Here is a 144,179-nt window from a genome sequence, read left to right as displayed (position 1 = left end):
CTTGCTCAATGGGAGTGCTTGGCAAATATTTTATGGATGTACGAGGAGGTGTCGGGTTAGAGTCTTAATAGCCATAAAACCTCTATTTTTTTCAGCAAGAATACGACTCAAGGGGACCTAGATGTTTTACTGGAAAATGTCGGAATTCCTACTATTCAGAGATATGATACCTATCTAGGCCTTCCAGCCTTGGTGGGTAAATCACGGATTTCTACTTTCAAGAGCATCATTGATAGGGTGTGGAAAAGGTTGTAGGATTGGAAGTTAAAATTTCTTTCTCAAGCGGGGAAGGAAATTTTGCTTAAATCAGTGGTACATGCGATTCCCACATATAGCATGCGCGTCTTTCTCCTTTCGAAGACTTTGTGTTCGGAGATTAGTTCGCTAATGCAAAGATTTTGGTGGGGTCATCAAAAAAATGATAAGAAAATTCATTGGATGAATTGGAGTCGGATGGGCAAATTCAAATTTACGGGTGGCATGGGCTTTCGAGATTTTCACAGTTTAAATAAAGCACTGTTGGCAAAACAATTTTGGCGTCTATGGTATCATCCGGATAGTTTGCTTGCTAGTATCATGAAGGCCAAGTATTACCTGGAAAGCTCTATCCTAGACGCTCGAGTGGGTCATCGCCCTTCTTTTGCTTGGAGGAGTATTCACAGTTTTAGTGATATTGTTAAAGAGGGGTTGGTATGGCGTGTGAGGAATGGGTCTTCGGTGCGGATTTGGAAAGATAGGTGATTTCCCCATCAACCCATGTCCAGAATTTTATCCCCTCCAAGATTGTTAGACCTGGATGCAAAAGTTTGTGAGCTCATTGATGTAAGTACGAAGTGGTGGAAAACACAATTGCTGGAATTTTTGTTTTCCAAGAGATTACTATGATTCAATCCATACCTATTAGTTGTATAAATAAGGGAGATATGATTATTTGGCAGGGGATGGCTAATGGTATTTTCTCGGTACGTAGTGCTTATTATATTCACCAAGATCTTGTTGTTCAATCCTTGGCGGGAAGTTCCAATCAAGGGGGCGTACGAGAGGTGTGGAGGAAGTTGTGGGCACTACCGGTTCCGAATGTTGAGAAACATTTTCTCTGGAGAGCATGTCATGATTGTCTTCCCATACGTGAAAATCTATCCAAGAGGAGAGTCATCACAAATTCCTTGTGCCCTTTTTGTGAACGCAAGATGGAAACAGGTTTTCATATTCTTTGGCAATGCCCATCAGCTAGTGATGTATGGAGTATGGGCCCGATTAAAATCTAGAAAAGCAACTTCTACGGTCCTGATTTTATGCAGGTAGTAGAAGGCATTTTTAATGTTTGTTCGGAGGAGGAACTTCTCCATTTTGCGGGGCTTGCACAGCGTATTTGGTTGAGAAGGAATGAGGCTCTCCATGGGAGTGTATTTACCCATCCACGTGATCTAGCGTAGCAGACTTCCCGAGCTATAGAGGAGTATAAACAAGCCCAGTTAATTGGGGAAGTATCTCTAGTAGTGGAACGGGTTCCTTCTTTGACACAGTGAGAAGTTCCGGGATATAGGTGGGTTAAAGCCAATTGGGATGCGGCCTTGGATCGGATGAATGGGCGGATGGGTTTTGGAGTTATTGTTAGGGACCATAATGGACACATGAAAGTGATACACAACAAATTTTTAAGGGGCTTTCTTTCCCCGATGGCAGCAGAAACCCATGCAACTTTGCTGGCTATTCAGGTTTGTACAGAGATGGGCTTTTTGCAAATTCATTTGGAGGGATATGTCAAGGTGGTGGTGGATACTGTGAAGACTATGGGGGACAATTATGGTCAAAATGGGCATGTGATGGTGGATATTCAGGATGGTGTTCGAGCTTTTTCTCACTAGAGGATGGAGCATGTCAAACGTGAGGGGAATGCTGTCGCCCATGCCTTGGCAAAACTTGCAGTTTCTGTTAGAATTTTAAGCTGTGCAGAAAGCTCTGATACCAATTGTTAGAATTTTAATCTGTCTTACTCCATAGCATATGAACAACAATAAAAAAAGAATGTAAACGTACCTTCTTTGCTTGAAGATGAATCTGCCATCTTCTTCCCTTTGGCCTGTTGTGTTGTGTGTGTAGAGGGCACTAGTCTCTCAACCCTAATTGCTCTGATGACCTATTGAAGTCTAATGTGCTAACTTCATTATATATGTAGGGTGAGAGTACATGGCTTCCTCAAGTGCTTATGGAATTGGTCCAGCCCATTATGGACCCAAATATTAAAATGACTATGCAGCCCACCCAAAAGTGAAATAAAATACAACAGTTTCTTTTTCTATGGATAGTATGTAGGTTGAAGGCTTTCCTGAATGTATTCAAGGAATTGTTTTATTGGAGCAACCTACTCTAGGTCAGTGATGCATTGTTTTGCAGCAAACCATACTTCTCTCTGTGTTTCACTCTGGCTTCGAAGAACCTAATGGGGACAGTGGTGGGTGTAGCCTGTAAGGTGGCGCTAGCTATTGTCCAATTCAGACCATTAGGGAGAGGTCAGACTTGAGTTGGGATGAGGTGTTCTTGCTCTACGGACTGTAATCGTGAATTTGTACTGTTGGAGTTATTTCACTTCTCCTTTATTGATCTTTTAATGAATCAAAAATGAAAGAGAGGAATCCATGAAAGGAAAGATTATTTTCCCTAAAAAAAATAATCCAACTAAGAACATTTATATCTTGCTCTAAAATTTATTTTTTTATTTTAGTTAAAAAATTATATATTTTTATTTTTCAAAGCACCTAAATTTGATTCTTTGAGAGAATATACAATATTAATTATTAAAGGAGGTACGTGGACTTTTACCTTAAAAAAATAATAAGAATATTTTACGAAGAACATATTCTTGCGAAACAAACAAAGGCTTAAACGTGATAAAACCAGTATTTGACGTGTCATCTCGTTACTGGTAAAGCACATATACTCTGCGGTGACTTTAGCTTCCCTAAACCCCAGCGAAACCCCGAAAGCCCTCCGTGTTCGTGCAAAAAACCCTGTGGGCACTCTCTCTGCGAAACCCTAACACTTTCAGTCCGAGAGAGAGAGAGAGAGAGTATGAAGGAGGAGGACGCGGGCCCACCCAACAGAGAACTGTATGCACTGCTCCACATATCACCGGAGGCCTCCGACGAAGAAATCCGGAAGGCTTATCGCCAATGGGCCCAAATATATCACCCGGACAAGCACCAAGCTCCCCATGTATGTTTGTTCACACTTGTTCGTGCCTTTTTACTTTGAAGTCTTTGAGTAATTCGGAGTGATGTTAGTCATTCAAATGCAATGTTGGCTGTATGGGTGATGTAGTATATCATCTGATCGGAGCATTTATGGTGCAAATTTGTATTTTTGGCAAAGGTGAATGAGGTTAAACTTAAATGTATAATTTGTATTGTTTGTAAATTTTAGTAGTTATATTGTTGTTTAAGACATTATGTGCTTTTTATGTTTGAATTTATGCTAAGAGGCAGTTTAGTTGTGTATCTTTTGATGAGTCTAAAGAATCTGGCAGGTAGGAAGACAGCCATTGAAGCTATTTGAGCCATGAATTGAAATGGGAGATGGGTGGAAAATTTAAACTAATGGGTAGTTGGTATGTTACATTGATCATAATCTTAATAGATTATTTGAAAAAAACAGAAATGGGAGGCAAAAAGATGAAGCAGATTCCATTTGGGTTATCATATATTTGAGCTATTAAGAGAGATTGTACAGTGAACTTCATTGCAATATGGACCTCTTATGAAATGAGATGTCCATCAAACCCATGTGTGGCCTACTGTAGTTCTTGCATTCAATGTTATGGCTCCTTGTTTTATTTTATTTTATTTTTTTATGGAAGCTAAATTTGGTTATATCTGATGGAACCTAGAATATTTTCGATTCAGGGTTAATTTAGGAGGAATCTATTTCTAGAATATCGGGTGGATACTGGTTCCACAAGTTTTTTTTATTCTATGAGAAGAATTAATTTATCACGGTATCTACTGCTGTTAATACTTTCTGTGGCATTCCATCCTCTTGGGAGGATGTTTTTGATTGTGGCAACCGAGACCTGGGGATTAAGCAATCGTCGCGAATGATACTTCCACATGTATAGTTTGTTTGATTAATAGGTCCACCTTTGATCTTATTTGTCAAAACAGAAAAAAGTTTGACTTGAATCCTACTCCATACTTTGAATACTTGAAATCTAGAACAATAGGGATTGATGTCAGCCTTTTGGTTATTATGTTAAATCCTACACCCTTTGTTCCATAATTGGTCTCTTTTTTGTGAATTTTGTTTGTCTCACAATGTATCCCCTTTCAAAACGTTAAAAGTCTATTTCATCAAAATAAATAAACAAAGAAGTTAAAAGTTTACAATCTCTACTTTGTTTTTTATCCTCATCCCGAAAATTTTAAGCACTATGAGGATAAATTGATAACACAAACAAAAAGCTAGAGTTTTCAAGGCATTAAATTCTCCTCCTTAAATTTCTGTTTTATTTTTTCAAATAAGACACTTGTGGAATGAAGGGAGCATCTATTGTTTGCCCATCAGTTATAATTACGTGTTACCCCACTTTACCTACCCTAGCTAGCTTTGACTATATTTGGGCAATCACATTTTTCTTTTTTTTTTTTTTTTTTTTTTTGAGGATGAAATTGTACATGTGGCTTCAACATTGAAATGAAGTGAAGGGGGCTTTGCATATCTCATCTTTAGCTTCACAATTGAATTTATGGTTTGTTTCATTATTGTTCAAGGTTTTAGATTTCCTAAAAGAGAGTATTTGACAAAATTTTCATCCAATACTCGCTTTCAGATGAAAGACATTGCTACAGAGAACTTTCAACGGATATGTGAAGCATATGAAATTTTATCAGATGTAAACAAAAGGCAAATATATGACATCTATGGTATGGAAGGGCTGAATTCTGGTTTGGAGCTTGGTCCAAAGCTGAATAAGGTAGAAGAACTAAAGGAAGAACTTGAAAGGTTACGGCGAAGGAAAGAAGAAGAAAAGATTTTTGCACATTTCCGACCGTCTGGTACAATGCTAGCAAATATGTCTTTGCCGCACTTTCTAAATGGTGGTGGCATCATCCAAGGGTAAGTTTGATATGAGAAGCATTATGCTCCTTGATTTTTTTGCTATTATCAAACTCATTCCTCCTGCCTCCTCACACACATACACAGAGATATGCACGCAAAGAGGTTTTGTTATTTTTGTTATTTTTTTTTTCTTGTTTTTCTTTTGATGATGAGGGTGTCCTGGGATTTGCCCCAATTAATTTCCAGGCATGTACACTCCCTTTGTCTCATACATATGGGGCAATTACTAAGTCATGATGGGCTTTAGTAGTGGCCTCAAGGGGATTTTTGCACCACTGGGGTTTTGTTTTTATTTTGTTGAAAAACTATTTCTCCCACAGGTTAGATCTATATGCCTGTGAATCTTTATTTTTGGATCTGGATATATTTTGTTACTTACATATCTTGTTGGTTACCCAAGAGGCTTATAGTCTCATTTGTTATGTTAAATCACGTTGGTTCTCAATATCTTAAACATATTTAATTCCGTGCATGTTAAGCTTTTCAGAAAGTTTACCTTAGTGCTTACTGTTTCAATTTTGCATTCATGTCTTTATATACCTAAATGTCAGAATGGCTATGACAAGTGAAGTTCAGTCTCAGATATCCAAACGCAATGCTATTGCAATTGGTGGAAATTTGGTAGTTAATGGGAATTCTGGAGGTGGAGCTGCTACTGCTGTGTTCAGGCATCAAATATCTTCATTTTCTACTATGGAATTTATGGCTTCAGCTGGTTTACGGGCATTAATTGGGGTGGAAACATCTCGGTAGGGCATGTGCTTATGTATGTCATTTGACCTTTCAGCATGTTTACAGGCTTACCACCTTCTATTGTTTCTCTGCTCAGTCAGCTATCATCACACTCAACTGCAACAATGGGCGTTGCTATGTCTTTGAAAGATGGTTCATTGAATCTTTCCAACTCCTGGACCCGCCAACTGTCTGAAACTGCATCTGGAAATGTATGCTTCGTTTTGTTTCAACTTTGCTCATTCCCCCCCACCCTACCCACCACCCCCTTTCTTTTGTTTTATACATCATTACATCAACTATGGTATATGACTATTTTGGAACAATGGTGACATGCATTTGGAAGAGATCATATCATGCTCATTAGGGTCTGTACATCAGTTTGCAGTCTATTTGATCAAATTATGTGGGGATTAACAGTATAAAGGAAAAGTAAATGATCCAGCAAAAGCATGATAATGTTAATAATAATGTTAATAATGTAATTGGCAAAGAGGCCATTTTTGGAGGCAGGAAAAGTTAAATATTTGTTTTTTACATTTATGCTAACTTTATTGTGGCTGCTAATATCTTTTTGAATTTTTTGATTGTCACCTTTACATCCCCTACAATATATGATTATTCTAGAGCAATGGTGACGTGCACTTTGAAGACATCATATCATGTTCTTTGGGGGGTTTTTTAGATCTGTTCGCAAGCTATTTATCAATCATGTGGGGATTAATAGTATAAAGGAAAATTAAATGATCCTTCAAAAGCTTGATGATGTTAACAATGTAGTTGAGGCCCTTTTTGGAGGCTGGAGAAGTTAAATGTTTGATATTTACATTTATGTCTACTTGATTGTGGCTTAACATCTTTTTTGTTTTGTTTTTGCCACCTTCTCTTTCACAGATACAACTTGCTTTAGGTCCAGAGTCATCTATTGCAGTTGGATGGAAAATGAAAGATGTGAAAATGTCTGCAGCTGGAGAACTGAAGGTACATATGCGATTCTTGTTATTTGAGCATGTTAAAACTTTCTTTTTCCCTAGAGAAGCTCATGATTAAGGCTGTAATCGAGCCTAGTTGAGTCAAGTATTGGCTTTTTAAATTCGGCTCGACAAAAAATTATGTATGTGCTCGAGCTCAAGCTTGAGTTGAGCTACAGAAGCGTTTCCAAACTTTGCTCGACCTCGACTTGAATAAACCCAATGAGTCGAGCTCGAGTTTAAGCTCACTTTAAAAAATTCCAGTTTAAATAGACTAGCAAAAAAACACACAAATCAACCAAAAATAAAAAAAGATATGAGCTGTAGAAGCAAAACCCCTAAAGAAAATGAGAAGAGGAGAAAAGAAAAACATATTAAAATCACGAAGGCAAGGGTCCTTTGGATCTTTGATGGAGTCACAGATGGCAGCCAAGTCAATGTTTGTCTCATTCCTAACTTTCTGTTTCTTAACAATTTTTCTTCCTCTAGTATTATCACAACAAGATTGGATAAAGAAGGCTACAAAGAACGAATAGGGGATGGACCTATAGAGGAAGAGGAGAGGGTTAAAGAGGGAGTTGAGAGGTGGGTATTAGAGGAAGAGGGAGCTACTATACTAGAGGGAGTTGGAGAAGGGATGGGTGTAAGCCACGACTAAGTAACCGAATTGTGGTAGGGGTTGAGTTGTAGGACATGTGGGTGATGGTGGTTGTTGTGGTACTTCATTTACATGGTGGGGCTCATTTGTGTTTGAGGGGAGCAGGAAAGACGCGGCGGGGTGGGGGTTGGGGGGGGGGGGGGGGGGGGAGAGAGAGAGAGAGAGAGAGGGGTTATTCTTTCTATAATGAGGTAATTGGATGGTGGTTGAGGAAATAAAATTAGATAAGCCATGAGGAAGGGCCTATAAAGAGTAGTGAAGAATAACCCCCTTTTGGAGGGGACTCACCACAACTTGTCTTCACCTTTTTGTCTCACTCTAACTAAATACAACACCCTGAAGAACGAGGCAATACAACACTATAAAGAACGAGACAAAGACATTCACTTTCCAATCATGAGCCGCTTTGGCAAAGGTCACGTTTCACTAAATGGAATCACTAGGAAGCTCCAAGTGAGTCGCCATAGAAGCATTCTTTGCATAGGCAATACCATATAAAACTGGAAAGGCTTACTTTAAGGGCAATATCCCCATATCATAAATCATGTCAGAATACCTTGGAGCTATCTCCCACCTCAAATTTGGTATGACTTGAAAACTTCTCCCAACCCCTCATAATATTCTTCCATGACCCCACTCCATACGTCCTAAGAAGCTCATTAGAACACTACCCACCCCATGAATTGTCAAATTTAGAGTCAATCACCACTCTTCACCAAGTCTCTTTCTTAAGCCTATAGCACCTAAGCCATTTTTCTAAAAAAGCACAATTAAACATCAGCAAGTTTAGAATCATCAACCCTCCCTTAGAGATCAGCAAACAAACTCCTTTAGAGATTACCGAACAAACTTTGGACCAACTTACCAAGTGATGTATAAACTCTTTACCTAGGCCACCCCATAAGAAATCACGTTGAAGCTTCTCAATACAGTTCGTAACATTCGTAGGAAGAGTAAAGAGGGACATGAAATATGTAGGTAAATTGAAAAGTGTACTCTTGATAAGGGTAACCCTACCACCCTTAGACAAATACATCATTTTCCAACTAGCCAACCGACGCTCTATCTTCTCAATAACATTGTCCCAAATATGCTTGGCCTTATAGGAAATCTCCAACGGAAGACCCAGGTACTTCAATGATAGAGGAGAAACTCCACCACCCATAATACTAGTCTATCCATCCACATTATCAACATATACCATAGGAACCAATTCCGACTTAGCCAAGTTTATCTTCAAGCCTGAAACAGCTTTAAAACATAAGAATAAGCACCACCGATGATGTACATGATCTGGGTCAATCCTACATAAGATCAAAGTATAGGTGAGAGGTTCAATCCCACCAACTTAGAAGCCAAAAAAAAACCCCATTCACTGCCGTAGAAATCATCCTACCTAACGCGTCCATTATAATGATAAACAACAAATCAAGCCACATGAGCTACTAAAAAATCTATGGGAGTGCCGTTTACCAAAATTGAGAAACGCACTAGAAAATACAATGAACTATTCAAGAGCACCATTTCCCATCAAAACCGCACTTCCTCATCATGCACAACGGGAAGTCTCACTTAACATGATAATTAGCTTGTTCTAAGTACAATTGCAGATAACACCCGATTCTCTAGATCTTATTCTGCTATTAAGGCATTCATTTGCAATAAGAACGGGATCTAGGTTCTACCTACCTCAGATGAATGTATTCTGCGACTGAGAAATAATCTTTTCCAACACCATCTTAAGCCTGTTTGCTAGAATCTTGGTAATAATTTTGTAAATGCCACCCACGAGATTGAGATTGGGCAAAAGTTCTTGGGATTCATTGCCTTTGGAATCTTCGGAATGAGGATGATGAACGTAGCATTTAGGCTTCTTTTAAACTTACTTCTAACTTGGAAGTCATGAAAGACCTTATGATGTCCTCTTTTAAAACAACCCAGCAAGCTTGGAGGAACGCCATAGAGTAACTGTTAGGGCTTGGCGCCTTGTCACCATTCATAGCTTTCACTACCTCCAACACTTGCCCTTCCTCAAAGTCCCTGTCCAACCAACTAGACTCAACCTCAGCAATAGAATCAAAAGAAAGACATTCCAATTGAACAACTCAGTGTACAAATTTTTATAAAATTGGACAATGTGTTTGCTGATCTCCAACTAGTTGGTGGCAATTGTACCATCCTTCAACAAGGAGTCAATGGAGTTCTTCATTCTATTTTGTGAAAAAACTTCAAACACTTGTCACCCTTCCTTAACCACAAATCTCTAGATTTCTGCCTCCAACTCTCTTCCTCCTTGAGCGTGGATCTTTCTAACTTGCGAACAACTTCTGCCGTCTTCATTTTCTCCTCAATATCTAAGGCCCCTCTCTTCTTCAATGATATAAAAAACACGCAGCTCTTCCAAAAGGATTTCTTCTTCCTCCCTACATTGCCAAACACCTCCTCATTCCATCTCTTCAAATCAACTTTTAAAGCCTTGCGCTTGCTAGCTAAAATTAAGCTCAGAGAGCCTTGGAAATGATAAGAGTCCCACCACTATTTCACCGTGTCCACAAAACCCTCCAACTTTAGCCACATATTTTTAAATTTGAAGGACCTGCTACCTGCTACCCCTTTAAAAGTCACCACAGTCAAGGAGGATTAGGAAATGATATGAGAATAGTCTAGGAAGCCTCCTCTAGGACGCACTAGGAATTGGGCTTCCCATGCTGGAGAAAGAAGGAATCTATCAATTTTGGACCAAGAGGGTGATCCTTGATTATTCAACCAAGGAAAGTACCGCCGACAAGAGGGAGGTCCATCAGGCCCTAATAAAAAATGAAGAGAATTCTACACTAGTTGGGCATAAATGAGCTTCTCCTGATTTCTCACTAGGAGTAAAGAGCTTAGGAGATGGTTCTTTAAAAGTTAAAAAATCAGGAGAAAGAGCAAACCCATTCTCCTCGCCAACTAAAGGAGAGGAAGTTTGATTTTGAAAACACGGCTTCACCTAGGCACCAGTAAAAGGCCCCTTTGGGTTTGCAACCTTGACACCCTTCTTCTTAGTCTTGATAGCATAACCAGTAAAATCAAAACCTCCACCTTTTTGAAGGGAAGACTTCCTTGAGCCACCGCGCCGCCGGCAAGATCTTAAGCCACTACATGATCTATCAATGTAGAGGCGCCATTGAACCCTCTCCTCTTGGTGGAATCTGAAGGAGAGGATGTTTGATTTTTGGAACATTGCTTAATGAAGGCACGGGTAAAAGGCCCCTCTTAGATTGTGTGATCTACCAGTGCAGAGAAGCCGTCAAAGGACACCCTTCCAGCCACCCCCGATATAGAATGGGGTGCATCGATTGAGGCCGTAGGAGCTCCGGGCTGACCCATACCCGAGTCCTTACTCGCGTCTAAGCCCTAAGTGGCAGGTTGAGGATGACACGTGGTATAGATGAGATGGATGGTGTGGAGGAACTATGGTCAAGTAAGTGTATATATATATTTTAAATGATCTTCAAACGAGTTGAATCGAGTTTTTATAGGAGAAGTTCTCGAGCTGAGTTCATACAAGCTTGGTTTGTTTATTGAGCGAAACAAAATTTTTGTTCAAACTATTTTTTTCTTTTTATAAGTAATCGACATATATCATTAAAAGCGTAAGGCACCCTTAAGTTCACAATAAGTATACAAGTGGAAAGTATCTAGCTCGAACGTGCAAAAAGAATAAAGAAATCACTATAACTAATCATCAAATGAGAAGCATAAGCAGTTATCTAAAGATACAAAGTTTTGAAGAATAAGGACTTAATCTCCTCCAATATTCTCTCACGGTTCTCAACAGTTCATCAAGTCATTTCCACCCATAAATACTATAAAAAGCACATAGGCTCCATTTTCCACACAACACTTTGCATACTGCTAGTAGTTCACCAACAAGCATACAAGTTGACTACACGTCTGTATAACTTAAGACAGTCCAAAATGACTCGAAAAAGGCAATCGAAATGGCATTAGCCATGTCACAATAAAGTAAAAGATGGCTTACAAACTCTCCATTTCTCTTACGCATGCAACTTATGTCCACCACAATGATGTGCCGCCTCTTGATGTTATCCATGATAAGGATTTTAAGCAACCCTCTTTTGGAAGGGACCCACCACATCTTATCTTCACTTGTCTCAATCTAGCTGAATACAGCACCCTAAAGAATGAGGCAAAAACATCCACCTCGCAATCATGAGCTGCCTTATTAAAGCTCACGTTCTACTGATTGGATCCACCATAAAACTCCAAGTGAGCCGCAATAGAGGCATCCTTTGCAGACAATACTAAATAAATCTAAAAAGGCTTCCTTAAGGGCCACATTCCCACATTATTGATCATGCCAGAATCTAATCTTTGAGCCATCTCTCATCTCAAATCTCGTGTGACAAAAATTTCCCCAGACTCGCCTAATATATTAAAATAACCCCACCCCAAATGCTCAAAAAGGCTCATTGGAACATCACCCACCCCACGAATTGCCAAATTCAGAGTCCACTGCCACTCTCGACCAAGCCTTTCTCTCATGCGCATAGCGCCAAAGTCATTTATCTAAAAGAGCACGATTGAATCCCAAAAGTTCCGAATTTTCATCCCTCCTTTAGAGAACAGCAAACAAACCTTGGACGAGCTAACCAGGTGATATTTGATTTCTTTGCCTAGCCCACCCCATAAGAAATTGCGCTAGAGCTTCTTAATACGGTTTGCAATACTCGCAGGAAGAGGAAAGAGGGACATGAAATACGTTGGCAAATTAGATAGTGTGCTCTTAATAAGGGTAACCCTAACACCCTTGGACAGGTACATCATTTTCCAACTAGCCAACTGAAGCTCAATCTTCTCAATAACATTATCTCAAATTTGCTTGGCCTTATAGGAGGCCCCCTACAGTAGGTTGAGATACTTCATATGCAAAGAGGAAACCCCACAACCTAGAATACTAGCCAACCTTTCCCCATGATCAATGTTTCCCACAGGAACTGGTTTTGACTTAGCCAAGTTAATCTTTAAGCCTGAAGCAGCTTCAAAGCATAGGAATAAGCAACACAGATGACGAAGGTGATCTGTATTGGCACCACATAAGATCAAAGTATCACTAGCAAACAAAGGCAAGTGAAATCAAACCCACCAACATTACCCAAAGAGAAACCAGACAACAACCCCCCACTTAAACGAACTAAGTTTGAGCCAAACTCAAGCTTTTTATAAACAGTTCGGTATTTACATCCTGTGCATGATACTTTTAAAAAAGACCATACCAGATAGAAAAATGTAGTAACACTCCTGTAACTGTAGAAGTTATGCATACAAGTTTAGAAGTGATATACACCTTCGTCATTCTTTTCTCTATTGACCTTTTTATCAAGTGTATCTGTTATACAACAGAGACTCCTCAATCCTTTTTTGAACTTGAGTTATCTGTTGGGTCCAACACTGTTTTTGACATTGTATCATGGTTTATCTGTGTTCTAAACCCATTTCACTGCCATTTTTATTCTCAAATCAGGAATTATGCATAGTTGGGTGGCAAGCAGTCAATTTATGTCACCTAATAGTTGCTTGTATCTAGACTCATCTCCATTTCTCCCAATCTCAAACGGCGACTGTCTTTTTGGTTGTAAATGGAGCTCTATTAAAACTTCTTATTTTGTTATTTACTTCTCAATGCTTGACCCTATCTCTGAATATCAATTGCAATTCACCAGTCAGCTCCCAATTCAGATTATTGATCACAATTGACAGAAGTATATCAGTATGTATCCAAGCTCAAGTATAGCCTAATCTAAGTATATTCAGCTGGGCTCCAGTCAATTCTCCTTAGAGTACTTGAATTTTCATGTTCTGCATTGAGACAGGACAAGACAAGCACATGGGTGGTCCTGATATCGGATCATAAGACCTTGGAATTTATGTGAGAATCTGCAAAGTAATTTGTGTTTGAAGATAGGGATTGTTTCGTGGTTTTTTGGGTGGTGGTATTTATCATTTTTCGTCGTCTATGAGCAGTGGAGGAGAAAGGTGAGAGGGATGCAACGATAATGAGAAAACATTTTTGTAGGAATCATAGATAGACATAGGTTTTGTGATGAACAATAAAGTGGCCATAGATGTGACTGAAAGACCATGAAGGAAGGAGCTTGTATGTCGAACTTTGTGACAGAATTTATTTAGAAGTGTGATCAGGATTGCAAGAAAATGATAGCTTGCAGAGATGGTGGTGATGGCAGTAGTAGCTGTGATGAATGTCCTTTGAAGGAAAATGCATTATGGCCTATTATTTGATGTTCTATATATGAACATATTTGCAGTTTGTTGCAATTAATATTAAATGAGGCTTGCTGTTATTTTCCTTTAAATTTTGGAGTACAATGTGGAGGGATTCTTTCCCATCTAATATATTTGCCATGTGCACATGGACAAAAAAATCACTTCAGAAAAATATAGACTTGTTGACTTGTAAATCTGTGACGCAACTGGACCATCATTCATGGCCAGCCTAGGAGTGAATGATCTTTTTCATAATGGAAAACATTATATATGTAACTATGTTGTCAATATTGTGTCCAGCTTCTCCATTGTCTTATACTCTCTCATCTTTGTTCTCCTATATTAAAACCTCCATGTAATATTATTTCCAAGTTGCCCAAATTTTGCTCCCTCTTTCCCCCCTCATCCATCTTTAACTACTGCAGTTTGGCACCAGTTCATTTGGGGCATCAGCTCACTATAATCATCAGTTTTCCTCAAAGTCTCATGGCCGCATTGGTGGGAAAGTGGGAAGGTATGTGTACAGAATCTGTCTGATTACTGATTAGTAAGAGTTGTGTTTACTGTTATGTTGATTAAAGATTCTCTTCTTGAAGTTGTTTGGTTTTTCATTTTTGGAATGTCTCCCACTTTAAATATCTTTACAGGTTATTCATTTCTGTATTATTTTGACACCTATTTTTGCATATCTTGACATTTTCAATTTTCTGTGTTAACTGGTATGTAAATAATTGTGATGAAAGAACGTGTGAAAAATTGTTTCTGTGGGTATTGATGGGATAGCTGGTTGGTCATATACAAATCCTCATTATAAGTGTCATGACTTCCTCACATATTGCATTAAATACCGAGAAATTATCCCAGCCTAATATTATATTTACTATGATTTTCCTCTTAAGGCTATTGACTTCAAATCCAATACGAACCATAGGAACTATCACGCTGTTAGAAGAGATATTAGGGTTTGAGCCATTAGGGTTTCAAGGGTAGTTTGGTCTTTGTGTTAGTAGGGTTTAACCTATATATTTGGTTGTTTGTATTAGGTCAAATAGGTTGAATAATAACAGGAGGCAGAAGCCTCTTTCTCATCTCTTCTCCCTCTCAAACTCGCCTCCTACAAATCTTTTTTTTTTTTGATAAGTAATGACTCCCCTCCTACAAATCTTAGCACACGCAAGTTAGAAATGCATGACATTTTAATTGGAGGACTTTTTAGAATGCTAGGAGTAGCTGTCTTGCCAGAACTGTTGGAAATAGAGAGGTGCTGAGGCACAACTTAAAATGTTATACTAATAGTTAATCAATATCTACCCTGGTTATATATATATATACACACACACACTAGTTTATGAAAGCAAAATTGCTAGCAACAAAAATATATGTTAATTTTTTTTTATTATTATTTTTTTTTATATAATAATAATAATAAAAAAAAACCCAATCAACATAACCCAATCAACATAAAACATATGGAATTGCGAACTCCATAATTCTATTGCTACTTCACAGTGAAGAAGAAGATGATCAATGGACTCTCCACCCGTCTTGCGCATACAACACCAATTCACCACTATGACGCTTCTCTTCCTCATATTATCTAAATTCAAGATTTTTCCTATTGTGGTCGTCCATACAAAAAACGCCTCTCAAAGAGCCTTAACCCTTCAAATACTCTTCCAAGAAAAGGGTAACTAATATAACTAGCAGGAATGGATAACACGTGATAATAGGACCTCACTTCAATCTTTCTCCTTTTGGAAGGATCCAACAAATTCGAACCTCTCCTCCTTGCCTTACTCTAAAGAGAATACAATGGGTCAAAGAAAGAAGAGACCAAATCCATCTCCCAATCATGCATTGGTCTAGTAAAAAATATATTCCATTGAAAATTTCCATTTCCAAATTGCATATAATCTGCCACTTATGCATCCTTACAACTTGCAATACTAAATAAGTTTATATAAAAAATCTTCAGAGGCTGTTCCTCACACCACAAATCATTCCAAAACTTGATCGTAGACCCATCTCCCTCCCTCCCTCCCTCCCCCCCCCCCATATCTAACAAAACTAGAGAAAACTTTTTTTTTTTTTGATAAGTAAAAGTATTATATATCAAGAGCGCAGAGGGGCGCAACCCATATACACGGGAAGTATAAAAAGAGAGCGCCTAGGAAGGAGAGAAATGAAAGAGGAAGTCAGAAAAACTAATTACTAAAGGAGCTAGCCAAGCGGCCGTCCAAGAGTAAAGAGTAAAGAAGAAAAAATGAGTCAGCTCCTCTATAGTCCTAGTAGAATTCTCAAAACATCTAACAAAACTAGAGAAAACTTCCCACCCCTTCATATATTTTCACACCTCCCCTCAAACTATCATACTTAGTTTCCACCACCGATATCCACAAAGCCTCCCTCTCCATAGTGTAATGTCGTAATCATTTTTCCAGAAGAGCTTGATTAAATTGAATTAGGTTTTTAGCCCCAAACCATTTGATTTCATCGGAGTACAAATTCTCGACAATTCACTAAATGGAACTTAAACTCATCACCAATTTCAGTTCAACGTGATGGAATAGAGAATAAAAGACCTCGAGAGGAGGCTACAAATGTTGCGAAATAAGCAGCAAGAGCTTTTGGTTCAGGCCTCCGCAGCGGGAGACAACTAGACTCTAACAAGTAAGATGACCTATGTAGTGTAGTTTTAGCTCTAAGAACTAAGATGATCTATGTAGTTCACGTCGTCTTACAAGTTGGAAACCTCATTCTAGTTGATTATGTTAAGCTAAGCTTTCTATTATAAATGTTCACCTCAATAGATTTATCATATCACCTCATTATTATGTTTAAGAAGCATTCTCTTGTTAGCTAAAATATCCCTCCGAAGTTTTTCAAGCCTATTAGCCATGCTTACAAGAATAGGAAAGAGAGACAAACAATAAGTAGGCAAATTGGAAAGAGTGCTTTTTATCGAAGTTGACCTCCTTAGATAGAAAAAGCCTCTTCCAACCAGCCAAACAATGTTCCATTTTTTAAATAATGCCATTCCAAATAGAAGAAGCCTGGTAAGAAGCTCCCAAAGCAAGACCCAAGTACTTTATTGGCAAAGATGCTATTCCACAACCAAGAATACAAGCCAAACCACCTACATCACCCACATCACCAATAGGAATTAGCTCCGATTTAGCCAAAATAATCTTCGACCCCGAAACTTGCTTCAAAACCTCTCCCATTGATCCCCTTGAACTGCATATTCATGAAGGCCAAAAAGGAAGCTTCAAAGTAACGCTTTCGAAAAACCACTTTTACCAAATAAAATCAATTGAACATATTTTGAAGGCTTTGTTGAATGAACATAAACATTTGCAGGCTTGCAGCATATAATCTAACTTGTAGGTATGTATTTGCGACTTATCAAAAAAAAAGGTACGTATTTGCATCTTATATGTGTGTATTGTCGTTTATAGCAACTTTTTTAGCTCGTTACAATCTGAAATTTTATAAGATAGCTGAAAGATGAATCCTAATATGAATGCAAGGCAAGCAAGAAAGGATGGGATACTAAATAACTACATAGTAAGAATTTTGGGGAAAAAAAGTCTTGCTGGGGTGATATCATTATGAGCAACAAAAACAATAATTACTCGAATCGGGAGAGTATGATTGCTGTTGAAGTAAAAATGGAGAGGATATGAGTATGTTGACAAATAAAACACAACTCAAGGTTTTTGATGCAGACACATCATTATTCTGTCCCATTATTTGGATAGGATCCTTTCCTGACCAAAGTTTCCTGATGACTAATATTCAATTCATGCTAGCCGGATTCTTCATCCATGCACCAGAAGTTTACCAGAGGTCACTGATGTCTATTTTAACCAGTTTTAGTTGGCATTAAAAACACCTTTCATTTAATTTGAATGAAATTGGAGTTATCTGTATCTAATGAACCATTTAATGGGCTTCTTTATGGACAAGATTTACGTATGGTGCTTAATTTGATGCCCTTCTACTTACTCTTCTTGTTGTTGCATGAAGGATTTGTTTTTTTGGTTCTATAAAGGAGTTACTATGCCATTCTTTATTTATCTTGATGATTCCTATAATCCTATTTAATGTTTGAACTTGTGGGCAAAGTGCAGAGTAAATTAGGGTGTGATGGCAGGCTTAATTATGAGTGGGTACGCATGAAGCTGATACCTTTAAGCAGAACAGTCTAGTAAATGTTCCTTGGAGTTTATTATACACTTGAAATGCTTTTATGCTATTCATTTATTGTGTTTATGTGTTGACACGATTAATATTTTCTGACACTGCTTGTCTTTCATTATGTCAAGTAATTTTTTGGATATTTTTCCTATACACATTTCAATAATCAGAGTATATTACTGCTAATTGAGATACTTTCAGCACGTGATTGCATTTATGCCTTGATGTAATAAGCTTGTGACTTGAAGCATTATTGTTGTAGCACCACTCTTGAGATAGAAGTTGGCGGTGGAAGGAAATTATCTAAATTCAGCACTGTCCGCATGTTGTACACAATAGGAATACAGGTAACATGCAGCTATGTAGGCAGAAAATGAATTTATGATTTCTTCATTTATTCCAGTGCATTTGTGTCATTTTCCTTAATGCATATGGTTGGTTGGATGTATAGATTAATTTCCAGAAATATCATGCAACTGGTACTGGTTCATCATAATTTTTCTCAAATAAATGCTTATTTGGATTTTACTGGAAGATAAGAAGATAATAAGGGCTTTTCTGCAAGTACGTAGCTGTGTTGCGAGTGACTTAATGTCAAATTTTTATACCCATTAAAAGAGAAAAAGATTTTGTGGTGGGACCTACTGGATGCCAACCTTAGGTAATCCCACCAAAGTTAGGTAATATCCAACCAAATTTCTAATAGGACAATTGACCTCAACTGGAGAACTGCTAGTTACAAAAGGTAATCCTACATGAGAAGTGTGTATGACATGCTAGACTACAAACATTGATTCAAAATATTGGTAGTTTGGTCTTGGTTCATCTTTCTGTTTTGTAGGCTTTTGTCTTTTGTTGTCTCCTCCCGTTTGTCTTGTTACAGATGCTTTGTTGAGCATTGGTATTTTCACCTATCACTTGTTGTTTTCTGTTGACTATTAACTAATGCTGGAATTTGTTCATCTCCGAAGGGAAATGGTCCATTACTTATGGCAAGAAGGGAAATTTGCCCCCCTACAAAATTTCGCTGATTAGTTGTCAACGGTCTTTGGACCAAATGGCATCTCCTTTTCCCATGAACAAGGGGTAAAAGGTGAGGTAATGTGTACATTTACCGAAGAGGAGGAAAAGAAAAGGTTTCACAAATGAGTTAATTTCTACTGGACCTCTTCCGCCAGAAACATCCGATGGAAGCCTTTCACATGCAATTTTTAAAGAACATCCTTCATTTGGTGCTTTTGCATAACCTTGGAGTTAAGGTTGTCCAAGGGATTTGATCAGGGTGACCCAACCGGTCATTGTGGAATTACCTAGTAAAATCTTAGTAATATTTTGGATTTTTCTGAAACCTTGGTGCCTTGGGCTAGTGATCTTTGGACCAAATTGCAACTCCTTTCACCATGAAGAAGGGGTGGAGGATGAGATAAGGGGTCAATGTCGTATGGGTAGTAGTGTTTATCTATCAAAAAAGAAAAAAGAAAAAAGAAAAAAAGAAAGCAAACGAAAAGAAATCTTGATGCTTAAGGCCATTTTATTTAGTTGGCTGTTGGTGGGTGGGTATATATGTGTTTTTGGCATGTTTAATTGTAATACAAATGTTCCTTAAAGATTTCCATTGAAATCATTTATTTGGATGCCTTGATCATTGAATATAAAAATTCCATAGTTTTATCTAGTTTAATCTTTCCTTTTCTATTTTTCATATGGTCTTAGAAAGATAAAATGTCATTTAACTGATATTTTATGGAGTTAGTAAGAGCACTCTCTCTTCGGTTTGTTGTTTCAGTTGTCTCACATTTCTTTGTAAGTCTAGCGTGTTTGTTATCTTTTGTTTTATTTTTGCAGGGTATATTTTGGAGATTTGAATTGCATCGTGGCGGCCAAAAGTTAATTATTCCTGTAAGAATATTTTCTACTCTCACTTATTTTTGCTTATTTCACTTCAAGATGAACATATATATATATATATATATATATATATATATATATATATATATATATATTCTTCCTTCAAATTTGCTCACATTATTCTATGAAACTATTACTGTAGTATATTCTGGAAATACGATAGAATAGAACCTAGTACTGATAGACCTCTTTGGTTCTAATCTGTTGTTGATGTAGCGGCCAAAAGTTAATTATTCCTGTAAGAATATTTTCACTCTCACTTATTTTCACTTATTTCACTTCAGGATGAATATATATATATTCTTCCTTCAAATTTGCTCACATGATTCTATGAAACTGAAACTGTAGTATATTCTGGAAATACAATAGAATAGAACTTAGTACTGATAAACTTCTTTGGTTGTAATCTGTTGTTGATGGGCTATATCTTGCAGATTTTGCTTTCCAGGCATTTGAATCCTGTGCTTGCAACTGGAGCATTCATACTTCCAACCTCCGTTTACTTTTTACTAAAGGTTTATTGTGAATTGCAAACTCTACTGTTTTCCTTTTTATTCATGTCAGATGAGTTAACTATGACTAGGAGTCTAACTGAAAGGATAGACTCATTAACTATGCTTTTAGACTCAGTTTAATATGGGGTGTGTTCCGAAAATTTAAGGTTTAGCAGAAAGTGGTTTGTTCAAACTGTTATCTTTTTAGGATTTGTTAGAATTTAATTTATACTTGGGCCCCTGAATATACACTTAAAGAAAAAAAATCATCAATAAAAAATAAGTATTCTTACCCAGTGGGTGAATGTGTAATTAACAAACTAATAAAATACAAATATTGGTTTTTCTTACTTTTTTGCTTCTTGCATTTTTTTTTTTTTAATGACAAGAACGTAATTTCCAGGAAAAAAAAAAAGGAACTAGATGTAATAAGCTGGAATCCTCCGATATATCATATCAATCTATGTTTAACTGATCAGAAAACCTAATGTTCTTTGGCCAATTATGATATGTTTATGGTCTCAAGGCAGGTAGCCAATAGATTGCTCTTTCATCTCTGAGAAAGCGTATCGAAGAACTGACCTTTTTTCCATCCTTAATGTTGCTGAATCTTTTTTTTTTATTTTTTTTTATTTTTCCATCCTCTGCTATTTAACTGCAATTTGTGTACAATTTTTTATATTTGAAAGATTACAGCATTTTGGTTTTATATTAATAAGATTTACATGGCGTTGCCAAAGGTAAGCGATGGTCATTAGTTCCCACTTGTTTGGATTCTTTGCAGAGTGCCCGAGTAACCACTAATTTTTTTATATGGTGTGACAAATCGTACTTGGGATTTGTGAACGGGTCGAAAGATGGAAGTGTTATAATAATATAGTTTTTAACCAAACTACTTCATCTGTGTATTATTTGCTAATTTTGTATCCTTTGCATGCTTGCAGAAATTCGTTCTTAAACCATATTACCTTAAAAAGGAAAAACAGAAGGCTTTAGAGAATGTGGAAAAAACCTCTGCCAAGGTATGGGTTATTTATGTGGCTAACTGTGTTGTAGTTTATGCACTGTGACAACTCTATTATTGATTGTCTAGATGCAATTTGGATTGTTCAATTTTTTCTTGTATGAGGCCATATTCTTACATCCATACACATCCACAAGATGCAACACGCATGTAGATGCATACCTTCATAATGCATTGTCTGCCGGCATGGATTTTTGTAGGAGTATCTCGATATCTCTCTGCGTAGCATGTAAATAGAACACTGAAAAATGGTTACAGGTTTAGATAGAAAAACATGCATACTTTATGGCTGGCTTGACTAGCCTGCAGGCCATCCTAATTAGTTTGGGCAAGCTTGGTCATTATTCAAGCTCAATCTTTTTGTTCGAGATTGGCTCATTTTATAATCATGGATGCTTTGTGCCTGGATAAGAAAGGAAAATGAAAAAGGACAACAAAACTTGCAAGCCAAGCTGAAAGAAACCCAAGTAGCTTGCCGGCTTCTGGGCTCATTTTCAATCTGATGAAGTAAACTTTTGAGCTCACTTCATACTTGGTAAACTTTTGAGCTCACTTCATACTTGTAAACTGGAGCCTTCGGAAAGCTTCACCTTAGCTCAAATTCGAATTGATCCTAAAGATTTTAGTTTGGGCAAGTTTGGTAAGTAGTGGATGCCTCACAAGCCATTTGGCTCAATAAACCTGGTACTCCAAATGAGTTATACTTAATAATCCAAAAGACCAAACATATATTCCAAGAGTCAAATTTTCGTTGGTTTTCTGAATTTCAATGTCAGCAAATGAATAAAATGGACTGTAGTGATGTTGGCACATCATCTCAGCCCTTAATGAAGTCACATCTTAGGTAAATGTTATTACATTTTACAGTTGAAAATGTTCCCTGCCAATTTGCCTAATAATCATGGAGCTTCCAAAAAGAAATTCAGATATATGCCATTCAACGGTTATACATCCATCTATATGGCAAATTGGCTGTCTGCCAATTTTCCAGACAGCGAGCCTACCTAAAGTAGTTTGGACTCGAGCTCCTTTAGCAAATGAAACTCAGCTCAAGCTTGAACCAGACTTGTTTTAGTAAACAAGTGCGTACAGATGATACATGAGCAGCTTAGCTTGTTTGCTAGCCACTAGATATGTCAACAGCTCAGCTTGTTTGCTAGGTGATGCAACTTGGCATGGTGGGAAGCTGATAGGGTCGCAGCCCTGAAAAGAAAACGTACAAAACTGCCCTTCTCGCAAGTTGGTTCGATCCAAGTGCAATCGAATATCTACTGACGGCCCGTTTTGACCTAGTAAAAGTTGGAAAATTTTCATGAAATATAAATTTGTAGCCCTTTGAATAAGCTTTCCAACGCCACCAAGTTTGCCTCCATATGATCTCGAAATCACAAGATATGGCCATTTTACTATGACTGGTTTGCTTGTAAACTGCTCTGCATCACTAGGCTACTCTACATTTATTACCGAAGAGAATATGTGGATATAAGAAAAATGTCCTTAGGTTTTGCTTCCTATTTCAACATCCTCAAAAGTTTTTTTTTGTGGTTTTCCTTTGAAGGTCCATATGAATATAAAAGCTTTATATATACATACATGTGCACACATTCAAATATATATGTGGATGCTAAAAGGTGGAGTCAACGTCTGAACCGCCTCCTCTACCTCCTTAGTAACAACTCTTCTAACAGATTCTTAATAATGAACTGGAAAATTGCCCAGATAGAGAGAACCAAATTCCACATGGAATTGCTAGCTGATTTACCTTGGTCCCTTATACCATGCTACATGTATATATGGAATCCTGCATTGTCTACTCACCAAGTGATCAATGTTTCACATGTTATTTCTCGCCAATATTTATGCAGTCAAAAATATGCTAAGCGGTAATGCCCACTCCCTTTTAAAGTTTAAGAGACTGGTAATATATATTATGAATAGGTGGTGAAGAACAACTGTCATCCAACCATGAAAAATATAATATACATGGTGGACCATAGAGTACTCGGTACGTAGTAAATGCTAAGTAAATGTTAATGTTGTGGATATATATATACAGGCACTAATAGAGTCGGCACTTTTGTATCATTTTAAAAATCATCACATCCAGCTAGTCAAACTGGTGCTGTCTTAATGGTGGGTGAAATGCCAAAAAGTCTCTATAGCACTTGTTAACAGGGCTTACGAACAGCATAATAATATCAGGAAGGAGTTTGAAATTAAATTCTTTTTTTGTACTGCATTGGGTTCTGAATGTCTGCAAATGTTAAGATTTTTGAGTTGGGTGTTTTTTTTTTTCTTCTCTGTTGTCTGATTGATAATACGAGGTGTGTTTCACTTATTTTTCCTTTACCTTTACTCAAAAATGTTTTGAGGGAAGTATAATTACTTTTGGCCCTGTTTGCAGGTACATGAGGCAAGAGCAGCAGCAGAGAAAGCTCAGCAGTTACTACAAAATGTGGCCAATAGGAAAAGAACTAGGCAATTAGAAACAAATGGATTAGTTATTACTAGAGCATGGTATGGAAAGCGTACCACTTTGAGTAGGAAAAATGAATCAAGTGAAACACACAATGAGTTGACTTCACAAGTCACGGATGTCACACTACCTCTGAATTTCCTGGTTGATGATTCTGGACAACTCAAGGTATTTTACTTCAAGTGCTGTTTTTCCTTGTCTGTGTTAAACTATGAATCCATCCTATGTTCCTATGGTAATATAGAGTGATGTGAAAATTGAAATATTCTGATAAGTTATTGCAATTTTGGACTATCTACATAATTACAAGCCAAAGCACATTTTGTTCATAGCCTCTGCAAATTACCACAAGTAACCCTCTTGAAAGAGTCTTAACTTAAGTTACTAATTTTCGGTTTGAACTTTGCCAACTTATTCACAAGATCATTTAATCTTTTGCGTAACTACTCGGAAAAATATGTGTTACTAAATTGGGCTAAAAGAAGTTAGAGAGCAATATTGAATAGAAATTACCTGATGACTTATGACTGCCTGCAAAAGACATATTTGGTCTATGGTATTAATTTGATCAATCATCATACTTGTTGGTTGCTTTATATAGTTAACTGTTAAAAATCCTTGACCTCAAATTTTTAAACTGAGATTAATCTAGTGCTTTGGGAGTTGCTATGTTTTTCACTTTGTAATCTAGAGATCCCGTTGTATGTCGTAATTTTTTGTTGTTCAATCTGTTGGTGCAGCTTCATGAAGGTGTGAAAAAGTCGGGAATCATGGGGTTTTGTGATCCATGTCCTGGAGAACCTAAGCAACTGCATGTGGAATACACTTACAGGGGCGAGAGTTATGAGGTACTACTCACTCTTTTGTTTGTAAACGAAAGGATGTTGATGAAGGTTGTTGATTTGGGTAACTCTTGAATTTGTGAATCAGGTGGTGGTTGATGATTACGAGGAGTTGCTAATACCAGAGGAAAGGCACAGAATCTAAGTGCCATTCATTATACTTTCGCCTTGGTTACCTCGTGCAATTTTGCACGTTTCACATGCCTGAGGTACCTCAACTAGATTGCCGCCTTTTTTCCGTCATGGTGGTAATTATGTATCTAATAAGGCGGTGATTAATTTTTATTAAAATTTTTGAATAAGGCGTTTGTTGAATATTTTGTTCAGTTGTATTATATTTCTCATGGTGAAATACAAATTTTGTACTTGAAATGGCAATGTACATTTTCATTTAGGGCAGTTTTTTGTAGACTCTGATGCGTATAATAGTGGACCTTTTTGGATATGTTGTGTGGGCAAAGCAATCAATGTTAAGAATTGGAATGGAAGTTTAAACATGTATAACACCGTCAAGTTTGTTCTTTTGATGTCATTCACCAAAATTTGAACCAATATCAATTGCTTGTTGATAAATTTTATTTGCCATATGCCAAACAAACCAAGCTTTCCTTGTTTTCTGAAAACCAGCAAGCATTCAGCCTGGCAAAGTTGGGAGAGTTGGGTAAAAAGAAAAATCTGGGCAATGCCAATGTTCCAATGTATTATTATATAAGAGTAATGATAAATATCACACCGTTATCTTACCATATGTGGTATACCAATTCACTATTGATTTTTTAATTTTTATTTTGTAACAATGATTATCTAAAGGTGGATCGGCAATGTCATGTCACCATTGTAAGATAATGGTGGGATAGTGATGCGGTATATAGAAGTATTCGATTTTGGGAATAATTTCTCTTGTGTGATAATGAGATTTGGGTGTATTGGGACTTTGAGATCTGAGTGATTTTCTCTCTACTATTTTGTACTTCATATTTTGATAGTGGATTTTTTCCGAGTCGTCTCCCCAGTGGATATAGGCTTGTTAAGCTAAACCACTTAAATCTTGGTGTCGTGTGTTGATTGCCTAATCTTTGTTATTTCATGTTCTTCTTATTTTTCACATCTCACGGGTCTTGGAAATAGGATTAATTTCCTAACAACTGGTATTAAAGCTTTTGGTTCGAGTGGGAGTGATGGCAGTAGAAGAAGGAAAGATAGGAATCGAAAAATTCAACAGCACAGATTTTGAGTACTGGAAGGTGCAGTTTGAAGATATTCTTTATGGGAAGGACCTCTATCAACCTCTTTTGGGAGAACAATCCAACGACATGTATGATGACGAGTGGGCTCTTCTTGATTATAAAGCCCTGGTAGTTATCAAGTTATCATTGTCAAAATCAGTTGCACACAACGTTGTAAAGGAGAAGACCACATCAGGTCTAATGGTGGCTTTATCAAGTATGTATGAAAAACTGTTGGCTAACAACAAGGTGCATTTAATGAATAAATTGTTCAACCTAAAGATGGCGGAAGGAGCTTCAATAGCATGACATCTCAATGAGTTTAACACCATCACAAATCAATTGTCCTCGGTGAAAATTGATTTTGATGATGAGGTTCGCACGTTGATCGTCTTGGCGTATTTGCCAAATAGCTGGAAGCCGTGAGGATGGCTATGAGTAATTCTGTAGGAAAGAGTAAACTGAACTATGAAGACGTCAGAGATTTGATTCTCAGTGGAAGAGGTTCGCAGAAGAGATGCAGGTGAAGCTTATTGTTCTGGTGCTGCTTTAAACCTCGAGACTCGGGGCAGAAGACAAAACATTTTATATATGTAGAAAACATTTTATTGACTTAAGCATCAAAGTGTCTCTGTTGATATCTCTAATGAGTTACCCCTTGTTTTTTATTTTTATTTTGCAAGTACCCTAGACCAAGTCGAGGGCCAGGTAGTGAGCAACTCTATCAATCGTGACTAAATTTAACATCAAAATCTCCTTGAAAGAAAATTTAAGATATCCCACGAGAATCAAAAAGCCATTTTCTTAATTGGTTACAATAAATTGCATTTGATATGAAGTCCCCATCACCTTTAGTTATAATAGTGGTAGGTGTAGTTCAAATAATTAATGTGGCCAATATTAGGTAAGTCATGAAAACACACTGTTCCAACAAGAAATTGATACATCAATACATCATATCATATACAAAGCAATTAATATCCTGCGCCAATTTGTGGCTAAAGCTGCTCCTGGGTCACCAATTAATCAATTCTAGACAACTAAGAAGCAACTTTCTAGTTTTTCCACGATCATATCCCATGCCAGTGTAATTATTTACTTCCTTTTCTTAGTAATTTATTTATTTATTATTATTATTATTATTATTATTATTTTTACATGTCTGCCAAGATAAAGAAAATCAAAAAAGAGATTCAAACTAATAGCATCTGCTTCATGATGTATGGTTTTCAGATGACTAAACTACCCTTAAAAGACTTCTTAATTAGTTTCATTTACACACTTCACTCGCATTGACATTTGTCACATTTCTTCTTTTAGGAGATTTGGGCCACCACCTAGATTTCAATGCTTTCCGCAACCTCATATGATTAGTCGGGACCTATACATCTAATCTCATTAGGAAAACCACATTTCCAGCTAAAGCGGTATTGATTATTGAATTAAAGGATCTTACAAGTAATTGAATATATGAAACATATTATTTAACCCTCACGAATATGATTGGTTTTTGGAAAATATTTGAGATTGTACACGTCTTTTACTATAATTTTCATACAAATTGACGTAGCAATTTATAATTGATGAATTGATTAAGGATACATAAACTATCATGCCATTTTGTAAAGAAATTTGTACTAAATGCGATTAAGTCACTCTTATTTTTATGGTACAATTGGGTTTACAATTTTAAAAATAACGATTTAAAAATATGTTTGTTTGAAAATGTAATTAAATGTTTGACAAAATCGCATTTTAACTTTTAAAATTATAAATTAATATTTAAAATCTTAATTTTTTAAAAACAACTTCTTTCTTTATGAAACGTGAACTCTAACATACTGAGCGAGAATATGCCAAATTGTCTTAAAAGATGTAAAATTGACAAGACAGAAAGACGTGTACTGAAACACGAGAGTTGCTACACTTACAAAGCTTTTTACAAACAAAGCCTTACAAATTGACGTGGCAAAGAAAAAGACAAAAAAAAAAAAAAAAATTTGGGATCAGCTGCCCGTGAGAGACCAGGCTGAGCCGCGGCTAGACCCACGCCTGGGTCTGGCCGAGACCCGCCAGGGTCTAGCCTGACCCCGCTGGGTCTCGGCCAGACCCAGCGGGGGTCTGATTCTTTTCTTTTTCTTTGTTTCTTCTCATCTCCACACCGCCAGCCTCACTCCTTCCCTCCCCCTCTTCTTCTCATCCCTCACACCCACGGTCTCCCTATCTTCTTCTCATCCCTCACATCGCATATCCACCGCATAACGCATAATTTTCAACTCAAGAGAGGTATGGATTTATTTTTGGGTTAGTTTGCTTTTGTTTTGGAAGAATCTTTCCAAGCATGAACATACAGGAGAGTTCTTGACGTTGTAGGTAGCTTATCCACCGCATAACGCATAATTTTCACACTGATCTGCCAAGGATGTTATTTTGCAACACAAATCAAGAGAGACCCACGGTGAAAGGAGGACAAATCAAGAGAGGTATGGATCAATTCCACGACTGGGTCTGGCCGCGACCAGCCGTGCGCTGTGGGTCTAGGCCAGACCCACGACGGGTCTCAGCCAGACCCAGCGTGCGGGTCGTGGCCAGAAAGATTTTGATGGAGCCTTTTCTTCCACATCAAAACTGCTGGACAAGAACTCTTTCAGCCTCTTCTTTTCTGTATTTACAGTACAAGAAGGCAGAGAACAAGTAGAAACAGGCTCAGATCCGCGAACTTCATCTGGGTTTGTGACACTTTGCTTGATTTCTCTCACGGGCAGCTTGGCCTCTCACGGGCAGCTTGGTCCCAAGTTTTTTTTGTCATTTTCCTTGCCACGTCAGTTTGTAAGGCTTTGTTTGTAAAAAGCCTTCGTAAGTGTAGCAACATTAACCTCAAGAGTAATGCTGAACAGAGTATCACTTCCTCACTTTCTCTTTCGCACTCTCTAAGACGTGGCATTACTCCATCCTTAAACATACGATCATGCATTTAACTGTTGAAGTAGCTTCCTTGAAAAACCATTCTCATGGTGGTTTCTATTTCTTCCATTGTGCACCTTACTTATTAAATATCTCACCTACTTCCCAGACTCTAGTACTCCTGAATCTTTCGAGTTCTGTTAATTACCCCTATTCAAGTTCAGTTTGATCGTTAATCTTAACCCAATCCCACCGACACACAGCAATCTTGTTGGCCAACCTATAATCTTCATCGGAAAAACCACCATGAATCCGGCTAAAGAGTTATTGAATACATCGTTGCTTCTCTCCCTACTTGTTTTCCGATTTTGCATTTCCCTTGACACCATTTCCCCGAACCAGCCCGTTAAAGACGGTGACATCCTGGTTTCGAAAGGAAAAACCTTCGCACTTGGGTTTTTCAGCCCGGGAAAGTCTGGCCGCCGCTACATCGGAATATGGTATAACAAAGTTCCTCAACAAACCGTTGTGTGGGTGGCAAACAGAGACATCCCTCTCAATGATACCTCCGGAGTCCTCTCCATCAACGGCCATGGAAACCTCGTCCTTAACAGCCAAAATCGAAGCACCGCAATCTGGTCTACAAACGCTTCAATCTCAACCACAAACAATTCTATGGCTCAACTCTTAGATTCTGGAAATCTTGTTTTGGTTCTACGAGACAGCCGAAGGGTTACATGGCAGAGCTTCGACTATCCCACCAATACTCTGCTTCCGTTGATGAAACTTGGGCTGGACCGGCAAACCGGGTTCAGCCGATACCTAACATCTTGGAAGTCCGAAGATGACCCGGGAACCGGAAACTGCTCATACGAGATTGACCCAATTGGGTACCCACAATTGTTCCTAAACAAGGGAGGAACTCCATCGTGGCGGGGCGGGCCTTGGACCGGCCAAAGATGGAGCGGTGTACCCGAAATGACTAATAATTTTATTTTCAACGTCAGTTACGTGAATAATCAAGATGAGGTCGCGATTGTGTATAGTGTAAATGACCCTAGAGTTTTTACTAGAATGGTGTTGAATGAATCAGGAATCGTTGATCGGTCCACGTGGCGTGAGGCTAGATGGGTCGTGTTTTGGTCTGCTCCGAAAGAGACGTGCGATATGTACGAAGAGTGCGGTCCAAATAGTTACTGCGACCCATACAATCCAGAAAAGTTTAAGTGCACATGCTTACCAGGGTTTGAACCCAATTCGACCCGTGATTGGTACTTGAGAGACGGGTCGGGCGGGTGTGTGAGGAGGCGGGGAGTATCCACGTGCGGCAGTGGAGAAGGGTTTGTGAAGTTGGCACGTGTGAAGGTGCCGGATACTTCAATAGCACGTGCGGACATGAATCTGAGTTTGGAGGAGTGTAGGCAGGAGTGCTTGAGGAATTGTTCTTGTACAGCTTACACCAGTGCAGACGAGACAAGGGGAGGGATTGGGTGCTTGGCATGGCACGGGGACTTGGTGGACACTAGAGTCTACTCCAATGCAGGACAAGAATTATACATACGTGTGGATGCCGTTGTGCTAGGTAATTTTCCATTTTCATAACTTTTTCTTTCTCACTGTTTTTTGAATTGGAATTTTTTTTTTTTTTTTTGTCTAATTGAATTGGAAAATGTTATCTGAATGTCTATTTTATATATTTTTTTTTTTTCTGACTTGGATTCTAACCCATCAGCAACAAGTGGATTTTTGTAAGATTTTCTAAACTTGTATTGATGTATTCCTTATTTTTTTATGTCCTTATATGTCACACATGGCCCATCTGATCTTTTTGATACAATGAAGACCGTTTCATGCATTCCTCTTAGGATGAGGATGATGCTATTAGATTTCCTCAATTTTATTGAAATTTTGATAGCTTAAGAAAGAGGGACCGCGGAGTTCACCTGCTTCAAATAGTTTAAGATGCGAGATTCACTTGTTCAAAACAGTTTGGCCCGCAATCTCCTGTTAGGCTGTTTGAATTTATGTAAAATTCGAAGAGTCTAATAATAGGAGATCCCAATCATTCTCTTAAACCCATATTCCTTTCTTCCTCTCCCTTTTTTCTTGCAATTTTCATCAATATTTACCGGTTATGTTCAATTACCCTCTTCGATTTATGATGCCATTACAAATAATGTTTATGTTAAATTACCATTTATGCTAAAAATTTATAGGAATAATAAAAAAAAAAAATGTATATTTAAGTATTTAATTAATATTGAACACTCTCCTTATGTGTGAGTTCAAACTCTTTTGTACTCAAAACAGTTGCTTTGATAGCAGGTTAAATCACCATTTATCTTAAAAAACTTAAATCAATAAAAAAAATGTAATAATTTAATAATATTTTAACAGTTTCTTTCTTTTCTTTCTTTTCTTTTCATTTTAGCTCAATATTCAAAGAAAAAAGGCCTTCTTAGGAGCAAGAAGATATTGGCAGTTCTTACAGTTTCTGTTGCTGTAATGTTGCTTCTTTTGGTCTCCATTGGATATTGGCTGGTAATGAAGAACAAAAGAGGTAAGTAAACTATTTTCACTATTTTATTTGAACCAGTTTTTATTCCTTTTTTCTATTCATCTATTTCTTTATTTCTAAGCCTGGTAATTAATGAATGCTGTCAAGGTGACTTTATGTTGTAAACCAATAATCAGATATTAAAAAATAATTAGTTTGGTAACTGAGGAGGCAAGAAAGAAAGTTACAGTTTTTACTGCCATAATCAATCAATTACCAGAAGAACTATAAACCCAACTCATTTCATCCTACCAATGATAAAAATGGAAAATTATAAGGTAGAATTCTGCAGCTTGTTCTATTCCTCTGTTTCATTATTTTCTTTTAATGTATTTCTTTTTGTGTTGGAATTCATAATTGCACAAACATTACCTCCTGAAATATTTGTAACTACGTTTGATGACAGGAAGAGGAAGCAGGGAAAGCAAAAATATGTTTAGTCTTACCTCAAGTTCAACATACCTTCAAGAATCTCCAAGTAGTATAAGGGAGCTCGATGAGAGTACAAGAAGTTCAGATTTACCATTCTTTGATCTAAGTATCATAGTTGCAGCCACAGATAATTTCTCTGATGCTAACAAGCTTGGAGAAGGAGGTTTTGGCTCAGTTTATAAGGTACTACCCTCCCTGAAAGAGTTTCGAAATTTGCATAATTTCAATTCATGTGATGTTTCCATGCATCATAACCGAAAAAATTTGTACTTTACTTTCAGGGTCTCTTAGATAATCAGAAGGAAATTGCAGTAAAAAGACTTTCAAAGTATTCCGGACAAGGAGTTGAAGAATTCAAAAATGAAGTTACAATAATTGCTAAACTCCAACATAGGAACCTTGTGAGGATTCTAGGTTATTGTGTTCATCGAGAAGAGAAGATGTTAATCTACGAGTACTTGCCAAACAAAAGCTTGGACTTTTTCATTTTTCGTATGTCTACTTTTCACATAAACTTCTTGCAAAATGGTCTCCCATTACAAACATAAGCATATATTCTAAGTTCTTATCTCTTCATTCAGATGAAACAAAAAGGTCATTGATAGATTGGGGAAGACGCTTCGAAATTATTTGTGGGGTTGCTCGAGGGCTTTTATATCTTCATCAAGACTCAAGATTAAGAATTATTCATAGAGACTTAAAGGCTAGCAATGTTCTACTTGACAATGCATTAAATCCAAAAATTGCAGATTTTGGTATGGCTAGAATCGTTGGAAGGGACCAAATTGAAGCAAATACAAATCGTGTCGTTGGAACATAGTAAGTGTGTTACAAAATAAAGATATATTATAGACTTCATGTTATTAGGTGACTTCCATTTTTATATGTGTTAAAAGTACAAATTCAAAGGGTTTAAAAAGACTGTGTAATTCTTTTTTCTATTGTGTTTGTAGAAAGTTTATGCGCTATATTAATGCCCAAACATAGAGCTATCTTTGATAATTTCATTTTGTTACTGCAGTGGTTATATGTCACCAGAGTATGCAATGCAGGGGCTATTTTCAGTGAAGTCTGATGTATATAGCTTTGGAGTTTTGTTGCTGGAGATCATTACTGGCAAAAAGAATAGTGCTTATTATAATGATGGTCCCTCCTCAAATTTGATTGGGCATGTAAGAACACATGCAAATAATGGCTTATCAAATTAGTGTAATGTTGTTTTAACCTAATATGATGATTACTTTCTTTGTAGGTTTGGGACCTATGGAGAGAAGACAAAGCCATGGAAATGGTTGATTCATCACTGGGTGAGCAATATGCTAAGGAAATTTTGAGATGTATTCAAATTGGGCTTTTGTGTGTGCAAGAACATGCAAAAGATAGGCCGACCATGTCAGTGGTTGTTTTCATGTTGGGTAATGACACAACTCTTGCTTATCCAAAACAACCTGCATTTATCCTGAAGAGCACTTACAATAGTAGAGATAGATCAATTAGTGAAGGAGCTAATTCTGTAAATGAAGTAACAATTACTATGATTAATGCTCGCTAACCATATATAGACTGTTAGGTTCAGTGCACCAATATGTTATTACAGCATATGATTAACTTCCTGTAAATCTATTGTATATTGATATTTTTCTTGTGTGAATATAGAATAATATAAGATCATTACCAAGAGAACTTGAACTTCAAAACTAGTTCAAAACAAGATTAACAATAAGGGTGGAGGAACAACATGGAAAACATTGGGTCTTAAAAATCCTTTGTAGACTCTGACCTTTTTGGATATGTTGTGTGGGCAAAGCAATCAATGTTAAGAATTGGAATGGAACTTTAAATATGTATAACACCGTCAAGTTTGTTCTTTTGATGTCATTAACCAAAATTTGAACCAATACTAATTGCTTCTTGATAAATTTTATTTGCTCTATGCACAAACAAACCAAGCTTTCCTTGTTTTCTAAAAACCAGCAAGCATTCAGCCTGGCAAAGTTGGGAGAGTTGGGTAAAAAGAAAAATCTGGGCAATGCCAATGTTCCAATGTATTATTATACAAGAGTAATGATACATATCACACCACTATCTTACTATACGTGGTATACCAATTCACTATTGATTTTTTATTTTTTATTTTTTAACAATGATTATCTAAAGGTGGATTGGCAATATCATGCCACCATTGTAAGATAATGGTGGGATAGTGATGTGGTATATAGAAATCTAACAAATCAATGTTCGGTGCTCTCATCAAAACTTGTAACTAATCAAAAATGGACTTTGACGATGATTCTTGAAATTTTAATATTTGCATGCACTAGCACTACTATGAATAATCAACTACACATGGATGAATATGGTACAAAACATTCTAAATAATGATTTTCTTTTCTCTCAAACAACCTTCTAGTCTCTCAGGAATTATAGGATTAATGAGCTTCATGTATCATTCCTAATGCTTGGTAACACAATAGGAGTATCAGGCTATCAGGCCAGCTTTTTCACAGGTGTTATTCGAATGAACATTTATCAAGACTAGGTCTGGCTCATTTAGATTGAATTGAAAAAGTAAATAAAAATAATAAAAACCTATCGATGAATGCACCTTCATTCTTTCCAATATATCCCTTTATTGGTAAATGGTCAGATCATGATGTAGCCCGTCATTTGAACATAGTCAATTCACTAAGTAAACCATGTCTCCATAGAAAAATATCCAAATGATCTTTGATTCTATGAAGGTAAATGCCGGATTAATGAAATTGCTAGCAATTATGGGATCTAATTTTCAATAGATCTCGGAATAGAGTAATGCTATATACCAATCCACCAATATCTCACTAACACGGCATTGCCAATTCACCACATTTTTTTTTTCTTGTAACCAAGTGCTGATTTAAGGGTGAATTGACAATGCTACATCAGTATATTGGAATAGTAGTATGGTATATAGCATTACTCAATCTAATGTGATCTATTACACCAATTTCAAAGTGTATAATTGTAAAAGGCTTCAAAGCCACAATTAGCTTGGGAAAAAAAAAAAAAAAAAAGAGAGAGAGAAAGCCACAATAAAGATTTCGGCACTGATCTATTAATTTGTTACAATTATTAAGAGAAAATGATCATTATGTAACTGCCTGAGTGCCAAAACAAAAATGCAGAGATATCATAGGAAGTTGTGTCCGATGATGAGTTCACCATTGGATGCGTCAAAAGATGCTTCAATCACAGTAGAAAGATATTCACCCATATTTCTTGATTCATGGACCCCAACTGCAACAGGTTGCCCTAGAAGCTTTACTCCTTGCTTCCAATATCTCTTATCTGAATCAATATATCACATCAGATATGCAAGCAAGAGAGTCGCTTACTTACTGAAGGTTGTTTAACAAAGATATAGCAGAAAACGGCAAGTATCAAGTTACCATTAAACCACTTCTACATTGAATTAAGTAGTACCTGGCCCTGTAGATAACACAATGGAATTCTCTGAATCCATCACCCAATCAATCCATAATGCAAAGCCATGGCAAATCCCAGGCTCTATAAAATCAACCTGCAACAAGCATTTTCAACAATCAATTAAAAAAGACAGTATATACTCTCATCAAGCAGTAGTTTTCAACAAAAATAATATAGTTGATTATGTGTAAAGTACCTATTCGACTGTTATTAGCGATGCGCAAAACAAAACTACAGCCATTTTGACTGCCATAAAGTGAATTCAAAATGTAACAGAATTTTCTAATGGGAAAGCATGGCAAATTCAGTAGTTTTTAGTCTAGGGATGTTACATAATGACCAAAAGTTTTGCTGATCTGATGTACATGAGCTCAATAACTAGTTCAATCAGTAGGCTAGGTCATGCCTAGATGGGCGTTGGAGCTCCTGGAAAGAAGGTTTAATGAGGTGCATTTGGCGAGAAAGGAATGCTCGAAGTTTCAATGATTGTGAGAAGACAAGCATGAACCTATAACTTTGTTTCCTTATATCCCTCAATGAGTGGAGATCTCTATTAACGCCTTTCTTGTTGTTTCTAATTTTGTAGATTTTTGTGCTCTCTTTCCTTGTTCTTGATCTTGCTGGGTGTTTTTCTCTTGTATATATCCTGTGTACTAGATTGCACGCCTTGCGCTTTTTAATAAATTTGCTTTACTTATAATTTAAAAAAAAAAAAAAAAAAAAAAAAAAAAAAAAAAAAACTGATGCCATAATGCAAAACGTGCAATACCACATGTACTTTTCAAATGAATTAAAGAAAATATAAACCAGTATAAAACAATTAAAACATGTTTACAGAGCTGAGCAGGAACTATTTGTTCCTAAGATTAGCTAGCAGATGACCAAATTCTTACAGGTATATATCCAAGACTAATACCACTCTGTTAGAAAGTGCAATTGGAATACCTGGGCTTTTCCATAACATGGTCTTATTGGTTTTGAAAAATCAAACTCCATGATTGTAAATATCTCACTGAGTTCCTGAAACGTTTTTCATGCAGCACCATCAGTGTCAGTAATAACATTTTCATCCAGAAGGAAATTGTGTTTCCTTCCATCTCAGAAATATTCTCTTCGTAAAATATGAATTCTATATACATTCACTACCTTAATTTCCCCACACTGCCAGATATAAAAAGGCAAACAGGGACCTTCTTCTGGTGCAGGCAATTCACCACATGCCCCTAAGGTAGTATTTACAATCGAATGGTCGAAACCTTCAATCTTACTCAAGCAACGCCGACTGCTCCAGAGATCCTGAACAAAAGTTTTCAAATCCCATAATCTACACAAAATAATCAGCTAATGGGTTCAAACAAATAAGATACAATGAGACAAGTACAGCACTAACTTACAGGGAGAGACATTGCACAAGCCTTCAGTATTCCTTTACAAGGCATTATTAGTACATCTTCTGAGAGAACAGGATCAAGTACGGTCCTTTCCTTCCTTAAAGCCAAACCAAAACAAAAAGGAATTAAAAGACCAAAAAAAAAAAAAGTAAATGTGCAATATCGGAACTATCAATGGACTTCCTTCATTTAAACACTTCCAACAATGCACTGGGCTCATTTGGACAAAGCAAATATTTACATACACAAAATATCTTGAAAACATCATAGGCTCACCAGAATTATACCTAATAATATTTTACAAATTCACCTAATAATAAGTCCTAATAAGGACATTAAGCTATTCATGAGTTGACCACAAAATATACACCTCTTACAACTCTAAAGTTTGAGAGATAATAGTTGATGCCAGAACTAGAATTATATTGAGGGTCTATCTAAACTAAAATTAAACATTTTGATACACAACTGTGATCATAAGATCGATGCAAATAGAGGTCAGTATCGTTGATGCTTCAGGAGAAAGCATATACTCGAACTACTAAAGTTTTTTGGGAGGAAATTGCTGATGGCCTCAATCACCAATCGAGTGTCAACAGATGTGCGCCTAATCTACATCCAATCAGTGCAAAGTACACAACAACATAGTCCCAAACCCAAAGGTTCCCAGTTGGCATAAGTTTGGCACATCTTAAATATGTTAACTGGCTTATTGAATGCTACTATTTGACACAAACTGTAGATCTTAGCTGTCAGAACAGGTTTTTAGGCTTGTTAATTTTTCAATAGAGTATAACTTCTATAAAGACCTGGCACAAAAGAAGTCTTTTGTGCCCTCTAATAATAGCTTGTCACATCATATTGGAACACCAAAACACTTCAGGCCGAAAACACCCAATCACGCCAAACCCATCAACCAAAAATCTTGAAGTTTTTTTCATATTCTTTAGAGCCCAATCTGATTGAAGCCTAGCTTGCAATTTTTAAGCTAAACCATTGAATAAAACTGTTATTTTGAGTAGTGGGCTTCGATTTTCGGTTGTTATTGGCCAAAACTTGGAGAAGGGGATTGAGCTTTGGGTTTCGGGTAAATGATGGTTGAAGAATTTTCGGTGGCTTGGGTGTTTTATACGTTTGATGGGTTATGGTTGATTTTTGAGAAATACAATGGTTGTTGATGCGAGAGTAGCCCATTGAGGAGGAGGGTGATTTTTCGGGATTATGGGCGGCTGGGTAGCCGAGCGAGGAGGAAGATTTTGTTTGTGGGTTTTGTTGTATTTTGATTGTTGGCAGATGAGGAGGATATTGGGGGTTTGAAGTTACTGTGTTGTGGTCATGGTCTGGTTTAATAACGGATGATTTTGTGTTTTTTCTTGGAGATTAGTTTTCTTTTTGGGTTGTTGCGTTGATTCTTAGCCGACAAGGAGGAGGTTTGGGTCATGGGTTTGGTGTGAATGGGTGTTTTCAGCATAAAGTGTTTTGATGTTCCACAAAAACCTCTTTATGCCTGGTCCTTATAGAAGCTAAACTCTTTTCAATATCTAGTGTAAAATGAGCCATATACTGATGCCTTGGAAATGCAATTTATCAAAAAGATACATGAAGAAATGTATATAAGGTAAAATTACGGTTTACATTAATAATAATGACAATTGAATCACCGGCCATATCCAGTTAAACTCTTTGGTCCTTAATTCATCATGACTGGTCATTGTTAAGATAGAATATAACATAGAAATATAGATGGACACATTACTTTACAATGTTCAGGGCCAAATAAAGTAGGCGTGTTTACAAGATCCAAAGAAGTGTTGCTAACATGTAGAGATTCTAAGCTATGTTTATAAGAGTCACACCGACTGCCACCAGGATCCACATTTTGTCTTGTAGATATTCATTAAAGGATAAAATACAGCAAGATCAAATAACAATTGGATTTACCAAAACCGCAGGTTCTGCCAAGGAAGCATGCCATCATTTCCATAATAGAATGGTTCTCCAATCAACAGATCAACCTACAGATAAAGCACATAATAACAAATTGGTTATATTCAAATTGTAATTCGTTAATGCTAGCTTGGAGAATATATTTAATTAAAACAACAAATTTCAAAGAAAAGTGGAAAATTGTCATAATGCTCAACCAAACATCTACTTCTACTCTAAATAATATTCAACTGGATATGACCACATGGTTCAGCTACTATAACTTCGGCATCTCAAACCACCTGTTCGGTCCCAGATGTGAGAAAAAAGAAAAAGGAAAAAAAAGAGTAAAATTTCAAAAGCAAGTTATGGAGGAATCTTAGCTAAATTAGGATGGAATAACCTTTTTCTGATGCGTATCATGCATAGTCAAATATGTTTTCCTCTTTTCAAGAACTTCTACACGATCCATTGAAAAACCATTTGCATCTGCAACAGCTTGCAAATATTGGGCACCCTTGTCTCGCAGCCCCGGAAACAATGATATTACATGTGATGTTCTTGAAAGATGTGCAACGAGAAGAGTTAAGAAAAGACTATCATCCGCAACAACACATAGTGAGTTAACTCTTTCCTGCAACTGTAGAGAGTACCTCTTATTTAAAATAAGTAAAAGATGTGGACAAATAGAATGAGGTTGATAAAAAGTTTGTGTATAAGAGCATGCATGTCAGAAAGAGAGAGAGAGAGAGAGAGGTTACAGCATTTCTCATGGATTTCAACATGGAATCCCTCCATTCACTGTCTCCATAAATTGCTATTCTTTCTGGCGATAGTATGAGCTGCGAATCCCCAGTGTCGAGGCTATCCTGCATAACCTCAATTCTTGGGGCTTGGGTCTTAAGATTATAAGAGATGCTAGTTTCAGTATGAACAGCGTGCAAATGAACCTCTTCGTCCTTGGAAATGGATGTACCTTGGCCTGGAACAAACCAAACACACTGTTTCCAGTGGTCACACCAATGCCTGGCACCTGGTGAAGCATCAAACCAAAGCATGAACTACAAAATTTTTCTGAAGAACTCATCTGTTAGTTGAAAGCCCTAGGTATATTTCTGAAATTCTTAAGGGTGAATCTGAAAGCAGCATCAGGCATGAAACAATGCCATACAATTTAACTAGTGAGATAAACATTCTTGAGCATGTTCTAACAGAAAAGCTAGCTATTAGCTTATCATCAACATGGTTACTGAAAGACCTGGATATTGGATGCAACAAACATTTGGTAAAGATTGGTAAACAGGTATTTCAGCAAAATTTATTTTACAGGTACTATATTTCATATAAAAATTACAAACCTATACAGTAAATATTCATTAAGATCCTCTATGTCACTTAAAAATACACTACGTTATCAAGTTGCCTAACTTCCTAAGCACAGTAAGTGCGTCACTACAGCGGAAAGTAGAATGAAAATTATCACCACTCACAAGGGAATCCTATATATAACCACCTGAGTCTTTGGTTGAGTTTATCCATGCAGGGGCAGTAGAATAAAAGAAGTTCCCTTCACAGTCAAGCTGAAGTCTCCACCTGAATACATGCAAAGATACACACACAGAGGTGTCAGAACCATCCTGAAAGAATACATTTACAGGAAATTAATATTGCAACACAGATGTGATTACCATGAAACTATAGCGTTAACTCTTCCATCATTAGTTGCCTTTATGTGCAGCTCAGTTTCTCGATGACTGTCTGGCCGTTTCCAAAAATCAAATTCAAAAATTTTGAAGGGTTCTGACAGCTGGATGAATCTTAATTTGAGTAGGTATTAAAACACTAGTAATTTTCAAGGATGGATTGTTGAAGAGTAATTAATATCATTACCAGCTTTATTTCTTCTTTTATTGCATCACAATGCATGGCATATTGCTGGGGTTTGGCATGTAAAATACCATCCAACCCACTTGGAATAAGATGGATGCCATCACATGCTTCAGCTTCATTATTTCGTAAATCATGCAGCTTCCACAAAAATGAGCTTTCAACCAGCTGAGGGAGGAGGGCAAGAAGAGAAGGGGAAAAATAATCAACCCGGGTTAGCCTGGAAATGATTAAATGAATCCCATCTCAACCTAGAAAAAAAGAAAATATATATAAATAAATAAACTTAACACCTATTTACTATTATCTTCATTTTTACTTATTAAAAAAAAAAGCATATAGCATAATAGTTTACTACCAATAAGTGAAATAAAATTACATATGTTAAGTAGCTAGTAACACAAAAGTTTAAGGGAAGAACCATAAGATCAATAAGTACAATTACTTATAAATAAATAAAAAATTAAAAAAAGGAGGATAAGAATAGAAACTCAGAAGAAAGACACAAACATAGTGGCCAATTTTCGGAGGAGAAGCAAGTTGCATCTCATAACACAAACAAACTTTAGGGTGGCTAGAAAGCATTTTAGAAACATTGGCACTTTATACCATCCTTCAGTATAGTTAATGCAAAAGGCTAGGATCACTCTTAGAGGACAAATGCAATACCCGAACATGCATATCATAAGCACATAACATGTAAACTCTTATTTATTTAGAAGATAAGAAAACAGAAAGAACAAAAGGTAAAATTATATGCCAAACCAATTTTACTTATCAAAAAAAAAATTATATGCCAAACCAATTTCACAATTGAGAACATAACAAAGAAAAGTAAAGGGGATCTGTGAACACCTGACCATAAGTAGTTGCTCGATATGGGACCGTTTGTGGATTTTGCACCAACAGCGTGTCATGAGCATGTTGTAGAGTTGGTATTAGCCCCTCACCCAGTAATTCAGAGTCTAGTATCTCACTAACCTGCAATTATAGATTGCAAGACACAATAAACCAAGGAACCAACCAAAGTAGTCCGTGCTAAAATCGGCAACATTCTAATGAAATCCAAGAATCCATCTTTATACAACCAACTGTGGCTTGTGGTGATGGATCCCTTATTCATCAATGGCCTTCATCTCATTTTAAATAAAGGATATTTTAAACTTTTCAGCCTAAAAAGCTACATCAAAACAGAATAGGAAATTTTCAGCTTACACTTCCGCAAGACATCCAAAAACAGAGTATTTTAGTTTCTTTATGATTAAAACTACGGGAAAATACACTTAATCCCCATGAACTAACAACTCTTTCGCAATTACCCCACCAAACTACCATTTGTGACACTTGACCCATTCCAACTACCATATAAATGCAAAGATCCCCCTTCATTAGTTGTGGGTGTTAAATCCAATAGAAAACTGAGCATGTGACATGCATGAGCTCATTTTTTTACCAGAAATAACGTAAATGCCCTACGCTAGCCATATCTCTGCTATTACTCCAAAAATGCTAGTCAATTTTGAGCTTCCTTAAAATGACTTATAAAGCTCAGTCTCAACTACTAAGGAACCAATGTGAGACTTACCACTATGAGTGTCTTTATAAACTATCAATTCTATGTGAGCTACTCATCTTCCCAATATTGGACTGGGGTGTTACAATCTCTCTCATCCCCTTAAATCCTTAATGTTCTCGTCAGTGCCACATCATGCAATACTCCAATACTGCACGGTGTTAGTAGGTTGTTCTTATACAATTTGTAACAATTTAGGAAAAGTGCTAGCCATATCTGCACTATCACTCCTAAATGACTAGTCAATTTGAAACTTTCTTAGAATCACTATAAAGTTCAATCTCAACTAATAAAGAACCAATGTAAGACTAGCACCTATGAGTGTCTTTATAAACCACCCGTTCTATGTGAGCTACTCATCTTCTCAATATAAAACTAGAGTATTACACTTGGCCACCCACATTGTATGATTCAGCCACCCTCAAATCGCTTGAGGGTGACTAAGCCACCCCTAAGCAATTTCAAGGGTGGCTTGGCCACTCCCACAAGCGATGGTTTGGCCACCCCCTATGGGTGGTTTGGCCACTCCCAAACCACTTGGGGGTGGCCAAGCTACCCTTACAGGGTTTCGAGTGTTACTTAGTCACCCCTACAGGGTTTCGGGTGCGACTTAGCTACCCCAAAGGGGATTTGGCCACCCTGAAATTACTTAGTGGTGGCCGAGCCACCCTAAAATTCATGGGTGGTTGGGCCACCTCCAAATCACCTAGGGCGGTCTGGCAACCAACCTCAGGTGTTTTGGGGTAGCCAAACCACCCCAAAAGTGTTTTGGCATAGCTTGACCGCCCCCAAGGGTGGCTCTGCCACCCCCAATGGATGCTTCACCACCGCTTAGGGTGGCAACTATTTTAAATTTTTTTTTTTTTTTTGCTTTTTTTAACTTAAAAGGGTATTTATATAAATTCACTGTTTAAACTCAAGGTATTTTCATCATTTCAGGTTAAAAATGAGCAAGTACGTGTCACATGCTCATATTTCCATATGATATAATGCCATCAACTAATGGAGGGGCTCTTTACATCTAAATGGTAGCTGGAGTGGTCAAATGTCGCAATGGTAGTTTAGGGATAAGTGCAAAAGAGGACTATTCAAGGGAGTAAATGTATTTTCTCCTTAAAACTATCACATACTAGTTGTTTTAGTATTCATCTGGTTTTAACTCTTTTGTGCGATTTGAAAAAAAGAGTAGTTTCAAAACGCAGTCAAGTGAAACGTGTTCCCAAAAAATAAATTTTTACACATTTTCAACCCCTATTTTTTTTTTTCCCCCAACAAACTCTCAAACCGGACATTTTTCACAATGCTGTTTAAAAACGGACATTTGCCCCTACGAAATAGCGAGACGCACTCTTACTATTGCAGAATGGTTTTCAACATTATCTGTAGCTTCTAAAGTGAAGGATCAAACTCGAAGAAAATAACAAAATAAATGGCTACTCACTAGAATATCTGCGGGCGAAGGGATATCCACGCCTACTTTGAGTTCATCGGAGCGATTGTTGATAACCTTTATCTTGCTTCCCATGCCATTTAGGCACAGAACTTTGCGCATCAACTTCACCATTGGCAGGTACGACTCACATGCCGTTACGATCCCCTCAGTTCCACGACGTGTCGTTGAGTCCCCGGAGCCCATTGCCCGTGCTGCCATCATCGATAGCAGCCCAGTTCCCGCACTGCGCAGTCATTGTACCATAAGCATAACACACACACACACACACACACACATATATATATATATATATATATATATATATATATAGAGAGAGTGAGAGAGAAAGGGTGGGCCAATGAGAAAATGGTAGGACATACCCGATATCGAGGACGTGACAAGGTTTCGACACCGTCTTGTCGATGGCTTGGCGGAAGGCTGTGTTTCTTGGAGAGTCATTGAGCATGTCTAAATACGACGTCGTAGCCAAGAGGGGTTTTTGGGGATATTCTGGCATTTGACCTTCTTGGTCTTGTTCGTCGATGACGACCCATTCTGAGTTGCCGGTGAGTGGGTCGACTTTGAGCTGGAAGACGCGCTGGGTCGACCCAGAGCTCATGGCTCGGCTGCCTGTTCCCTTGAAGCGAGCCAGCGATCGAGGGGTCAGGGACATGATGGGGGGCTGCTGAACGACGGCGTTTGTACTGACTCCGGGTTCAATCTCCCAATCGTGTCTGATATGAAAATCTGCCTGCTAAAAAAAAAAAACATTATTAGTAGTAACATTAAATTTTTTTAATTATTCGGTACAATATATTTTTATTATTTTATTTAAATATTATTTTTTAAAGATTTTTTTATTCATTTTTTAACTTTTATATTTTTAAATATTTGTATTTTTTTAGCGGTAATTTTTTGTATATTTATCTTTTTTTTTTTTTTTTTTTAATATGTCCACACAAGAAAGTAGAAAGGGATTTGAATTAACAACTTCTACTTCATAAAACGTAATCTCTAACCAATTGAGTTACCCATTAAAAATATATTTATTTTATTTTAACGGTAATATTTTTAAAAATTTAGGACCGAACTCAAAATGGAGAAGAGAAAATGGCGCTCTTCATAAATGGTTCTCTACAGAAATGGTACTAAGCAAAATGGGTGAAAAAATGCAAAGAAAATAGAGGAGAAAGGCATGTGTGAAATTTTTTTTTAAAAAAAAAAAAAAAGTGGAGAGAAAAAAGTTTTTAAGCATTGTTTATATATTTGGTGAGTGAAGTTAGTATTGTTCCCTCACTATTTTTTATTTTTTTTTTCCAGTAAAATAGGGAGGATGTTGAGGAGGGATTTAGAGCTTTTTCACCAAATTGGTTCACTAAAATAATCAAAAAATGGTTTTGGTAAGCCTGCTAATAATGCCCTAAGTTGCATTAAAAAAATAGTTAAATGCGGTCTTGGTACATGTGGTTAGGGCCATTATCAAATGACCGCCTCAATTTTCAAAAGTGCCACAAGTGGTACATGCCGTTAAGCGAAATACTTGCATGGTACTTCCATTCATGTTTCGTCTACTTTTTTAACAGAGTTCCACATCACTATTCGTTAAAACGCAACACGTGTCACTTGAAAGACAAGTCACTATATCACAAAAGATACTTGTGGTATTTTTGCCACCTCAGATGCCAAAATAATAATAAAAAAATTGCCGCATCATATGCTAGTACAATTAAAAAAAAAAAAACCTAAACTTATATTAAAACATTAAAAAATTGAAAAACTTAAATAAAAACAAACAAAAAAACAAAATTCTTAACAAAACCAAGTGGCTTCATCCACTAGGCCAATCGATTTGGGAGTGGCTGAATCACTCCCATGGCCCTTGAAGAATGAGTTTATTTATATGAGGTGTTGTGCACGCATACTAAATCTTATTGTAACTAAAAATTTGAAAGAGGTTAGTGACTCCATTGTTTTTCAATAAATTTTGGTTCAACGGGTTGATTAAGATGATGGGTTTTATGAAATTTTGGTTCAAAAGGTTGAAATCAGATTTCATGGGTTTAACTAAATTTTGGTTTTGAAGCTTTGCTGAATTTTTGTTTAATTTCCTGTAAAAATTTGGAATTTTTTTTTAATTAAATTGGCTTGACTGAGCGTGTGTGTGTATATAGACGTTGTAGTGAATTGGGGTTTCCTGCTGATGTGTGTCGCTTTCTTTTATTTAATCTACTTCTGGGTTTGACGTTGGTTTTGTCTCTGTGTTACACAGTTTAAGTGTATGTTGTTTTGTGTGAGTGAATGAGTTCTCTTTCAAAGATAAATATATGAATGCTTCAATGTTTCATTTTTTTTTTCTTAGACTTGTAGGATTCCTATCTTGTAGTGATTGTCTTTCTTATCTTGCTTTTCATGGCATTCATTCTTCTTGATTTTTTATTTCATCATTGCAAATGAGGCTACTCTCTAAACTGCATATTAAACGGACATTTGCTCAGAACCAAACATCTGAGTTAGAGTATGTTGTAACCTTAAACAGACATTTGCACTCGGACCCTATTGCATTGAAGAGACAAATGCTGCATTGTATTCAGCAAGAGATTAGTGATTTTGTTATTTGCATTATCTTTCTATTTGCTATTCTCTAGAATGAAGCATTATTGCTATTTGCTCATAACAAAAAATATAATTACTATTTTTTCCTTGGAGGATTGGGATGGCAGCCAAATTGAAAGTATAGTGAATTTCCTATTTTTGTTTTGTGTGTTTGACAGAGTATAGTGTTTTGTGTTTTTCTTTTTAAGATTTGTTGAATGGTTTCTCAAATGTAAAGAAACACATCTTTTGTGGGCCTCTTAAATCAAGATTATACTGAATCAATGGAATCTCCAAATTCAAACTTTCAAATAGATGAACCACAAGTTGATATTGAATATGGTGTTAAGAAACCACGAGGTGGCAACTTCAGCATTGAAGAAGATATTCTACTCATACAATTGTGGGTAAGTACTACTACTGATTCGGTGCATGGAAATGAGCAGTCAAAGAAGGCATATTGGATGCCAATTTGGGAGAAGTACAATGACTATAAGGGTTTTGATACTATCTGTCTTAGACATCTCTCACTAATCGATGGGGAATGATTCGAAAGAGCGTAAATAAATTTGTGGAAACTTAGCTCAGGTTGAGTTATTGAATCAAAGTGGATCGACTCAACAAGACAAAGTATAATTTCTATTTATTGTTGTGTCAACACGTACTTTCTATAGGGGTATAACTATGTTCCTGATATTTCTTAATTTTGCATATTGATAAGGCAATAGAGGTGTATCGGAGACACAATAGAACTCCATTTATTTTTGAACATTGCTAGAATGTATTGAATAGATGTCCATAATGGAGTACTTTCAATGAAAAACCAAGAAAAAGATTGTGCACATCTGTCCCTCTGTGAATCCTGCACACCACAACCTCGTTTAGAAAAATGTAGTTCTAAGCCAAGTTCACAAAGTTGACCAACAGATAAAAAATTTAATGAGAGATTAGACACTAAATATGTATCAGATGTAGATAGTTGATTAGTAGAAACTGACCCGATGTGATTAACATCAAGATGGGAACCATTAACAGTGTAAATGGTGGAAGAGCTAGGTAAAACAGATTTTGTAGAAAATATGAAAGAGTTTGGTGTCATGTGATTACAACAAGTAGAATCAATATACCAAGAGGAATTACTTGGTGTGGTGGACATGGCGGTATTAAGATTGGACTTAGATAAAACCTGGTGGGGTGCAACATCGGTGTAAGACATATCTAATGTATCAGTAGAAGTAACAACAGTAGCCTTATGACTAGGAGCTCAGTGATTCCCATGAGAAAGCCTTTTTCTGCATTCACTATACATGTGACCAAATTTCTGACAGTAATGGCATTGGATATTCCGATTAGACGAGGAAGACACGACAGGAATGGAACTAGGTGCCCGCGTGTTGTGGGATGCAGTGGCCATGACCATCTCAGAGGTGTGCAGCTTCATAGTAGAGAATCAAGTCTCTTCTGAAACGAGTTCACTAAGGGCACTTTCCAAGGATGGCAATGGTGAGCGGTGAAGAAGGGAAGCCCAAGTATTCTCAAACTCTCGTATTGCCGTAAGAAATTCGGCCAGGCGCATGCTATCGCGATATAGGTGATGTATTGGGAGGCATCGACTCTATTGGTCCAGTATGGTTCACATAATGCTAATTGATTCCAACGATAAGTCATTTGTGAATAAAAATCAGTAATACTCTGACTTGATTTCTGGCACAAGCGATGAAGCTTAGTCACAATCTAAAAATGCTGAGCAAGATTGGTGGTGTTGGGCTAACATGTCCCAAACATCTTTAGCATTGTCAAGATTGCCAAAGGTCATGCTGATGGAGATGACACAAGTGTTGGAGAACCAAGAGATAATTCTGTAATGGATATTTTTCCATGTTCAGAGGCGGGTAGAGAAAGCCGCAGTGGGTTCCTCTTTTCCAACAACAGGCTTAGGTTCTTCGCTAGAAACATACTCCTAAAGACAATGTTCTTTGAGCCACCTACTCATATTTTGAGATCAAGCTGGGTAATTGGAGTCATCGAGAATGATGGGGATAGTTTGGGTAGTCTCTTTGGTGTTTGGGAGAGTAGGAAGTACGGCCATTTTTTTTTTTGGATATAATCTGGTGTGACTGAGTGTAGGATAGGTTCTATGAGCCTGGCCAAAGGATGGAATCTGGTGCGGCCAAGTGTATGATAGGAGATATGAGCTTGGTTTCAAGGGTTAAGATCAATGAGGCCGAGTGTATGATAAGGAATATAGGCTTTGTTAAAGGGTTGAGATACGGTGTAACAGGGTACACTATAAGGCTGTGAGCTCAAAAACAGGAATAATCCAATATGGCAGGAACTATTATAAAGAGGTGAGCTAAAAAACACTTAACAAGGGAGCCGGTGTGTGACGGCTCCGTGGTGTGTGTGCTTTAGATGGTTCAGTAGATCGGCAGCCTCCGATTCAAAATCCTTGATTATTTTTTGCAAGCGGCTGAGTATGGTGGCGCGTGGTGGACAAAAGTGGTGTGAGAGGCAGTGGAATTTCCACAGCAAGAAAGTGGCGGCCCGTGAAGGCGCGTGGGGGCTACTGGTGGCGCATACTTTCCACAGTCTGGTAGATCGGCAGCCTCCGATTTGGATTCCGACGGTCGTTTTCTGAAAACAGCTGAGTGAGGCGGCGCGTGGTGGCCAGCAATGAAGCGTGAGGCGCATGAAAGTGGACACAGAAACTTCTGACGGCGCGTGAGATCGTGTTGATCCTCAGAACGATGATCTAAAAACACCACAGGATAGATCGGACATTTTAGAGCCTATTATATAATAGTTATACCAAAACAAAATCGAAAAAGTCTTTGAATCATGTGGAGAACATATTGACTTCCTAATTCCCTAGACAAGGCTATAACTTGGCTCTGATACCATGTTAAAATAACTAGAGAATATAGGGATGAACTGAATATTATATTTCTGTGTGTATTAAACCGTATACAAGATTGCCTATTTATAGTTAAATAAGGCCAGATATAATAAGAAAATACAATCAAGAGTTAAGGGACAATAATACATGATCAAATCAATATATATATATATATATATATACACACACAGAGGAAAATATAAATCAATCAACAAATATGGTGAATATCAGAATATATTAGAATATAATATGAATATATTCTAACACTAAAAATGCCAACACCTTCAAGTGGATAGACCAATGTCTTTCCTCACACACACAAAAGACCCACATTGAGAATATCCATGGGCGTCTAGAGTAGGCCATGAACAAAAAGTGCCTGATTATTCACAAAAAATACCAAGAGCAACCGACATATGCACCACAACAACTACCTTAGCCAAGCAATACCATGCAAGGGTCAACCTGTAACGCCCCCAAAATTGATTAATTAACATTCACCTCCAAATCGTTAAAGAGAGTTGACATCGTCTTGAACTTGCCGATTGGCGTATGGATTTCCTCCAATTGGAGAGAAATTAGAGATTCTCTAATTGTTAATCGTGGCCATTCATTTTAAATTCAATAGTCTATAAAATCATTTAAACTTCGGTAAAACAAATGACAGCATTTAATGCCCCAGTTATACAAAAGCAACTGACATTTTACAGACTATTGAATTTAAAATGAAGGGCCGCGATTAACAATTGAAAAATCTCAAATTTCTTCCCAATTGGAGGGAATCTCAATTCGTCTTAGCTTGCTAGAATATGACATAAGACCTTGTCTCGATGGTTCTTTTGGCAAGGCATGACATCCTCTTCAAAAGTCTCCAAAGACTAAGCGTGCCTTTCGACTGACTCCGAATCATGCGACACTAACTTAGCATGGCTAGCAACTTGCCGGGCAAAGTGCCACATGTCTTGACCCAGCAAAATCTCCATTCAACCAACATACCTTCTCCAAGCATGAGTGACCAAGTTGAAATTGCATGGCTACATCTACCTCGGGTGTTAAGTCAAACCCGAGACACTAGAGACACGACCCCGCCCTGTGTACATATGTGAAGACCTTGCTTTAGGCACGACACATCACAAAATAATGATTCGACAAGTTCGCCAACAACAATTTGACAAATATTGAGCCATGAGCTCGAGGGTTTAAGACCTACGCCTTGCCCTAGGCAGCCCAACACCTAAAGTCTCAAATGGGCCCAAAAGCACCCGAACACATATCAACTCATTTCCAAGGTGGTTCCTAGGCCGAAGACATCAAAACTGTTCTAACAATATTTGTAGCCTACTCGCGATTAGGCTTGGATTGGAGGCTCTAGGGCCTCCCTAGAAGGGCCAACCAACAAGCCCACTGGCTTGCTCAATATGTAGCTTCTTCCATTCTTATTTTACAAGTTGTCTTCCCCTCAAAGCTTGCTTACATTATTTGCTCTCACCCATTGACGCGGCGAAGTCACTTAAAGTCAAGGTCATGATGGCTAATGGGTGAAAGGAGATGATAGCAATAACGAGGAAAGGGAGAAAGTATGATGAAATTGGACTGTGTAGGCGGCATCAATTTCTTCGCTTTCACAATGAAGTTGGTCTATTGGCACATATTGTCAAAGTGAACATCATTTCATACTTAAATGTTCTAGATAGATTATTTTTTAATTAAAAAAAAATCTATTAGTCAATATTATGGAATTTAAGTGTGCACCGTTTAAATAACTTTGTAATTTTGTTTACAGCACAAAAAGGTGTGTTTGAGACTGTGATCTCGTAAACAAAAAATATAATTTTAAATTAAATCGTAAAAAAATTGATCATTTGGGATTGCATTATTAAAAAACTGAGATGCGTTTTCAAATTGGTGGCAATGAGGTGGCTTTTTGAAAACGCACAATTTAAAAGGTTAAACGGCAATTTTAAAGGTCAAACTGTAATTTTGTCAACCGCTTAAGTGTATTTTTAAAAATCAGATTTTCAAACAAACCTAAGTGAAATCCAAAAAGAAATAGTTGTGAAAACTAAAACATATTACAATGTGGTATGCAATGGGTAATTAAAAGGCATAACTATATATAGATTATTTTTGTGCAATAAGCTAAAGATTGAAAGCTTTAAAAAAGAAACTTGCTTAATTAATTACAAGTAGATGACTTATTTTGGGGAAAATCCTTGAGAAATTGACTCCCAACCTTAAAGTGGGCGTCATTGGCGTGACAACACAAGTCACGTTCCACATCGGAGCTTCCACCCTAGTCCTCGCACGACTTCAGGCTCAGCCAAACGCTACATAAGAAGAAGACTTGATTCGCAAACAACGACTACCAGCAACGGCAAGCTCCGTCGCAGTAGGCATTGGGGGAGCAAAACACAGACAAAATACATATTGGAAATGGCGGGAACAGCGTCAGCGTCAGCGTCGTGTATCTTCTGCCAGATCGCCAGCAAATCCACCACCACTACTCTCCTCCACAGCGTATCATCTCTCTCTTTCTCGCTCTCTCTTGCTTTCGTGCATTCGCTTTTAAATTTACGGTTCTGATTGAGTTTCGGGTTTCTGCAGGATGAGAAGGTCCTGGCGTTTCAAGACATAAGCCCCGCGGCTGTCAGGTTTGAATAACATTTGTTTTGCGGATTCAAATTTGAGATATTGGTGCGATTTTTTTGTCTCTTGGGTGTGTTTGTTTTGGTGTACTATTTGCTTTGATTGTGTGGTAGAGGAAATGAGAAATATGGGGACCCATTTAAGAGATTGTGGTTGTTTGTGATTGAATCTGGGCATTTGGATTATATTATGTCGAGGCTGTGTTGGGATTAGGACTGAACAAGGTAAATGAAAGGAATTTTGGATGCGGGACAGCCTTATATTGTGGGAAGGTGGTGATGATTCGGTGGAAAGGGGTTGGAATGGGAGAATGATATGTATGATTGGGTAAGTAGAGGTGAAAATTTCATGTCTCTAATCCCAAGGGATAACACAATGGGAACCAACTTATTCAAATCTTGCACTCTCCCTTCCCTTGAGCACTTTGGGGACAAACTTATTCATTCAATAAAATAAATTTCATGTTTCCAAGTAGAATTTAGATTGAGGGAATGATGGAAAATGTGGATCTGTTGCAATAAAGAAAGAGAAGGAAGCTTTTGAACGAAGATGGTGTTTGGGTGTGTGCGTGTGAGAGAGAGAGAGAGAGGATCCTTATGAAGAAGGATTACGAGCTGATGTTTGTGATTGGAGAATGGAGAGTGATAAGACTCCTTGAAATCTATAGATATCAGAGTAGTGGACGGAGACAGGGTTGATCTGATATCCTAGATACGGTCTGGGTCTGCTGCTACTTGAATTGAATTTCAGTGGGAAAAGGCCTACGTTTAACCATATAGATACAAATGATTTTGATAACCAGTGCAAGACTACAGTTTTCGGTATATCAAGTTCAAGTGGAAGAATAAATTATTGTTCAGTTGATCCAAACAGGCTTGTGCAAATCCATGTTGATATTAGTATAAAATTATATGGTAGCTAGTTTTGCTATTGATGGGCTATTGAAATGATATCAATAAGGTTGGGAAAAAGTCAGTAAAATCTTCAAGCAACCCCAAAAATGACCAAAAAAACTTAAAAATGTAAGGATATCTATCTTTGATTGTTGCTTGTTCATTTACATCTATGTTGCTTGATGTTTTGTTTTTTTTTCTCATCCACGTGACACCATGCTTCCTTTCCTCTTATATTCCAAATAACTGCACAAATCCCTACTCCACCACCCAACTCTTTAGGTCACATACCCACTCCACACAATTCATGCAATACACACATACATACAAGACACATTAGACACATTATCCCCCGTTCCTACCTCTATCCAAAGGAGGTGCTCTATCTCACCGTCATGTACACACGTTATCCTACGCTCAAAACACCCCGTTGGAAGTTCTGTATTATGCTGTATTTTGCAGGGAGCAAAACACAGCACATTTGTTTCCCACAACTCACATTGCACGGACTATTCTATCCTCGGGTTTTCCAATTTTCTACCCCCTTCCCCTGCAGGAGATGAACCGTGTCTTCAAGGTTTAGATTTGAAAAATAGTTGGGAGTGCCAATCTATTGAATTAAGGTCCTCAAAAGCTGTCTCTTTCTTCCAAGGAAAGTGCATTCTCAATGAGGAGCAGCTGCAAATTCCGGCACCTATGACCAAGGGTGAAGCATTCGTTGAAATTGAAACACTTTCCTCTTCAAGTCCTCTAAGGCACCAATTAGCATCTTTCAAGGCAACCAACCACTTGGTTAGCAAATCATTTGAAATCACGCTGGTATTCTCTAAGTGTCCCCTGCTATTTGATTTGTGACAATATGTCATAGCCGTGACATGGCTGTCATGGTGGTAGCTTGAGTGTGCTGCTTTTGTGTCATACCCCAACTATTGCGATTCTGTCATGGGCAATGAGTGCCCTACAAGCCTTCTGCACATGCTGGGAGTGGAGAAGGGCCATGAGGAGTGGCTACTGTGTGGACTGGGGGCGCAGCCCAACCCCTTGGTTGCCTTACTGACTTGGACCCTATGTTGTTGGTTGCCTGCAGGCAGTGTCCATGTGGTGGCACTGTCCTGCACAAGTGTTGTTGGTGTGTCTGGGGCAATGAGTGCCCTACAAGCCTTCTGCACATGCTGGGAGTGCAGAAGGGCTGTGAGGAGTGGCTACAACCCTACTGGGGTTGCTGCCCAAACAGTTGCATGAAGATGGCATGTGGCAGTGGAGAAGGTCAGTGCTGTGCTTGCTGTGATCATTGCCTGCAAGCCTTCTGTACATGCTAAGAGTGCCAAAGGACTGCTAGAGTGTGGCAGTGGCCTTGCCATGGGCGCTCCCCAAGCTGCCTGCATGGGAATTGCGTGCTGCAATGGGGAAAGCTGGCTGTTGTGGCATGTTTGCAAGGAGATGGTGTGTGTCATTGGGCAAGATTGCTGTTGGTGAGTTGTTGCAGCCGTGTGGGGGTGCTGCACGAAGCTACTGCAAGGCCTGCATGGAGTTGGCGTGCTGCATTGGACAAAGGCATGTTGTTGTGTGTCAAGCATGCTCTGCTGGATGGCTGCTTGGGGCAGTGGGCGTGTGCTAGGTAGCAGCCCACCACCAGGGGCTGGAGCCTGTAGCAGCGTCACAGAGCCCCTCTGTTGTGCTTATAAATAACTGCTTGGGGCTCATTTGCAACATTGGTTAAGTGTGCCAAAGATTGGCTGGTGAGGGAAAACAGTTGCAAAGAGTTGCTGCTGGAGAGAGCCATACAAACTTGCGAGCAACGTTATAGTGTTGTGAGGGTTGTATTCTTCTGTTGTCTCTTGTAAATCCCAATAGCTGAGTCATTCGAGTGTCCTCTTGTAAAGCGTTGGTGGCTTGAATAAGTTTTGACTAAGGGCTCCATTTGAGTTGTAAGGACCCTAGCCACCCCTTTTACATTTGGTTTGGTTGAGTGTAAAGGTTGGGAGGTGTTGCTCCCATAAAATACTTGTGTTCTTGTGCGTTGTGTTGTGCATTGTGATTTCCCCTAACCTCTGTTTGAGTGGAAGGCCTCCTAAGCATTGCTGCGTGCTTTGCTTAGGGCCATCACTTGGCTGATTTGTGTGTGGAAAAATTGGCCCCATGACACAATACCTTAAGTCTTCCTACACGGCATGGCTGAATCGTGCCAATAGTTCTTTCTCAAAATCTGTCCATGTTACGATCCCTCCTTGTGTGTGCATTGTAGTCACTCAAACCACTAGTTAGTCTCACTCTCCACCTGAAAGGAGGCCAAGTTGAGTCTGTGTTCAGATGGGATGACTTATTGCTCATAGAAGTGAGCCACGCAATTGTGTAATGTGGTGCTTATGGAGAGAAAGGAATGCACGGAGTTTTGAGGATCGTGAAATTGGAATTATAGAGTTGAAGAAAAGGGTGCTCCAAACACTTTTCTCATTGAGAGTAATGTGGTATTCTTCGCAAGCTTCAACGCTTGCAGAATTTCTAGATTTCTGTGTGTCATTTTCAGTTTAAAGCTTGTATTTGTGGGCTCTTTTGTATACTTCTTGTGTACATAGGTTGCGCCCCTTGTGCTTTTTAATACATTGATATTACCTATCAAAAAAAAGAAGAAGTGAGCCACTCAATTGAGTCACTTTGTCGAGTCCGCACTCAAATAGCACGGAAATCCCATCTTTATATATAGGGGAGACAAATTCTGGAGTCACTATGTTGCCTTCGGTAGCAGGTGCTGAAGTAGACCCTTTATCTGTGGAGCTCGTTGGTGACCAGTCAATTTGATTGCCGGAACCCCTGATCGGTCATAGTAGCTCCATTAGGGTGTTCTTCACCCATTGCAACCTTTCAATAGCAGCTTGGGCCTCTACCCTTGCTGCCACTTCAGATTGCGAATGCCTTCATTCACCCGTGCATGTCTTTTAGCTTCTTAATCCTCTTCTTTTTGGTTGTCATTGATTCAGATACCAATTGACAAGAACCAAATGGACCAGTTCAAGAAATCGAAAATTAATTACTAAACAAGATCCAAATTTGATTGGAACCATACTTGAGAATGATGGAATGAGGGTTTTATTTATTTATTTATTTTTTTTCTGATCTACCCAGAACTAGTCCGTAATCCACTTTCCAACTCTTATCACTCGTACCCACTCTGCACACATACAGGAAATATTATTTTCCATACCCCACATCATTGTCCCCCCACCCCCCAAAGGACACCCACCACAATGTGCAAACTTCCCACTATTCTATCCCAAGGAATTGCTCTATCCCATGATCACATAATCTGACATACGAAACACCCCCACGAAGGTGCTTCATTTTGCCTTGTTTTATGTGGTGCAAAACGGAGACTCTCTTTTCCCACAATTCATGCTGCATAGACCACTACCCCAGCACCCATTTTCCAGTTTTAGTGAGCCTAACACATAGCATGAGGTCTCCGATTCTGTAATTGTGTCTGCAACACTCTTAAACACCTAGATGGGATTCTTCTGCCATATTTGTGTTATTGATAATGTTTAGCATGCCATTCCCATTTTGAAATTTGGCACTTTTGGGTCCTACCAGCACCCATGTTTACGACTTCTTTTTTTTAGTTTGACCATGTGGACCATTTCAATTGCATGACAACTTTATAGGCATTACTTGGTGATTCCTGTGGAGCACATTCCTTCTGTAAAGAATCTCCAGAGGAGAACTGAGGACTACTCCTTAGGTAAGGAAAATGTCTAGCCATTGCATTTCATTTAATAGTTTGAACCAGTTTGGGACTTCCCATTTTGATACTTCATTTTTTTTTTCAGTCTAAGGATTGGTTTGGCAAAATTTTAAGAAACTATTGTCAATTTTCAAATACTGAAAACACTTTTCAAACAACAGTTATCCAAACGGGTTTTCAGATGTGGTCCCTGCCACTACACATTTTTCAAAAAACAAAAGGATTTTTATAAAACACTTCTCAAATAATAAAACACAAACTCTTTTTCCTTTTTTTTTTTTTTTTTTTTTTTTTTATCAGATATCTAGTTGCATATTAAAAATTTTAAAAAAGTGGAGGCTGGGAGATCCACAAGGTGGCCACCACGGGTGACTGCCGATATGTCTTGCAGCCCATAGTGTCCTTCAGATCTTTCTGGCAGTCAAATCTTTCTGGCAGCCACCGCGGGGCCACCAGATTTGTCTAGCAATTTCATGGTGGCCGCCAAATCTACATGGTGGCCACCACAGTGGCAGCCTTCACAGAGGTGGCGGCTGCCTCCCATGGAAGCTACCTCTAGCTAGCCCAAATATATAACACTTCTAAGTTTATCAAACGAATTGTCTTTTGTAGATCTTACAAACAACACTTTTTCAAATGTGGCTCCCACTAATAAACGTCTCAATTTTCACCTTTTCCAAAACACTTTTGGAAAACTTCACCAAAGATGCCTTAATATTCTGTTTTTTTCTGTTTTATCCAGTAAGTCACATGTTAGAGGTAGGGAAAACGCTATTAAGCCGAGATGCACCTCAGAGCACGCAGTACAGGTATTGTCTCTTGTTCATGAAGCCTTCAAGACTATCTATTGCTGGTTCTATGCAAAGTGATTGTTCATTAAAGAGAGATTTCAGTAATTTTGCAGATTTGAAAACTAGTTTATGATAAGTTTTAATATCTATATTTTTGTCTAATTGCTTATGTTATATATGTGTTTTTACCAACCTTTAGCAGATACATACAATATATAATATTTTAATGGAAATACTGGCCAGTGAAGGATGCAGATGTTCTTTTGTTTGCTTGTACTTTGGGGTTACATTAAACAACATATCCCTTCATTTTATGTTCTTGGATGTCCTTTTTTTCTTTCAATTTTTGTAATTTTGGTCTAAGATGTTATTGATTTTAAGATTTTCTTGTGATCCCTTGTACCCTTAATTATACACAATAAATTAGGTCAATGGATTAGGAAAAAAAAAAAAAGTTAAGCATTCAGACTTAATTTGGGAACAAGTAGGTCAGAGGTAACCTGAATTTAGTGTTGCTCCATTTTACAAATAGGTTTCATATTTCTTTACATCATTCAATCTCTGCTCATTTACCTCTCGAGTTATCTGAATCGAAGCCTTGAATAAGCCTGTCTCCACTTGAGCTTGAGCAGCTCATTTTTTTTTTTTGAAAAGTCGAGTCAAGCTGAGTGAAAGGCTCAAGATTGAGCGTAGCTGGAGGCTGCTCAAGTAGGTCTTTACAAGGTTGATCTTGAGCTGAGCTCAAGCTCACCTTGTTTTACAGGGCCTGACCCTCTCTCCTCTTGACAGATTTGGCTTTCATCAACCTCCGTTGAACTCTGTTAACCATCTACACCTTCACTGTCTGGCGCTACCATACACACCCAGGTTAGTTATCTGGTGTTTCTTATGTCACCTTAAATTTTTTTTTTTTTAATGTTATATATTGTTTTCATTCACTGTATTTGTTCTTACAAATTGCTTACATACATTCTAATTCTCTACGAGCTTGAACAGATGGAAATCTATAAAATTTTTGTCTCTGGGATCGCTTGGGTTTCTTGAAGCCGAGAAGCTGTTGGAGAAGTTAAGGCCTTTACCACCTGTTATTTCAAAAGTATGATCCTCTTATGATTGATCTCTATACAAAGTAAAGATATGGCCTTTGCCTATAAAAGCTTGGGTATAATACATTCTAATGGTGTAAGTTTTTGTCTTGTTGAAATGTTGTATTATGTTGTGTTGAATAATGTTGGGTGCAGTTGTCCTCTAAGATGATGTGTAATTCCTGATGCTTCATGTCTAATAGCATATGAATAACTTATGGATATTCCTATTTATCAATACTTGATATTCCCAATCCATGGCTGTATGTTATTCACATCACGACCCTTGCCTAGGGAGGCTTTGTGAGAGATTGCGTAATCGTATAGCATTTTGGATCACTCAATGTTTGTTGATGTTTGAAAAAGTGTTCCGGTGTGACATAATTCCCTTTTCTATGCTACATTTGCTGAGTCCTTTAGGTGGTAGATGCCAAAATTGGCAGGCATAGTCTTTCTTCCAACATCTGATAAATGGTAATTTTTGCTATAAAAAAGCTCATGTTGTTTTCAAATGATCTGTAATCTTCATCATGGATCGATCTTTTCCTAACAAACATGAAATTCTAAACAGGGTCATCCTTAGCTAAAAGGTGATTGATATCCAGCCTATAGGGTAGGACAGTGACAGCTACTCTGCTTTCATCTTTAACTGTTTCTTTGAATCATTGTGAGGCATGGATGTATTTTTGTTGGTTAGAGAGATTAGGTCAGTTTTGAGCATTGACAATTTGACATTGATGGGCTCACCATATGACGATATTGTACAACACAAAAAGTAGTAGTTGTTGTTGATAAGGTTAAAGTGAGCAATATTTTGCATTATCCTGCAATGCAATGGCTTAGAATTTGTATGCGAGTGGAGGTGAGCCTGCTGGCTGCAGATGAATACAACACGAGATCATCATCTGCTCACATGCATCTTGTGTAATGGGATTGCATTGTACATCACAGCTTGCACAACTTATGATGAAAGTCCCCTCCCTTTCATAGTTGATAACTTGTGCCACAATCTTTCATGAAATTTGGTAAAAGTGGTGGAGTTGTTATAAGATTGGGATCCACAACAATTATCTGTCCTAATCGCTAGCAATTTGGACAAATAATATGAAGGACCTCATATAGAATTCACTTGTCTACTATCTAGGTAGGTCGTCGAACAGGTTGAAATTTATTTAAGCAGGTGAGTTCTCTCACATTATTTGTCAGGCAATTTTTGTGCATCCTTGTCGGATGGTGTTGCCTTAAACATATGTTTAAAATGCATGGAAATGATGTAAAAGGGAAAGGATGGTCGGTGTCCATCCTTAAGTTGAAAGAAATGGAATAAAATGGACAAATTCACTTTACTCATTCTACAAGCAAAAGCAATAACAAGGTTCATTAACCAAGTAATTGATATATTAATCAGCATTTTGGTCCACAAAAATAAATGTAGGTATGACTTTTGACCTTTCACATCATTCATTATGGCCGGTTGATAGTATCATACTTTACGAATGGAACGAATGGAACGAATGGACCACAAAATTATTGATTCACTTTGGATTTCATTAGTCAAATCATATCCACTAATAATTAATTAAGAGGAGATAAATGCTCTTTGCTACATTTTTAATTTATTGGGCTTATGTGGCAGTATCATCGGTTCTTAAATATTTTTTGTTCTTTTATTAAGGATTGATGGGCTCTTTTAGTGTCTCATATTATCCGAGAAAATGGAGATAAAATTTAAAAATACATTTTTAAAGATTGATGGGTACGGTCATATCAATCCAATAAAATCGAAATGAAATAAGAATATATTATGTAGCATTACTCATTATTATTATTATTATTTTTTTCAAGAGAATTTTTCATATTTATTCATTGAAAAATATCAAGAGCATAAAGCCATTACATCAGAAAGCAATAAATTATAGCCAAAGTATAAGGTTACAACGTCATAGAGACAAACATAAAAATCTTATAATCAAGTCTTATCTATGACTTCAACATCTGCTAACCCATATCCAAATTTCAGTTATAGAACAGATCTGTTCTAAATAGACTCAATCTAATACATAGGTAGCCCATATTCCTAACATTTATTTTCTCAGCCATAAGGACAAAAACCTTACACTGAAACTAATCATCCTCGACCCAAAGACCAAGACAAAAATCTTCACCCCAAAGATCGCTCATGAAAGCAGATCCAAGGAAAAGTCAAATCCTTATTAAAAAAAACAACAAAAACACAATAAAAAAAAACCAACAAACAGCTACAACAACCGAGGCGAAGGAGGCGAAAAGCCCAACCGATTTCGGGGAGGCGAAGAGCAGTGCAGCATGGTGTAGGGCGGACGGAGGCAGCGCAGTATAAGCAAAGAGATGGCCGGAGCAACTGGATTGATCGGAAAAACCAAAAAAAAAAAAAAAAAAAAAAAAAAAAAAAGGGAAGGAGGAGGAAAGAAGAGGGGAGTAAGGGGGAGGGAAAAGGAGGATGGAGATAAGGTTACTCATTAATTACTGCCACTCTTTGGCATTTGTAATCATATATTTGATGACTTACAATTTACAAGCTATGAAACTAACAAACAAACATAAATAATGTAATTTTTATTTGACAAATATTTCACAATATTGAAATGACAGTTTTAAATTCTTGGATCAATTATTATTAAAGAAAATAAATAAAATTTAAGAATTAATTGAAACTGTCACATTAATATTGTATGATATTTACAGAATAAAAATGTAAAATATAACATTAATAAAAATATATTTAGCACAACATCCTTACATCCTTAATTATGACTACCAATTCTACCAAACAGAATGAAACAAGTCAGACCATTTTATTATATTGTTATACCATCCCATCAATTAGCTGCACAAATAAATAAATAAATATATATACACCTTCCATTATATGTTCTGTTAGAGTATATATGTAGCTGGCGAAAAAGACTGCGAGTCGGACAGTAGTGGTGTAGGCATGGCAGCCGCAAGCATTATTTGAAGACGATGAAGAAGGATGGGTGGGAGAAACGACGTCATTTTCAAGCATGATATATATGGTCGTAGGTTCGCAGCGTATAGAGCTGTGTTTCATGTATCACCAAATTATGATGGGGGGCTTCTTTTGTTTGTATTCTTATTTTGTGTACTTCAATCCATGCATACACCTGTCTCTCTCCATCCTATGACCCTTTATTTTATCGACTAACGTTATTTGGTAGATTGCTATACACTGTTATTCAATTTGGTTGAAGTAACAGTGAAAATAAGATTATATTAAAATGCACGATTTGAAAACATAATTTTTAAAAACGTAGTTAAGCGTTTGGCAAAATTACAGTTTAATTTTTAAAATTGTGTTTTCAAAAAAAATTACCTTCTTTGTGATTTGAAAACATAATTTTTAAAAACGTAGTTAAGCATTTGGCAAAATTAATATTTTAGGTCAAAATGCAACCTTAATCCTCTCTCTCCCCACTTTTTTTTTTTTTTTGAATAAACGACTGATCTCATTCAAGAATATCTGGGGAAATACAACATCTAGAGCATAAGCTCTAAATACCAAGAGCTAAAGCAGCTCTAACCAATAAGAGCAGATTGCTCTAAGACAACTATATCATGGACAACCTTCGGGACTTCTTCCATCCAAATTCTATCAACCCCCGTAATTTCAGCTGCCCTTGCCAATCCATGAGCTGCTTCGTTTGCGGCACGGCGTACATGTTCCGTTCTCCAGCTCCTAAAACCCGGCAAAATAGCATGGATATCTTCAATAATTTGGCCAAAGTTACACCAATTTTCCCCTCCTCTAATTGCTTGGACCACTGTTTTGGAATCCCCTTCCAACATAATATTTTGAAGGCCTAAATCTCGACAAAATTCCACGGCGCAAAGAGCCCCCATCGCCTCCGCCACTGTAGGGTCCGGTCGTCCTTCGAAGGCAAAACATGAAGCTGCACACACTTGGCCCATGTAATCCCGAATGCCCACTCCAAATCGCCTGGAAATTGGTTTCACCGACACATCCCAGTTGGCCTTGTATGTGTCATAAGCTGGCGCTGTCCACCGCAGAAGAGGAGCAGGCTCGTTGGGTGCTGTCTCGGCTTGGTCCTCCTGCTGCTCAACAGATTTTTCCCATAGCTGCCATTGTGTCTCTGCCTCTTTTGCCAGCGCCTTTGGGTGCTTGAAAAGCCCACCATGTATGACTTCATTTCTTCTCTTCCATATATCCCGAGCAGTACAGGCAAATATTCCCATCTCTTCCGTGGTGCACCTACAAGACAAAAACTCGAAGAGTTCCAAAAAATCTTCCTCCATACAAGCACATTTCTGCAATGACCTACGACTTGTGCTCCATACGTCCTGCGCTGCTGGGCAGAACCAGAGGGCATGGGAAACTGTTTCGCTTTCTCTAGTGCAAAACGTACATGTTGCATCCTCCAGCACCCTTCTAGCTTTAAGGTTTACTTTTGTGGGGAGAATATTATTACATGCCCTCCATATGAAAATCTTCGTAGCATTAGGCACCCTCAAATCCCATATAGTCTTCCAAATATTTTTGAGCCTCGATTGATTTGAACCTCCACCACAATTTTCTGCCTTTCTATCAAGCTCCAAATAGTATGCACTTCTCACCGAAAATTCTCCTGAGCTTGTAAACTTCCAAATTAATCTGTCATGCTTGTTATATCTGCTGAGTGGCAGTCCACAAATTAATTCAACTTCTTCTTCCCAAAAGATTTCCTTGATTAGAGGAATATTCCACCTTGAAGATGACGGTTCAATCAATTTACAGACCTTTGCTTCTCTTGAGAGGATCCGGCAAGGAGATTGAATAGAATAAGAAGATGGAGTTGGAATCCATTTGTCTCCCCAAATTGACACTGAGTCTCCATTCCCAATACGCCAAATTAAGCCTGCAAAAATTTCATTTTAAAGTGCAGGCTCTCTCCCCACTTTTTAAAGCATGGAAAATGAGCATAAATTTCTTTTTTGCCATTTTAATGTCAATTTCATTTCTTCCTCTGCATTCAACATTGGAAAAACAAGTTTCTTTTAGGGAAACATAAAATTTTTAAGGCAAAATCTAAACGTCATTCTCCCGTCTTTTTTATATACAACTTTTTTAAAAAACCAGTCATTAAATTTGTAAGACTCATAATAAATAACGTTTTCATTTCCAGAAAAGGAAATCTTACAAACACATTTATCATTAAGTAAAGTATCAAGTATCGAGACAATAAATGGATCTGTTTGTTAATATATTTTAGAAATATTTTTTGTTTTTTATTAAAAAAAAAAAAAAAAAGTGTTATATTATAACATTTCCAAGTAAAAGAATTCAAGTCACTATATATAATTTGAATATTTTTTTGATAAGAATTACAAATTAAATATGTTTGTTAAGCTTTTCTTATTCCGTATGTCTTTCTTTCTTTTTTCTCAAAATAAAAATATTAATAAAAAAACAAAATAGTGAAAATACTCAAAACTATTCACTTTTATATTTAAATTTCTGTCTTATATGCTGCCATGAGTTTAATTGTGAGGTGACGACTAGGGGTGGGGTCGGCAGCTGGGGGGCTTCATTCTGATTGCTTGGCAGTGCGGGCGCACCAGAATCCAAAATAAAGTCGGACAGACTGAATACTGAATAGACATAATCCAGCTCATGTTTCCACGTGTCAGCTCTCTAGGCTTTTCTACTCATAGCTTTATAATAATATAATAAAAAGATATACACTGTATCAAAGTACGTGTATTTTTTATTACGCTAACTTCAGCTAATCCAAGATTTTCTTCTACAATAACATAATATCAATGTTGCATTCGAGGACAAAACTAGAAGTTCAATTTTAAGGGGCTTGATTGTAAAAAAAAAAAAATTCAGGGTCAAGCAAACTATCCATGGTAGGGACTCATTATTTATTTGTACAGTTATTTCTTAGTTTTCGCAGCTGTTTTTGGGAGTTCGTAATGAACCGCTACTATCAGTACCGTTAGCAACTTTCCCTCTTACTTTGTTCATCATGAGGTTCCTCTTTATGATTGTGAAATGGATCCAATGGATCATATTATTTTTTGGGTCTTTGTTTTGGTTATTTATATTTTATTTTTTTTGAACGGAAATATGATGATTTCATTAATTAAAGAATACGAACATAAAGTTATAATAGAGTAAAGCAAAAAACTCTTACAGCGCAAAGCATAATACTTTACAAAAGTCATAACCACATGCTCTGAAATTACAAAATCATAGATAGCACCTGATTGTAATAATTTTTGTATGTATTTATAATTTTACTTTGCTGTTGTAATTTTACCTTCACTCATCTTAACAAAAAACAAAAAAACAAAAGTACAACATAACTAGTTTGGATCTAATTATATCATTTGGCACATTTTTTCAATATAAAACTTCATTATTTTTTCACATCACATGTGTATATTGAAGAAATAAGTTCAGAAATTAAACTAAAGAATGGAAAATTTTAAAGAATAAATGATTATTCTTATTATATATAAATAAATCAAAAGAATCATTTTATAATGCATGTATCCATCTTCAATAACTTTTTTAGAGGCAATCTATGTAGATATTTTAGGAGGATTTTGTATCGAGGTGCATAAGATGAAGGTAGACAATATGGGATGGAAGGATTGATTCAATGGCTCTTCCTGCAGTTGACCAAGGTCAACGTACTCTTGGCTTTCGCTTGCAGGACAATAGTCCCATATACTTTGCTCCATGGGACCCCCCATTCCACTTCGGACAAAATATATTGTCTTCCCCTTTTTATGCCAATCTAACAAAGAAAATCAGAAACAAAGATGCATGGGGTCATGAGATCATATATATATATATATATATATATAAAACGGTGGCCTTCCATCATTGATCACCGATCATTCATCTATTCTTAGGGCATGTTTGAAATTGCGTTTGAGATGTCTAAAAGTATTTTTAACACTCAAAAAGTTCGGTTGAATAAAAAAGTATTCATTTGGTAAAAATTAAAAGCTCTTTTAAGAGTCCAAAAATCTTAAAAATGATCAAAACGCACTTTTGACAAAAGTTCATTTTGACTTAAAAGCTCTATTTTTCAAACATAATCTAAAACATGCTCTTAGCAGAGCTTTGGATTCAAGTTGCTACCTAAATTGACAATTATCTCAACAGTTGGTGCCGTTTGTGGGAATCGAGGATCATACCCACGATCTAAAATTCAAATAAGATAGAATCATGAATGGTAGCCACGTGATTCCAATGTCAAATTGGAAATTCTCCCCTTTTCCCTCCCTTTATGCAACATGTAAAAAATATATATATATATATATATATATATATATATATCAAACGATTCAAAAGTATTAAAGGAAACTTTACTTAAGACCCTCCCAAATTTTAAAAATTCTTAATTTTACCCTCCTGAACTTTCAATTTGATGCAATGTATCCCATTCCATCAGATTTTGAACGTTAAAAGTAATAAAATGATTTTTATACCCATGATTTTTTTATAAAATTTCAAATTTTCTCTTAATTTCATATTAAAAATTAAAAAAAAAATAAAAAATTCAAAGGGTAATTTGGTCTTTTTAGTCATTTTCGTTAAGGAGTAATGGTTGAATATGACGAAATTAAGTCAATTGAATCATATTAAAAGTCTATAAAATTAAATCGAGAGATTTTAAAATTTAATAAATTTCTCAGTAGTTCAAAGATTTAAGGGAAGTTATTCCTCTTGTATTAACAAGTACTGTTTTTCCCTATAGCCTTTTTTTTCCCTTATTCAATTAAAAAAAAAAACAAGTACTGTTTGTTTTGAAGAATGAATGGCATGGACAGGTCATACTTCTCAGTCAAACGTGCCGACTAAGTATTTGGGCCTACTTCACTTTGTCGACCTTGCGTAAGCTTGACTTAACTTTTAGACCCCAAATTGTTTTTTTCTTAAAAGGTCAAATTGTTTTATTTACTACCTATATAATTGATATTTTCAATAATTACTCCTTAACGTTAAAAAAAATTAATTAATTTAATGTATTGAAATTTTAATTTTTCGTAATATTATTGGTTTTTGTTAAAATTTTAAAATACCCTTAATTTTTTATTAAAAAAATTGCAAATATTTAAGTGTCGGTATTTTTGCATATTACATTAAATATTGGCAATTTTTTTCTTCAAAAAACAAATGAAGAGTATTTTAGTAAATTTGACACCCCTTCCATTAGAATGTAATGGTAAAACTTAACGAAATAGTGAAACTAAAAAAAAAAAAAAAATTAGAAGATTAATACACTAAAAAAACTTTGTGAGAATAATTACGAAAGTAATAGAAGTTTATAAAAGTTAAAGTAAAATTTCCACTAAATTATGTAAAATGCCCATGCAACACACACTCTTTCCCATGGAGGGCCGAACTACACACAAGATTAGTGTAATAGTCCTCCAAAATTTAAAAAATTCTCTAAAAATTATTAAATAAACAGTATAATTAATTTTTTACTCCCTTAAAAAGAATTTACTTTAGTTTTTACTCCATGTGCATAGAAGTATGAGAAATACTACACATACTATTACTCATATACTTCCATTCTCACACTCGACATGAAGTTTAAAAGTCAATAAAAATTCACTAAAGTACGTCAAAAAGTGCGAGAGTGGAAGTATTGAAGTGAGAAAATGTGGGTAGTATTTCTCGAAAAATATAATAACCCTCCTCCAAAGGGAGAAGGATCGGGAGCGGTTAGTGTTTTTAAAAAGGGATAATATTGTCCAAAAAATTAAAATGACAATTTTACCCTTTTAAAAATACTAACAAATTTGCAATGCAGAGGAATGAGGATCCCCTTCCCCGCCAAAGACTCCTCCTTTTCGGCTTAAGAATTACAAAAATGGGGGTCCCCATAAATGCTGAAAGTGTTGGGCATTATATACTGAAAACAATTGGAAAGGACATTAAGAAATGTTCAGTGCTCTCATAATGCCCAGCAACCTTTCACATAACAAGAGGTCATGCACAAAATAATTTCTATTCCTTTAAATCGCAGTCACTGTCTTTCTTTATAATAATAATAATAATAATAATAACTAATTTGTGATTTGAATTTCATTTAAAAGTCTATTTGTATTGTTTTATATCCCTCTTTGCATTATTGAAGAATGCAATGTGATATTCCAAAATTGTGAATGAAGAAAACTACTTCCCTTCAAGACAACATATGCAAGGTAAGGTATACGTACTTTGAGTAAGCATAGAAGTAAATTACAGTTTCACATAGTAGCTAGAGTCTCACTATTGACTAAGGATACTTTCAGTATAAAAGGATTAAACCGATGGAAAGGAATATCTATTTTATAGTTTGGAAAAAATAGTGTTGGAATAATCATTCTTATGAAAATTACTAATCTTTAAATTGAGGACTAAAAAATTAGAGGAATAGACTATATATATATATATATATTTGGAATCTGCAACAATTGTTGCCGAAGTTTGTCAAAATCTGCTGTTAGAAATAACTACCATCGGGTCAGTGTCGATAGAGTGGGTCGCCGTGGACGTCGACTGTGGAGTGTGGTCGTATGTTACGACCCTAGTGTTTCACATGGGTTAAGTTTAATCTTGATCATGTATATAGCTCTTGAATGCCCTTTTCTTACAAGCTGGTTTTTAAGGGTAAGTTCTACCTATATTGTGCCACCTAACTTTGTTATCCGCCGTTAGAAATGACTACCATTGAATCAATGTCGATAAAGTGGGCCGCCGTGATCGTTGACTATGGAGCATGGTAGTATGTTACTACCTTAGTGTTCCACATGGGTTAAGTCTAATCTTAATCATGTATATAGCTCTTGGATGCCCTTTTTTTGCAAGCCGATTTTTAAAGGTGAGTTCTACATATATTATGCCACCTAACTTTGTACGAGTATTTTTTGTAAAATATTTTGTAAGTGTAACTGTCCTCAAAAATATAAGCACATGAAAGATTGATCTCAGTAAAATGAGAATTTTCCATTTGACAAACGATTATTCACATGAATAATCTTACAAATTCGTTTCATTCTCGGTATTCTATTGAAAAAGAAATATCATATTCTAAAATAAAAAAATGTCGATAAAGCAATATTTTCAAACCAAACACTCTTGCATACGAATTATGATTGACAACATTAAAGAAATCCCTTATGGCTGCTGTTGGGTTTGGTAGTGGGTTCTTTCCATCCAACAGGATATGAATATTTCATAAAATAATGTTCTCCTGATGTATATTTTTTTATATAAATGAACTAAAACATAATATTTACATAATAAAAAATAATAATTTAACGTTAAATGTAAGAAAGAAATGAAATTTAATTTAAAATAGAATTCGAACTGTGGGCAAGCAGATTAGCCGAGAAGCAAGAATTCACAAGTATAATTTGCAGCCGCTGGAATCAATCCCCTTCATAATCACAAGTGTCTCCACCGTTAATATTATTATAATTAAAAGTTTTTTTTGGTAATTGAAGTGATTATCACAGCTAAATACAGAGCATTAAAGGATAACTCTGTTCTCAAGTATGCCCTGCCATGCCCAACAACACACCAGAACCTTCGTCCTCTTCTACTCCCCAATCCCCTTTATAAATCCCCCTCTCACGTCTCTCTCTCTCCCTGAGCAAAGTCAAACCCTCTGAGACTCTGTAAAATTTCCAAAGCTCTGTTCTTTGGTTGTAAATTTAATTTATGGCTTCCTCACTCTCCCTGCTCTGTTTCGCACTCTGCTTTTCAAGCCTCTCTGTTTCGTTCTCGGAGATTGTGCTGATGCCTTTAACCCACTCGCTCTCCAGAACCCAATTCAACAGCACCCATCACCTCCTCAAATCGACCTCCACCCGCTCCGCCGCTCGTTTCCGCGGCCACCACCTGCAGCGCCGCCAGGTCTCCCTCCCGCTCTCCCCTGGCAGCGATTATACGCTGTCGTTTACTCTGGGCTCCAACCCTCCCCAACCCATCTCTCTGTACATGGATACCGGCTCCGACCTTGTCTGGTTCCCCTGTTCCCCCTTCGAATGCATTCTCTGCGAAGGGAAATACAACCCGTCAACCACCGCTCCCCCACCCAAAGTCCCCAAAAATGCCTCTGTTTCATGCAAGTCCCGGGCTTGCTCCGCCGTCCACTCCTCCCACTCCTCCTCCGATCTCTGCGCCATTGCTCGCTGTCCTTTGGAGTCCATAGAAATGTCTGAATGCTCCTCCTTCTCCTGCCCACCTTTCTACTTTGCCTACGCTGATGGAAGCTTAATCGCTCGCCTATACAGAGACACCTTGTCCGTACCCACCTCACTCCATTCTTCTCTGCTTCTTCCAAATTTCACTTTCGGGTGCGCCCACTCGGCCCTTGGTGAGCCTATTGGGGTCGCCGGATTCGGCCGTGGCTTGCTTTCTCTGCCGGCCCAGCTCGCCGGCTTCTCTCCCCAGCTAGGCAACCGCTTCTCCTACTGCTTGGTCTCTCACTCCTTCGACCAAGACCGAGTCCGCCGGCCGAGTCCACTCATTCTCGGTCGCCACGACGAGAAGAAAGAGTTGGGCACTGGCGGGATTCGGTTCGTGTACACGTCGATGCTCGAGAACCCGAAGCACCCCTACTTCTACTGCGTTGGGCTCGAGGGAATCTCCGTCGGGAAGAGGAATATTCCGGCGCCGGAGGCTCTGAAACGAGTTGATGGGAGAGGAAACGGCGGGATGGTTGTGGACTCGGGGACCACGTTCACGATGTTGCCGGCGAGTCTGTACGACTCGGTGGTGACCGAGTTCGACCGCCGAGTCGGGCGAGTTCACGAGCGGGCGAGCGAGGTGGAGGGCAAGACCGGGCTCGGGCCCTGTTATTACTACCGCAAGGTAGTCAATGTCCCTCGCGTGGTATTGCACTTCGTGGGGAACGGATCCAGTGTGGTGCTGCCTAGGACGAATTATTTTTATGAATTTTTGGACGGTGATAAGAAGAGGAATGTTGGGTGTTTGATGTTGATGAACGGTGGAGATGATGAGGAGTTGGATGGTGGGCCTGCCGCCACACTCGGGAACTATCAGCAGCAGGGGTTCGAGGTGGTTTATGATTTGGAGGAGAGGCGGGTCGGGTTTGCCCGGAGGCATTGTGCAGCGCTTTGGGATACGTTGAACCAGAGCTAATGTGGATAGGGCTTGTGTACATAAACAACCAAAACCGAAACTGGTAGAGTTGACTTTTGGGGGTGTCTGACCATCTGAGAGGCTTGGACTCGAACTCGGAGGTTTTGAGTCTATAAATGAATCGGATTAAGGAAATAAAAAAATGGGGTTTAGGGTTGAACTTGAACTTCACTTGTTGCTTCTTGCATGTGAAGTAAGATGTATAAAAATGTTGATAAAGTAGTGATGCTTGAAGCAAAAAATGAAGTGTGTAGGTAGAGTTTGAAGAAAGTATGAGATTTTATGTGTTTATTTGTAAATTGTGGTTTTAAATGTGGAGCTTATTATAAAAATTCATAATTGATTGACCAGCCTGGCGTTTGGACTCATGACTATGGCTCGCCATCTTCTAGGAACATTTATGTGGGATGATTTTAGGATCCAAGAATTAATGGACAAGGAACTTTTCCATTTCAAATGAAATGGGGGGAAATGGGGGGATTCTTCTTCTCCTATATAGAGTCTACACATCATAAATGATTCAAAATAGTCTTTTTCTTCTATTTACTTTCTAGGCCAGTGATGAGATATTTTTCATTTTAGTGCTCAGTTTGTTTTTGTGCACATAATTTTAAAAAGTATCCTTTGGACCAAAATCTCCCCTAATAAGTTTGAAAATAATAATAATAATGATTTGGCATTATCTTGAGCTACAATTTAAGAATTACAATATCTTGATATTATTGGAAATCTTGATCCCATATGTTGATACAATGATTATGCACGCTGAACTTTCAATGTCGAAGACATACAACAAAGGCCAAGACTCAAAGTTCCACACTGGCTGCGACAATATAATCATCTTTCATATTTAAGTTAGCAAGTGTGAATTTGATAGTGTGTATGAACAAAATAAAAGCAAGAAATATGAAAGAGCTTGTGTACCTATTACGTGGACCGTTTCAACTTTTATAGAGGTTTTTCGTCGTTAGTTACCAAGTGGACTTAATTAGGCTTTTATCGATGGTGAAGGGGACCCTATGGAATGTGGGTGTGTCTTCATGATTTCATTTCCTCTTTGATGTCAAATTCAACGACTCTTCTCCCTTATCGAGTGGGTTCAAAATAGTATGGCATTTAAGGTTTGTAGCTTACTTTCCTTCAAAGGAGTACCACCAACGACCCTTTTTCTTTTTATACAAGTCTTAGATAAGCAAGTTAATAAATAGATGGATACCATTCCTTTATAGGATTTGTTATCGTTTGGGGCGTATGAAAGGGGAATGGTTGTAGTGTATCATGTGTGCATGATGCTTGGTGAGCACCGACCTTAGGCATTGGGGTTGCCTTTGGGCCGACAAGCCCTTGACCGAGCCCCCTAGGCCTTTTTACATTTGTGTACTATAGTTGCACTCCAATTCCCCTAGGCGACTTGGTGAGTAAGTCGGCCTATGGGGATTATGATGAGGGTGTCTACATCAAATCATTCCCATTGGATTCCCATGATCACCCGTTCCCCAGACTGTAAATTGTCGTCACTGCATTCATTTATTACGCTGAGCATTATGACAATGATTGCTCATGGGAACTAAAGCAGTGACAACAGGTAGTAAGGAATGGTGTTGTGTCTTGAAAACATATAGATTTTATAACGCCTCGTGACATTAATTAACTGGTAGTTAACTCCTAATCCATCTCCCCATCTCTGTTTATTGAGTAAATAAGATGCGAGAATCCGGTACCCTCATTAGAGGGCTTACAACAAGAGGCTTGTCACTAGTATAATAAGATAGTCAATTCTACAACCATGAATAAGTAATACCAGAGCATTTAACTAAAACATCATAATGTAACTTAGCGTAAAGAAAGCATCAAATGTCTCGGTCCAAGATCGGTCATCAAGTCAAATACAAAATATTATAAGTTAATAAGTTAAGTCTAAAAATTTCAAATGTTACAAACCAAGTCTAGACATCATTGTAAGCAAAAGATAACTGAAGTTCTTGCTCAAATGAAGGACTACAATATAACTGGTAATAACGCTAAAGAAACCCCAAAAATATATCATGAAAAGGGTGATCAAAATCATGCCACAAGTCTCCACTCAAGAGAGGGTCTAACTCCTCGAAGATCATTTTATAAGGGTTGTTGTTACGAGAATTCGTAACTGAGCGTGTAATTTGCCTGTCAACCGGAAAAGAAGCAGGATCTTGCTTCTTATTCCGACCTATTTTCGCTAAATAATGAAAGGTAGCTAAATCTGAGGTTCCTAAGCCTCCAAACACTAGGTTTGAGAATTAATTTTTGGATGCTTCATTGTACCCCAAACATGGGTTTAAATAGAACTACAATTTAGGTCAAATCCTTTTAGGATTTGTAAAAGTAATACTACCTAGACTAGGAAAAACAAAAGAGAGTATCCTTGACCTACACGGCAGTGGAGAAAATTTCCTTATTAGAATAGGACTAAAATACTTCTATTAACCTATAGTGGAGTACACCTCTTTATTGGAATAGTACTACAATACTAGGCTTGTAACATTCCTCCCCCGTTGAGTGTGTCCTTGTCCTAAAGGACAAAATCTGGAAAGCGAGCCTTCATGTTGGACAATTCTTCCCAAGTAGCGTCTGCTGGACTGAATCCCTGCCAATGGATGAGGACTTGCATGTTGTCGGTGTTGCCACGGTACTCTAAGACAGCTTGAGGCTGAAGTTGTGGAGACTTGACATTGTTAACTTCAGGCATAACAGTACTTGTGGACACTTGGTTGCCCACCTTAAGTTTAAGTAACGATACATGGAAAACTGGATGAACCTTGGATTCAGCTGGTAATTCCACCCGATAAGCGACTTCACCAATACGCTCCAACACCCGGTATGGTCCGTAGAACTTGGCCGCTAGCTTTATGTTAGACCGCTTCTCCAAGGAATGTTGCCTATAGGGTTGGAGGCGAACATACACCTGATCACCCGGCTGAAAAACACGCTCATGGTGCCCACTATCATATATCTGTTTCATTCTATTCTGAGCCACTTGTAACTTGAGTCTCACATCTTTGAGCAACTGATCTCTTTCCAAGAGATCATGTTCCACTGCTTCTACTCTTGCAGTCCCTGGGATATAAGAGAGTAATGTGGGAGGCAGTCGGCCGTATACCACCTCAAAATGGGTCTTACCAGTACTAGCATGATAACTAGTATTGTATGTATACTTAACCCAAGATAACCACTTGACCCAATCCTTGGGTTTGTCTCCTGTGAAGCAACGGAGGTACATTTCTAAGGTACGGTTGACTACCTCTGTCTGACCATCCGTTTGAGGATGATATGCTGAGCTAAAATTAAACCGAGTACCTTGCAATTGAAAGAGCTCTTGCCAAAACTTGCTGGTGAAAGCAGGATCCCGATCTGACACAATAGATGTTGGCAGTCCATGTAGTTTGAATATGTTATCAAAGAAAACTTGGGCCACACTAGCCGCCAAATAGGAATGTTTCAATGGAATGAAATGGGCATTCTTAGAGAGACGATCCACCACCACAAAGATCACTGTCTTACCTTGCGAGTTCGGTAACCCATCCACAAAATCCATAGAAATGTCGGCCCATATGACTGTCAGAATAGGCAGAGGTTGTAGTAAACCTGCCGGTTTGGTGGTCTCACTCTTGTTGCGTTGGCAAATGTCACATTCCCGCAAGTATGATTTGATTTGAGAACTCGCCACTTGCCAATAAAAAACTGCCTTGAGTCGGTGCCACATCTTGCTGAAACCTTCATGTGAGCCACTATGGAACTCATGGATTATAGCCCTTGTGAGGGGAGAGTCAGACCTCAAATATATACGATTTTTGTAGAATATTAGGCCAGATTTATAGCTCCATGGACCCACGGATTCTCCTTGTTGAATTCCTCGGACCAAATCTTGCAGCTCCTTTTCGGTTGCTATTTCTTCTTGAATAGGCTCTAGCCAATGCGGAACGGGACTTGAGAGGGCCAACACATGGCTAGGCTCTTCTCTTCTTGATAAGCCATCGGCAACAGAATTTTCAAGGCCTTTCTTATATTCGACGGTGAAGTCATAGCCCAATAATTTGACCAACCACTTTTGCTGAGCTTCTGTGGTTATTGTTTGATCCAACAAATATCTCAAGCTTTTTTGATCTGTTCTGATAATAAATTTATTACCAAGCAAATATGGTCTCCATTTCTGGATGGCGGCGATTAGAGCTAACATTTCCCTTTCATATGTAGAACGAGATAGATTTCTTCCTTTTAGAGCTTGGCTAAAAAATGCAATGGGTCTTGAGTCTTGCATAAGAACTGCACCGATTCCTAAACCCGATGCATCACACTCCACAATGAAGGGTTTGTTGAAATCTGGCAAAGTTAATACGGGTCCCCGTAGTCATAGCTTGCTTTAAGAGAGAAAAAGCCTTATCTGCTGCTTCCGACCAAACAAATGCATATTTCTTGAGTAGCTGAGTTAATGGGGCAGCTATGGAGCCATAACCCTTAATGAATTTCCTATAATATCCGGCTAGTCCCAAGAAACCCCTAAGGGCCTTAACAGACGATGGTTTGGGCCATTGTATCATGACTTGAATTTTATCAGGATCCATGGCTACCCCTTGTTGCGAAATTATATGGCCCAAATAGCTTATAGTGTCTTGTCCAAACTGACATTTATCCCTCCGAACAAACAACTGTTGAGCCTTCAGAATACTCAAAACCTGACGTAAGTGCACCAGATGCCCCTCCCATGTTTTACTATATATTAAAATGTCATAAAGAAAACCAAGACATACCTTCGTAGAAAGTCCCGAAAAATATTGTTCATAAGAGACTGAAAAGTGGAAGGTGCGTTTGTTAGACCAAACGGCATCACGAGAAATTCGTAGTGACCGTGGTGAGTTCGGAACGCAGTCTTTTCAATGTCATCCTTCACCATTCTGATCTAGTGGTAGCCCGATCTGAGATCTAGCTTGGAGAAGATGTGGGCCCCATTAAGTTCGTCGAGGAGTTCGTCAATCACTGGGATGGAAAATTTATCTTTGATTGTTACTTGGTTGAGTGCTCGGTAGTCCACACATAGCCTCCATGACCCATCATGTTTTTTTACTAGCAACACTGGCGAGGAATAAGGACTTGTACTTGGCCTGACCACCCCTGACTGTAGCAATCCCATGACAATTTTCTCAATTTCACTTTTCTGGTAATGAGGGTATCTATAAGGCTGCACATTAACTGGGCCGCTTCCGGGCTTAAGTGGGATATTGTGATCATGAGCTCTATTGGGTGGAACACCTTGTGGTTCCTCAAAGATTTCTGGAAATTCTTTTAATACCAAGCCCAATTGTGTTTTAGTAGAACTCGGCCCACCCATTTGTGCACCTAATACAATACACTATAATAAGCCTTCATACGTGTTCTCCCTCCCATGTGCCCTTATCTGACAAACCCAACCTTCTCCCTTTCTTTTCAGCTCTCTGCCCAAGCTCCTCTCCTCCACCACACGATTTAATGGTGGCCTCATCCCTCTTATCACTACTTCTCTTCCTTTCCATGTAAACCTCATAAACATTCTTTCAAAATCCCATAGGATCGGACCCAAGGTTCTCAACCACTGCGTTCCCAACACAATATCACACAAATCTAAGGGCAGCAAGAGGAAATCAATCACAAATACCTCTCCTTGGATCTTCAACAGCATCCCAGCACACTGACCGGAACAGCTCATGCGTTCGCCGTTCGCCACTGTGACCAGCAGCATTCTGGTGTGGGTGGGACTTAGCCCCAGCTGTGTCGCCACGCGGGCATTGAGAAAGTTGTGGGTGCTCCCGGTATCCATCAACATCGTCAATCCGTGGCTTCCTAGTGCCCCCTTTACTCGCATCGTCTGGGACGTGGGTGTTCCGGTGATGGCATGTAAGGAGATTACTGGTTCTTCGGCCCTCCTTTCTTCGAACACATCTGCCTCCTCCCAATTTTCTTCATCCGCATAGACGCCTTCAATCAAAAATAACTTCTTGCACCTATGGCTGGGAACAAATTTTTCGTCACAATTGAAGCACAATCCTTGGGCTCTTCGGTCTTGCATCTCCGCAAGGGACAACCGTCGGGTGGGTGGTGGCTTGCTCCGAGTTAAATTCGCAGATGGAAGAGGGGGGGTTGCTGCCCACTGGTTTGTGCATTTGTCCACTGAATATGGGGTTTTTTTTTATACTCCAATTTTTCGCTTCATATTTTGCTTCATATAATCGCGCCAACCCAATGGCCTCCGTCACCGTGGTGGGTCGTGCGGCTTGCACCTCTGTTCTTAAGTTTCCTTTTAATCCACTTACAAAGCAGCCTAGTTGGTGTTGAGTTGATAACTTACCCACTTGACTAAGTAGATGTTCGAATTGGAGTTGATATTCCTTCATCGATCCAGTTTGCTGTAATTTGGTGAGGTCACCGAAGTGGTCTTCAAACGCTGTTGGCCCATAGCGGGTATGGAGAGCCGCCTTTAGGGATTCCCAAGTCAAAAACTCCTCACTTTCTTTGAAGAGTTGATACCACATCTGCGCTTCTGATTCCAGATGATATGCTGCCAGAGGTAATTTCTCCTCATCCTCTATTTGTTTAAATTCGAAGAATTGCTCAACCCTACAGATCCAGCTTGTGCGGCCAATCTCCCCATTGTATTTAGGAAAATCCAGTTTAGCTATTTTCGACATAATTGAATTGGAAGAGGAATTTTTCCCACGACTTTTGGCTGTGGAATTTTCTCCTGACTCACTCGTCCCTTTGCTTCGCCCATCGTCTATTTTTTCCGCCAATTTCTTTGTCTCCTCTGTCGAAGTTTTCATGAAGCTTTCTAGCATCTTCTGCAAGTTGGAGATTTGCTGCTCCATACGTTCCATTCTTGGGTCCGCCATTGGAAAGGAACCTTGCTCTGATACCAAGTTGTTACGAGAATTCGTAACTGAGCGTGTAATTCGCCTGTCAACCGGAAAAGAAGCAGGATCTTGCTTCTTATTCCAACCTATTTTCGCTAAATAATGAACGGTAGGAAATCTAAGGTTCCTAGGCCTCCAAACACTAGGTTTGAGAATTAATTTTTGGATGCTTCATTGTACCCCAAACATGGGTTTAAATAGAACTACAATTTAGGTCAAATCCTTTTAGGATTTGTAAAAGTAATACTACCTAGACTAGGAAAAACAAAAGAGAGTATCCTTGACCTACACGGCAGTGGAGAAAGTTTCCTTATTAGAATAGGACTAAAATACTTCTATTAACCTATAGTGGAGTACACCTCCTTATTGGAATAGTACTACAATACTAGGCTTGTAATAGTTGTCCAATGCCAGCATCCTACCTCGGTTCCCAACACCCATCTTCTATAGGTTCAACTGCTATAAAACATGAATGGAAAACAAATCAAAGCTTAAATCCACGACTTAGTGAATTAGCACACCAGGAACATATCATCATGTAGTTTATAAAAAACGACTAGTATACCACATGCAGTATTATGCAATAGTGTTCTTGTCAAATGACAAGGTAGAAAATCATGTTGATGAAATATATCTATAATTGTAACACTTTAATCTCATATTGATAAGATGAGTAACCCACATAAATTTGATGGTTTATAAAGACATTCATGAATACTAAATCTCAAATTTCTTACTTACTATGTAAAATTGAGGTTTATAAATAAATATAGAAAAACTTCAAATTGAATAGTTCTTTTGAAGTGATAACATAGATATAAATATCACTTTTTCCTAGGTCGTTAAAAATGGTATCAAAGCTACCCAATAACACTATATGGTACTGGAGCACAGTGCACTACATTATGTGGCCTTGACCAAGACGTTAGGGTTTTAAGGAGAGAAATTGCAACAACCCTGTTCCATATTGAGAAGATGTGTAGTTCACATAGAGTGGTGGTTTATAAAGACATTCATGAGTGCTAAGTTTCACATTGCATAAATATTAGGTGAAACTAAGATTTATAAGTGATTATAAAAAAGCTCCAAATTGACTAATCCTTTTGGAATGATAGTACAAATGTAGCTAGCGTTTTTCACTAAATCATTATAATAATATATGATATTTCTTGTGAACATGTCATAGTCGAATCCATATAATCTATTCGAGCTCTTAACCACTTTTCGATAGGTTTCGCGTGTCCTGAGGGACCTCTGGTACATTGGTGCCCCGATGAAGCACAATAGCAAGACATCGCTAGTGGCCCCTGACCTGGTCCAACCCTGAGTGATCTACACCACTAACAATGCCATAAGGCATAACCATCACTCGTACATGGCTGCAATGGTAACTAACAACCATTGAATCCAAAGCTAAACAATATTAATATTTGATTTTTTCTTGGTTTTAAATTTTTATTAGATAATTTTAAGATTTTTTTTTTTTTTATGAAGAGTATTTTTATTTTTTTATTTTTCATTTGGGGACATTGACATTTTTTGGTAACTTAGGGGAACATTGACACAATTGGTAGTTTGAGAGAGACATTTGACAATCTAGTGGTAGTTTGAAAGGGATATATATACTTTCCCTAAAAACTAAATTGTGGACTATTGGGTTATTCTCATATAATGGTAAGCTCATGGCTGCCATCTGTACACACCATATGATGTCATATGTTAAGTTTTAGTTTGACATTTTAAATATTATTGCTAAGTTTGACAACAATTAAATATTATTGCTAAGTTTTAGTTTGACATTTTTTTTTTTTTTTTTGACATGTCCACACAAGAGGGAGGAGGGGGATTCGAACTAGTAACCTTCGCTTCATAAGACGTAGTTCCCAGTCGATTGAGCTATCATTTGGGGACTTAGTTTGACATTATTCAATGCAAATGTATGCTATTTACTTTTGTTGTTTTAAAACTATGGGTTAAGGGTGCAAGATTAACAACTTTATGGTAGCTTTCTGTTTTCTTATCACATAGGCGTCATGACAGGCTCATGAAGGTACCTTCAGAAGTATATTCTGTTTTCACGTCATGACGAAGTCGTGACGGCACTTCAAAGTTAACTTCATGGTTTCTCGTCAGATGGAAGGTCACGACGAGCTCGTGATGTGGTTCAAAGATTGCTCCCTAGTCTCTCGTCAGATGGCTCATCAGGATGGGCACATGATGTGACTTAAGAATGAGCTCCCTAGTTTCTTGTCAGATGACTCATCAGGATGGGCACATGATGTGACTAAAGAACAAGCTATTTGCTTACTCGTTAGATGGCTTGTCAGGACGGACTCGCGACGGGATTGATATGCTTTTACTCTTCATGTCATGACAAGAATATTTTCCTGTTAAGACTTTTGTTCATCACATCTTAATGCGAAATGAGTCTCGTTAAGACATAATGAGTAAAATCTCATCCCTATAAAGTCTGTTTCCTATTACTGTTCACTTTAGACTTATTGTGTGATTTTCTCGTTAGTCGCAAAGGTTTTCCTCCGAGTAGTCGGTTATCGTGAGTTGGTTTCCAAAAGAGGACGTGGTGAAAGTTTGCATTTTCAATGAACTCTCTATTCTTTAGCTAAAATTTGGTTAAAAACTCACTTTTTCCTAAATTTAACTAGTAGTTATGCAAAAGTATCAAATAATAAACTCCCTAAATTTTACTTTATTCTATTTAAATATAAGTTTTATTCTATCTTCATTCATTTTTTACTCTCAAAAGCACCTCATAAAGTTACAAACTCAAGGTGAGGGAGAAAGAAAGTGTGAGGAGAAATATAAAAATCTAAAAAATAGAGTAGAGAAAGAATTTTGTTCTCCAAATGTTGGGAGAAATTTGACAAACCCTAAAATAAAAAAAGAAATAGAGAGTTCGATGAAACTTACTTTTTGTAAAATATAACTAAATTTTGGTTAAAAATAAAATTTAAAAACCTCATCGAGAATGCTGACCAGGCATACAACACTTAGGCTTGAACTAGGACTTCCTCTAGGCCAGGACAAAAAAAAAAAAAAAAAAAAATAATTCCAACATTTTTATTTTTTACATTACATCAATTACATTTTATTACTATTCAAATAAAAAACTACAAAATAATTTTTTTATCATACATTCTTATCGGCCCTGTTTGCCAATGGCCATGGATTGGTACTGTATCATGGCCGGTACTGTAACACTTTTTTAAGAATATATATTTGATTGGTTTTAGTGAAAATGTTTTGTAGAAAAAAGTGAAAAAAAATATATTTTATATAAAAAAATATAAAAAATTTATTTTGTAGTGATTTTTTTTATTTGAACAATAATAAAAAAATAATTAATGTAGTATAAAAAGTAGAGATATTGAAATTAATTTTAAGATAAAAAAATCTTTTTTTTGAGATAGAGGCCGGCCCTGATACAGTATCAGTCTAGAGCCATTGGCAAACATGGCCACAGTTTTCACCTTCACTCAAATGTTGATACAGTTGCATGTCTCTTTCTTTTTTTCAAGCCAATGGGAAAGAGGCCATCAACCTTAGGACACGTAATTTGACTTCGAAGCTCCATAAATTTCTCAGCCTTAAGTCATGATCCCATGAGTAGAAGTGATCGATCGGCAAATGGAAGGATAATGGGGTGTCCTTTTCTGACAAGTTACAATAACACAACACCAATGTCAAATGATTTTCACTTTACGTTTTACTCACGTTTTCTTTTTCTTTTTTCTTTTTTCTTTTTTCATTTTAAATAAAAACTGTCTTAATTCTTTCCAACCTCCACCAAGTAGATATTATCCATTTTATTTAAATTATAAAAGATTTGTATTCCTTGATTTTGTGTTGGTTTTAATTAACGTGAATATTATTTCATGAATAACTTTTCAGTACAATTCTCATTATCACTTTGCATCATTGAAATTTGGCTTTTAAGTGATGTAGAAAAAAAATTATATAATTTTTTAATGGCACTGATTTAATTTTAAATTTTCTTTTAAAAAAGTAAAATTAAATATAAACCGTTATAAAAAATTACTGTAATATTTTTTAATAACACTTAATCCAAATCTTACCAATTGCTGCTAGTCTTCTAGGTGGTGTTTGGTAAATGAGTTAGTCTAAACTCTGTAACTAATGTAGATTGATGTGAAAAAAATAAGAATGTTTGGTATAAAAAAAAATAAAAAAGTGGTATAGAAAAGTAAAAAAATTTTGTTTTGTAGTGATTTTTTTATTTGAATAATAATAAAAAGTTAATGATTTGATATAAAAAGTGAAAAAATTAAAATATTTTAATGTTAATTTTTTTAAAAAATGATGATAAATAGTGTCTAAGCCAACTCCAATCCTTTTACCAAACAAAGCCCTAAGGTCGTGTATTGCCTCTCGGCATTCATTGTCGGTGCATGGTCTTCACGCACTTGGCAAATGACTTAGACGTGCTGGCTTTCAACTGTGTCAGTATTGCCTTCCTCCGATTCGCCCTTCACCAACACTGCTGTTTTTTTGTATTTATTGTTGTTTTTCTTTTGTTGTCACTTTCTTGTTGTTTATCTTTCCATTTATTTCTTCATCTCTATTATAGTTGTTACTTAAGAGGTGTTCGGGTAGAGTTGAATGGTATTTTGAGCGTCATGCACCCTATCTAGTCCCGCTACTCTAGGGGTTTGAATATAATTGAAAATTTTTGAGACGATTGTGCTTTTGCCCATGCGTTGTTTTATCACCTTGGCGGCCATTAATCCTGGCATTCGTTCTAAGAATGCATAAGGCATCGTCATTCATTTGATGCATTTTATTTTTTTATTTTTTTCGTTAATCTATCTGTGTTTAGACTTATTATTGGATTGTCTAATTTTTTTTTTTATTTTCTTTTGTTTGTAATAATTATTATTATTATTATTTATTACACTCTTCTTTTCTTTTGGGACTCGTCAGTCGTCCCACTGCTGTGTCGAATGCCTTGGACGGAAAGTTACAAATCTTCCAAAAAGCAGAGTGAAGTGTCAAACAGAGTGGTGCAAACCAGCTGTCCACAGGTGGATGATGGCGGAGACGTGTGTTTGGGTGCACCATTAATCAGCTACACTCCACTTTTCTTACTACTAAAATCTCACTTTATCTGCTGCATCATTAATCTCTTTTGTCGCTTTATTCTCCCTTCCCCAAATCATACGATTCTAGTAGGTGGCACGGATCCTTTAATACGCTATATCCTTCTTTATTATACAATTTGCAAAACATCAACAATGATGTAAAAGACTATTAGCTTTTATTTTTTTATTTTTTTATTTTTATTGTCTTCATAGCCGGCCCTAGCTTTTCTTTTTAGACCTATGGAGAAAAAACGAGACCTATGGAGTGGAGGAAGCTTTCCTTCTTTTCCTTCCCCTTAGAGCATTCCCAGCAGCTTCCTCATCATTTTCCCTAAATTTAAGGATCCAAACTCCTTTTTGCTTCCCTATGTCAAAATACACCACAATAGCTTCCCTTAATCATTCCCAATAGTATTAAAATATTATTATTTTTATTTTACTTTTTTTATTTTATTCTTTTAATTTATTAAACAAACTTTCTCTCTCTCCATCATATTTTCTTCCCTCCGAAGGTTCTGTTTCATTTTTTTGGATTTGATTTTCAGAATCCAAAAGAGGTAGAGATTTTCAGAATCCAAAAGAGGTAGATTTGATTTTTTTGGATTCTTTTAATTTTTTGGATTTGATTTTCTTCTCTCCGATGATTTTCCGTTCCATTTCGTTTTTCTCTCTCTCCCTCAGTTTCATTCTTTCCGATGGGATCGGCGGTGTTCGAGAATCTGAAGCAGAGGCCCCAGACCTCCTTTTTCAAACACAAAGCAGAGGCCCCCAGTTGTGGTTAAAATCCAGCAAGTGAATCCTTCTTTGGCAACCAAGCTTGAGGATTTTTCATCCCTGCCAAGGAGGTGAAGCAAGGACTCCAGAGATTTGTTCTTGAACTCGATCCCCTGATTTGCAACCTGGTAAAGAGGTCCCTGATGAAAAACACCAAGTTTTTATGGAAGAGCAAGGACCTGGGTGAGAGAGAACATGGCGCTTGACTGGTGGAGGACCTCGGTGTCGTCCGGCCGTTTGGTGAGGTGGGAGAGAGAGACGTGAGAGGAGAGAGGAGAGAGGAGAGAGAATTTTTTTTTTTTAATATAATAATCATTTGGATCGCTACAGTAGAACCCAATACATTGGGTTCTACTGTAGCATCTGATGGTTTAAGGAACCATTTAGGGAATCTGCTGTAGGACATTTTTTGTGATTTTTTGGACATATTCCCTACATATAAGGAACAGACTCCCTTATAGGGAGTCTGCTGGGAATGCTCTACTCCTCGGATTGAGATCTCTTTAACTTTTTTTTTTTTTTTTTTTTTAATTTGAGATTGTTAAATTCATAAATCTCAGTTAATCATTTTATTTAAGTGTCTAAAATACGTCATGTTTTAATATTTTATGAGAAAGCTACCTTCAAATAATTTAATAAGTCATGTTTTCTCATGAAATGCTGAAGCATAGCTTATTTTAGACTCTTAAATGAAATGAACGACTGAAATTTATAAATTTGAGAATCTCAAATTTAAATGAAATTCTATGGATCTCAATCCCTACTCCCCTCTTCTTTCCTCCCTTCCCCCCATTTTTTTTTTCCTACATTTTTCAATTTATTTTTTTGGTTTTTCAGGCTAGTTTAGTTGCTCTAGCCATCCTTTTGCTTATGTTGCACTGCCTCCGTTTGCCATCCACCGGCTCCGCTCTTCGCCTCCCCAGAATCAGCGGTTGGGCTTTTCGCCTCCCTCACCTTGGCTGTTGTAGCTGTTTGCTGATTTTTTATTGTGTTTTTTTTTTTTAAAAAAAAAAAGGTTTGGTTTCTCCTTAGATCTGCTTTCACGAGTGATCTTTAGAGTACAAGTTTTTGTTATGACTTTTGGGTTAATGAGGATTAGTTTCGGTGTGAGGGTTTTGCTCTTATGGCCAGAAAAATAAAAGTTGGAAATATGGGTTACCCATGTATTAGATTGAATCTGGTTAGAGCATATTTGTTCTATAACTAAAGTTTGAACATAGTTTAGCGGATGTTGAAGTTATAGATATGACTTAATTGTAAGGTTTTATGTTTGTCTCTATGATTTTGTAACCTCATAGCTTTGGCTATAATTTATCAGAGCTTTATGTTCTTTAATGTAAGGGTTTTATGCTCTTGATCTTTTTTTCAATGAATAAATATGAAAGATTCCCCTTTTAAAAAAAAAAAAAAAAAAAATCTATTAGCTTTTTTATTTTACTTTTTTTTCTTCCCATAATAATGATACATTTAATATACTGTAATGATGATTGTATAAATGATAATTATCAAGAATAAAAAAAGTTGGGGAAAAAAATCCTTTTTATTCTTTATTTGGTGACATTATATCAATGATCAATTTTTTTTTTTTACTATAATGAAATTAAATTTCAACTAAACTTTTTAAAACACCTTTATTTATAAAAATAATATTTCAAAAAATCATTTTTTTTCTAAACAAAATATATATTTGTAGTCTCTCCCATGGGCAATGGTGGTCGATTACTCCCTTAGGGTAGTTGATGACGGCGTAAGACCATTGAATATGGTTTTTCTGCCGATAAACTAAGTTGGACAATGGTTTGCTTTGGGTTGGGTGGGGTGATGTCAAATGACAATGGCAAATGGTGGTTGGTGAAGGTTAAGGGCTGTAAAAGAGAACGGTGGATGGTGGCCAATGACGATGGACGACTGTTGAATATGGTTGCCGCCTTGCCGGCAATAGCTTGTGCCAAATGGTGATCGACAGTGAGTTGGGCCGACTGTTGATTGGGTCAGGTGGTGGCTTGCGATTAGCTAGGCTAGTAACAATAGAGGGCTATTGGAGAAGATAGTGACAACGAAGGACTATCAAGTATGGTTGTTGACAGTAGGTTGAGTCGGGTAGTGGTGGTTGGCGGTCTAGGTTGGGTGGTGGCCGACAACCCCTACAGGTTCGGTTATTAATTTTTGATGTATTATTAAGCTACAATGCTCAACAAATTTACTTAGCATTGTAGTAATTAGTCCAATTTTTAGCCAAAATAGCTAGTGAGAAGTAAAGCTTTTATTTTACTAAAATAGTTTTCCTCGTTCGTTATCTTTCATATAAATTACTAAGATGGTAAGGTGGCAAGTTTTCAACTGTTAATTACACAAATTCAAGTATTATCTCATGAAAAATGATTTTTGTATATCTTTTGTACTTGTATTTTCCATCTCTCTATAGTTTTTTTTTTTTTCCCCAAATCAACTATTGAATTTGTGAGACTCACATGTAATTCCACAAATCTAATAATTGATTTGCCAAAAAATGAACAAAAAATATACATATGAGTCTTACAAATTTAACAATTAATTTTCCCAAAAAAAAAAAAAAAAAGCAGCTTAGGGTCCATTTTGCGATTTCAAAAAATGAGATTTAAAAATAGTAATTTGAAAATGTGTAATTTGAAAACGTGATTTTTAAAAATGCAGTTAAGTGTTTGACAAAATTACAATTTGACCTTTAAAATGGCAATTTAGTCCTTAAAATTATGCGTTTTTTTAAAAAGCATCATTAGCTGTGTTTTCAAATCGAAGATTAAAATTACAGTTTGACCTTTAAAATTGCAATTTAGTCTTTAAAATTATCATTTTTTTAAAAAAAGCATTATTAGCTGTGTTTTCAAATCGTAGATTTTCTACGTTTTCATATTAAAAAATTTTAAAGATGGATTATCAAACAATCTATTTTTTACGATTTAATTTAAAACAACATTTTATTTATAAAATCTCAATATCAAACGCATCACTAAACATCTCAATACCTTACAATTTCGTTCCAAGAGGTAGCTTGATTGATTAAGGACCATGATTCATAAAGCGGGGTCATTAATTCGAGTCCCTCTCCCAACTTTACGTGCACATATCAAAAAAAAAAAAAAAATACCCTACAATTTCAACGAGAACACTACGGCTACGATTGTTATAGGAATCAATATAGGCCGTTGATTAGAGTAGTCAACAATTTAGGTAGGCTATATAGTATAGTGTCACCAATCACTTTCAAACACGTGACCAAATATGAGAAGCACGCCGCCAGGGAACTTTTTGCGCTTTGAAATGACGTCAAAGCGTGTTTACAATTTCCAAGAAGGTTGGTGTCTGGGATTATGACAAAGCTAGCTGTCGCCATACGTGTGCTTCTAGTCTTCTAGATGCTTCGCCACGTTTTCCAACCCACTCATCCACCTGGCACCTGCCAGATCATCATGAAATATGCATTTAAGGGTATTAATTTAAAATTTTTTGTATATATATATATATATATTTTATAGAAAAAAAAAGATTAAAATATTATTTTTGTATTTATGAGAAATGTTGTTTATATTTATGAGAAATTCCTTTTTTTTTTTTTTTTTAATCTATCTCTATTGATTTTTTTTTTTTAAATCATTTATTGAATTTGTAAAACCCACATGATATTATCAAGTATTTTAACATTCTAATTGGAGACAAATGATTAATTAAGACAAAAATTCTATCTTATACAGTTTTTAAAATTGAATTATTTTTAAAATTAAATAATTTAAATCTCAACACATCACATTTATTACCTATGATATCTTGAGGTTCAAATTTTAAAATATATATAATTTTTATTTTAATCTTATATTTGTTTAATTTAATACTTTTTTGTTTATTTGCTAAGCATATAACAATATTGGTTATTTTTAATTTGTTCACTCTTTATCGAGCCTAATACATAGATTAAATATGTATATATATCACCATATGTATATATATCACCACGTAGTTTCATCCTTTAGGCCCTTCTTATTTGTTTCATTTAATCTTGGAGGGCCCTTCTAATTTGTGTCGTTTATTGCAAAGGGTACGACAATAATCATGTTAGGCCCTTCACATTCGTGTCATTGATGGCATGGGGTGGCCAACCACCTCTTATTATTTTATTTTATATTATGTTTTAATATAAAATAGTATTTTATTATTATTTTTTGTTAGTAGGACATGCATCTTATTTGTGACTCTAAGATTTTTAAGAAAAAATCTTAGTCATAAACTGAATATTATCCAGTCCAAAATAGACTGGAGAGGATCTTATTCCAAAGGCCAAGGATGGTTTACCCACCCTCTTTACTCAACCTATTTTGTACTGATGTGATACATTAACGAATTCTGTCAATATTTTAACCGTATCAACTAATTTGTTCTTTGATCACATTTGAAGTTACATATATAGTCCAAACTTGTTCCCTCGACCAACACACATTAATAATAAAACACAATTCCTCTTCCTTTGAACCCAAACATTCGAAAATCCGAATCAAAGCATGCCTTTCCATGATTCTTTCTCCACCACCTTTGCTTCTTCTTCCACCTCCTCCTCCTCTCCCTCGCCCACTGTTCCATTGACCTATCTTCTTGCTCAATTCTTGAGACTTCAAACAAGTTCAATAGTCTCCCCAAATACCCCTTATAACAATTCAACTTTAATTCAAAACCTCAACAGCATGCAGCTAACACATTGAACTTTGAAGTTCAAATTCACACGTACAAGTGGTACAACACATCTATATATATATATATACACATAATTTGTTGCTCACAAATGGACACACCAAAGGAAAAAGACAGGGAGATAGTTGTATCAATTGGTGGTGGTGGTGGTGGTGGTGAAAATGGTGAAGAGCCATCGAGTTTAAGTAAATCAAAGCTGCTTCTCCATGGGAGGACAAAATCTATCCATCCACCCATTGAAACCTTTTGGCAACTCCCTCCTCAACAAGAGCACAAGCAGCCTTCGAATTTCGGGTTCAAGTCATTAATGTCTTACCCGATCAAATTTCGGGACTCATTGACCCGAATCAGGAGGACCAAAAGCATGCAGATTGTTCTTGAAGGAGCTCATGATCCAAAGGATGAACAACTTGTTCAATCTTTCCGTAAATTGCTTTTGGTTGATGGCCACCTACTGGGAAACTACAATGACTATCATACCCTTCTACGGTAACTTTTTTTTTTACTGCATTATATAGATTCATGCATGTTTATTTGTTCATAATATATATATGTTATGGTGGTTTCGTGTGATTTTAGGTTTCTACGAATGAGGGATTTTAATTTTTCAAAAGCAAAGGAGATGTTTTTGAATTTTCTCAAGTGGCGTGAGGATTTCGGGGTTGATGCCATTCCCAAGGTGAACTCTCCAAGTAATTATTTTAAAATTAAGAAAATTTTTTATTTAGCCTCCGGAATTTTAATTACTTTTCATAACCTTCCAATTTTCTATATCAAATTTTAAAAAATTTGTAATATTAATCTTCATGTTCGGGTTTGGGGTTAAATTTAACGAAAAGGGGTGCAATGACATTTATACCCTTATAAAATTAAAAAAATTTCCTTAATTAAATTTTTTTAAAAAAAATTGTGTATTTTGAGAATTTATAAGGAAATCTTAACTGATGTATGACATTACAAACTTTTAAAAGTTGGATACACTAAAATGAGAGTTTTTGAACTTCAATTAAATGATTGGAAAAACAATGAATGTTCACGGGATTAAGTAAAGTTTTTTATAAAATTAATGTTATATGCAAATTTCATTCAAACGAACTGCATATAGCATTACTCTATGTGGACGGGACCACTATAACATTACTCCATGAAGTCCATCAGGATAGGTTGGCTGTAGGAGCGAAACTATAACTTTTAGTTTGGGGGGCAAAATTTAATTTTTAAACGTCTATTTTTTCAAACAAAATTATTTTTTTGGGGACCACCCTATGGCCCCCCAAGCCAATGGGTGGTTCTCCTTGCTGCATATAGCATTACTCTTGTTTAATTCAGATTTAATTTTACTCTCTATCTTTCTCATAAAACCATATTGATAGATAGTCTGGTATAATCATCTTGGTTTTTGGGACTATATATATATATATATATATATACACTCCAATTGATTATTTTGAGATTGATGTTCTTGGAACATGATGCAGGAATTTATGTTTAAGGAGCATGCAGAAGTAAAGAAATGGTATCCTCATGGATACCATGGAGTTGATAGATATGGTAGACCAGTATACATTGAAAGGCTTGGGATGGTAGACCTTAATTCCCTACTGCAAATAACAACCATAGAAAGATTTGTTAAGTATCATGTCTCAGAACAAGAGAGAACCTTAAATTTGAGATTCCCTGCATGTTCAATTGCAGCTAAGAGACACATTGCATCCACCACAAGTATCTTGGATGTTAATGGAGTGGTGAGCATTTCTTCTCATTTTCTCTGTTTTGATTCATTTCTCAATGGTTTTTTTTTTTTTTTTTCTTTTGTTTTTGGTGATGAACCAATTATTTGAATATTTTTGTGCAGGGAATGTCTAATTTCTCGAAGCCTGCAAGATATCTCTTTACAGAAATACAGAAGATCGATAGCAATTATTACCCAGAGGTACCGTAAGTGCAAGGCCATTCTCTGGCCGTGGCTCCCCTTAGTCTATATGTAGTTCTGTCCCTACTATACATAATGGAAAAGAAACTCTTAAAATGCGAAATAAAATAAACATACATGCAGAAGAGAGAGAGATGACACAAGATATATTTAACGTAGTTTGTTTTAAGATGTCTATGCCTATGGTAGGAAATGCCTCATAAGATTTTGGTTTTTGAAAAACTCTTTGAAAGTAAAACCTTTTTGACAACCAAGCTCGTGAAATTCATCCACTATCGAAGGATCAAATTACACTGTTTATTCTTAGAAAACTTTTGTAATTAAACCTGTTGTGTACCCCAATAAACGATTTATTTGTCTCTACCGCAACAGCTCAGAACTCTGGTTAATTCTTCTATCAAGTCTCATTTTGCAACTCAAAACTTCAATGGGCGAAGGCTTTTAGAAATTTGTGTGGTTTAAACAAAGTCTAGGAGAAATATAAAATTGAAGGCATATGAATGCAAAGGGTCTCTCTTAGCATACTGAATAATTGGCTTATGTGCACTTATGTATCATACTAAATTTTGGTTGCTGATATTCTCCCAGACTTTAAATAGACTCTTTATCATTAATGCTGGCTCTGGGTTTCGGATTCTGTGGAAAGTTATCAAGACCTTTCTGGATGCAAGAACAATAGCAAAAATTCAAGTGAGAAGTTTTCTTGTCAATGTTGATCTCCCGTTTGGGTAGAGGCAGTAATTTGCATGCCATTTCCTTCTCAAGAGTACAGTGTTCACTTGTTTAACATGTGAGGTTTCAGGTGCTTGGGTACAACTACATTAGTAACCTGCTAGAAGTTATTGATTCTAGGTAACATGTCTTGTGATTATGATTTTTTTTTGATGAATGAATTTGTATTGACACAAAACAAGAATTATATCCCAAACAAGAGGCACTTTCTCCTCAGCTTTAGGTTCAATTCCATATCTAAGGTCATTCCTCTGCCTCCATAAATGGCATACTGCTGCACTGCATGCCAGCTTATAATCATTAGCCTTTAAGCTCTTATTCCTCCAATGACTTGGGGTATGTTTGGAATTGTGTTTGAGTGGCCTAAAAGTGCGTTTAACACTAAAAAAATCTGTTTGAAGAAAAAAGTACTTGTTTGGTAAAAAAAATTAAAAGCGCTTTTAAGAATCTAAAAAATCTAGAAATAGTTAAAACGCATTTTTGGCAAAAAAAATGCTTTTTGACTTAAAAGCTCTATTTCTCACACGCAATCTCAAATATGCTCTTAAGCCTATACACAACTTCTGCACAAGCTATATGGGGGATCATGGACTAAGCATTTCCTCTTAACTTCTTTCCACAATCTTTTGCTAAATCCATATTCAAGAAAACAAATGATCTCTATGTTTCTGCAGAATATACACTTTACCTCACCTATGTAGCCCCAGCCCAACAATTTATCACCTGTAGTCAATCCATTTCAGATAGCCAACCATAAGATAAAAGCTTGTTCAGGAAATGCAAGAGAAAACCATATCAGATTCCACCACTAATACAAATTGCCTCCCAAGTGTCACTGGTGTAGCAATTTTTCTTTGATATACCACCCAAATGGCCTTATAAATTTCTCCAATTTTCCCCATAGGCAACTTACTTTGAATGCTTACAAGCTCCTCAGAAATGGCTGGTTGCCATTCCCATTCCTTCCCCTTCATCACACTTGACAATTTTGCATCCCATTTACTTCTAGCATCATAAACCACCCTATAGCCATATTGCTCATACAATATACCATCTGGGTGCCACCAATCCAACCATAAATGGATGCTATTCCCATCCCCCACCATGAATTCTAAAAACTACTTTTCAGTATCTTTCTCCAGCACCAGGAACAGCTTTGGGGTATTTTTAATTGCCAAAAACATCTACATTGTGCTGGTTGATTAAATCTAATATTGGCTGATTCAATTCTGCAGTAATTTGCCATCTTTTCTGGGTGGGAACTGCACATGTTCTGACTATGGGGGTTGCCTATTAAGTGACAAAGGACCCTGGAACAATCCAGAGATCATAGAAATACTTCAGGTTAACTTCTCAGTTGCTCTGGAAGAATTCTTAATGTGTTCTCCTGCAACATAGTGTACAAATTTCCATCTTATAATAGTTAACGTGAATGTTTCATTTATTTTTCACAGACACTTTCCACAACAGAAGATGATAATGGAGAAAATGGTGTGGCTTCAGATGCCTTCTTGCAGAATATGGTAAGCAGCCTTATTTTCAAACAGTATTTAGATTCTGACCAAAGACATACTGATGACCCCAGGGGTAAGCAACCTTATTTTCAAACAAATTCCCAAACTGTTTTTTGGTATTTAGAACTTGTTCTTTCAAGCTTCCTTCCCTCTTGTATTGTACTTTGAGAGAATTAAGAGCTTAATTGAATTCAAATGCAGAGACATGAAGAGTCAGAACGTGTGGAAAGAAAAAATGCAGATAAGTTTGCATTAAAAACTATCCAGGCATTGGAAGCTGCACTTGAAGAAACCAAGACAGTGAGTTGAGCAAATACTTGCATGTCTTGTTTCAAATAACCTAAATCCTATGTAGAATGATGTTGACATCCTTTTATATATAATCACCAGAAAATTGAGGCACTGGAAGCTGTACTTGCAGACACCAAGCTGGTGAGTCTCAAAGATATATAAGCTGCTTCTCTTTGGCAATCTATGTCAGATCATCCTTTTTCTAAAATTTTTATTCTTCTTTTCTCCCAAAGGCCTTGAAAGGACTCGTACAACAGAATATAGAGGATTGACAAGAGTTTGAACTTGGGAAGTACAGCTATGGCATCATTAGTAAATTGATTTTCTTTTACATTGCCTACTAATTATACTAATTCCTATTGACATGATATACCAATTGTGACAATTAGATTTTTATCCATTTATAGCCAGCCACTTGCAAGTACTAAGTCAGTCTTGACAGCAATTGTTGATTGTCAAATCGATGTTTGGTATGGCCCATGTATGTCTTCGTTTGTTTCAACGTAAAATAATTTTCTATTTTTTTGTGTTAGATGTGATTGAAAACCATGGTCGAACTAAAACGTTTTCAAAAGACTAGAAAAACCATTTTTAAGTTTTGTAAAATAGTTTTCATTTTCAAAAAACCGTAAATCATTTTTCGAGCTTGAACTTTTCCTTCTTGCACACACTCTCTCACGTAGTTCATTCTCTTTCGCCGCCAAAGTTCGATTGAATCCGCCACTGGCAGCCATAATCCGCCGCAGTGTTCACTAGAAGTTGCCCTATTTTTCGTACGAGCTAAATATTGAAAAATATTTTTTAAAATTGTTAAAGTTTTTCTTACGTCGAAACAAACTAATCCTTAGATATTCTCTCACGAATGATTGAGGAAAGCTCATATGACAATTAGGCAGTGCATCTTTTTCCTAACGATTCTAAGCAAAGCATGAGAGAGAAAGTTTAATTAATTTAGAAAGAAAAGAGGGTAGCAAGAAAATATAACAAATAATTCTATGGATTCCCAGTTTTTACATTCATGCCCTAAAGAAACCATGATGGCAATGCCAGCCATTTTCTTTTTTCGATTTTTTTTTTTTTAACCACAAATAACCGATTAAAATAAATAAATAAATAAGAGCTTCACAGATAGGATGCCTACGACGTAGACAAAGCCATTAAAGGAAAAATGATCCTCTCCATTTCAAAATTTTTCTATTTCTTCTATTTAGTGCATTTCAAAGAGTATTGTTGTCCAAAAGTTTTAATGATGGTAGTGCATTAAATGCAATACCTTTCAAAATGCACTAAATGAAGAAAATTGAGGGATTTTGAAATGGAGATGATCATTTTCCCTGGCCCTATTATATTGATCATAGGGCCTGGTCGCCCACAAGACATATAGAGTTGGTATAATAACCTTTTTTTTATTCGATTTTTACCTTTTTAACAAAAATAAAAGCATTAACAAACAACTTCAAACAATTCATTTTCTTCGATCCCAGATTTGGATCTTGACAATGTCTCTTTTGCGCCAACTTCCTTCGAGTGGTTGATGTTGTTGTTAGATGGTGGGGGATGGAAATTGGTTTGGACCTCTTGAAGTTCCTTCACTTATAATTAGCGTGAACCTCTTGAGGTTCGTATCTCTTCTTGCGCTCTTTATACTTTTACAACTACTTTGTGCGGTCTCTTTGAAATGTCATATGTCTAACCTATTTTTTTACTATGGTTCTTTTACTTGCAATTTTATTTTGAGCCTGGTGTAAAGGAGTCCACCAATTTTTGATATTTTAATCACTTATACCACTTTCCCAATTTGATTTAAAAAAATAAAAAAAAATAAAAACTTTTTTTTTTTTTCAACAAAAACATTAAAAAAAAAAAAAAAAAAAAAAAAAACTCACTCGCAGATTCGGTATAGCTGCCTTCCCAACATATAGGACATAGTCGGAGTCTCCAAAGACAATAATAATTTCATAAAGCTTCACTCATCTTATCACTATTTGAGTGCATTTGGGACCCCATTAATGCCTTAATGCTGTGCAGCTGTGTCTCTCTGTGTTTTTTCTATTTCTTTTGCTTTCTTTTTGTCTTCTTTTCGCACCAAATAAAATCTGGTTGGTGGGAGGTTTAAGTGAAGCAAATTTTTAGGAGAATGTCGGGTGTTTTTTTTTTTTTTTGTCTAGATAAATATTATTTTTTAGGTGAAACTTTAGATTTGACATACCTCTAAACTTTGAAACCTCTCAATTTGAACTTCTGAACTTTTAATTGCAGTCAATTTACCATCTCTGTCAATTTTTGCCTTTAAAACTCTTAAAAAGACAAAATTACCCTTCAATTTTCTTTTTATTAAAAAAAATTAAAAAAAGAGGTCACTTTTTTAGAATTTTATAAAAAAGTAAAGAGTATAAATGTCATTGTCTCACTTTTAACGTTTAAAATCTAAAGGAGATGTTCAAATTAACTGTAATTAAAAGTTCAAGGGTCTAAATTGAGAGGTTTCAAAGTTCGGGGGATTATGTCAAATCGCGTGGTAGTTCAGGAGTTTAAAGTGAAGTTTTTCCTATTTTTTAAAAGGGTTAAATACTAAATTAGTCCATGGAGTTTTACAACTTTATTTTTTTCTCTCTGGGGTTTCATTTTTATCACAGGAGGTTCTTGTGGTTTTGATAATAGACCAAGTTAGTCTTCCGTCAGTTGACCATTAGTTGACTTAACGGAATTCCACGTGGACCAATTAAATGTTGACACGTGGCATCCATTTAATTTTTTTAATTAAAAAAATGTATTTTCTAAAAAAAAAAAAAAAAAAAAGATTGAGGGTGGCTCTTGGCCATTTGGGGGTGGCTCGGCCACCCCCTTTGGCCATGGGGGTGGCCTGGCCACCCCCATCTGGCTGGATGGGGGTGGCTCCCTGGGCACCAAGGGGGTGGCCGATCTTTTTTTTTTTTTTTTTTGTTTTTTTTTTATTTTTAGAAAATACATTTTTTTTTAAAAAAAAAAAAAATTAAGTAGGTGCCACGTGTCAACATTTGATTGGTCCAAGTGGAATTCCGTTAAGTCAACTAACAGTCAACTGACGGAGGACTAACTTGGTCTATTATCAAAACCACAGGGACCTCCTGTAATAAAAATGAAACCCCAGAGAAAAAAAAAATAAAGATGTGAAACCCAAGGGGATCTGAAGTATTTAACCATTTTTAAAATAAAAGAAAATGGTAAATGTTTTATGATCTTCTCTTGATATTAGGTCTATATTATTTTTTGAAAAAGATAAAAAAGTAATAATAATTTTTTTTTTTTAATTTATTTAAAAAATAATATCCACATAGATCAAGAGAACCACAAAAAAATCATAGCATTTCCAAAAAAAAAAACACTTACCCTTATTTTTTGCACCTGACTTTTTAAAAAAAAATCTAACATTTCCCTTTCTCTCTGGATGCCATGCTGGCTTGTGGGTCTCACCTAATACAGCTTTGGAAAGATATATTTCTCCAATAATTTGCAGGAAAAAGCTTAAATATACATTTATTTTAGTTTTGATGGGGTAACCTTGTCTTGATGTGTGTACAGTGTACCTAATTGGCCAGCACAGCACTTGCTGGAGCAGCTGTACCTGTACGTCGTAATTTGTTATTTATGGGCATGAGCTGGCAGCATGGTTATTGGTTAATGCCATAGGCTCGGAATAGGATCCTTTAATTTTTATTTTGGACCGAAGAATATATAGTTAATTGCTACAATCTCTCTAAAAAGATCTTAAAATCATAAATGAGACATTTGTTCAATTAATATAAATAATAATAAAATATTATTTATACTTTAAAAATAATTAAAAATTAAAAAATATTTAAAAAAAAACAAAGGGATTGTTCGACCACCCCCAACAGCCAAACTAAAAAAAAAAAAAAAATTGTTTGGCCTTCGAGGTGGCCACACCACCCCTATTGCGAAGCCACCCCAAACCTACTTAGGGCCAAACTTAAAAAATAAATAAAAAAAAATCGTTTGGCCCTTGGGGGTGGCAGGACCACTCTTGTTGGGCCAAACGAAAAAACGAAGAAAAAAAAAAAAAAAATTGTTTGGCCATTGTGGGTGGCCAGACCACTCCCAAGTCCCAAGGGCCATGGGTGGCCTGTCCATCCCTGGCCGGCCATTGGGGTGGTTCGGCCACCCCTTATGGTCAAGATGGGTGTCAATCACCCCTTGTTTTTTTTATTATTTGATTTATTATTTGTTTTTCTTAAATAATATTTTATTATTATTTTTTGTTACTGGGACATGTGTCCCATTTGTGGCTCTAGGATTTTTTTAAAAATATTCTAGCCATGAACTGGATACCCTCCAGTCTATTATAGACTGGAGAAGATCCTATTCCCATATGCTCAAGTCGGCAAGTCAACCCTTAATATAAGCCGCGAAACCAAGATATTTATTTTATATGAAATTCAAACCTACATAAATACATAAATACATAAAAAAAAATTTATGTGCACACGCGTGTGTTTATATAAAATAAAAGCAGATAAGTCTTCAACTTATCTTTTTTTTTTGGACATGTCCACACAAGAGGGGGGAGGGAGATTCGAACTAGTGACTTCCACTTCATTAAGTGTGGTCCCAACCAATTGAGCTACCTCTTGGGGACAGTCTTCAACTTATCTAATTGCATACCAAAGTTACATGTTTATAAAATTATTTTTTAAAATAATTTCCATTTCGAATACAATGGTTTTCTAATTTGCTATAGACATGGACAAAACAAAATTCAACAAAGAACCTAGCATCTCCATCACATTATTGTCGACGACAGTCTTTCTTGGAATAAAATGCACCAATTACCATCTTTGTAATGAAATCTTTAGCAATTTATTTTTCAACATAAACTACCAAATGATATGTTAGAAACTCATCTTTCATTATAGTAAGTAATTTAGTTTTTACAAGTTTCATGACAAAAAATGCTTATTTAGTAGTGTCAATAAAAACAGAGAGAGTCAACACTAAACAAATCAACCTGTCAATCAAATAATAGATCTTTGACTTTCCTAAAATTGCTAATCCCTAACTCAGATAAAGTGAACATATTTTGAAAATCTAGATCAAGCTCATGACCTTGCAATTGAAATCTCAAATAAATTTTTCCTTGCTCAATGAAATCTTTGGATCATGTTCAAAGGAGATGTCAGTCATTTTCTTCAGGTAGGATTCTTGAATATTCAGAGGGCCGCTCATAAGTCACTAGAGCATCATGATTTGTTGCTAACGATCTATCTAAAGGTGTTTTAACCTCTGAATGACTCGCATATTTTTTTTGTTTTTTTAAAGAATGAATTGATTGTTTTTTGTTTGCCCATATTTTTCTAATCTTTAAGAAAAATTTATGGATCAAGAATTAACTTTAAAAGTACTTAGAATTACAAGATTTTTGTTAGAATTATTTAATTAGCTTAGTTCTTATTAGCACTAACAAGCGAAAGAACAATTACAAAAAAAAGTGAAAGAGCAACAAATAAATTAATCAAATCAAAACTCATCAAACTAACCCAGAAAAAAATCCAACAATAAAAGTAACTATTCAAAATCTTATTCTAACGGTGTCACAAATACAAAATAATATAAAACTACTGGCAAAATAAACTAAACAAAATTAAGAGGGTCTAAGAAAAATGGGTACCTTCAGCATTATCTTGAGTGATTTCTTAAAAACAAACCAAACTTAATGAGGTAGAAAAAAAAAAAAAAAAAATCCATAGCACATATGAGAGAAACTTATATAACAGCACACATGCATTATTTTTAGGCACACATCATGGAGTTTTCAAAGGTGTTAGTATTGAGAGGTAAAAACTTCATGATGTGTACCTATGACGTGTTGGGGAGATAAACGACTTTAGAGTTTTTACCAATAATATATTAATATGCATATTTGAACATCACTCTAGTCTAAAAATTTAAACTAATGGGCTTGGATCTACTTAATTAAGTATATTAACTACTATCTTTATATTTTTTTCAATATGGGACGCAACACTTACAAGTGTACTCACACCATGATGTGAATTAGTTCTTGTGTAGGTGCATGTTGGTTTTGCATCTCATTACCAACTATTGATTATAATAAAGTTGAAAGGTAAAAATATTACTAACAAGCAAAGCATGATCATGGACATGATGGATCATAGATTGGAATCGAAGATTCACATCTAATTAGAATTGAACTCATATCAATTTTAGGTAATATTGTTTATAATAATAAAAATAAATAAATTCTTTAGACAATTAAGGATCCATTTAGTTATTTTGTTTGGTTTTTAGAATTGGTTCATTCGGTGTTCAACACTTATTCTTATGTTTTCGGGAGTTGGGGTTGCTTTAGAAAAGACAAGTGCAAAAGCTGAAGTCTAGACATGGACATAGGCTGTTCATACAAAAAAAAAAAAGTACCAGGGAGTATATGTCCCCTTGGTTGTCCCGGCATGATTGTGGACACCCATTTTCGGGTTAGTTGATGTTCGGGCATATGGAGCTCTAGGAAGTTTATTGTCCCTGGTATCTCTGTACATTGTGTTGCAAAAAACATTGTTTTTTTATTTGAAGCCGGTTTATGCCTCATTCTCATTTGGTAGGAACCGCAGACGTTCCCTCAAATCTGACTGAGTCATAGCTTGACCCAGCTCTACTGTATCAATGAGAATCCAAGGCAGTTAATACTAATCAGGCATTTGTGGGGATTCTCCATTGCTGAGATTCGAACCTACGCCCTAATACATGTCCTGACCACTTGAAAATTTTCTTGGACCATTGAACCACCACTCTTGATAGTCATATTGCGGGAGTTGAGATGCCAGATTCAAGACTTTGGTGTGTTGCTACACAATGCTCTTGAGATGCCGGATAATATTATTAGTGCTCCTATTATAATATTGATAATGTTGGACATCCTAATGAATTCGAACTAAGGAGAAGTAAGAGGCCTAGAAAAGAAACATCTTATGGACCAAATTTTCTCACCTATCGTGTAGAAGGTGATAGAAATGAAGTAAAGAAGGAAATTAAGTTTATAATTAATATTGAGAATGATCTTTCATCTTATGAAGAAGCAACGCCCTCGCAAGATGTAGTTTTTGGGAAAGAGGCCATAGATGCTGAAATGGAATTAATAGTTTCCATTCAAAATTGAGAATTAGTTGATTTACCTCATTGTTCAAAAGCAATAGGATATGAGTGGATTTTTAAGAAAAAAACGTAACGTTGGTGGTACCATTAATAAGTTTAAAGCTCGTTTAGTGGCGAAAGGGTATGGAGAAGTGACATACTATTTTGATACATATGCACCTGTTGCTCGAATTTCTTCTGTTAGAGTTTTAATTTCTCTTATTGTATTAATCATTTAGTTGTTCACCAAATGGATGCAAAAACTGCTTTCTTAAATGGTGACTTAGATGAAGGGATTTATATGGAACAACCTAAAAGGTTTGTTTTGCCTAGAAATGAAAATAAAGTTTGTAAATTAATTAAATCTTTATATGGTTTAAAACAAGGTCCTAAACAGTGGCACGAGAAATTTGATAAAATTATTTTATCTCATGGATTTAGAGTGAATGATGCAAATAAATGTATTATAAATATGGTGTGATCATTTGTTTGTATGTAGATGACATGTTAATATTTGGTAGTAACCTACAATGTGTTGAAGAAACAAAAAGATTTCTTTCTTCTAACTTTGAAGGGAAGGATATGGGAGATGCCGGTGTGATTCTTGGAATCAAAATTGTGAGATCTAATGATAGTTAATCCTTGAATATATGAAATCTATTCAAAATTTGGTGGATCCGCTAACAAAATGCCTTGCAAGGGAAATGATTTACAAGACATCTAAGGGAATGGGATTAAGGTCTATAAAGTGAAATCACCTATGATGGGAACCCAACCTCGGTTTTGAAATATAGACAATACTTCTTTTAAATTATTGTCAAGCTGCACATTTATTTTTGCTCTTTAATAATTGGCTTATGTCATACTCAACTGTGAAATTTACTTACTAAGTATTTAGACTTATGCAGTTATTGCATCTTGTAAGAAATCTCTTTCTAGGATGAGGATAGTGGCGAGATTGCCACTTTGGATTTATTAAGTTGAGATAGAGACTTACTCGTTGTTATCAGGTTTGGTCAGATCATTTGTATTTCTATTAGTTGCTCTATATCTAAAATTCGAGGATAGTGTATGCTTTTATTATGATTTTTAGATTCCTCATATTTATTTCACTTTTCTATGCATCTACTCTGATTATGCTTAGAGAGACGATCCCCCAATTAGTTACCGGTTAGCTGAATTTGGGTAATTGTCAGTAACTCTACCAGACTGATTAAGGCCAAATTTGAGAGCGTTACAAGTAGTCCTATGTCACTCAATACGGTTAATAAATTAACAAAAAATGATGGAATGAAGCTTTTTGTAATGATGTGAACTTTAGGGAGTGATTTGATAACTTTGAAGAAATCAATTTAATATAAAGTGAAGGCTCAAGGATGACTTGACATTTTTCCCAAAGCTTGAAATTTGTGCAACCGTGCTTTGAAGTTTTGATCTATGTTTGTTCCCTCCATCTAAACAACGGTTAAGTTAGACAAAAAAGCATAAGAAACAATTAAGTTGCCCTTAACAAACACCCTCACTTTACATTTATGTAGGTATTAAAATTTTCAATCTTTGATGTCAACAAGAAATATAAGACGTATTTGAACAGAAAAATGCTAAATATAAGATGACTTTTTATTTATTTTATTTATTTTTTTAAAAATAATATCCACTTAAAAGTAAAAGGACACGACAATAACACTAAAATAACACTGTCATTTCCCTTATTATAATTATATCTAACAAGACTTTAAAGAATGGAAGTCTGTTTGCCCACCAATTTTATAGTCTAAAAGTGTAATTTTAAATAAAATTGTGAAAAAAATGTATCATTTGTGACGGCATTTTAACAAATTATGATTTCTTTACAAAAGATTTATTTTCAAATCACACAATTAATTTTTTTTTTTTGTTAGGAGTCGATAAGTTTTTCATATTTGACCCATATTCTTCTACAAATTTAATAGATCAACTATTTAATTTGTGAAATTTATTATTTACTACAAGTTCATAAATTTAATAATTAATTTATAAAATAAATTATTAAAATAAACCAAATATTCCCTAATTTTTTTTTTTTTTTTTTGAAGTGTACATCTGACTGCAAATTCAAACGTGTCGCTATCGATAAAGATAGGGAGCCAATAATATATATATAATTAAAAGGAGTGATACGTATTTCAAATTTTTTTTTTTTGAAAGTTAATTTCTAAATAAGGTGTCATCAGCTTTTAAAAAGAAAATTTGGGATGCGTGGGATTATATATATATATAAAAGACAGTTTGGTAGAGAAAGTGTTTCCTTCGATCCGTCCACGCACGTTCACTTCGCTCTCTCTCTTTGAAAATAGCAGTGAAGTATTTAAGAGAAAGGCGAATTACCGAAAACACAGAGAAGGCAACCTCTCCGGAACCCCTCTCGATCTCTCCGCCCATCTTGTTTTCACCTGATCTCTTTCTTCCCCACCTACCCCCCGATCATCCATCACCCAGCCTTTCTGTTTCTCCAAAAACTACTCTTTTTTTTTTTTTTTTTTTTAATTTTTTTTTGTAATTCTGAAAGCTAAATTTTAAATCTATCAAGCCATTGTTTTGGAGATGAGCACGGGAGAGCTCCTCGGCATCGAACCGCTCGAACTCAAGTTCCCCTGTGAGTATTTTCGCCATCCTTCTCTCACGGATCTGTTTTTTTTTTTTTTTCTATGCTCATTGCTTTCTATTTTTGTTTTGTTTCGTTAGTTGAATTGAAGAGACAGATCTCTTCTTCGCTTCAGCTGTCAAATAAGACCGATGATTATGTAGCTTTCAAGGTAATCTTTTTATTTATTTTTTCCAATTTAAAATTTTGCTTGCTTTGTTGCGTGAAGTAGTAATTTTTGTTTGCTTGCTGAGAAAATGTGGGAAAATAGTGGAGATTGGAAGTCTGACTTGTACTGCTCATAATTTTGGGACCCGCGAAAACAAATAAATCAATTCAATTAAGCATAAATGTAATTAATTTTCGGCCTAGTTTATCTGTACTTTTGTTTTTTTTAATCGAAATAACAAAGGAATAGTATTCAAATTTCGAATTGAAAATGTGGATTTGGCTAAAGGTTTTTCTTTTCTCATATGAATTGGTCATGGGCAGGTGAAAACGACGAATCCGAAGAAGTATTGTGTTCGTCCGAACACCGGAATCGTCTTGCCACGGTCCACATGTGATGTTATAGGTGCCTCTAGCGATCATTTTGTTATTTGATGTTGTGTTTGGTCAGGATTTGATAGTTATTTGCTGATCTGCAAATGTTTGGTCTGGATATAGTTACAATGCAATCACAGAAGGAGGGTCCTCTTGATTTGCAATGCAAGGACAAGTTTCTCCTTCAGAGTGTAAAAGTAAACGATGGTGTAACCCCCAAAGATATTACCCCAGAAATGGTAAAGATCTTGTGCATTGCTACAGATTCTTATGAATTTGTGAGGTTTATGTTCAATTTTATAATTATGGAAGTGGGTTTTCTTAGTTCAACAAGGAGGCTGGACATGTGGTTGAGGAGTGCAAATTGAGAGTGGTTTATGTTTCTCCACCCCAACCACCTTCTCCGGTACCAGAAGGGTCAGAAGAAGGGTCTTCGCCAAGGGGTTATGTTTCTGAGAATGGAAGTTCGAATGGTTCTGGGTTCACTGCTGTGAGTGCTTAAGTAGTTTTCAATGTTTTGGTGCAGGACTATAGTGTTATTCTCTATTTCCATGGGAACATTGATTGCATTGTCTTTCATTGGTGATTTTCAGGCTACAAGAGCATCTCTTGAACAGTTCGAGCCTCAAGACAAATCTGCAGAGGTAACCAAGGAAAAAAAAAAAGTCTTCTCTCAGAGTGGTTGTTTGTGCCTTGTGTGTCTTTCTCAGATAGTAGATAGCTTTCTGGGCTTGCATTGTTTGTAAAGGTCATAGTTTTCGATATGAAGGGTCATATGTCTGTCTTACTCTATGCTACACTGTTTATTAAATAACTGTTGTACTAAGCAAGAGCTATTTACAGTTTTATTAGCTAGATTCATTACAGAATTGTTAGCTTAAGCTCTAGAGTAAACAGTATCTATGAATAAGAATATATGGCTTAATTCATCAACATGTTCAGCATAAATTGCACACTCATGATGGGTTGTGGTAGTATTGCTAGTGCTTTCTTCTACAATGAAGATTCTACGGATAAAATGTTACCATTAGTTTCCATAACCCTTGTCATTGTTGTCAATTGCTTTGATCCTCAACCACCTTCCAACAAGAAAACTCAATAATTGCTTCAGCAAGAGACGTAATTTGTGCTGTAATGATCATTTGTAACTGGGGTTCCTTCTTTCCATGTTCAATTTTCGTTTTCTTTTCTAATTTCAAAGACAATATTCTGCTGTTGGACTGCATTCTTTGAGAAGAAAATATTGAAAGTAAACATTTCACTTTTTGCTTCCTTTTCTTTAAGGTGATGCCCTCATCCTGTGAAACTCACTAGCATACAGATCTATATGTGCTTTTTCTTTGATGACCTAACATGAAATGCTTTATCAAAAATTTAACGTACATAGATTATGTTGTGTTTTATTGTGTGAAGTAACTTGTGTTGTAGTTGGGTTGATGTTGACTTTTATTGGGTCCAGCTTATTGTTCTTCTATCTCTTATTCAGCTCGCCTAAGCCGATTTGTGGTCTTTCCCCAATTACTTAGAAAAAGAAAAATTGGTTTTCTCATGTCCCACATCAGTGAGAAGCAGGCGTATAGTTGGGTTTATTAGTGCCATGCTTATTCTTCCAGTTAATAATTGCCTCTCTCACCTTCCCCTTAGCTGATTTGTGATCTTTCATTTCTTACCTAGAGAAATAAAAAATGGTTTTCCCTATCAAATATCAGTGAGAAGCAGGAGTACAATTGGGTTTTATAAGCGCCATCCTGCTTCTCTCAATTAGCTATTGTTTGGAAGTTATTGGTTTGTGGGTCCTGCTTATTGCCCTTCTCTCTCCTATTTTGCCTCGCTTAAACCAATTTACCCAGAAAAAGAAAAAAAGGTTTCACCCTGTCCCTCATCGGTGAGAAGTGGGAGTAAAATTGGATTTTTTGTGATCTTTCATTTCTTACCAAGAAAAAAAAAATGGTTTTCCCTATCAAATATCAGCTAACAATTGGGTTTATAAGCGCCATCCCGCTTCTTTCAATTAGCTATTGTTTGGAAGTTATTGGTTTATGGGTCGTATTGCCCTTCTCTCTCCTATTTTGCCTCGCTTAAGCCAATTTATTATCTTTCCCCTTTTACCCAAAAAAGGAAAAAAAAGGTTTCACCCTGTCCCACATCGGTAAGAAGCGGGAGTAAAATTGGATTTATAAATGTTCTGCTTCTTCTTCTAGTCAGCAATTGCTTGAAAGTTATAGGTTTCTGGGTCCCGCTTATTACCCTTTCTCTCTCCAATTTAGCTTTGTCTAAGTTGATTGTGATCTTTCCCCTTTTACCCAAAAGGAGAAAAAAACTTGAGCTGTAGTTGGATTTTTAAGGTGCATTGACTTATCAAAAAAAGTAGTTGGATTTTTAAGGTGCATATGCTTTATGACTATTTATCTGGTATATATACGTGCTTGTCTGATTTTGAGATAACATAGTAAAATTCTTGTGGGTGTTATGAACATAAATTACAACACTGGTATAATCTTTCTTTTATTGTGAGGATCTGTGATTATAGCTTATGCTTGTAATTCTGGTCCACATGGGTGAACTTATCCTTAAAAAAGGGCAGAACAAACACAATGCATAGATAGTCAGTCTATGATTGTGGTGGTTTAAACTCTACTTTACTATGGTTTTGAGAAAGAGTACAATGTCCTACCGAGTTCTCTTTTGATTGTACTGGAAGTTTTGTTTATATGCTAACAAAATTTTAGTATGGCACAAAAATTTTCCATGTAGTAAGTCTTGAATAAGATACTATATGTACACAATTCTTTCCCTTCTCTCTTCTGTTCAAAGAAAAGAAAAGAATAAACACAACGCATAGATAAAATGTCAGTTAGTATTAAACCCCTACTTGTGGTAGAGGAAGGGGTTTCATCATCGTGCTGGAAGGGAGAAATGCCAAAGGCTAGAGATCTTTTGCTTTGGAGTTGAGTGGTTGTGAATTTCTTAGTTGATTCACGGTGGCGTAAGTAGAAAATCGACCTCGGAAATTAAAGCCATGGCGGAGATTAGAGGGAAGAGAAGTTTTGCAGAGGTGCTGTCGTTTGCTGTCGTTTAAGGATAAGGCTCCTCCAACGTCTCCAGCTTAGGAGGCAGAGTCTTCGCTAGCGTCAAAGGGCGGTTCCGTGTTCCCTAAAATGCATGCATTAAAGGAGTAGTTGATGTTGACGGGACTAGATGGCTCTGATGTTGCGTCTGAAATTGGAGAAAGTGCGAAGAAGAAACTTCAAGTAATGACAAAGCTCATATTGATATAAGGCTCAAAGTGCGCTTCTTCAGAAACCCGTTACTCCATTTTAAAAGGTATGTGGTGAGGTGTTTAAAATGAATGGACTTGGGCCTGAGCCATTGTGCGTGTGGCCTACTGAGTCCTGTGCCCAAATTTCTCAAGGTCTAGTTTAGTTGAAGGCTTGATGGTTGGTGAGAGGCTTAAGGCTTGTGACCCAAAAGGGAAGGCTCCAATGGGCTATGACGGATCTCGACCAAAGTTTGCTTTCAAACCCAAGCTTGGGTATTGGGTCAGCTCGAGGGCTTGTGTAAGGGGCAAGTATCACATCTGAAGAAGGATTTAGGTTTGGGCCCGAGAAGGTTACATGTAAGGGGTAGTGTTTGCACTCAAAGAAGGATACGGGTTTTGGCCCTAAGGAGGTCACGGGAGCGAGTCAGCCCGGTGACCCAACAGCGCCGACCTACACCCCTGGTGGCTCTATCCCTTCCAACACTTTTGTTGGTCCGATCGTCGAGCTTCAACCTAGGTTGGAGGTGGAGGGTAGGACAAATGCTGGTGGTTCAAGTCTTGAGGTAGTAGCGATGACGACTAGCGAACTTCAGTTCATTTCAGAGCTTGCCAAAACACTCTTTACACCAATCTCAGGAGTTGTTGGTGTTGGGTCAACTTGTTTTAGAGATCATTGACCCATTCTCTCCACCACTCCTAGAAGCTGGCACCTTAACCTTGGGGCTAGGAGGGGGTGGGCAGCTTGGATTCACTCCACCACCAGGTGGCTTCATTGCCACAGTTTTGTCCCTCTGCCCCTTGCTATTCCTCAGGAATAGGGGATGATTCGGGAGGTTATGGATCCGTGTTGATTGCTTTGGCTAGAATGGATTTGAGGTGTGATGGGGGTAATGGAGTTGTGGAGCTATTCAATGGGGGTGGAGGCCTCTTTATGCACCCCTCTAAGCTCTTCTCTTTACTATGTTGGGGAATTAGGGGCCCAAGCCTTGAGTGCTCAGATTGGGTAGTGCATTTAGCAACGGAAATCCATCGGCTTGTGGTGGTCTTGTGTGACGGTTTTGAGGGGCAATTTTTGGCTATTCTGATAGCAATTGAAGCCAAAGAATGCCGTAGGCAGCATGGCTCTGCCCCTAGATTTGAACAAGGGAACAAAGGTAGTAGGAAGTAGAGAAGACAAGTGTTCCATTAGTTATGGTTCAAAAGGTGAGTGTTCAAGCCTTTAGTTATCAATTTTTTCCATGAAGCCTAAACTATTATCCTGGAATGTGAGCGGGTTGAATGAGGAGAATACGTGTTTGATGGTGAGGAATTTACTCAGAGAGTGGAAGGTTGACATTGTTTGTTTCCAAGAAACCAAGCTTGAAGTCATGTCTCGTAATTTTGTGTGTATTGCGTAGTTTGTGGGTTGTCATCATGTGGATTGGTGTTGTTTGGACTCCAGAGGGGGCTTCAGGTGGTGTTTTGATTTTGTAGGATAGGAGGGTGGTGGAGAAGATTGACAAGCGTGTGGGGGAGTTATCATTGGCTGCCACCTTTTGAAATGTTGAGGATCATTTCACTTGGGCTTTTGTGGGTGTCTATAACCCTAATTTTGATAGGGATAAAGGGCTTGTTTGGGATGAGTTGGCTGGCTTACTCAGCTGGTGGAACTTGCCTTGTTGCATTGGGGGTGATTTGATGTTATCAGATTGCCTTGTGAGAGATTGGGTGAACCTCGTTTATGCCCAGCTATGGTGGAATTTACTGATTTCATGTTTGATTTGGGCTTGATGGACCTCCCTTTTGTTGGGCAAAACTTTTACCTTGTCAAATAATCGGGGCACTCACACTTGGGCGTTTGCACTACTGGAATTCACTGGACAGAGCCTTCTATCCATCTCTCCTTCACTAAATCAAGGGAAGAAACTCGAGAAAGACTCTCTCTTGGTCAATAATTGATAGATTCCTAGTTTCTTCAAAGTGGGTAGCCCAATTTCGTGGCGTGTCACAAAGGAGGCTCCCAAAACTTTGCTCATATAATTTTTTGATCCTCCTCGAATGTGGTGACTTTCATAGGGGTAGTAGGCCCTTTAAATTTGAAAATATGTGGCTAAAGTCTGAAGGCTTTGTAGATAGGGTGAAACAATAGTGGGATTCTTATCTTTTCCGAGGCACTCCTAGCTTCATTTTAGTTAGCAAGCTCAAGGCTTTAGAAGTTGACCTAAAGAGATGGAATGGGGAGGTGTTTAGGAATGTAGAAAGGAAGAAGAAGATCTTTTTGGAGGAGCTACGTGTGGGGATTAGGTCTTGAGGAGAGTATAAAGAAGGTAGAAATTGTTAGTGACTTAGAAAGATCACTTCCCCTAATCATCTTCGTAATTTACAGAGCTTATTCTTACTTTTTGAAGCTATGTCGGATTTGAAGACGAACTTAGCCAAGTTGGAATTGGTTCTTGTGGGAGATGTTGATAATGCGGTTGGGTTGGCTTTTGGGGGACAAAAATTTGCTACAAACTGGTTTGTAGCTAATTCATACAAACTCATCTAATAAAGTGTTATGTGTCTCTTAACATGCGAGAAGCACGTGTTATTTTTAAACATGTGCTTCTCACATATTTTTTTAATAGCTATGGGACACATGTCAACTTATTAGATGAATTTGCATGAATTAGCTACAAACCAGTTTGTAGCAAATTTCTGTCCACTTTTGCGGCATCCTATAAGGCCAAGCATATATGGGACAATGTTATCAAGAAGATAGAACGTTGGTTGGCTAGTTGAAAAATGTTGTATTTGTCTAAGAGTAGTAGGATTACCCTTATCAAGAGCATTGTATCCAACTTACCTACGTACTTCATGTCCTTATTTCCTCTCGTTGGTTGGCTCACTTGGAATTTTTTTGGAGGTGTCAAGTAGTGGAACGTGAGCTTTGTTAGAGCGGCTTATGATTGGGAGATGGAAGCCTGTTTCGTGCTTATTGATGTTGTATTTAGCGAGAATGAGACGGGAAGGGGAGGACAAGTTGTGGTGGGTCTCTTTCCAAGAGAGGGTTGTTTGGTGTTAAATCCTTCTACAGTGTCATGGTTGCCATGACTATTTTTGTTTCCCTTGGTGAAGTGTTTCATGGACTAAGGTTCTGTTGAGGGTGGCATTTTTTTGTTGATTGGCTGGTGGGCTTAAGAATGATCTTTACCATGGATAATCTCCGGAAGCAGCACGTCATTGCGGTTGATTGGTGTTGTATGTATAAAAGAAATGGGGAGTCTATAAATCACTTTCTGCTTCATTGTGAGGTTGTTTGTGCCATTTGAAATGTTTTCTTCAGTCGATTTAGGTTGTCTTGGGTTATGCCTATGTGAGTAGTTGATTTGTCTGCTTGTTGGTGGATTCTAGCAACACTCGGAGGTACTCCTATGTGGAAGATGGTGCTTTTGTGCCTTTTGTGTGGTGTCTATGGATGAAAATAAATGATAGAAGTTTTGAGGACCGTGAGAGGACTTTGGAGGAGATTGAGTTTTTATTTTTCAACATATTGTATCTTTTGACAACTGATTTTGTTTCTTTTTTGTTGATTAGTTATTATGATTTTCTTATTCTTTCTGTCCTTGCTAACTAGGTGGCTTCTCTTGTATACTTTCTCATGGGGTGCTTTACGCTTTTAATGATATCTCGATTATTTATATATAAAAAGAAGTTTGTTTATATCCTAACAAGATTTTACTGTTCCTACAGTCTTCACAAAGTTCACTTTGATATTAATAGCTGAACAAATTATTAGAGAAGCTTAAATTGAATTTTGGTTTCACAAGCATATATTGGTCTGTTACCTCTATATAACTGGTTTCTTTTAGAATATTTACTTTAAACATAGAACTAACTGGTCATGCTCCAAAGATTACTTTATACAGAAATATGCATATGTAATGAACATGACTATTCATATTCAATAAAATCGTTTCTGAAGTATTGTTAGACAAGGAAAAAAACTGAAAAAAGAAAAACTTGTTGGGAGGAAATGAACTGACCGTTGAGGAAACTATCATTGACTAATGACTAATGTCCTTCGTTTGTAAGGTCCCTCAGCTGCTATCATTTTAGCTCCACCTGATCTTTTTAGCTTGTCAAAATTTGATGGGGTTTATCACGGACACCACATTTTGATTAGTGGTGTGTACTTCTTGGATAGTTGGCAATAATTCTTGCTTTCTGCGAGAGTGATCATCTTGGTGCCTTCATCAATAGCTACATCACCACATCTTAAGAGAGCCGGTAATTGCTTTCATTGGGGGCTGGAATGCTTTCATTGCTTGCAAATCTCAATGCGTCTCTCTCTAAGTGATTTTGTGTAATGCTGCCTACATCAACTAATGCAGCAGTGTTTGTATATATAGCCAAGAAAGAGTTACAAGTCAATACTACTTTAAACTCTACAATACAATACAAGTTTAAACACTATAGGTATCATAAGTCTTCTTCTTGATGCTTATCATCCTCTGCATTATCTCTAGGAGTTTGAGTCCTATCATAAGTCTTCTTCTTGATGCTTATCATCCTCTGCATTATCTCTAGGAGTTTGAGTTCGAGTAGGTCTAATACAGAGATAAGCCCCTCTCATTTACAGGTTAATAGGTGTTTCTGATTGTAGTTTTTCTTACCTATTGACTAGCTTGCATGGATAATGGATCTGGGTTGAGATAGGAACAACCTGTTAAAAGTTTAGGAAAACAGTCGATAAAAAGCATTGAATATTTCCTATTTCCAACCATCCGTTTTTCTTTTTTGACGAGACTTTTTTTATTCCACTTCCCTTCTGAATCGCTTCATTTCCTTCAGATGTCGCAAGATACTTGGTTGTATTGTTTTTGCATAATACTTTGCCATATTGCATGTAATTCTGCTGCTTTGCCACAGTTGGATATTCATTTTTCTTTTGATGTGTAATACACATCTTCATAAGCTTACCAAGTGCTGAAACGTTATTCATGATTGATGATTCTGGAAATAATTGCAGGCAAGAGCCCTCATTTCAAAACTTACAGAGGAAAAGAACAATGCGATTCAACAAAATAACAAGCTTCGTCAGGAATTGGTGAGTTATGACTGCAACTTCATTTTGATGGAGCTATAACTACTTTTTCTTTTTTCTTCTTTCGGTGGGGGGCAGGGGGTTGGTTTGCAGTAACTTTTTTGTTCTATACTGAAGTGTCTATGATTTCTTTGAGAAATATTTGATCATTCTTATTTAAGTTGTGCTGTTATCATGATATGCAGAATTTCGAAGTATATGAGATTGGATATCTTTTTTATTTTGTTTTTCCTTCTAAAAACCAATTTGAAAAAGACTGGCTGTTATTTGTTTTTCTATGTGAAAGTTCCATTTGAAATTTGTGAAGTTTCTTGCTGCAGCAAATGTGGGTGTGCTTTTGATATTTGCAGTAGCAATTTTTCATGAAATACTGTTAACTTTGAGCGGTTGGAATCTCTCGTCTCACAAAGATTACAATGTGTAGGAACTGCTGAGACGTGAAGGCCAGAAAAATCATGGCGGTATTGGTGTCTCCCTCCTGTTTGTCGTCTTGATCGGATTGCTTGGCATAATTTTGGGGTATCTCTTGAAGAAGACTTAAGCTTGTGCCTGCTATATATCTTTTGCATATATTATCCTCGATTTCCTTTTTGTTCCTGTTCATTGAAGAAATACAATGAAAGGAAAAGAAAGAAACTCGCCAAGGGTGATGATGCTTTTGTTGGTTGTTAGCTTTGTGGAAGTAGTAAACTTGTTTAGGTGCAGTCATGGTCCTAGTTTTTTTTTTTTTTTGTTTTTTTGTTTGAGAGGATGGTCCTAGTTGCTTGACTATCAAAGTAACTCATTTTTTGGTAACATGCATTCTTTTTGTAACTTAAGAGGAATATATTTTCTTTGTTTATTTTTTTCTACAACTCTAGAGTTTTTGGACCTTCTGACAATGGTACTAGTGATCAGTGTCAAGAATCTTGCAGGTACAGAAGATTTGAAACAAGAGGGGCTTCTGTAAAACTTGCAGGTACAGAAGATTCCCTGTATAAGTAAGCCTTTGTACTGCTTTCTATAGAGCTTGTGAGATCATTTTGAAACAAAACTTGTTCTTTTCCCTCTCGTTTCTCCACTTTCTCTTCATCTGCTACTTGTGCAACTGAAAATTATAAACTCATCTTTGGTGTTCATCTTGGAGCACTTATATGTGATGAAGATATGTCATTCTCATACACATCTTTTGTTTTAACTATTTTTTATTTTTTTTTATTTTATTTTATTTTATTTTATTTTTAAATTTACCATCGAGTCTGTGAGACCACATATGGAATGTCGGATTTAATGGTGAATTTGCACATTTTTTGTACGGAGATAAATAAGAGATGTGTAGGAGAATGAAACCAATCATTTCTCTATGCAATATGCATTTGCATTATTAGCAAATGCCACTTTGGCTATGACGTTATGTTGCTCGAAAATTTTCTCGGCTCAAGTATTTGTGCATGCCTTGTTTGAATATATTTCCTCAAAGAGTAATGTCATTTAGTATATTGTTAAACAATTGTCATACAACTTAATAATATTGCACTTGTAAAAAATAATAATTTAGAGGCCTAATTGTACTAAGGTGGTAATGTTTTTATTATTATTATTTTAAATTTAATTTTTTGCCTTTGAGAGTTGAGAACTAAGGCCTATTGAAAGAAAGAGAAATGAAATGTGATATGCAAGTTGGTATGGTGCGGATAAGCATGTGGGATTAAATAATAATTTAAGTGTTGATTTTCATTACCATTACCATATCATTTAAGCTATGTCGCAATCGTAAAGTAATATACTAAATATCATTAATCTTTTCCAAATGATGGGTCAAAGAATTTTAAAATTGTTTTTGGCCACATTAGAGCATTTACAATGGACTTTTCAAATAAAAGCTAAATGAAAAAGTTACCTTTATCAAAGAGATTTATTTTTAAAATGAGTTAAATATCAAACTTTTTATACATATCTTTACTTTCTGGTTCTTGGAATGTAAGAGCATCTATAACAAGAGTTAAATATAAAGTAGAGAAGAGAGCTTGTTAAATTGGTATTTCATGAGTTTCGATAGATTTTTGGAGAAAAACTAAATATAAAGAGCCCATTGTGAATGCTTAGGGAAATGGGGTTTCAAGGCATTCCCAATCAAGCTCTTTAAAATTTTTCTAAATTTAACTTCAAATTTTATTTTGTTTTATTTTTTATTATTTCTTTTTTAATTTAACCAGCCACTTTTTAAAATTACTAAATATCAAACTCTTTAAATATTTATCTACTTTAATTAAATATTATTTTTCATTAATAAATGTAACTGCCATGGCTTTTGCTTTTAGTGTCTTTATATTTAGAGAGGAGTTAAAATAAATGTTAAATTTAACTTCGGATAAAGAATTTGATAAATAATGTTTTTTATGAATTTTGTTAAAAATTTAAAGAAATGTTAAATATGAAGAGCTTGACGAGGATTCTCTTAGGTTTGGGAGGGTATTTTAGGGTGGGCAGTTCAATTAATCTGAGCCACCAACTATTTTAGTCTTGATCTTGTATTCTGCATGAAAAATTGAGCATCTGGCGTTTGATCGCTGGACAGATCTTTGGCTAACATTTCAAATCATACTTCGACTGGGCTTTCAAAAGGATACGAATTTTGCACCTCTCAAAATCAAGTCGGGTTGTTAATGCAAAAGAGAACACAAAGAGGAAAAAGTGATATTATTTTTATAAGTTAATATGATTTACCATTCCTTTGCTTCGTATAACAAGTGAGAAATGCTACATGAATTCTTTTTTGCACTCTCATGTGCTTCTTTTTTAATGTGAAAGTTTGAGAAAAAGAATAAACAGTTGAAATTAAAAAATATTGTAATGGAAAGCTTACGTGGTAACTGTCACATTAGAGAATAAGCACTTAAAAATATAAAAAAGAGAGTTCGTATAACGTTTTTTCTAAATTAACACATTGCCTAGTGCCAATGGTGAGTGGAGATTTATAGATGGGAGGTGTAGGGCTGTAATCGAGCCGAGATGAGCTTTAGGATTTCAAAATTTGCTCATTTACGAAGATGCTTATTCGAACTGAGCTTGAGTTTGATCCGAGCTATGAAATGTGTATTCAAGATTAGCTCGTTGGAAGCTCGGGCAAGCTCGACTCGTTGAGAATTTTATTCGAGCCGAGCCGGGCTCAACTCGAGCTTGAGTTAGGCTATTAAATATTAGGGTTAAATCCAATTTTTGTACCTGTGGTTAGGCCCAAAATTAAACAGACCCATCGGTTTCAAAAAGTGTCCCAAGTGATACTTATGAATATAGAAAAGACACACTTAGTACTTCCGTCTATGATCCGTCCAAAAATTTAACGAAACTACACCTCAACATACTTAAAATGATGACACTTGTCTCGGATGCCACATATTAAAACCAAATCAGCAAATTGGCTGACGTGGCATTATATCATAGGTGATACCTATGCTTTGGATGCCACATATGCTTAAAAATAATAATAAAATAAAATAAACTTTTTAAACTTAATAATTGAAAAAATAATAATCCAAGTAACAAACTTAAAAATAAATAAATAAATTCTAGAGGGTTAAGGTGGCTAGCCACCCTATTTTGGCTATAGGGGGTGGTCTACCACCCCCATTTTTGCCAATGGCCAACCATAGGGTGGCCGAGCCACCCTCGTTTGTAGGGCGGGCAATTTTGACACGACCCGCGAACCCGACATGAACACGACACGAAAAAACAGGTATTGGGTTTGGGCTAATCAGGTTCGGGTCGTAATCGGGTCTACCCGATTAAGAACCGGAAATTTCGTGTCTGGCGGGTCGACCCGTCAGACACGATTACTGTGCTGGTCTGGCGGGTCGACCCGTCAGACACGATTACTGTGCGGGTCTGATGGGTCGGTGGGTCGACCCACCAGACCCGCTTTTTTTTTTTTTTTTTGGACCCGCAGACCCGGTTTTTTATTTTTTTATTTTTTTCGCGTGAGGACTGTCCTCAGTCAGACGACTCACAGCTCACTCACTCACGAGATTTTTTTTTTTTGAACAAAAAATCAGTCTAACCCTCACCCGTACTCCCTCTCACTCGGTCTCTCACTCTCCCATTGTATTGTATTAGTCTATTAGAGCTGGAAAAGGTGGTCTAGTGATGATGACAAGAGAGGATAGGCATGGATGATCAGTACTGGACTATATATACAAAAATTAATGATATGGAATTATTGGTGCTAATTAACTCAATTAATTAATTTTGCTTCAAAAAAAAAAAAAAAACTCAATTAATTGCTGGCCCATGCATGTAAAACACTACAGATGAAATTCTAATGTCTACTAATGAAGAACTCCCTAAGCATTGATGCCATTGTTTGTTTCGGATAGCAAATTTGTGATCTTTAGAAAAACTTTACTGTACTTTACCTTGTCGTTGCTAAAATGACAATCACTTAAATTATAACTATTCTACTATATTACACATTTTGATAAATGTATTTGCACAATTAAATAAGGGTCTTGGTCTTCTATGGCTCTCATGGAATTCAAAAATATTGAGTCTTGGCCCAGGGTTGGATGCTAAAAAAAATGTCTGAGAATTTGTATCTTTGTTCAAATTAATTTTTTAACACTTTTGTTACATGTGGGATTAAATTATAAGTGGACTATTTTAATAAATGAACTTACTTGTTTTAACTTTTAACTTTTAAGTTTAGGTGAAATTATGAGTTTAGTAATTTATTTTGGAGTACAATTTGTCAATTACGGTCGTCGGTCACTTTCCAATTTTTTTTTTTTCTTATCCTTTATTAAAGCCTTTAATCTCTTAGAACTCAATTTTTTGCATTGACTATATTGATGTATTAGTATTATTATTAAAATTTTGAATTTTAATTTTTTTTTAAAAAAAAATTTATAGTTTAGGGTAATCGGGTCGTGTCTACCCGTTTATACCCAGTTATTTTAAACGGGTAAAACGGGTCGTGTCGGGTTACCCGATTATTTTCGTGTCATAATCGTGTCAAACCCGATTACCCGTTTAGCTAAACGGGTCGTGTCTGGGTATAGGCTAATCATGTAACGGGTACCCGAGGGTCATAATCGGGTCGTGTATGGGTACCCATTTTGCCACCCTTACTCGTTTGGCCTAAGGGTGGCATTGGCCACCCAAACCCTATAAATTTTTATTTATTTATTTATTATTATTAGGCCCTTAGGGGTGTCTGAGCCACCCCCATTTTGCAAGTTGGGGGCGGTTAAGCCACCCCATGGCTGGCCATTGGGGGGTGGCTCAAGCCAAGCCACCCCCTAACAAAAATGGGGGTGGCCGGCTAGCCTCTATGGCCTAGCCAACCCCAACCCGCCATAATTTTTTATTTATTTATTAAGTTTGTTAATTGGGGTTATTATTTTTTCAATTATTAAGTTTATTTTATTTTTTAATTATTTTTTGCAGCATATGTTGCATCAAAAGTATAGGTGCCACCTATGATATAATGCCATATCATCTAGTCTTTTGATTTGGCATCAATATGTGGCATTAGACACGTGTCACTATCTTACAGGTGTTGACGTGAAGATTCGTTAAATATTTAGATAGATCATGGACAGAGTCACAGAAGTACTAAGTGTGTCTTTTCAATTTTCACATATGCCACTTTGGACACTTTTTGAAATCGGGAGGTCTATTTGATTTTGGGCCTAACCACAAATACCAAAATTGCATTTAACCCTAAATATTAAGTAACTAGATATTATGTTAGTTTATGAACTAACTAGATAGTATGTTAACTAATATACATACATATAAATATTAAGTAACCTATATAACATATATTAATTAATTACAAATATGCATACTTAAATTTATAAAACTCATTTTTAGTAATATATTAATATATATATTTGCATATATATACAAAATATAAGAGTGATCTAACGAGTCGAGTAAACGAGCTGGTCGAGCTTTAAATGAAATGAGCTTGCGAGCCCTTACCGAGTTTTCTTGACCGAGTCAGGTATGTATCATTTACTAATCAATCGGGTTTCTATAGTATAGAGCTTGAGCTTGGGTCGAGCTAAACCAAACAGTTATTGAGTGAGTTGTCGAACAAACTAGTTTATTTACGGCCCTAATGGGGAGTAACTCTTCAAAAAAAAAAAAAAAAAAAAAAAACCACGATTTTTAGTAAGTGCTAGGAATGTAGAGATGTTAGCATCACCTACCTTGGAACATGTCTAATATAACTCCAGTACTCTATTTGGCAAAAAAGGAAAAAAGTTCACTTATTCTCTTCAAATTACTATCCAATTGATAGTGTCTCACACAAATTTTTGATTGGGCAATGTCCTTCCTCTCAAATTTTTAAAAAGTTGTCAATGTTCCATCAAATGATGAAAATATCCATTGGATTTGTGAATTCATGTGAGTTGCACACAAATTCAATGATAGATTTAGCAATTCACTACACGGAGATGGATTTAAAATGAGATGAAAAATGATTTTTATCATTTCTATAAATAAAAAAGAAGTACACATCCCATAGAATTACCGCTCTATTGTCAATAGTGAACGGATGATGAATTCAACTATTGAATTTATGTGAGGTTTACATGAATTCACAAATTTAATAATTGATCTATTGAATTTGTAAAAAAAAAAAAATGGTTGTGTAACATGTTATATTTTGTTTTTACAATAATTGATTTAAGAGGGGGTTAAAATTGTCATTGTCAATAATTGTGAGATAGAAATTGAAGTTTTGAAGGTTATTAATTAGAGAATAACTTCTATAAGGTCTTGGTACAAATTAACATCTTTGTGCCCTCCAATGAGGGCTTGCCATGTCAGCGTGGAACAGCTTAAGCAAAATAAACAAAAAAACTAGATTTTTAAATTCATATTCTTAAAAATAGAAACCCTAAAAAAACCTATTTCCCACTTTTCTTATTCATCTACCCAAACCTACCATCCACGCCCATCAGCCACGACTCCGATCAGCCCTCATTTTTTTTGGTGAAGCCCATGAATGCAACAAGAAGAAAGCTGAAAGCACGAACATTGAAAGAAGTACCAAGGTTAGTAATATGCTCAAGTCCATTGCTGATCAATGAATCAGCAGAAAGCAAATATAAGGCAACCAAAAATGGTGACTTTAGAAAGATAACACAAAAGGCAAAGAAATTTTTGTTTTTGCAATATGCTCGGCGCTTGGTGACAGAGAGAGATAACTGGTGTGGAGGAGTGTCATGGGCGGCGTCGTGGCTGTCCAGCATTGCCTGGGCTGGCCAGCGTTGTCTGGGCTGACCGGCGTTGGCTGGTGACAGGTTTGGGTAGATGAATAGGAAAAGTGGAAAATAAGTTTTTTAGGTTTTTTACTTTTAATAAATATGAGAAATATAAATATAAAAATATAGTGTTTTTGTTTATTTTGCTTAAAGTGTTCCTTGCTGATTTGTCAAGTCCTCATTAGAGGGTACAAATATATTAATTTGTGCAAAGACCTTATAGAAGTTATTCTCTATTAATTATTATTATTATTAAAAAAAATATTATTATTATTATTTTAATAAATGAAACGCTTCCGTACCATGGATAGCTTTCATCTCAGAGATTCTAGAAGCTTCTTCATCCCTCAGCTCTGGAACTTTCTACACTCCTCTCGAGTCTCCCCGGATCTTTCCCCTTCTCCACGTCTTCCTCCTTCATATAAACCCCCAAGCCCCTCCTTTTCAAAACCCAGAAAAAAGCAGATAACAAAACTCCATAACTCTTCCTACAATACCTGCAATTCCTGCAATGGCGTCGTCTATTGCTATCAGAAGGCTCACCGCCCCAACCCTCTTCGCCAGGCTCGTCAACCCAAGCCGCTCCGCTTCCATGGCTCCCTCTCTTTCTCGCTCTTTCAACACCAACGCCCAGCTCTCCGGCTTCGACGAGGACGCACGGTCCGTAGATGTCGACCGCCGCTCCGACCGCTCCATCGCTAACCGCCGTGGCCCCGGCTTCTTCTCTGGTAGTTGTTCTCTCAGTTCTACGTTTATTGTCTCTTGAATTATGGTTTGTCAAATTTTTTTTCTTTCTTCTATATTTGGTTTTCCGCTCACTCTTGGTTTGAAATTTGAAAATGAAATTGCAGATGTGTTGGACCCATTTTCTCGGACGAGGAGCCTGAGCCAAGTTCTGAACCTCATGGACCAGTTCATGGAGAACCCATTTGTGGCAGCGTCACAAGGATTGGGAGCCGGGTCGATGCGAGGGTGGGATGTGAAGGAGGACGAAAACGCTCTGTACATTCGAATGGACATGCCCGGGGTGGGGAAAGAAAACGTGAAGGTGGGGGTGGAGCAGAGCACTCTGATTATTAAAGGTGAGGGGGAGAAAGAAGCGGAGGAGGGCGAGGAAGGAATGAGAAGGTACTCAAGCAGGCTCGATTTGCCTCCGAATCTGTACAAGCTGGACGCGGTGAGGGCGGAGATGAAGAATGGGGTTCTGAAGGTGGTGGTGCCGAAGGTGAAGGAGGAGGAGAGGAAGGATATCTTCCAAGTGAAGGTTGAGTGAGTAATGCTGTGATGGTAGAGTGCTTGTGCTCTGTTTTTGCTCTGTTTTTAATGCTGTAATGGGAGAGTGCTTGTGCTCTGTTTTGAGTCTTTTTGTGTTTTTTTTTTTTAATGTTTTTTTTGGTCGGTTGTAACTTGGTCTAAGTGGGTAAAATGTCATTTTGGTGAATAAATAGGAGTCTTGTGAAGTTTTGTAATTGACCCTTTATATGGCTCAATTATCAATTAGCTGATACTTAAGCAGATGATTTGAAAAAAAAGAAGAGGTAAAAAGATAATTTCTCTGAGCATTTCCTTAAGTAGGGATTCTAACATTTATAAGGCTTAAGTTATGCAATTCAATTCGCATGAATGAGATGAGTGTTAGCATTTGATTGGGCAATTAACGTAATTTGTGGTGGGGGTTAGCAGAGATTGGAAGCTCTGTGGGTAACTCAACCGGGAACACATCGGAAAATTCTTCTACCAAACTCGTGACAGCAGCTGGAACTACCTTTGTAGAACCACACTCCTTGCCATATAATAGATACACACAATCCGAATCGAGCATCTCCTTAATGAACTCATGCTTAGCTAGCAATGTTTGACTTGCCCCTTTTGAAGGTTTGGAATCTTCATTTGGGTTTGGAAGGAGAGTAAGTTTGACATTATCCACCAAAAAGCTGTAGGTGTTCTTCCTCCAGTCATGATGAGCATTCCGATCATATTGTCATGGCCGTCCGAGTAATAAATGGCATGCATCCATGGCCACCACATCACACCATGTTTCATCTTTATACTTATTTCCAATTGAAAAATTCACAAGGCAACGTTTGGATACTATTACCTCGTTTCCTTTCTTAAGCCACTCCAAACGATATGGTGCAGGGTGTTTCTCCGTCCCAAGACCCAATTTCCGGACCGCTTCCTCCGCTACTACGTTCTCACAACTGCCCCCATCAATGACAAGCTTGCACCCTTTGCCCCTAATTATGCATGTTGTCTGAAACAAATTATGGCGCTGGCTATCGTCGCTCTCCACCTTCCGAGGTGTAAAACACACCCTTCTAAGCATTAATAGAGGGCAGTTATCTCCGGTAACAAATTCCTCTTCCACGTCACCATAGTCGTCAAATAGTGCTTCGTGCTCATCCTCATCGCCCTGCTCTTCAAAGGCATCTCCCGAGTCGATGAGTAACCCCTTACCATACTTTTCTCCTTTGCGACAATCCACCATGCGGTGGCCCGGTTCGGCACACTTGAAACATTTAGGCCCATTGGATGTTGCAACTCGGGGCGGTGACCCCATGGTGGTTGGGGTACGGCCTTGGTTTGGGGTGGTAGTGGTTGTGCGCGCCGTGAAAGGCCCAGTTGACCGGTTTGTGCTGCCCTCGGGTCCTCGACCAAATCCTCCAAAGGACCCTCTAGATGCTGTCCTCTCTAGCAATAGTGCTCTTTGGTGGGCTTCGGACACATTAGGGGGATCAAAGAGGTTGAGGGAATCTTGAATTTGTTGGCGTAAACCTCCAATGTAGCATGACACTAATTGGTCATTTGTTTCGGCTAGATCCACCCGAGTGAGGTACTTGTAAAATTTTTCTGTATATTCATCCACGGACTTCGATCCTTGGCTCAAATTTTGTAGCTTTTGATACATGGTTCGGGTATAATTGTATGGTAAAAAGGCCGGTCGCATATGCTTCAACAGTTTCTCCCACCTGTCGATTTTCTTCTTGCCTTGCTGCTCTCTTGATTGCTTCAATTGTTGCCACCATGCCGCTGCTTTCCCTCGGAACTTGGTTGCTACCAAAGAAACTCGTCGATCTTCGGGCACCCCCTTGAAATCAAGAATTTCTCCAATTGCCGCTACCTAATCCAAAAATTCCTCGGGTTGAAGACCCCCGTGGAATTGTGGAATATCGAGTTTGAATTCGCTCTCCCATCGATTGGCATGGGCTTGTACACGGGGTTGGTGGCCATGTTCTCGGTGCCTTGCAAAAGGGTTCCCAGCTTCATTCTCCGTACCTTGTTCATCTTCCCCATCTGAGCCGGGCGGTGAGGGTTGGTGGCGACGCTCACGGTGGAACTCCAGATTGGCCAATCGAATATTGGCGGCTGCAAGTTGCGCCCTCAATTCTGCAATTGTGTCCTCCATAAGTTGCCATTGTGCCGCCGCTTGTTCTCCACGAACTGATTCTTCACGTTCATACACGTTCTCCAAATTTGCATAGTAGTTACCCCTTCCTCCTCTTGTGTTTGGTGCCATGGAAAGAAACTTGGGCTCTGATACCAACTGATGCAGCGATGGATAGTAATGAACAAGAAAAACAGTAAGTAGAAGGGATAATTATTCCTAAGATTGTGAGACTATCACAAGAATCAAAGAAACCTTCTCAAATCAATAGATGCTATCTATGAATTTAAGGAAAAGTAATGAAGAAACTCAACTCTGAGTATTCTTATTGATAAAACCAAATAACAATCATAAACTAAGTTTGCTAGAGGCTATAAGCATGTATTTATAGCCTCCAATACTCCTAATACTACTAAAATACGGAATAGGGACTTTCAAAACCCTAATCCCAACAAAACAAGGAAAGAAAATTGTTTTACAGCGAAATAAATGCGGAAAAGAAACATAGGCGCCCCGAGTGTGCTCGATCGCACTTCCAGAGACGAGGTGCGCTCAATCATGCGATTGATCGCCGAAACAGGGGCTATCGGTCGCAGTTCCAGGAACTCCATTCTCCAAAACAGGGGAACTGCGCTCGATCGCAATCAGGGTGCGATCGATCGCAGTTCCAGGGACTACTTTTGCTATGCGAGTCTGAGATCGTGTCGCCATCTTCTGGGGCGTCTTCACACACTTATCCATTCCCGTCTTCTTCATGAAGTCCCATACACTTTGGTCTACATCAGAAGCTTGCTCGGACTTTGCATGAATCTTGACAAAAAACTTGTAGCATACATTATATCTGGCCTACTATTTGTTAAATACAATAAACTTCCAACAAAACTTCGATAATCACCAGCATCAACCTTTTCTTCTCCGTCATTCAAACTGAATTTCTGATTGGTATTCATAGGGGTCGTCATTGGGTTGCAATCATGCATTCCAAACTTCCCAAGAAGATCACTTGCATACTTCTTTTGAGACATATAAATTCCTTCATCACATTGCTTTACTTTCAACCCAAGAAAATAACTCATCAAGCCAAGATCTGTCATTTCAAACTCACTTATCATAATTCTTTTGAATTCCTCCACCAAAGCAACACAATTACTGGTGTAAATAAGATCATCTATATAAAGACACACAATAAGTACCTCACTAGCCCTTCTTGTTTTGACATACAAGGTTGGCTCACTTTCACTCCTTTGGTACCCATGTTGCTCAAAATGACCATTAATTCGATCATACCAGGCCCTTGGTGCTTGCTTTAAGCCATAAAGAGCCTTTGTTAACCGGTACACTTTCATCTCCTTACCTTCCGCCTCATAACCTTGTTGTTGCTGAAACAAACACTTCTTCATCCAAAACACCATTTAAAAATGCTGATTTGACATCAAATTGATATACACTCCATTTATGGTTAGCAGCTACAGCTAAAACTGTTCTAATGGTATCAAATCTAGCTACTGGAGCAAAAGTTTTTTCAAAATCAATACCTTCATGCTGCATGTAACCTTTTGCAACTAGTCGAGCCTTGTACTTCTGAATGGTGCCATTTGATTTGTACTTAATCTTGTAGATCCACTTCAACCCAACAACTTCTCTTCCATTTGGCAAATCCACAAGCTCCCATGTCTTGTTTTTCTCCAAAGCTGTAATTTCTTCATCCATAGCAACACACCATTTTTTGTCTTGAACAGCTTCTAGAAAGTTTCTTGGCTCATTTACCTGTGTAAAATGACATCTTTCAACCTGCTCATATATCTCTCTCAAGTCCTTCAATCACCTTTCTCGGTGGTGGTTCAGGTGAAGAGAAAGATGAAGAACCTGAAGAGCTAGATGGGCTGTTTCTAGGTGTGAAAGGACTTTAAGGATTAGATGGGCAGCTTTTACCTTCATGCTCCACTATCTCATCCACCAAGTTATCATCCTCTTGGATTGTCAAAGGAAAATGTTGTTGCTCATTCCAATTCCAAGCATTTTTCTCATCAAACAAAACATCATGACTAACAATTAGTTTTTTTGTGAGAGGATCATAACACCGATATCCTTTAGTATCCATGCTATAACTCATAAATATGCACTTCACACTATGGTGGTGTTTGGCAACAGGGAGGAGTCAGCCTAGACACTGTACATTCTCGATAATAGTGTTTTGTAAACATAACCCATCAGTCTTCCATTTATGAAATTACACTCTTGTCCTTCGTTTTCTTCCCCCTTTTTTTTCCCAGCACACGAACTCTGCCCCCAACCTTCGTTTTCTTCCCCTTTTTTTTCCAGGCACGAACTCTACCCCCAACCTTTGTTTTTTTCCCCTTTTTCCCAGTGCATGAACGCTTCTCCCTCACACAATCTCCCCTGCGAGCCTGTCGCACTTTCACCCCCACCCCCAAATCTTCATCCTCCAGCCACACCTTGACGCCAACCTCTTCATAGGCGACACCCACCTACCCCGGAAGTCGATTGGGGGGTGAGGAGAGGATCATCCATACATTCATTGCAATTAAGCCTCACCCAGGCCTACGCCAGTCATGTTACCATGAAAGGATCAACCAAAAAATCAATAAAAACCCTTACAAAGTAACAGAGAGCGTCTTTCTTCTTAAGATTACTACGTACAGCGTGTGCATCACTATTTTCACCCTCAGTGGCAAAACTATCCCACTGAGCATGAACAGATTGCTTTGAGTCCCCAAAAACGTCATCCCCAGAGGCAGAACTATCCAACTGGGTATCCCTATCTAAAACCCCAGGAATCTCAACTCCCTCGGAAAAAATCTCCAACTGGGTATCACCATTTTCGCCAAAACCCACCGAAGACTGCCCCGCTTCAGTGAGATGTGAGTCAAAATCAATTCCTTTATTTCTCTAATTTTCTTTCATTTTTTCTATCTAACCAAACAAGGCAAAATCTATATGCAGTACACAAGCCAAAAATCTATATGCATAACCTTCGATCATGATCTTATGCGTGGAGCCGTGGCTGGAGGTGTAACGATCTGATCTCATATAGCGGAAAAACTGTAATGATCAAAAAATACTGTTAAAATACTTTTCTTTATACAAAAATACCCAAAGCTATGTCGTACAAGGCATTTATACAAATCTATCCGTCAGTCTAAACTCTAGACAAAACTTAACCAACTTGGAATCTCTGTACATCTCGATATGAATCTCTAATCACAACTGCATAATTACCTTGATTTTCCATTCCTGCAAGCACTACAAAAAAACTGTGAAGTAGTGAGTCAATTGATTTCCGACAATATAAATCATTGTTGAATCATATATAGCAAAATGCTAGACAAGTTATAAAACCACAAAAATCCGTATTATTGGATATCAATATCATACTCAGTAAGTAAGAATACTTACAGTGGATTACATGAATGGATCATCAAAGGTAATTACTTGAAACCCGTTCTGCTGCAGTTGGTCCATACCCATAACAATCCCTTCACTGACTTTCTCTCTCTCTCTCTCTCTCTCTCGCCTAAACTCTCTTTCTTCCTCTTCAGCTCTCTGTCTTAAATTTCCCATCTCACTCTCGGTTTCTCTTGTGTTCTTTCTTTCTTGTAGCGCTTGGTCTCGCCCTTTCTCTCTCTGTTCTGAGTAAACACTCTTAGAAAGAAGAAAGACCGAGTAAAAAGCGGAAGAAGGAAGAATATATGCAAGAGATGGGAGAGGAGATGAGTTGTGAAAATTCTGAAGGAGAAGAGCTCTATTTATAGGAGAAAATCAAATACTATTTCACCAACCCTATACTATTTCACCAACCCTATACTATTCCACCAACCCTATACTATTTCACCAACCCTATACTATTCCACCAACCCTATACTATTCTACCAACCCTATACTATTTCACCAACCCTATACTATTCTACCTTCTTATTCTACCATCCTTATACCTACCATTTACTATCCTATTATATCACCAATTATTACAATCATACTCCAAATTATACCAATCAATCATCAATTATCATATCTCTTAAATCTCCCAATAAAATAATCAATATAAAATCATCATCATGATATAATAACCTCAAATCAATATTCATTCCAATAATATTCATAAGATCTAATAAGTTCCTCAAGAATAAATATTATTACCTAATATCATCAATAAATATCTCAACCTCAAAGTAAATGCCATTACCTAATATGAATATTAATATAATCATAGCATCAATTTAATATCTCTAAAATAAGACTTTAAAAATCTGGGGTGCTACAGGAGGTCTTGCCCACCGATTCCGGCGTCTAGCTACACCGGCAGAACGTACTGTGGATGGGTGAAAGACGGAGCGCAACAGGGGGGGGAGGGGGAGACACCTGTTTCGTGTTTTGGGGATTTCCATGGAAAAAAAAAACACAAAAAGTGTGAAGAGAAAGACTCCTGTGGATGGGTGAAAAACGGAGCGCAGCAAGGGGGGAGGGGGAGACACCTGTTTCGTGTTTTGGGGATTTCCATGGAAAAAAAAAAACACAAAAAGTGTGAAGAGAAAGACTCCTGTGGATGGGTGAAAGACGGAGCGCAGCAGGGGGGGAGGGGGAGACACCTGTTTCGTGTTTTGGGGATTTCCATGGAAAAAAAAAACACAAAAAATGTGAAGAGAAAGACAAGGACAATATGGTCAAATTTCCCTCATATTTAAGTTGAAAATTCTTACTTTGCTAGACAACTGGACAAAAAGTGAACAGTATCTAGGTAAAACCCCGTTGCCAAACGAAGCCTATTATCTACAAGTTTGTGCCTCTTTTGAGAAGGAACATAAACATAGGCAATGCAACCAAAAATCTTAAAATGAGTTACCTTGGCAACACAATTACCGGTATAAATAAGATCATCTACATAAAGACACACAATAAGTACCTCACTAGCCCTTCTTGTTTTGACGTACAAGGTTGGCTCACTTTCACTCCTTTGGTACCCATGTTGCTCAAAATGACCATTAATTCGATCATACCAAGCCCTTGGTGCTTGCTTTAAGTCATAAAGAGCCTTTGTTAACTGGTACACTTTCATCTCCTTACCTTCCACCTCATAACCTTGTGGTTGCACTTCTTCATCCAAAACAACACACCATTTTTTTTTGTCTTGAACAACTTCTAGATAGGCAGTGTCAAAACACAGATTTTGAGGATTTTCTTAGTACGTCAGTACAAGTAGGGTTTAGGGTTTTTCCTATATATAAGTATGCTGTAACCCTGAATCATTAAGTATAAAAAATACAGCCACCTATCTGTGGATGTAGGAAAATTGCCGAATCACGTTAAATCTGTGTTTCGACTCTCTCTCTCTTTTCGTTTCTATATTGTTCATCAATTATTGTGCACGGTAACAACAACATGCATTAAGAGGAAAAAAAATAAAATAAAATAAAAAATAAACCCATAGAATGTTTTGGTTGATTTTAGGAAAAATTCTCTTTTCTATTCGTGACTCTTATCCTCCGTTACGGTATACATTGATTTCCTCTCTCAAGAACTTGCATCTTCTCTATATTTTGTTTCAATTAATGAAAAATTAGGACTCTTGTTCGTATACCCAGAAGAGGATTTTGGTGGATGTTGGAAAATTGGTAGTGAGAAACCGAAACCCCACCGAGTATTGAGTAAAAACTTAGGTTATGTTTGGCAAAAGGCTGGACTGGAAAGAGGACACATGACCCAAAACCCCCAAAAAAAAAATTTACACTTTTTCTCTCAAAATTAACTCTAACATTCTTACTTTTTACATCAAATCAATCATTTTTTTATTACTATTCAAATAAAAAAATTACTACAAAACAAATTTTTTTTTCACTTTTTTATACAAAATATTCTTACTTTTTTCTCTCACATCAATCAAATCTGCTACAGTACCGATTAACTTTCTAAGTCCATTCCATTGCCAAACATAACCTTAGTGTTTGATGGGAATTGATTTGTGAATAATTTGTGATGAGGAGGTGTTATAGTTGCTGATTTCGGTTTATGGTACTGCCCATGAAGATCTATGGTGCAAGTAATGAGAACTCCGTAGAATTTTGGTTATAAATGAGAACTCTACACACTGTTTTGGTAAGTTAACCAAGTCAGTGCTTCTCAAATTCTTTCAGTACTGATGTGAGAATGCATTTAACTTGTGTTTGTGTACTATTATGAATCTCTTGTATTCTTATTATTACCATGTATATTGTTATTTAGTTAAACATCAAATAAATTAGTTTAGATTGATTCAAATCTGTTGGTTCTGGTTGAGTATGATAAACATGAAAAAGAAATTATATATTTGAGTAGAGTGGGTTATATTGGTGTCTTTGTGTTATATAAATACTAGATACATGAAGATTTACGGAAAATTTGGGGATATACATTAAACCACAGAATAATAAGTAGAAAGGAAAAGACATAAAGAACAAAACAATTTGTAAGGAAATCCTATATACTAAGAAGCTCAGCCCCTCTAGAACCTGAGATGGAGAAAATTAAACCTACCAAATTCTTTCATAAAGATACCAAGCAATAAAATTCACTTGCAATATTCCTTAGCAAACAGTCAGTATGAGTGATATCCTTGCAAGTATGAGCTCTCAACATCTGAGTTTTGACTTTCCATGTCAGGATCTGCAACGACTCTTGCCCCTCCATCCCTTGTCTGTTTTCTCCACTTCATTTTCCTCAGCCAATGCTCAACCAACTTCACAGCTAGACCAATAAAAATCACTCCCAAGGAGCCACAGCTTACTACTATTAGCATCACAAACAACATATATGTCCCCTCATCATCCTGCGGCATGACCACCCATGTGGCTGCAACATAAGCTGTCGCCATGAATGCAACTGACACCCACATGACCTTGTGAGCAACCGTCAGCAGTGCCATCTGTGCCTTTCTTCTGAAAGGGATGATGCTGACAAGAACGATTACTATGGAGAGAGAGGTGAACAATGCAATGTTGTTGCTCACCTCAAAGACCTTGAAAGCAGTTATTCGGCCCCCTGCCGTCCCATTCCTTCTTCCATCTCGGTCATCAACGCCGCCATGAGGAGGACTGATTCCAGCAGAGAAAGTAACCGTTGCAATCAAAATGGCAACTAGTATTATGGTGTTCCTAGCATTTTGTAAAGCTTCCATGTATATTTCACCCTGCCTATTTCGGTGGCCATTGTGAAACTCACCTATCCTTTCCCGGTGCCTTTTCTTAACACGTTTGTGTTGTTGCAGATTGGCTGGGAATGTCTCCCAAACTTGCTGCTGTGGCGATGAAGTTCTAGAGCTAGTTCCGGGGCTGATTCCGGCCGGCGAGTTCTTGTAACCAGAAGAAACAAATTCATTCATAATGGAGATCTCCAATCCACCATTTATGCCACCGTGACTGGTGAATCTTTCTACTTCCGGCGAGCGGGATAAGAGTTCGATACTTCTTCTGCCACCAGCTTTAACAAACGTGGCTTCAAGACGCCGATTCTCTCTGCTGTTCTTGGCCTGGTCGAGGATGTCAAGTGCTGTGAGTCCTTTGAAGTTCCGAGAATTAATCTCCACTTTTGTTTTGTTGATCAAGAACTCTGCCATCTGAAACAAACGTGAAATTAGTAACGTATCTGTGAAGAAAGATTCAGACAGTAACACAGGGAAACCAACATGCATGAAATTCCCAAAAAAGTAAATTTCCGTGAAATTCCAAAAAAAGTAAATTTCCAAATCATCGCACTATGGAAACCCCTTCCAGTTCCCTCACACTATTCACGATTCATTTTTCCAAAACAAATCAAAATCAAAACATTTTTACATTTTTATTTTTATATTACATAATTTACTTTTTATTATTCTTCAAATAAAAAATAAAAACAAATTACTAAAAATATAACTTTTTCACTTTTATACTAAACATTCTTACTTTTTTTTCACATCAATCCACGTCAGCTACAGTATTAAACGGAAAATGGTGGAAAAGGGTTTGTCAAACACTCTTTATCTAGTGTTCCTAGTCTTAAAAAAGAAAAATTCGCTTGCACCCGTGACCATCAGCGATTTTGCCGTCAAAACCTCAAACTTTTAATTTTACAGGGTTAGTATCTCAAAAAATTCTCTTTTAAAGTGAGAAATTTCTTGCTGTATTGACATTGTAAAAATTAAAAGTTATAGAAGAAACTTCAGTTTAGCTCTCTGAACTTTCACACAATTTGACAAACCCTCAAACTTTCAAATCTCTCACTTTGGACCCTTGAACTTTCAATTTCTCTCAATTTGGACCCCTCCGTCATATTTTAAACGTTACATGACGTTTATACCTCTGAATTTTGTATAAAATTCCAACTTTACCCTTAAATTCCAAAATGTTTTTTTTTTAATTTAAAAAAAAAAACGAAAATCAAGGATATTTTGGTATTTTTTTGTATTTTTAACGGCTAAAATTAACGGAGGGGTCCACATTGAGAGAAATTGAAAGTTTAAGGGTCCAAATTAAGTGAGAGATTTGAAAGTTTGAGAGTTTGTCAAATTACGTAAAAGTTCAGGGGGGTTAAACTGAAGTTTCCCCAAAATTATAAGTTATGATTGCAGAAACGCAGAGGTTTGAAAAAACATTAATTTTTTTGGAAAACTTCATTAAGGATCCCCAAATTTTCACCCGTTTTGAAATATCCACCTGAACTTCAAAATCTCTCAATTTAGTTCCATGAATTTTCAATTGCTCTCAATTTGAACCCTTCCGTTAATTTTACCCGTTAAAAATTCAAAAAAAGACCAAAATATTCCTGATTTTTGTTTTTTTTTTTTTGTTTTTTAATTAAAAAACGTTTTAAAAGTTGAAATTTTATACAAAAGTCAGGGGTATAAACGTCATGTGACGTTTAAAATCTGACGGAGGGGTCCAAATTGAAAGCAATTGAAAGTATAGGAGACTAAATTAAGAGATTTTGAAGTTCAGGGAGGGTATTTCAAAACGGGTGGAAGTTTGAAAGTACTTAGTGAAGTTTTCCTTAATTTTTTCTCACCTGATGGCGGCCTCCAGAAACTGCAAGATGTAAACAGGTGTTACCATGATGATCTTGGCAGTGAATGAGATTTGTACCGTTGCAGGTATGCACCAAATACACAAGGGCCTGGTACTGCCCATGTATCACAGCAAGGTGAAAGACTGTATGGCCCTCACTCGTGGCATGGTAAAACGACGCCCAAGCGAGCAGCACAAACTCTTCAAGCACCGAAACTTTGCCATTCATTGATGCCATGTGCAGTGGGGTGCACCCATTGCTGTTATATTGCAAAGCCAGAGCCACGTCATGCATCAGGAGAATCCTGACTATCTCCCTGTGCCCTTCAATGCAAGCGAGGTGCAATGCTGTGTCCATGGCGTCGGCTGTTCTCTGCTCAATAATTCCTTCGTTTGCTTGAAATAAGCTTATCAATGTCGACGTGTCGTTTGCCTTTATTGCCTCTACAAGCCTAGAATCCATTTCAATTCCTTTGAGAGAGAGAGAGAGAGAGAAACAACCTGCGAATGAAGAAGTTGTGTTGATGAAGACACGTATATATAGGGAGTTTTGTCAATGGTGTCTTTAGATGATTTGAAAATGATAAAGAAATTGAGGCAAGAGAGAATCTTCTGTACACGTGCGTGTGATGGTGATGTGATCATTGTCAAATTATCATCTTCCTGGGACCTTCCTTGAATGTTTTATGGTCATCTTGCGAGTAGGAAGTGAGTCGAAACTGTAACAGAATTTGATTGATGAAAAAAATAAATAAATAAATAAATAAGTAAGAATGTTTTTTATAAAAAAGTGAAAAATTTTATTTTGAAATGATTTTTTTATTTAAATAATAATAAAAAGTGATTGATGTGATGTAAAAAGTAAGAATGTTGGAATTGATTTTGAGAAAAAAAATTTGAGATTTTGAGTCGACTCCAGTCCGACGCACACTTGGCCATGGTTTTTTGGTTTAGAAATGTAGATTGAGCTGCTTCAACCCAGAAGTTTCGACATGGTTGCTGTACGTGACATCGGTGTGGGAAACCATGACTTTTGTGTTTTATCTTTTTGTCTTCCACTTGCCAAGAAATTAATGTTGGGAAAAATGGGGATTATGATTAATCAAATAAAGTTGGGAACGGTTGCTCTTGTCCACCATGGGAAACTTCTCTTTAAAGTCTTTTTAAGGCAAAGTCGTATGCGTTTATATTGGGTTTGTGTTTTGGTTTTTATTATTATTTTTTATTTTGGGTTTTGGCTGATGATAACAATTAGGACCGTTTTTAAAGTTGCCACTTACCCCATTAAAGTTTATTCAATCCCATTATATATATATATATATATATATATATATATAAACTTTAAAAACTTTAATGGGGTAAGTGGTAACTTTAAAAACGGTCCTAATTGTTATCATCAGTATATATATGCAATTTTCCTTCCATACTTTTAGGGGTGAAAAGACGGTTTCTTCTAAAACTGTGAACCATAACCCCGTATTTAATAATTAGTTAGTGGTTAATAAAATAGTTTTTAACCACTTTTTAAAAGAAAAAAATAGAAAAAAAAAATTCAAAACGTGTATATATATATATATATATATATATATATATATATATATATATATATAGCAGTTAGCGGTTAGGGTTTTTTCAAATTTTAAAACCGCTAATCACACCGTCTAGACGGTTAGCGATTTTTTTTTACCGCCTTCGAAAGCTGTTAGCGGTTAAAACGGTTAACCACTAACCACCTGCTATTTCAGCCCTACATATTTCTGCAATCCTAAAACTTGTATGAAATGAAGTACCATTTTTTGCAATTTGAGTATTAGGCAGGGGTGTTAATTCGTCCAATAAGCCAGTAACTAGGCAAAATGCTCAATAGAGAAAATGCTAAAGATATACTAAAATAGTGTCTACATCATTGCTAATTCACCAATGACGTCAAGTTCATCCAAACGACGCGTTGTGAGAACTGAGAAATACCAAAACAACTTATCATGTAGCAGCCTGTCCCACATGTGTGTTTTAGGGGCCAACCAAAACGTGTTTTTTCTTCTTGGTTTTTTCTATTCAATAAAAGGGGAAAGGAAATTGCTACGGTCCTTCTCCTCTTAATTTCATTGGATAACGATGGAGTGAAGTGGGAAGCCGCTCATTTAATAATTTGGTGTAAACAGAAATTTGCACATTTAGAAGTGGGAGTGCAAGGCCATAGTCTGGCCATTTAATGAAGATGCGAGCTTTGTTAATGGCTAAAATAGTCAAGAATGTCTCACCTTCAAGAATGAGAGAAGAGCATCCGTTGAAGATAGCTAGATTGACAACAAGGCGGGCAGGGTGCCTCCCGGACGGAGGCTTCCATTAGGGGCAACCATTTGGAGGAGGCGGCGATGAAGTTATTATTGTGGTCACTCAATAGTCAATACAATAGCAACAATAGAGAATTGAGGTGGATAGCCACATAAAAATTTGTCTTTAAGAGAGTTGTTATGAACTTATCTAATGCTCTAGCTTAAATAAAGCCGCTAAGCGGAATAATCGTATATTTCACGTGGCATTACTACAATACTCTTTTGATTCACACAGTGAGAACTGCATATATTTATTTTTTTCTTTTTGAAACCATAAACTCACTTTTATAAATTACACCGAACTCCAAAGCTTTAAACTGAATACACTATATATAAAATATTGTAAATTCAATACAGACAGAAAGACTAAACATTTTCATCAAACAAAATGCCACATATGGCAATCTATTATCTTAGTAAGCTCTTTGCCTACAATGATCGCTTCTGTAAAATTGAACAGTTTTACAGGTGAAAAACAATGGGTTCACGGCTTAATAAGAACTATTGATCCATGTTTGTGTGTAACATAAGCGCATTCTTTGAACTTTCTTACTCTCGCTGTAACACCTCGAAAAATAAAACTGTTTTTAAAATATAAAATATGTTTAAAAAGGGTCTGCCTTGCACTACCGCATGCATGTTGTAGTACGTATGGTTTTCCACGGTTTAAAATTAGGTTTAAAAAATTAATAATAAAAAATATATTAAGACTTAAAAAATTATAAAATATTAATAATTAAAAAGCTAAAAATATATTTTTTTTTAAAAAAAAAAGGGGCGGCCGGTTGGCCAAGGGGGTGGCAAGCCACCCCATTTTTGGCCAAGGGGATGACTCCAGCCACCTCCAAAAGGCCAAAAAAAAAAATAAAAACAAAAACAAAAAGGTTTGGGTTTTGGGGGGTGCTCCGGGCCTGAGAATGGTTTCGGCCACCCCTTGCGGCCGTAGGGGGTGACCAAAATGCCAGACCACCCCTATAGGCTATGAAGGTAGTTTGTCCACCCTCAAACCGGCCATGGAACCACCCCCTTCGCCAATTGGCCACCCTTTTTAAAAAAAAAAAAATATTTTTAGCTTTTTAATTATTATTATTTTTTTATAATTTTTAAGTTTTAATATATTTTTTAAACCTAATTTTCAATAGTGGAAAACGGTACCATTTAAAAATATATCTAGATTTTAAAGCATTAATTATATTTCTTCAAAATACTCTTGTGACTTTTCTCTCTCTCTCTCTCTTAAAAAAAAAATAATAATAAAAAATAATCCATCCTAAAGGAGATTGATCCTTGGAGTTAGGGGCAGAACCACCTTATGGCTTGGGAAGGCTTGTGACCCCCCAAGCCTTAAGGTGGCCCCCCAAAAAATAATTTTTTTTATAAAATTTCCAAGCTGATTCTCATATCTTCTATAGGTATTCTTGGTCTATTAAAATATTGGAATTAATCAATAAAATCATTCTAGTTGTTCATCTTGACAACCTACCTATGACATTCATGCGAATCATAATGTGGTTTCTTGGCAGTTTATTGGTTCCCTTGGCTACTCAAAGCAAGAAGGAATATGATTCTCTTCAATCTAAAATGGATTGGAGAATATCCAGTTTATGGATAGAATTTCTTCTTAAAAATTTTTAAGCCACAAATAGGACACATGTTCACTAACTAAAATAATAATAAAATATTATTTTAAATTTAAATAAAAAAAATTATAAAATATTAAGGGGTGGCTGGCCACCCCATTGGGGGTGGCCGGACCACCCAGTTAGGGGCTGGGGTGGCTTCGGCCACCCCAAACCGGCTTCTGAAGAGGATCCTATTCCTTCTTGCTCTAGAGTAGTCAAGTTAAGAAAAACAAATTAAAAATTAAAAATTAAGAGGTGGCCGGCTACCCCAAACCGGACACCCCTTAATTTTTATTATTTATTATTATTATTATTATTATTATTTTAAACTTGGGATAGGGGCATTTAAAAAAAAAAAAAAAGTCAGAATGATCGAATTATAACCATTTGAAAGTTTGGGGACAAATGTCACTTTTTAAACATGGGAGATCAAAGTGTAAATAGATGGATAGTTCAGGGGGTAAAATGTATTTTTCTCATTTTTTATTTGAATAATAATAAAAAGTAATTGATGTAATGTAAAAAATAAGAATATTAAAGTTAATTTTAAGAAAAAAAATTTTAAAATTTTGAGTCCAGTCCGGCCCACTCCATTGCCAAACAGAGCCAATGGCTTTTTGGTTTAGAAATGCAGATTGAGCTGCTTCAACCCAGAAGTTTCGACATGGTTGCCGTACGTGACATCAGTGTGGGAAACCATGACATTTGTGTTTTATCTTTTTGTCTTCCACGTGCCAAGAAATTAATGTTGGGAAAAATGGGGATTATGATCAATCAAATAAAGTTGGGAACGCTTGCCATTGTCCACCATGGGAAACTTCTCAGGCAAAGTCGTATGCGTTTATATTGGGTTTGTGTTTTGGTTTTTATTATTATTATTATTTTTATTTTGGGTTTTGGTTGATGATAACAATTAGGCCCCTTTTTAAAGTTACCACTTACCCCATTAAAGTTTATTCAATCCCATTATATATATATATATATATAATAGGATTATATATATGCAATTTTCCTTCCATATTTTTAGGGGTGAAAAGACGGTTACTGCTAAAACTGCGAACCACAACCCCCTATTTAATAATTGGCGATTAGTGGTTAATAAAACAGTTTTTAACCACTTTTTAAAAGAAAAAAAAAAATCCAAAACGACGTATTGAATAAAAATAATGTTAAAAAGACATGCAAAAAAACAATACAAGTGAGGTTCACACGTACGCCATTACTTTTGGCAAAAAGCAGTAACAAATAGAAATTTTCATATTTCAATGAGATATTATTGATTAGCTTCCAACTTTTAAAGGGAAATCCACTATTTATGCGGCAGTGGATGGGCTGTCCAAAGATGGGCACTTCCTGCCCATTAGTCAACCCTGTTGGGCTACTTTGATAGCCCAAGTGTTCTTTGAAAATATTTTCAAGCTTCATGAGATTCTAAAGTCAATTGTTTGTGATAGGATCCCCACTTTCACTATTGTTTAATTAGGCTTAATAAACTAAATTCTGGTTGGTTTGGGGCTGTTGTTTGGGTTGTCCACCCATTTTTATTTTCATAAAATTTCCCACTCTCTCTTCCTTTTGGATCATGAGTGGGCTGCAATCCTTTTCCCTTATTTGATTAAAAAAAAACTTAATTCAATTTTAGCTCAACCTATCATTTTCACGATGATCAAATAAAAATTGTTAATAAGACCATTGGTACGTACATAAAGCATGTGTTCAATGGTTACCATGGGCGGAGTTTAATTTGTTATATTAATACAATGGTTACCATGGGCCGAGTTTGATTTGTTCAATGGTTACCACTATTAAAAATTGTTAATCGAGGACAGCCAATTCCTAAAACGTGTCTACGTACTATAGAATAAAAATTACAATTAGTTTATACTTACAAAATATTTGTAGTAAAAGCTTGAATTGTAGCTAACAAAGCTTTCTTTGGCATTTCTTCTATAAAGCTTTCTCTTCAACTTGAAACTTTAGTGGCTGAAAGTTTGATATATGTAGTTTAAGAGCATCTCCAGCAGTTATTGTAAATTAGTTTTTTAGCTAAATTTAGCTACTATGCCTTATTTTTTTGCTCCAGCAGTCCTTGTAAAATAAAACTTTTCCTAACAATTGTTATAGTATATTTTCATATTTGAAAGTTACTGTAGCAACTTGTAAGTAATAATTTATTATATTTTATCTTTCTTTCTATTTTTTTAATCTTTTCTTTCTCCTTCTCGTTCTCTCTATGGGAAAAGAAAAGAAAATAACAAAAAATAATAAAATAATATTTAATTAGGATAGATAGTTAAAATAAATATTCTGTTGGAATGTGTAGTGAAAAACTAGTAGCTAAAAAAAAGGGTTGTGTTTTGAATAGTTAAATTGAAAAAACTCTTGGTGGAGATACTCACTACAAAAAAATAATTTTTTTCTCACTGAAGTTTTATGATGTGGCATTTCTGACGTATGTTGAATGTCAGGTACATAGCAAGTCGGAATTTTCTAACGTGTCAATTTTGACACATCAGAAAATTTTCTGATGTGTTAGACGTGTCAATTTAACTGACACGTCAGGAAATTTAAAAATTAATTAAAAATAATAATTTTTTTTACAAAAAATTTATGGAATCTTTTTTTTCAATTAAAAAATTTATTAATTTATTTATTTATTTTGTAATTTCTTTGCACGTACGGCACTGGCCTCTCTTCTTTTCTTAATTTTCTCTTTCTCTCTTATTTTCTCCGGCCGGCCAGCTCTCACTTTTCTTCATTTTCTCACTCTCTGTCTCTTCTTTTTTATCTCCATTTTCAAAAACTCAAACCCAAACCGAAAAAATCTTCAAAAAATCAAAGACCCAAATCAAAAAAATTAAAAACCCAACAAATCTTCAAAAACCCAAAAAAATCTTCTTATCTTCTCCTTCTTCTTCTTCTTCTCTTCTCCTTTTTATTTTTATTTTTTTATTTTTTATTTTTTATTTAATTTTTATCTTCTGCTTCTGATCTTCTTCTTCTTTCTCCCTTTCTTTTTCTTCTTCTTTTCTCCTTTTCTTCTTCTGCTTTCTTCCATCTGCTGCTTCTCAATTTTTTCTCTTCACCTTTTCTTTTTCTTCTTCCTCTACAGGGAGTTGCCGTGCAGAGAAGGGAGATTGAGAGAGGAGAGAGAGAGTGTGGGGAAACAAATGAAGAGGGAAAGAATAAGAAGAGGAAAAAAGTTGAGGGGAAATAATAAGTGGGAAAAAGTTCAAAATTCCCCCCATTTTTTTGTGACATGTCAATAATTAGCACGTCAGAATTTTCTAACGTGCTAAAAAATAGCACTTCAGAAAATTCTGACGCGCTATTTTTTGCTATGTCAAAAAAATATTTCTTGAAGTGGCAAAAATTATGTACTGTTTACCCGGTCAGAAAATGGTAATTTTTTTATAGTGACTCTATAATCAAGGAGAGGTTAGAGAATAAAGTTAGTCTCCAAGAACCCAAATAATGGCCATAGGGTCTTATGAAAATCATGGCTCATAGCCTTATTCTGCTTGTATAGTCTTTGAGAAAACTAAGGGTTAATGAATAAGTCTATTAAGAAATAACGCTGAGGCTACTGCTTTTGAACAAGAATAAGTCTCGCAACTAGGATTTTATAACTTTCAACATGCAGCATTCAAACGGAGTACGACTGTCGTTGTGATAGAGTGTCTTGGATACAGCCTGATTATCACCGCATTTAAACCATCTTAGAACCTAGTTGTGAGCGGGTTTCTTAGTAAGATCTTGTGAAACAATGTGATTCAGCCTTGTTCGAACCTGGTGCAGTCACCCTTGAGATCGGGCCTTCCTAGAGATTGAATTTTGAAACCTCGAAGTCTTCCGTCCAAGGTTTTCAGGCGTTAGAGGCGATTTTATCAAAACCTTGGAAAAGTTTCAAAAAAGTAATAATTATGTTTATGGATTCACTGAGCTACAATGTTTTTTTTTTTTTTTTTTTTTTAACACATATGATTGCTTGCTGTATTGTCAAGATACTGCCAATTCTTATAAATCGATAACAAAGTTGGCTCCTCGTTTTCATTCTCAACATAATTGTCCTTCTTTTCAACTATATTTGTAGCAATTCTATGAACTATATATATATATATATTGAACTTGAGATTCATTATATCTTCAGCGGTGAGACCTTGAATTGCTTCCTTTTTACGCCCTTTTGTTTGATATGAATCTTATCATCTATTCTTTTTTGGGACTCAACTTAACATTCTAGAGAAAATAAGTGGAGAAGATGATTAAAAACATCATATTATTTTTGTTCTGCTCACTTGCATATTTATAAGTAATAAAAATATGCAACTTCCCAAACAATTCATTTTATTTTTAATTATTGCTTTATCATCATAATACAGGCCCATTGGACTAAGGCCCAAGGCCCAAAGAGAATTTCATAGGTGCTCATCCTCACCTCTCATCAACTGCCTCTTTTATTCTCGGCATGGAATTTATTTGGGCAAGAATTTTACAAGGAAAGCATGGTATATTCTATTAATGAACATCTCCAATGGGACCACGACACCTGGCAGATGGTTAGAGGGAACACATTTTATAATTACAAGCTCACTTGTATTCTTCATTGCATTTTTTCTAAAATATTTTACTAACTTAAACATCTCCGATTCTCCACCGACACACAGTGGTCTTCCATCTAGGCATTCTAGATGATAGATGGTATTTTCCCCTCATGCTGCATTTTTCCACCTTACTAAGTTACTATGCATCATATCAAAGGCAGACTAAAATTGGTCTGGGGTGTGTTGGCAGGATTTGAAGGTTGTTGTGATTATCGAGTTCTTTCGACTTGTTTTTAAAAAGAGTAGTGTTATAAACTATATTTTTATCCCACAATTATTTTATATGTGATTAGTTTAGCTAACCCTTAGATTATTTTTATTTTTTAATAAAGACTAATCCAATTGTTGGTTGAACTGTTATATCAACATTATAGGATACTTATGAAATAAAAATGTGGTTTATAACATTATTCTTAAAAATATTGTCAATCAGTTGCATAATTCTTGTCTTATATCATCTTTAGATATTGAAATATACCTCTCTAGATACGGCGGGGGGCTTGACGCTCGTGAGTCACAACTTGTGTATAAAACGAAAGACTAATGCTAAATACTACACTTATATTCCATCTTTACTTCATTGGGCTGATGGGCTAGTGCCCACCCGTTATATATATATATACAGAGACGGAGGGAGGGGGGGACCTGGGTGGGCCATGGTTGTAACACCCCCAGCCCGTTAAGGCTGAGTTTGCCACTTTTCTTCTTTTTCAACAAAAATTCTTGCAAAGATCTATAAGGTCTATCAGAGTACTTGATTTTAAAAGATACAATAAATGCGTAAAACATTTTTTTCAAGAGATTTTATTACAAGCGGAATTAGAAAACATTAAACTTTAGTTGCGGAATATCATATCATTACAATAACTTATATGAAAAGACTTTGAAAATTAATAATTATTCCCACCCCATTCCGGCCTCCTATTCCAGCATCCTTTTTACCTGAAAACAAGAAATAAAACTGAATGAGCCCAAAGGGGGCCCAGCAAGTAAAATCCACAACCATAAATAGTTTTACTCCTTGTTCTCAGTTTTGAAAATCATTTTCGCAAATAAATATAATTCTAGCCATAATAATATCTGTATGTACGGTTGCATCTCCCGTAACATATACATACTATTACATCTAGTAATAGATCATCGTTGTAAATCATCTTTATAAATCATCATCATAATGCATTATTATAAATAATCTCTGTAAATCATCATAGCATATCATCGTTGAAAATATAGTATCATTTTCTCATAATAAGGCCCATGTACACTATTACCCCTGTGCACGAGGGTTGCGGGTCCTTGTGACCATGGCACTGAACTGTGGCCACAGCCATGCCCGACCGTCAATTAACTCTTTCTTGGTGCACTCAACGGTCTAGTTGATGGAATACCACCTTCTGGCATAGCCTCCTTCAGTGGTTTCGCCTCCATCCGAGTATCGGTACCGAACTCTCATCTTATCTTATCTTGGGGCCAAAAATACTCTCCTCCATACATGTGCCCTCATTTCATAAACATTTATCTCATCTCTTGTACTTTTCTTTGTACTTCTTTTGATGCATCTTAGGGCAACATGTAGGAGGGTTTATCATCTTTTTTCTTTCTTATAATCATCATCATTTCTCAACTTTCTTTTCTTAAAATGAAAACTTTTCCAAATATAAACTTGTTGTGCTTAGAAAGCATTTAAACAAATAGAAACTTTCTAGATAATTCTTTTAGAAATCCTTCATGCATGCAACATAACTTCATAATACGTAAATAAAATAATCATTTACAATTTGATACAAGAATATATAAATAGCATGACATGAAGTAATTTTAGAAGGGGTAGTGAATTTACTTACCTCTAGACTGAAGCTAAAAGTGGTAAGAAGGAATCCAGTTGCTCCAATATGACTAACACCACTAGTATATCTTTTGAAACTAATTTCTAAAGTCCGCTATCTCTTGTGTTCTTTCTTTCTTGTAGCGCTTGGTCTCGCCCTTTCTCTCTCTGTTCTGAGTAAACACTCTTAGAAAGAAGAAAGACCGAGTAAAAAGCGGAAGAAGGAATAATATATGCAAGAGATGGGAGAGGAGATGAGTGGTGAAAATTCTGAAGGAGAAGAGCTCTATTTATAGGAGAAAATCAAACACTATTCTACCGTCAATTTACAATTATACCCTCATTTTACTATTTCACCAACCCTATACTATTTCACCAACCTTATACTATTTCACCAACCCTATACTATTCTACCTTCAATTTACAATTATACCCTCATTCTATCTTCAATTTACAATTATACCCTCATTTTACTATTTCACCAACCCTATACTATTTCACCAACCCTATACTATTCTACCTTCAATTTACAATTATACCCTCATTCTATCTTCAATTTACAATTATACCCTCATTTTACTATTTCACCAACCCTATACTATTTCACCAACCCTATACTATTCTACCTTCAATTTACAATTATACCCTCATTCTATCTTCAATTTACAATTATACCCTCATTTTACTATTTCACCAATTACCATTCTCTAATTACCACTCTCATAAATTTCCCAAGAATTAAAATCCTTAGCTACAATGGATATTAAAATAACATCATTATCAAAATAATCTATTTAAATAGCTTTGAAAATTCTGGGACACTACAATCTTCCCTCCTTATTAGAATTTCGTCCTCGAAATTAAAACCTATAATATTATCGTCCAATCTTCAAGTTGAGGGATTCAGATTTAAAATATTCCTTTCAATCCTTCATCAAAGCCTACTCTCTTTTATCATATTGAAATTTTATCTCCTTCTACTAGGAGTAAATCTTATTCACAGTCTAAAGTCTTGATTTCTGCAATCATTCATCAATTCACACTAAAATCTTACCTCAAAATCTTTTCCATTGTTTCTTTCCAACCTCAATAACAACAATCGAGTTATTCATCAACAGTCTACAATCAAGGTTCAAACATCAAATTAATAAATCATGTGATCAATAGTTCATACCTCCAATCATCATAGTCCTCATTTCAAGCCTGCAATAATTCTCTCGATCTAATTTAATCAATCTTATCAAAAATGTGTAAACATCATTCCTGCCTATATTCTCTTTAGTATCTCAGTATTCCAAATCATGCATACGAAATTTTAATATGATGCTCTAATAATTATTAACTTCTCACCATCATAAACCTGTAAAAGTAAATAGCACCAACATTCAAACATCATTACATGAATATACCTCAGAAGTGACATCATAATTCGATTCATTCTAAATACACAACCGTTTCTATTTTCTCATCCCAACTTTTGTGTTGATGCTACAATATCAGCGAAAATCTTTCAGTACTACATCTTTACTTGATAAATCATAACTCAACAATAGAAATTCGTAATTATGATTTCAACTCAAACGAAATACACGATTACATCAAATGTAAGATTCTCATCCATTCTTGACTAATACATATTGTGTTTTGCTGCGTTCTAGAGATGAAATTGATAAGCAAGCAAAGTAGGATATGGGTAAGTTTCCAAGCTGGATGTCCCAAAACACTCATGTTATAATTTCTCTCCCTTGGGTTTTGCAAGGTCAAGAAGAGAAAAGAGAGAAAGATAGTCCTGTTGCTTTCTAGAAATGAAGATTTGAAAAGCATTTCAGGACATGGCATGTATGTGAGACTTTCAAAATACCCACATCGGATGCTCTCTCTCTTCTGTCATTTACGAAGATTGAGAAGAAAAGAGAGATATTTAGCCTGAGAAGCATGATCAAGGATAATCTTGCTTCCTCAGGACATGATCAACGATAATCTTGCTTCAATGGTTTACTACTGAGAGTATAAGGAGTTGGGTTTGTGAATCAAGTCGTGAGGCTGCATTTTTCTCTTGAGGATACGCTCAACTAGGAGGAAAAGTCGAGCTTTCATTGTATGGAAGGCTATTAACAGAAGATTTCAGGCGAAGGGGTATGATCAGAAGGCATGTGTTGCAATGGAGAAAGAGGTGGGAATTTATAGGAAAGATTTCTGGTAATGAACGAGCGCGTGGTGCGCGTTGGCATGACAATTCATTCAGTTGCCCACGCATGGTATTTGAAGTCGTTGATTGAACAGTGGGTTTGAAAAATGAGCTCAGTCGACTTTATGACAGGAGACAAGATCCTACTTCCACGGGATCTTTTGACAAAATTTCCATCGCGGCCCGAGGTCGCCTAACGCTTTGTTGTTTACTGTTTATTTCACCTGAAGTGAAAAATTCCTTTAAAGCCACTCGTCTGCTGCTTCCAGAAACTTCACAAAATTTCTTCAGTTCCTAACGCTTAGTCTCTTCTCAGTACTTCATCTCTCCCAATTTCTTCGTATTCTCAACTATTTTTCCTTACTCTCCTAAATATGGGAGTATCATCATCATCCGTTAACAACCTCGATTTGAATGTTGCTCCTGCAGCACAACCCATTGTTATGCCTGACGTGCAACCGGATGTGCCTGTTGTTCCCCCCTGAAGTGTCTGCTATTCATCCCGTTATACCTGTTACACACCCTAATGAACCTGCTGCATATCCTAACGTATGGCAGCCAACTTTTGTCTTTGACAATCGTCCTATCACTATTCACGATTCGGTCATGCTCCATGATTCTACTGCTGTAGCAGTGGCCAAAGGTTTCGTAATTCCACGGGATCAAACGTTCTTAGCTGATAGGTCGGATACTGATGCTATTAATAACTCATTGGCATTCAGTATCCAAGGTGCTGCTTCAGTTTCTGACATGGCACAACGTTTGAGTGCCAGAAATGTTGAGCTGAAAGTCTCAAGAAACCAAATCGGGGTCTTACAGCGACTGCTCAAATACTACAAACGAAAACACGTGGATTTGAAGCAGGAGAATACTCAGCTGAAAAAGATGATGTTATCTTACGCAGAATACCTGGGACCAAAGATGCTAGAAATGGAGAAGAATACCGAACGTCTCCAGCGACAGCACGAAAAACTCCGGGTCGATGT

At 36.7% G+C, this 144,179-nt stretch overlaps 9 protein-coding genes across 10 annotated transcripts; 7 read left to right on the top strand and 2 right to left on the bottom strand.

Annotated features, from left to right (window-relative positions):
* The first annotated feature begins 2,980 nt into the window (after positions 1–2,980).
* OWL1 (DNAJ heat shock N-terminal domain-containing protein) lies at positions 2,981–25,229 on the top strand. Its single transcript, XM_059584966.2, has 13 exons — positions 2,981–3,216; positions 4,826–5,112; positions 5,667–5,864; positions 5,945–6,059; positions 6,742–6,828; positions 14,190–14,278; positions 18,227–18,311; positions 19,810–19,863; positions 20,307–20,387; positions 21,311–21,388; positions 23,795–24,034; positions 24,607–24,714; positions 24,797–25,229. Exons 1-13 carry the CDS (start codon positions 3,073–3,075, stop codon positions 24,851–24,853), a joined length of 1,623 nt encoding a protein of 540 aa, XP_059440949.2. The 5' UTR covers positions 2,981–3,072; the 3' UTR covers positions 24,854–25,229.
* Positions 25,230–28,689: 3,460 nt separating this feature from the next.
* LOC132176223 (G-type lectin S-receptor-like serine/threonine-protein kinase RKS1) lies at positions 28,690–33,478 on the top strand. Of its 2 annotated transcripts, XM_059588367.2 has the most exons (7): positions 28,691–30,420; positions 31,270–31,398; positions 31,802–32,010; positions 32,109–32,319; positions 32,409–32,646; positions 32,849–32,999; positions 33,080–33,478. In XM_059588367.2, exons 1-7 carry the CDS (start codon positions 29,145–29,147, stop codon positions 33,377–33,379), a joined length of 2,514 nt encoding a protein of 837 aa, XP_059444350.2. In that variant the 5' UTR covers positions 28,691–29,144; the 3' UTR covers positions 33,380–33,478. The 2 variants fall into 2 exon arrangements, with proteins under 2 accessions (XP_059444351.2, XP_059444350.2); XM_059588368.2 differs by lacking the exon at positions 31,270–31,398 and having other exon boundaries at positions 28,690–30,420.
* Positions 33,479–34,884: 1,406 nt separating this feature from the next.
* On the bottom strand, positions 34,885–44,241 carry PRMT7 (protein arginine methyltransferase 7). Its single transcript, XM_059588328.2, has 14 exons — positions 43,882–44,241; positions 43,511–43,745; positions 41,352–41,477; positions 40,500–40,664; positions 40,298–40,416; positions 40,123–40,202; positions 39,371–39,642; positions 39,013–39,249; positions 38,625–38,698; positions 36,687–36,780; positions 36,439–36,588; positions 36,238–36,312; positions 35,290–35,386; positions 34,885–35,154 (listed from the first exon to the last, which is right to left on the bottom strand). Exons 1-14 carry the CDS (start codon positions 44,172–44,174, stop codon positions 34,997–34,999), a joined length of 2,175 nt encoding a protein of 724 aa, XP_059444311.2. The 5' UTR covers positions 44,175–44,241; the 3' UTR covers positions 34,885–34,996.
* Positions 44,242–51,216: 6,975 nt separating this feature from the next.
* HINT4 (histidine triad nucleotide-binding 4) lies at positions 51,217–58,401 on the top strand. The gene is made up of 6 exons (XM_088514871.1): positions 51,217–51,506; positions 51,594–51,640; positions 56,188–56,264; positions 57,010–57,076; positions 57,848–57,925; positions 58,055–58,401. Exons 1-6 carry the CDS (start codon positions 51,423–51,425, stop codon positions 58,158–58,160), a joined length of 459 nt encoding a protein of 152 aa, XP_088370997.1. The 5' UTR covers positions 51,217–51,422; the 3' UTR covers positions 58,161–58,401.
* Positions 58,402–68,617: 10,216 nt separating this feature from the next.
* On the top strand, positions 68,618–70,668 carry LOC132175265 (Eukaryotic aspartyl protease family protein). Its single transcript, XM_059587145.2, has one exon. The coding sequence runs from the start codon at positions 68,873–68,875 to the stop codon at positions 70,316–70,318; it is 1,446 nt and encodes a 481-aa protein (XP_059443128.1). The 5' UTR covers positions 68,618–68,872; the 3' UTR covers positions 70,319–70,668.
* A 17,268-nt stretch (positions 70,669–87,936) lies between these two features.
* Positions 87,937–92,721, top strand: LOC132176152 (Sec14p-like phosphatidylinositol transfer family protein). The gene is made up of 11 exons (XM_059588282.2): positions 87,937–88,334; positions 88,425–88,524; positions 89,324–89,590; positions 89,701–89,778; positions 90,367–90,468; positions 90,581–90,630; positions 91,746–91,854; positions 91,965–92,033; positions 92,226–92,324; positions 92,415–92,456; positions 92,549–92,721. The coding sequence occupies exons 1-11, from the start codon at positions 87,937–87,939 to the stop codon at positions 92,585–92,587; spliced, it is 1,353 nt and encodes a 450-aa protein (XP_059444265.2). The 3' UTR covers positions 92,588–92,721.
* A 9,023-nt stretch (positions 92,722–101,744) lies between these two features.
* On the top strand, positions 101,745–112,109 carry LOC132173978 (vesicle-associated protein 1-2). Its single transcript, XM_059585692.2, has 8 exons — positions 101,745–102,096; positions 102,186–102,256; positions 102,577–102,658; positions 102,751–102,866; positions 102,953–103,117; positions 103,221–103,271; positions 110,877–110,954; positions 111,376–112,109. Exons 1-8 carry the CDS (start codon positions 102,045–102,047, stop codon positions 111,490–111,492), a joined length of 732 nt encoding a protein of 243 aa, XP_059441675.1. The 5' UTR covers positions 101,745–102,044; the 3' UTR covers positions 111,493–112,109.
* A 6,443-nt stretch (positions 112,110–118,552) lies between these two features.
* On the top strand, positions 118,553–119,764 carry LOC132175776 (small heat shock protein, chloroplastic). The gene is made up of 2 exons (XM_059587828.2): positions 118,553–118,932; positions 119,056–119,764. Exons 1-2 carry the CDS (start codon positions 118,716–118,718, stop codon positions 119,475–119,477), a joined length of 639 nt encoding a protein of 212 aa, XP_059443811.2. The 5' UTR covers positions 118,553–118,715; the 3' UTR covers positions 119,478–119,764.
* Positions 119,765–128,178: 8,414 nt separating this feature from the next.
* LOC132174043 (uncharacterized) lies at positions 128,179–131,081 on the bottom strand. The gene is made up of 2 exons (XM_059585756.2): positions 130,620–131,081; positions 128,179–129,195 (listed from the first exon to the last, which is right to left on the bottom strand). Exons 1-2 carry the CDS (start codon positions 131,079–131,081, stop codon positions 128,179–128,181), a joined length of 1,479 nt encoding a protein of 492 aa, XP_059441739.2.
* Positions 131,082–144,179: the final 13,098 nt, after the last annotated feature.

The sequence above is a fragment of the Corylus avellana genome, chromosome 3 (genome assembly GCF_965113065.1).
Source record: "Corylus avellana chromosome 3, dhCorAvel1.hap1.2, whole genome shotgun sequence".
Classification (NCBI taxonomy): Eukaryota; Viridiplantae; Streptophyta; class Magnoliopsida; order Fagales; family Betulaceae; genus Corylus; species Corylus avellana.
Note: the sequence above shows the minus strand (reverse complement) of the source record. Positions and strands in the feature narration are given on the sequence as shown.

Bases quoted from the DNA above. Each gene is read 5' to 3' on its own strand.
- LOC132174043 (XM_059585756.2), bottom strand. From the start codon at position 131,081: ATGGATTCTAGGCTTGTAGAGGCAATAAAGGCAAACGACACGTCGACA. The intron at 129,196-130,619 runs GTGAGAAAAAAT...CGTTTGTTTCAG, and splicing joins TTTCTGGAGGCCGCCATCAG to ATGGCAGAGTTCTTGATCAA.
- PRMT7 (XM_059588328.2), bottom strand. From the start codon at position 44,174: ATGTCCCTGACCCCTCGATCGCTGGCTCGCTTCAAGGGAACAGGCAGC. The intron at 40,665-41,351 runs GTGTTCACAGAT...CTCCTCCCTCAG, and splicing joins GAGCAACTACTTATGGTCAG to CTGGTTGAAAGCTCATTTTT. The intron at 39,250-39,370 runs GTAACCTCTCTC...TACTCTCTACAG, and splicing joins TGAAATCCATGAGAAATGCT to TTGCAGGAAAGAGTTAACTC.
- LOC132176223 (XM_059588367.2), top strand. From the start codon at position 29,145: ATGAATCCGGCTAAAGAGTTATTGAATACATCGTTGCTTCTCTCCCTA. The intron at 30,421-31,269 runs GTAATTTTCCAT...TTTTCATTTTAG, and splicing joins TGTGGATGCCGTTGTGCTAG to CTCAATATTCAAAGAAAAAA. The intron at 32,011-32,108 runs GTACTACCCTCC...CTTTACTTTCAG, and splicing joins GTTTTGGCTCAGTTTATAAG to GGTCTCTTAGATAATCAGAA.
- HINT4 (XM_088514871.1), top strand. From the start codon at position 51,423: ATGGCGGGAACAGCGTCAGCGTCAGCGTCGTGTATCTTCTGCCAGATC. The intron at 51,641-56,187 runs GTTTGAATAACA...ACAACTTTATAG, and splicing joins ATAAGCCCCGCGGCTGTCAG to GCATTACTTGGTGATTCCTG. The intron at 57,077-57,847 runs GTATTGTCTCTT...TCCTCTTGACAG, and splicing joins CCTCAGAGCACGCAGTACAG to ATTTGGCTTTCATCAACCTC.
- LOC132175776 (XM_059587828.2), top strand. From the start codon at position 118,716: ATGGCGTCGTCTATTGCTATCAGAAGGCTCACCGCCCCAACCCTCTTC. The intron at 118,933-119,055 runs GTAGTTGTTCTC...ATGAAATTGCAG, and splicing joins TGGCCCCGGCTTCTTCTCTG to ATGTGTTGGACCCATTTTCT.
- LOC132176152 (XM_059588282.2), top strand. From the start codon at position 87,937: ATGGACACACCAAAGGAAAAAGACAGGGAGATAGTTGTATCAATTGGT. The intron at 92,325-92,414 runs GTGAGTTGAGCA...TATAATCACCAG, and splicing joins CACTTGAAGAAACCAAGACA to AAAATTGAGGCACTGGAAGC. The intron at 92,457-92,548 runs GTGAGTCTCAAA...TTTCTCCCAAAG, and splicing joins TACTTGCAGACACCAAGCTG to GCCTTGAAAGGACTCGTACA.
- LOC132175265 (XM_059587145.2), top strand. From the start codon at position 68,873: ATGGCTTCCTCACTCTCCCTGCTCTGTTTCGCACTCTGCTTTTCAAGC.
- LOC132173978 (XM_059585692.2), top strand. From the start codon at position 102,045: ATGAGCACGGGAGAGCTCCTCGGCATCGAACCGCTCGAACTCAAGTTC. The intron at 102,659-102,750 runs GTGCCTCTAGCG...GTCTGGATATAG, and splicing joins GTCCACATGTGATGTTATAG to TTACAATGCAATCACAGAAG. The intron at 102,867-102,952 runs GTAAAGATCTTG...GGGTTTTCTTAG, and splicing joins AAGATATTACCCCAGAAATG to TTCAACAAGGAGGCTGGACA.
- OWL1 (XM_059584966.2), top strand. From the start codon at position 3,073: ATGAAGGAGGAGGACGCGGGCCCACCCAACAGAGAACTGTATGCACTG. The intron at 20,388-21,310 runs GTTTATTGTGAA...GCATGCTTGCAG, and splicing joins CCGTTTACTTTTTACTAAAG to AAATTCGTTCTTAAACCATA. The intron at 21,389-23,794 runs GTATGGGTTATT...CCCTGTTTGCAG, and splicing joins TGGAAAAAACCTCTGCCAAG to GTACATGAGGCAAGAGCAGC.